This window comes from Scardinius erythrophthalmus, assembly GCF_964197995.2.
Source record: "Scardinius erythrophthalmus genome assembly, chromosome: 11".
Taxonomy (NCBI): Eukaryota; Metazoa; Chordata; class Actinopteri; order Cypriniformes; family Leuciscidae; genus Scardinius; species Scardinius erythrophthalmus.
The window spans coordinates 39,231,816-39,334,837 of NC_138231.1; the positions used below are offsets into that span (position 1 = coordinate 39,231,816).

At 36.4% G+C, this 103,022-nt stretch overlaps 6 protein-coding genes across 11 annotated transcripts; 4 read left to right on the top strand and 2 right to left on the bottom strand.

Annotated features, from left to right (window-relative positions):
- Positions 1-420: 420 nt before the first annotated feature.
- On the top strand, positions 421-13,806 carry ywhaqa (tyrosine 3-monooxygenase/tryptophan 5-monooxygenase activation protein, theta polypeptide a). The gene is made up of 6 exons (XM_081378040.1): positions 421-503; positions 1,188-1,616; positions 9,392-9,515; positions 10,377-10,540; positions 11,411-11,506; positions 12,726-13,806. The coding sequence occupies exons 2-6, from the start codon at positions 1,323-1,325 to the stop codon at positions 12,783-12,785; spliced, it is 738 nt and encodes a 245-aa protein (XP_081234166.1). The 5' UTR covers positions 421-503; positions 1,188-1,322; the 3' UTR covers positions 12,786-13,806.
- Positions 13,807-14,696: 890 nt separating this feature from the next.
- Positions 14,697-31,389, top strand: adam17b (ADAM metallopeptidase domain 17b). Of its 3 annotated transcripts, XM_081379353.1 has the most exons (20): positions 14,862-14,991; positions 15,081-15,253; positions 16,236-16,368; positions 16,459-16,592; positions 16,702-16,790; positions 16,876-17,065; positions 20,745-20,872; positions 21,744-21,830; positions 21,918-22,028; positions 23,742-23,886; positions 23,985-24,076; positions 24,150-24,302; positions 24,398-24,597; positions 24,750-24,853; positions 25,705-25,839; positions 25,938-26,068; positions 26,216-26,294; positions 26,374-26,462; positions 28,272-28,328; positions 28,420-31,389. In XM_081379353.1, exons 2-20 carry the CDS (start codon positions 15,166-15,168, stop codon positions 28,798-28,800), a joined length of 2,526 nt encoding a protein of 841 aa, XP_081235479.1. In that variant the 5' UTR covers positions 14,862-14,991; positions 15,081-15,165; the 3' UTR covers positions 28,801-31,389. The 3 variants fall into 3 exon arrangements, with proteins under 3 accessions (XP_081235478.1, XP_081235480.1, XP_081235479.1); XM_081379352.1 differs by having other exon boundaries at positions 14,697-15,253; XM_081379354.1 differs by having other exon boundaries at positions 14,835-15,253; positions 23,985-24,080; positions 24,154-24,302; positions 28,420-31,387.
- On the bottom strand, positions 31,386-39,075 carry cpsf3 (cleavage and polyadenylation specific factor 3). Its single transcript, XM_081379355.1, has 18 exons — positions 38,849-39,075; positions 38,584-38,647; positions 38,411-38,508; positions 38,206-38,334; positions 37,941-38,118; positions 37,772-37,861; positions 36,034-36,184; positions 35,776-35,951; positions 35,548-35,706; positions 35,326-35,472; positions 35,101-35,253; positions 33,154-33,262; positions 32,959-33,057; positions 32,754-32,848; positions 32,570-32,657; positions 32,145-32,211; positions 31,967-32,063; positions 31,386-31,886 (listed from the first exon to the last, which is right to left on the bottom strand). The coding sequence occupies exons 1-18, from the start codon at positions 38,917-38,919 to the stop codon at positions 31,785-31,787; spliced, it is 2,073 nt and encodes a 690-aa protein (XP_081235481.1). The 5' UTR covers positions 38,920-39,075; the 3' UTR covers positions 31,386-31,784.
- A 589-nt stretch (positions 39,076-39,664) lies between these two features.
- Positions 39,665-61,924, top strand: asap2b (ArfGAP with SH3 domain, ankyrin repeat and PH domain 2b). Of its 2 annotated transcripts, XM_081378032.1 has the most exons (28): positions 39,665-40,122; positions 46,938-47,010; positions 48,990-49,135; positions 49,289-49,363; positions 49,987-50,036; positions 50,417-50,546; positions 51,662-51,747; positions 51,979-52,054; positions 52,141-52,227; positions 52,325-52,428; positions 52,536-52,605; positions 53,258-53,345; positions 53,462-53,510; positions 53,646-53,812; positions 54,848-54,981; positions 55,062-55,156; positions 55,332-55,521; positions 55,701-55,786; positions 55,914-56,029; positions 56,642-56,709; positions 56,865-56,972; positions 57,901-58,141; positions 58,281-58,373; positions 59,347-59,605; positions 59,721-59,800; positions 59,899-59,981; positions 60,399-60,518; positions 60,600-61,924. In XM_081378032.1, exons 1-28 carry the CDS (start codon positions 39,997-39,999, stop codon positions 60,672-60,674), a joined length of 3,075 nt encoding a protein of 1,024 aa, XP_081234158.1. In that variant the 5' UTR covers positions 39,665-39,996; the 3' UTR covers positions 60,675-61,924. The 2 variants fall into 2 exon arrangements, with proteins under 2 accessions (XP_081234158.1, XP_081234159.1); XM_081378033.1 differs by lacking the exon at positions 46,938-47,010 and having other exon boundaries at positions 39,713-40,122.
- On the bottom strand, positions 61,917-71,816 carry e2f6 (E2F transcription factor 6). 2 transcript variants are annotated; one of them, XM_081378035.1, is made up of 8 exons: positions 71,349-71,816; positions 69,853-70,010; positions 69,685-69,755; positions 69,369-69,570; positions 67,352-67,507; positions 67,140-67,254; positions 63,453-63,627; positions 61,917-62,230 (listed from the first exon to the last, which is right to left on the bottom strand). In XM_081378035.1, exons 1-8 carry the CDS (start codon positions 71,661-71,663, stop codon positions 62,193-62,195), a joined length of 1,230 nt encoding a protein of 409 aa, XP_081234161.1. In that variant the 5' UTR covers positions 71,664-71,816; the 3' UTR covers positions 61,917-62,192. The 2 variants fall into 2 exon arrangements, with proteins under 2 accessions (XP_081234161.1, XP_081234160.1); XM_081378034.1 differs by having other exon boundaries at positions 61,917-62,707; positions 71,349-71,775.
- Positions 71,817-72,542: 726 nt separating this feature from the next.
- mboat2b (membrane bound O-acyltransferase domain containing 2b) lies at positions 72,543-102,204 on the top strand. Of its 2 annotated transcripts, none has more exons than XM_081378628.1 (13): positions 72,543-73,042; positions 86,707-86,852; positions 88,684-88,761; positions 93,177-93,272; positions 93,367-93,422; positions 95,566-95,620; positions 95,848-96,031; positions 96,715-96,907; positions 98,799-98,902; positions 98,975-99,039; positions 99,831-99,963; positions 100,829-100,980; positions 101,081-102,204. In XM_081378628.1, the coding sequence occupies exons 1-13, from the start codon at positions 72,959-72,961 to the stop codon at positions 101,235-101,237; spliced, it is 1,503 nt and encodes a 500-aa protein (XP_081234754.1). In that variant the 5' UTR covers positions 72,543-72,958; the 3' UTR covers positions 101,238-102,204. The 2 variants fall into 2 exon arrangements, with proteins under 2 accessions (XP_081234754.1, XP_081234753.1); XM_081378627.1 differs by lacking the exon at positions 72,543-73,042 and adding an exon at positions 84,943-85,060 and having other exon boundaries at positions 101,081-102,203.
- The last annotated feature ends 818 nt before the right edge of the window (positions 102,205-103,022 follow it).

The window sequence follows — 103,022 nt, forward strand, 5'->3', positions numbered from 1 at the left end:
AGTGTTTATGACAGTTTCCTAAGCAGATTATTATAATAGTTAAATTGCGCCAATTTGGAAGTGGCAATATAGCACTATGCAAACACTATTGCATACATGATGAATGTTTAGACAAAATACGTCGTAAAAGTGGATATAACATATTTACAATGTTGTGTGAAACATTTGCACATCATTAATTTTCCGAATTAATGATCCCACTACCACGCCCGCTGAGTGCACAAGAATCGGGGGGTCGTACGCATCGTGACGATGACGTCCTCTCACGTTAACGCCATGGTCTCAGGGTGAACCTCCTCTAGTCCCGCCTTTATTTCAATATTTGATCGGCCATTGGTCAATTTAGCTTGACCTACGAGAAAATGCATGAGAAATCTAAGACCTGATTGGACTTGCGTTCGAAGAGCCACGCCCCCTTTCAGTTTGGTTGAGGGGAAGGGGAATCTTTTCTCCCAAAGCGGATATAGCGTTCGCGGAGTAGCTGATTGGTACCGTTCTTCAAGGTGGGAAACGTTTCTTATCTTTTTTTTTTGCCTTGTCGTACATTATTCCTTACTCCAGTTATATAAAGAATTTGATCATGTTTGAACTTAGCGTTTGTACCCAGGCGTTAATGTGTAAAACTCAAAAGCCCTGTCAGAGTGCAGCCGTTAGCTGTCACTAGCTAACCAAATCAATTACACGCGCTATCAGGTGAACTGGGCTTTATTAAAAGCCAATGCAAATATTTGATAAGTATTGATATGACTTATCTTGAACGATGTTTAAAACATCTTCGCGAACAGCGGGCAGGTTTGCTGGAAATCGTGGCGCTCGTCGTGGTCCATTAGCACTAGTAGTAACGTTGCGTTAGGTTAACGTTAGTTAGCCATCGGCTGGTTAATGGACAGTATTAGAATAGATAAGCGTAACCAGAGCAGGCGAAATTTAATTTAATTTAATATTAAACCTCTATATGCTATTTATTTCGTGAATTAAATAAAGAGGTTAACAGGACAGTTTTCCTCTAATCCTCTTCATGTGATTTAAATTGACAAAATATGTATCGTGTATAGCATAACACGTCTTTTTTTATTTTAATTTTTATATGATTAAATGGTTTAAAATACGTTATTTGCACATCTAAACAAATCGCTATGACCGTTATGAACACGTGATTGATTAAAACTGTCATATTGTATCCTCAGGTGCTCCTGGATCACTCACCCTTACTGCTTCGGCCAGCCAGCTTCTCCTTTCCCCCTTTTTACACACTGTTTTCTCTCCCTCCCCACTTTGCCGGACTCGTTATTTCCCGGAGTTTAAACGGTGCGAATTAAATCATGGATAAGACGGAGCTGATTCAGAAAGCCAAGCTGGCGGAGCAGGCGGAGCGCTACGATGACATGGCGGCGTGCATGAAGCAGGTGACGGAGCAGGGAGCCGAGCTCACCAACGAGGAGAGGAACCTGCTCTCCGTCGCCTACAAGAACGTCGTCGGGGCCCGGAGGTCGGCCTGGAGGGTCATCTCCAGTATTGAACAGAAAACCGAGGGCAACGACAAGAAGCTTCAGATGGTGAAGGAGTACAGGGAGAAGGTGGAGGGCGAATTACGCGACATTTGCAACGAGGTGTTGGTAAGGCTGTGCTCTTTAATGCTTATACTATACTGAATGTACTAACTACTGAATCTATATCCGGCTATAATCTATACTCGCTATAACTATACTACTCAATACTGACTCTGTATTGACTGGATATCTATACTGGCTCAATAAGTCTTTAATTCATACTGCCTTTATATTTGCTAAACTGTCTATATATAAAAAATGCTGTATACACTCAATGCTGACTAAATACTGAGTATACAAAATTTTGACACTGATAAAAGTGACTTGAAGTGATATTACGCTTAAAGTCACCATGAAATCAAAATTGATATATTTTTTTTTTTATGGAATATTGCAGTATTTATTATAAGTTATTTATCTGCGCACATCATCATTTTATAATAAGTGAACTAAAAATGACCCCCCCCTTCCAATGACATCTCTTCTCTGATGACGTTTTTCGGAGCGAGGGTGGGACAATCTGTCACTTGCATCATGAGATCACAGCAAATGACAACGATCCAATCAATTTATGAAGGGCAAAATCAAGTCCTGTCCTACATTTTTAATATTTGAGCTGTTTCATTTGAGAAAATCACAATAAGGAAGAAAAGACTATTGTATCCCTTTCATGCCGACTTTAAAGTTGTTTCAAAGCAAGTTTAAAAGTTAGTTTTAAGCAGGTTGCTGGAAGAAAAAGGTTATTGTCCCTCCCTCAGTAAACACGTCATCAAAGAAGAGAAGAGATGTCATTGCAAGATCACATGAATTGCATGGATAATAAATACTGCAATATTCAATAAAATACAAGAACAGTAAATTATGATTTCATTGTATTATTAATTACTATTTTTAATGATTTTTTTTGTTTTTATATATGTATATATATATTTTTTTTTTGCTGACCTCTATGCATCAGTATTACATATGGACCATCATTATATATGGATATTCATATGGAGGTTTAGTGACGATATGGAACTGGTTTTGAGCACCAGCAGGGATCTGTTACTGTTAGCAGTGTCATCGCTGGCAGGACATGACAGACAAGTATTGAACCCAGTGGTTATGTACCCCCCCCCCCCCAACCTCATTGAATTAAGAAGAATCAAATTCATCTTGAAAGGAGTGCTGTGTTGAGCCATGGGACGTTTTGAGGCGAAAACAGCTGCATACAGTGTTCCAGTGTATAGCTTGGCACCTCATCACAGTGCTCTTGTTGTAAGAGGCTCTCATGGAACTATTAGAGAATTGATTCCTCCGAACAGTGGTGCAGAGAGCAAGAACCAAGCCTTTAGCTTCTCACAATCGATATGTAGGCTATTGCAGGCAGAAGTACAGCATCTTTCTTCCTCTTCTCCCACTGGGTTTGACAGGGAGGTTCTGTGTCATCACTATTGGATTCCCACTGTCACTCCCCTGGTAGCCCAGTCATCTAATCAAACTTGTTGAAATTCTGCTGCAGCACAGACAAGCCTATTCATGTCATGTGATGACATTGACAGACCGACAGATAATTTAAAGAGAGAGTTCACCTTAAAATAATTTTGTTTTCATTTGTGCATCCTCATGTTATTCTGACTTTTTTTTCTTCCTCTGTGGAACACAAAAAAAAAAAATTTTTTTCATCCATACACTGAAAGTCAATGGGATCCAATGTCGTTTCATACCAAAGTAGCTTCTTTTGTTTTCCACAGAATAAAGTCAGTCATGTCTATGTAGAATGACATAAGTGAGAAAATATTTTATGGTGACCAAACTCTTTAAAATGCTTTGTCATTTTGAGAGATGCATTTTTTTTTTTGCATTTCCTCACTTTCGAGACATGAGTATAGATTTCTTGAGAAAACCTAAAGATTCCAATGCAATAATTAATAGGTTATTTGTTCATTAAATCAGGTGACCAGATCACAAGAGTGAAAGTGCTGTGTTTTATATTGTGAGAGCAGAATAAAAAAAATACAAATAACCTGCAACAGAGCATTTGTCAAGACCAAAAGATCAGAAGTTCTTGTTCATTAGAAATACCAAGTGTTACACTAATTTACTGACGGATAAACAGGATTGGGGTAGGGCATGATTGAAAATGTTCAAGTTCAACTCAGGCCATCATAGTGGATAATGATCATTTTGTTGTGCAACCTCTGACTTTTTGACTTAAACTCAAGCTGGGCTGTATATTATAAAGGTTTGTCTGTTGAAAGGAGCAAATAATTCAGCAGCTTTTTCTTGATCATGAGAGTTTTGCTGATGAGCCTCCAGCTTACATTTTCTTCATCTTTCTCTCACAGGTCTTTTGCAGTTGTCACATGCTGCAGATAGAAAATAGTCGTGGTTAGAAACAAATGACCTCAGCTGCTAAAAGTAGCCGTTAAGACAGTTTCCGTGGCGATGCATTGCCTTGCAGTTGACTGTTGTAGTGTGCTCTGTTTTTTAATAGCGAGGTTAATTTCAGGATTGTGTCTTGCTAATCCGTCTGCGTGGAGGGGCATCCATAACATGAGGGCGCTCATCCTGTAATGGGTGAGCGATTGTGTGTATGCATAGTACTGTAGGCTACGTGCAGGAAATGGACGTGCACATCATCATGTCAGCCACTGTTTTCTCTGAATCTCTTTATGCTGAAGAAAACGGGAGGAAGGGCATTAAAAGAGCTGGTTTCCTGTCAAACAAAGAAAGGAGAGTGCGTGAAGACCGGAAGGTCAGGGGCCGCTGACACACAGGGAGGTAAAGGGCATGACTCAATGAAATCTCTCATTGTCTGAAGGGCTGCTATTGTTGGGTCAAGGTTTGGCTGTTTAGCATGGCCCAGTTTGCCCCTACTGGTAGATTCTGTAACTACACCATGTGACTGCAAATGGGTCTTTGTCCATTGTTTGCAATTCAAAAGTAGCTAGTATGTATGTAAATCACTGTTTTTATTAACTATTAATAATAAAATAAAGCTAAATAAATTATAATTACTTGATAAACTTAAACGAAAATGAGAAATGCTGTCTAGCAACTAGCTGAGATAAAATAAGTTGAAATACTACAGCAGTTACTAAAACTCCAATGTAAATTTTACAAAAATTAAAGCAATGATAATTAAATTTAATTAAATCATGCTATATATTTTATATAGAGGGTATGCATTGACAAATTTCCCACCAGAACACGCCCCCTCAGCCGGATTTAGGGGCACAAGATCCTGCAACATGACTGGATTTAATAGGAGAAACTGCAAAATCAAGAGTAAAACAAGTTTTAACTTCTTAAATTAAAGGCAATTGGACTCAACAGTGTTCTTTACAACTTACCAAAGAACCAGTGGTCCATGGATTTCAATGATGGGGAAATGCATAAAGCAAACCCTGTTAACGCTGTTAAAAATACAATTTAGGTAGATCTAAATCCGGATGAGCACATATATCATTGATATATTGTCATATTGCCCAGCGCTAAAACTTGTTAAAGCACTAAAGCATTATAGACGTAACATTATGACTTTCTGTGAAGCTGCTCGGAAACTGTGTATTGCAAAGCGCTAATTAAATTTGATTTGACAGATGGGATAAAAGTGACGATGACATCAGTGGATATTCAGGTTGTTTCAATATGTTTTGTTAGATATCTGAAGATATCTGGATAACTCAACTGTTACCATCAGGCTGTTTTGCTTTATAAGGACATTACCTAACCATCCACCTTTGTAGAACACAAGGCTCATCGTAATGGATGTTTTTAATAAATCACGAAGCTCTTTCCCATTTTAGATGTGATTTTGTGTTTTTCGCGTCCTTCAAGCTGCACACCAACGCCGCCGCTCAGCATATAACACTTCAGGGTGTGAACGCAGTGATTCCCACCTACTGACGTCATGTGCATACCAAAACTAAGTTACTAAAACGTAAAATGAAATTAAAATAAAAACTGAAAATATAAAAGTTAACTACTATAATAGTATACCAGTTAAGCTAAAATAATCTCTCTCAAACAACTTTTAAATCAAAACAGAGGGACTGATTTCTATTTCAGTGTGTTTTAATGTGAATGGTGTGGCATAGTGGCTAAAACGCTGAACGCTGCTTGTTCAAGCAATACAAATAACAAGCCATGACCTTTCACCATTTTGCCCTTGAAGAAGGCACTCAACCTCAGGTTCCTCCAGGGGAAATGACTACCTGTTTGTTTCCTGTTTTGCTGTTATCGTCTGCCTTACTGCCATGCTAGTTTCATCAGCAGATTTCCACAGATTGCTCATAAAGATGCATCAGATCTCTTCATTTAAAATGTCTCTGACTTTCGCTACACTCTTTTTCATTCTTCAGCTGGACTGAAGTGTACATGGCTGCATAAATTCACTGCTCTAATCAAATCCTGTTCCAGTTCCTTTTCTTAAGGTGGTACCAGCTGGATGGTAAACAGGAAAGTGATCCACCCTGGCTTCATTGACATTAGATATGTGCTGATCGTCTGTTAGTCTTATGAATGTGTTCAGTGGGGTAAAATGTCACGCTTGCTTAACGGACATTTGGCATTTTAATTTTATTTGCTGTTAACAGCTGGCAGTAAACACTGACGTTTAAACAACTTTAACTTGCATTAGGAGATTGAAAATGCATTCATTTTTTGTTTTATCCTTCCTAATGTTACATAGTTTTTTGGGGGTTCCTTTAGGACTGTCCCATTGATATCTGATTGCTGGAATGAACTGATGTAGATGATCTGAATGTGGTAGTTTGCATAAAACATTTTTTGTTGTTGTTTGTTTTGAAAGAAATGTGTACTTTTATTCAACAAGGACACATTAAATTGATCAAAAGAGCCAGTAAAAACATTTATGATGTTACAAAAGATTTATTTGTCAAATAAATGCTGTTCTTTTGAACTTTCTATTCCTCAAAGAATCCGGGAAAAATGTATCACAGTTTCTACAAATCTTTTAAGCAGCACAACTGTTTTCAACATTGATAATTAGAAGGAATGTGCTTTGAGCAGCAAATCAGCATATTAGAATAATTTCTGAAGGATTCATGTTACACTGAAGACTAGAATAATGGATGCTGAAAATTCAGCTTTGTCATCGCAGGTGTTATATTAATAAAAAAATCTAAGCTTTACCTCATTCATGTCATAGTAGCATACAGTAGTTTCTAAATGTGTTTTTGGTTTACGCAAGATTGACTGTATGTGGTTTCACTTTGGGTAACACCCAAAGTTACCTTTATTCCATCAACATTGAGTTACTCATATTTAGACGCTTTATACTTGGTAGGAACACTCTGATTACGTTTTAATTTTTTTGATGATTATGATTGGCCGATACAAACCCGATCATTCAAGCTTTATAAAAGTAATATTTAAGATATCTTATCTTAACTTTTGGACCATTCTTTTGACCATTTCTTTTGCCATATTTCTAACATGCAGTCAAACTTGACACTCAACAAACCCAGCCAGTTCGGATATTTCATGTGTTCTAGCTTAAGCACATCTGATGCAACTAATGAAGCCCTTGATTAGTTGCATCAGGTGTGCTTGAGACAACACCTGTTTTACAGATTTGTGCTGATGTGAGGGATTCTATTCAGGGGGTTGAATAATTGAGACTGCAGAAGTCAAAAAGTGGCATTTTCAGTTGAATTTGGGGAAACCGCTTAACATTTGAGTTGAGTGGTTTCAATTACTTTTTTTTTTTTTTTTGTCCATTGCAAACAGCTGAAAGTCTGTATATTTTACCGATACACCTGATTTGCAATGGGGGTTGAATAATTTGATTACAAATGTTTAGAAAAGTCCAGAAAAAATTACAATTTCTTCACTATGAACATTGTAATGTTTCTTTATTTTATTGCCTCTGACAGTGGATTTTATGCTCTGACACATCCGTGTCTGTGTGGTCATGAGCAGGGCTCTACAGTGCATGTAGAACAGTTATTCCAGTTACAATTACTGCATGCGACTGTGAAAAAGTATTTAGGAGCACCTGATCAGGCCCGGTTCTAGTTGAAACTAATAGCAGCATATTAGCGAATCAGATTCTGCAAACGCACCAGTGTGCATTTGTGTTTGTACTCTGAAGAGCGTGATGAGAGAACGTGTTTTTGCAGCGTAGAGCAATGTAGCCAATCACAGACATAGGCTATCTGTTGACATCTTGAGACACAATGGCCAATCAGAGGCGTTTAAGTTAAAACCCACTCACTGCTCAAAACGCTGGGGTTTGTTCAGTCCTGAGTTATGCAAGCTTGCCAATTTTTATCATAACCAAGCACAAACACAATGTAAATAAGAGATTCATTGTGCAGTGTAGACAATTTCATTGATTATAAGGGACGTTTGTGAGATCGCGATGAACTGAGACGAGTGACATGTTTTAGTGATTTTTAAGGGAGTTTGCAAATGTTATATTGATTTTATACAACAATTCAATAAACATGAAGTTAATATTAAGTGAATTACATTTTAGGAACAGTATTGTCAGATTTTGCTCTATTTCGTCAATGAAAATGGAACCGCTGCGCATCTGAGCAAACACGGGTGTTTCATTTATGAAGGAATCTGTGTTTTCAAACTAATCTAGTGAGTCAATGATTCAATGAGCCATTCATAACAACAGTTGCTTGCTTTGTTCCTGAATGAATCAGCCGTTTGAACGAATCGATTGAATGAATGATTGTCACGAAGACAGTGACTTGCTGCCCCCTACTGATGGCTTTAGTTTCATTTTTAAAGTATAATTTCAGTTATTTAGATCATTTAATATTATTATATTCAAAACCTTCTATTTTAAACACTAATCTTATAACATTGTTATTATGCATTTAAATGCATTCATACCACTTCTGAGCCTTTTTGTTCTTCAATGCCACCTCTGCAGTGCAAAGATGAATTTTGTTGATACCGATTTCATTTGTTTGGTAACTTATTCTTCCTGATTGCGTCTTATTATTCTAACTCAATCGATGAATATAAATGTATAAATTTGACTTTAAAGATGACACTTTTAATAAAGTTAGAAAAAATGCCTTTACAAAGGTTAAAAAATTTCATTTTAAGGAGTCAAATATCGCCTCATAATAGGTGGATTTAGGATCAAGGTGCTCCTAAATTTTTGACTGTGCTCCTAAAAAGAAATGTAAGCGTAGAGCCCTGACGAGGGGTGTGTGTTGCAGTGCTCAGGCGTGCTGTTAAATCAGGCATTAGGAAGCACATGTGATGTGACTGCTGCTCTGACTGTGCAATCATAGGGTCATGTGGGGCCAGAGTGTCATGACTGCCCTCTTTAGACTAAATGCACTGTCAGTCTTTTACTTTTTCATTTCTCCATTTGTTCTTTTTTTTTCTGTGCTTTTTTTCTTCTCTTTTTAGTTTCCTTTTTTTCTTTATTTTCTTTTTAACATTGAGGACATGTATACAGTTGGCTCAACAGATCTAAAATGACAGGCTGAGCAGTGAGGGCTGGGCTGTCACACAGGAAGTCTGCACCATTCTGTGCACCATTCAGTTGTGTATGTGTGTTTGCATTGTTTGTCTAACAGCCCCACTGAACCACCAACACCTAGAATGTGGTAAACTGGGGAAGATGCAGAATGTCAGTGTATTTGCCTCCAACTGGAGTGGAGAAGAATTTGGGTTATAAAACAGTCTTTGTGCATACTTTTGCAATGGATATTTTGCAGTTTCAGTCCCATAAAACTGCAGCTATTTTCACCTTCATTAGTTAATTGCATCAGTTGTAACCGTTTTGTTAAAAGTAGATAAAACAAGCTCTCTATCTGTCTTTCCTCACACATGGTCTCTCTCTCCCCCACCCTCAGGGACTGCTGAGCAAATATTTGATCGAGAACTCAACAAATCCTGAGAGCAAAGTCTTCTATTTAAAGATGAAGGGTGACTACTTCAGATATCTTGCAGAGGTTGCCTCTGGAGATGACAGGAAGGGTAAGTGTCTTAATGCATTTCTGCTATAAGGGGAAGGGAGTATATGCCTCAATAATGCATTTAGGATTCCGGATGAATTCTTTAAAATAAAGATCACAATTCTCATGATTCTGAATAGACAACTAAACAAAATAACATGTCATGTATTCGATTTTGATCAAAATGTTAATTGCTGCAGTCTATTTAACAATATTGAATTTATTTGAAATTATTTTTTTTAAATTGCTTTGCATTTGTTTCCAAGCATCTATTTCACCATCTTGATCTTTAATCCGTTTTTTTTTTTTTTGTTACTCAATTTATGTTCTCTGGTTTAAAATGAATGCCTGGTTTTGTATGTTAGGTTCAATGACTCGCTCATAAAGACTTCACTTGTTTCATTAGAGCATTTTTGAGTGAATCTCTTGCATGAATGATTCAATGACAGATGCATTTTTAACAGTCACTTGTCATCACCTACTGGTGTAATGATGCAATTGATACAATCTTTATTTGAAGCATTACTTTCAAAAGGTGATTAACTCTATTTTGATTGTTACTGTAAACATTATTGTTTATGTCCAAACTATAAAGTTGAGACTTTAAAAAGGTTTAAAGTCTTAAATCGCCCTTACACAAATTAAGGCCTTAAAGGGTTCATCGGATACCAACTTGTGGAAAATGGGCATGATTCTTTAGGGTCTTCATGTAAAGTTTGTCACTAATGAAAGGATTTAAAGGTCCACATTCCTAGAGCTTGGTTTTTGAGAAATCTCTCTGGTCCAGAACCACGGACTCATTGCCACTAGTTAGTTTTTCATCAACTATTATTATATAACTATGAACTATTTTTCATATATAATTATTTTTTTGTCCCTACAGACACGATAACCAACTCTCAAGGCGCCTACCAGGATGCGTTTGACATCAGTAAGAAGGAGATGCAGCCCACACACCCCATCCGTCTGGGACTGGCTCTCAACTTCTCTGTCTTCTTCTATGAGATCCTCAACTCTCCTGAGCAGGCCTGCGCTCTGGCCAAACAAGTAGGATTTTTAGATGACCACACCACTCTGTTGCTCTTTACTACATTGATTTATGAGGAACAGTTTACCTAAAAATGAAAATTGAGAGGTTTCTGTCGCTCCATTGAAAGTCCAGGTATTTCAAATTGTGAAGATCCAAAAAGGTTATAAAGCTCCATAAAATTAATCCAATTGAGTTGATTAATCCAAGTCTTGTGAAAAGATACAATCACTTTATGTGATGAGCAGATTTAATTTAGGCTTTTATTTACATCTAAACAATGATCGACATGCATTGATAGGGCTCATTGCATTTGGTAAGTACAGAAGGTAAAATGTGCGAGCATGATGTGTGAGAAACAATGGTGTGTTTTAGTGTGATGTTTATATGTAATTAATAGCCTAAATTAAATCTGTTCATCACATTAAGCGATCATATCTGTTCTAGCAACAGAAACATCTCAGGCGTCATTAAAAACTCTTTGAAACACAAAAATATTTTTATTTGTGGATGAACTCTCCCTTTAATGGTCAGCTTCAACGGCCCCCAACAAATATTTGTTTAATGGCCCCCAACAAATCAGCTTCTAGCTTGACCAATAATATGAGTTTGGGGTTGGACTACCTGCAATATGCTGTTTAGAAGGGTATTTTCAAAAAACTATGCCAGAAAGGATTGTGGGCAAATTTAACTTTCTTTTAGGTGGTGGTAGTTATTCACCTTTAATTAAACTCAGTGAAGGGAAAATTCCTATTGAAAATGTACCCACTTGTCCTTCTAGAGTTTTCCACATTCCTCAAGCTTTGAATTTCGTCAGGCATGTGGTTCACATACCAGGGGCTTGACTGTTCATTCACATACCTCAACTTATTGTGGCCTTGTGCTTGCAGGCATTTGATGAAGCCATTGCAGAGCTGGATACACTGAATGAAGACTCGTACAAAGACAGCACACTTATCATGCAGCTGCTAAGAGACAACCTCACAGTGAGTTACAAAGGCCTTGTTTACACTGCAGGTCTTGATGCCCTGATTTTTTTGACTGTCTGTTTACACGTTCTTTAAATTGTGACCCATATCCGATTCATGTGTTTACACTTGCCATAGGCTAGGCTACTATCTGAAACATACCGCGCATGCTTAAAGGGTTAAATTCTCTTGCACAGATGGACGAACACGAAATATGCTTCATGCTCTGCGTCTGCGATATGCGAAGTTGCCAAACACCACTTTTGAATAAGAAACAATGTCTATAAAACTCACAAGCGTATCGGTGAGAACGCAAACACACGAACTTGACTGCACATCACATATTTGACATTGATACTGCTTTCATTCGTAATGCAACGGACCGATCTACAGGATATAAATTAAGCCTTACAATAAAGGGGTTATTGGGCTGTTCACTGTCATACAATAAAGAGCCTGCACAGCGACAGGAAATAGAAATGAACACAAAAAAACTGAGAGTGGAGTTGCGCTCAGGAGTAGAGCAGCTGTGGATGATTTTCTTTTTCTTTTTTGAGCGGCTGCGGACGAATTCTTTCTATGCACACGCAATATGACGTCACACTCTGTGCGTATGTTTTACAAATATAATTGAACATGTAAATAGTCCTAACACTTTTTAAATAGCCCACTTAAAGTGTTTATTACAAATAAATTACTAAATGAATAAATGTAAATGAACAAATTTTCGTTACATTTACAATCCTGTGAAAACACTTCCTGTGCCCCTGTCCACATTCCTCTCCTACGATGACACGTTTCGTTGGGCCGTCCGTCCCTTTGCAGATGTGCGTCGGGGTTTCTCTCGTCATTAAACCGCGGAGATGTTGCCTAATGCCTCAGAAAATCCGATCTGCCTGTTTACATGACAGTCGCATTGGCACATATCCGATTTATTTCCACATATGAATGAGGCCTGAAACCGATCTCGAAATATCCGAATGCATGCGTTTTTTTCACAATGTGTCATAGAACACATCCGATCTGGGTCACATGTGAGCAAAAAATCGGAATTGGGTCACATTTCACTGGCAGTGTAAACGAGGACAAAGTCACACTGACCTAAAAAATAGTCTTCTCCGAGACTGTGGAATGTATATTTTATAAGTTATATTATAGTCATTTATATTTATTGTGCAAAATATAGATATTCAGTATTCAAGCATACATTTGTCCTCTTTTTATTTTATTTTATCAGTTATGGACCTCTGACAACGCTGCAGATGAGGGTGAAGGAGGAGACGGAGGAGAGAACTAAACGCCCACATCTTCTCTCCTCAGATTAAAGTGAAAGAATCCTGGATAAAGACAACTTTTTACACTTCTTCATTCCTTATTGTTTCACTTATGATTATTCTAGCCATGTTAAAGCCCATGATCATTACCATTGAGCTGTGAGTGTGGGAAATCCAATCAGTCTTTTTTTTTTTTCTCTCTCCATTTTCCACCACCTGGCTTGTGGTTGTACTGAAAGTAAATATTAAGTTAAAGTAACATCTTCATTCCTCAGTTTTGTGTTTTTGTCCTTTGGCCTTCTTTATGTGCAGTGTCTGCTGTAGAAAAGTATTAGCCTCACATAAAAACAATTGTCCTTTAATTGTGACAACGACTAGTGTGTATATTCTGGTAAACTGAAATATTGGAAGTGTCGGTCACAAAATGCAGAGCGTTTTGCCTCAAGCATGGCTAGTTCCTGTCCTGCTATATCACCTTCCATTTGTACGTCTCTCTAGGGAAATCAACATACACTTGAATGAGATAAATGTGTTGTTGACTGTCATAGTGTTGGCTTAAAATGGGCCTGTGCTTTAGTATTGATAGCAAGAAGGCTGTTTTCTGATGTACCAAGTCAGCTAGCATTGCTCAGCCAAGTATGCACTTTTCATTGACCATTTGAATCATGTCTTCATCTTGAAGGTCATGAAACACTCCTGCCTGGTTATGGTTTTCACTTTAATGTGTGACCTTGCAATGGCTTGTGATGATAAAAAAACAAAAAACAAAAAAAAAGATATCATGCATGCCCATTTTTCAATATACACTGGAATGGGAACCAATACTGCATACATGTTCCACAGTTTGGTTAAGTACTTTTTTCATTGCAGGTTTATGCACATGTTGAGAGGATGTTTGATTTGTCAAGTGATGTCAATAGTTATTTGGACCACCGTTGTGTTTTTGCTAATCATTGACTGTAGTCCCCCAAAGCCTTGTGAAAATGTACAAGCCCTACATAACAGCTATGTAACCTGAATTAAAATGACCATTTTATAAACCATACAGTTTTGTCTTGAAATTTGTTTTATCTCAAGTCTTTCCTGGTGACTGATGATGTACTGCATTTTGACTGGTTTTCAAGTAGTATTTTGTAGACTTCTTTAATAGTGACAAAATAAATACAATTTCTTTGACTTATTGCTTAGATCAGGGATGTCCAATCCTGCTGCTGGAGGGCCACTGTCCTGCAGAGTTGAGCTCCAACCCCAATTAAACACACCTGAACCAGATAATCAAGGTCTTACTAGGCATTCTAGAAACTTCCAGGTAGGGGTGTTGAGGCAGGCTAGGGCTAAACTCTCCAGGACCGAGTTTGGACACCCCTTTAGATGCATTTCCTATTGAAATAGGACGTTTATGTGTGTCCCTTATTTTTTTTTTTTTTTTAGCCAGTAGTATTTTACATTACTTAATTTAAACTACATGTCTAATGATAATCAAAATAATTTCATTCTAGAATGCAAATGATTGGTTAAAATGACTGAGTGCAAGATGGCATCAGTGTTTGTTGCTCAATTCTCCAGAAGAGGAAACGAAACATGATGGTTAACTTTAAATATAACAGCACAATTCTGCTGTTTCCTCCTCCACATGTTCAATTATAGATGAAGTTATTTGAAAAGAATTACTTGTACAAATGAATTGAATGCTTTGAGTTTGTGATAATGGCCGAAATAAAAGATTTTCAGCTGCGTGTATACTGTCCCCCAAATGTGCCTAGTCGCTAGGCTGAATTTCATGGGGTTTGAGGTAAGAATTTAAAAATAGAGTCTCTGGACGAGTCTGAGACTGTTCTCAAAACCTAGTGAGCTGTCTATCTAGAGACGCACGTTCACCCGCATGCGACGCCCACTAAATGCGGTCTAGATAGACAGCTCACTAGTTTTTGAGCACAGCCCGAGAGTTTATCCACTTACGTAACTCATACCGCGGATACACTCTCTAAAACCCACTTAAAATACTCTGCGTACTGCCACGCGTGAATTTAAAATCAAGCGCCCTTCAAATGAGTGTTTTGATAACGCCCGGTAGAGTTAATAGTGATTTCCTGGCGCGGTGAATCTGATCCATCCACCTCATATTAAATACTTCCGGGTATTTCACTACTCTCAGATGTTGGCATGATTTGGTTTTGAGTGAATCTTTTTCTTTATAACATCAAGCGACATGGACGAGCGCGTCTTGAAGTGAGCGTGTTTGTGTTCTTCTTTGATACTTTGAGGCTTTGTTTTATCCAGCCAGATGTGAGCGTGTACATTTGTTTGGCCATGTCCAGATGTTGATCTCAGGCAGATTGGTAATCCATGGGATTAAATGCTGCTGCTGTGTGAAGTACTGTATGCTGCATTAACGTGCTCGCCATGAAACGCATCGTTTTCTTTCTGGCGTCTTTATTCCTGACGGAGTGTTCAAGGAGACACATTAGGGATGTCCTAGACGACGAGTACGGTGAGTTATTGGGAATAGGAATACTTATGGATACATTTAAATCGAAAGAGTGTGTTGTTTCGATTACGTCATCATAACCTAGTGTGCTTTTTCAAACACCTTACTGTAGTTTCAGATCTCAGATCTACTTTTTGTCATTGAATTGAATGACTTTCACCAAACATTTTGAGAAGAAGCTCAATTGCAAAGAAGACTTTTTCTTACAAGAGTTAACTGTGGCACCAGACTTTTCACCAAAATTCGATCCTATTTTTAGTTATTTAGTATAGACAGTGGTTGTAAAAACTAAGTAGCCTACTAAACAAAAAGTTAATATCGAATGTATCTTATTCTGCAGATAAAATTGGTCTTTTTCTTTCTTTGTTAACTAAAATGGTTGCAAAAGAAGCCAAAGCATCATTGTTTCCCTGTTACGAAACAAGCCATGGACTGGAGCTCTGAAGGAGTGGAAGGGATTGACAGTGTCCTAAGATTTCTTAGAGAAAAGTCAGAATTGCGAGATGTACTTAGAGGAAAAAAAGTTTCAATTCTGAGATAATATTGAGAAATAGTCTGAATTGTGTCACAATGCACACTTTCTCAGAATTGTGATCTTATGACACAATTCAGAATTTCTCACAATTATCTGAGAAATGCAAGTTTACATCTCCCAATTCTGACTTTTTCCCTCAGAATTCTGAATTTACATCTCTAAACTTGCAATTCTGACATAAAAACTCAGAATTGTGAGATGTTAACTGTTTGTGGTATATAAACCTGGAATTGCGAGAAATAAAGAATTGTATGTTATAAACTTGCAATTCTGAGAACCAGAATTGTCAGATAAAAGTTGCAATTACTTTTTGAAATTTTTCCATAGTTGAGAGAAACCACAGATATCCCAAGTCCTTCAAACTGCTCCTTGAAACCTGTAATTTCACTTTAAAATGAATTGGTCCTAATTCAGTAATATGTATCAAGTTGTTCACTGTGACTCTTTCAGACCGGCTCAGCTCATTGCTGTCAGACTTTGATGTTCTTCAGCTGTCCAGTCTTCAACAGCATTCGGTTCGCAAGAGAGATGTCCAGTCACAAACGCACGCAGAGAGGCTTCTCGGTTTCACTGCGTTACAGAGGTGAATACTCGTCACCCATGTACCATGACACACCGTCACCGCCAAGATTAGACCTCAGTCATTTAATAAGCTCTCCTAAATATTTCCCAGGCATTTCAAATTGTACCTGGCAACCAACACAGAGCTCTTCACTCATGACTTTAAGGCTGTGGTAGTAGGAGAAGATGGCACTCAAAAGACGTACGAGGTCCAGAGAGAAAACTTCTTCATCGGTCATGTCATTGGTAACTGCAACTCTATGTATTTTAACGTCTAAAATACTTTTAACATCTAAAAATTAGGTTCTAGCAAATTTCATTTGCAGTTCACATTGTTTTTTCCCTTAATTTCTAGGAGAGGAGAATTCCCGTGTACAAGCGCATATCGGTGTCAATGACTTCACTGCTCATATTCTTACCGATGAAGCCGAATACAATATTGAGGTATTATAACTCCGAAAATCTAATGCTTATGCCACTCAGCGAAGAGAAAGCAATAATTGTTAACCCATTCATCTGGTTTCTGCAGCCCCTGTGGAGGTTTATCGAAGACTCACATGATGACCGGCTGCTTGTATATCGCTCTGAAGACATCAGGAACGTGAGCCGGTTGGCGGCTTCAAAAGTGTGCGGCTACATCAGCACAGACGCCTTTGAGATGCTGCCAGAGAGTGTGCGGGCTGCCAGAGCGCTAGATGAAGGGGAAGAAGAGGAGGATGGTAAGCATGGGCGGTGCTAAGGAGGGGCTAGCAGGTGCAGAAAGACCAAAGCACCCCGATAGCAATTATATTCAGGCTGTATTCTATGGAAGCCCTGAACTGCATTTTGAAGAAAAAAAAAGAAAACTTATCCCGTTATTTCGACATGTCGTCGTTATTTCGACATAAGTCATTATTTTGACATAATATATGTTATTTCGACATAATATCTTGTTATTTCGACATAATAACTCGTTATTTCGACATAATAAGGGGGTATTCTCTGCATTAAGCCACATTAAGCGTTCTTGTAATGGTTTTCTATGGGAGGAAAATGCTTAAAGGAGAACTACAGTCAATTTTAACATTGAGCTCATTTTTTTGTAAATTTGGAGTGCTGTCAGTACTGAGAACAACGACAAAAATCGATGTTGCCTACACCGTGTTATCCTCTTTTTAAAATTTGCACCCCGTTGACTTCAATGGGGCAAGTTTTAAACCTGCTTTTAGCCTCTTAACATCCTTGATGTGTCATTACAAGTGCACAGCCAATGTGAGTGATTCCTTCAGAGTGAACGCGGTGAATCTGACTGCAGTAGATGTGAAAGATATTAATAAAAATTAAGTTAATTCGGCCAGCGCTCATACCTGTATTTATTTCCTTTTTTCGGTGAACTCGGCAATCGATTACTATGGACTTCGACCGAAAACAGGAAATAAATACAGGTATGTGCGCTGGCCGAATTAACTTCATTTTTATTAGTCTGTAGGCCTATTATACTGTTGTAGCCATTAAAAAAACGCATTTACCGGTAGTTTCATATTTTTTAAAATATTATAATGTTATTTTTTTCCATCTATGTTGATTATGTAAAGTGAACAGCATGAGTAAGATAGGATGCGCAATATATCGAGAGACATGGAGTTGGTCAGACATGATTTTGACCACTTCATTAAGTTTTGTTTTGGAGAAAGCCTTTCTTTATAGTGAATTTCGTTTTGGATAAATTGTATCTTAATTTTAATAATTTTTTCATCAACCAATTGCCTGGATTGAATAAATAAGAAGCAGTATAAATAAATATAGCAGACAATATAATCATGGAGGCGCCCGCATGGTCACTTGCATTGCACGTTAACCGGAGCACATCTCATCCTAACTTAACGAAACTCAGTGTATGCCTCACACAGACATGAGAAATACATCAAATACACAAAGCTTGAAATGTCTTTAAACGAAATAATTCAAAACGAAAAGAAAAAGGCTAGTCTCTGATTACGTAATCCATTATGTGCATTTCTCTCTATAGGTGCGATCACTACGAATATGGCGATCGTCAACTTCATCTTTGCAGCCGACACTGACACAGAAAGCACTAGTTTATTAATAAAAATCAATGCACGCGTCACCGGATTTACAAATGCACATCTTGCTTGTTGCACGCACACATATTATGTCGAAATAACGAGATATTATGTTGAAATAACATTATTATTAATAATAAATCTTTTAGAATATTTGATTGAATGCTGAATGTTGCGCTTGTTCAATTTAATAAAATTAAAACTTTAATTGTGATCATTAAAATAATTGAATATTAAATATTTAGTGGCCAAGTTTTGCTCATTTATTAATAGTATATACCTCTCTCTCTCTCTCTCTCTCTCTCTCTCTCTCTCTCTCTCTCTCTCTCTCTCTCTCTCTCTCTCTCTCTCTCTCTCTCTCTCTCTCTCTCTCTCTCTCTCTCTCTCTCTCTCTCTCTCTCTCTCTCTCTCTCTCTCTCTCTCTCTCTCTCTCTCTCTCTCTCTCTCTCTCTCTCTCTCTCTCTCTCTCTCTCTCTATATATATATATATATATATATATATATATATATATATATATATATATATATATATATATACAGTGCAATAAGTGAATACACCCATGCTAAAGTTGACTAAAAAGAGGAATAAAAAATCATATTTTGGAAATTGAACTTAATGCCTTAATTTAAAAAAATAGGAAAAATCCAACCTTTAAGGACACCAATTTTCTTTGTGAATGAATAATGTATCGTAAATAAATAAATGTTCTTCCTTAAAATACATGGTGCATAAGTGAGTACACCCCTATGTTAAATTCCCATAGAGGCAGGCAGATTTTTATTTTTAAGTATTTTTTTTTATTTTTTTTTAGGATACTATGCATCCTGATAAAGTTCCCTTGGCCTTTGGAATTAAAATAGCCCCACATCATCACATAGCCTTCACCATACCTAGAGATTGGCATGGGGTACTTTCCATAAGATCATCTCTCAATGCAAATCAAACTAGCTTTTAGGCTAACTGAAATAAAACCATGCCAATCTCTAGGTATGGTGAAGGCTATGTGATGATGTGGGGCTATTTTAATTCCAAAGGCCAAGGGAACTTTATCAGGAATGGATGCATAGTATCCTAAAAAAAAAAAAAAAAAATACTTATAAATAAAAATCTGCCTGCCTCTATGGGAATTTAACATAGGGGTGTACTCACTTATGCACCATGTATTTTAAGGAAGAACATTTATTTATTTATGATACATTATTCATTCACAAAGAAAATTGGTGTCCTTAAAGATTGGATTTTTCCTAATTTTTTAAATTAAGGCATTAAGTTCAATTTCCAAAATATGATTTTTTATTCCTCTTTTTAGTCAACTTTAGCATGGGGGTATTCACTTATGCATTGCACTGTATATACACATATATATAATTGCCTATAATTGCGCAGCTCCCCCTGTCAATGATCTAGCATCCCCTTAGCACATGTGTTTAAAAATTCTCTGGCGCCACCCCTGATGGTAAGTCTTTGAGTTAATTTGCATGTTTAACATGTCAAAACCAGTTATTAAATCCTGAAAGCTCATTCTATGGCTCTCTGTCACAACACATCTGGTTTAAATTAGACTTTTCCTGCTCATCTGAGACAGATCTAGACAGTGTAATGAGAGTTGTCTCTTTATATAGGGGCTATTTACACCTGGCCACTTCATGTGTTTTCTCAGATCAGATAGCTATCTGATTTATCAAAACGATTCCATTTACACCTGGTCACATAAATGTGTTTTTGCGAAACGGATTTAAATCCGATCTTCAATTCCCGCGCTAAATGCAGATTTAACGGAGTGCACGTCACCGAAAGCAACAGATATGAGCTGCATTTTTTTGATCATCAGCTTAAATTTACAAATCAAAGACCGCAATAAGAGAGAGCAGTAACAGCCCTGGTAAGATCATTTCGTTTCTTTAATTTTTATGATGATGATTGTGTGTTAAGCATCTGCGACTTACTTTCACTTTGATTTGCGATAGTTTGCACGTTGGATTAATGAATAGATGCTCTGCTTCTCATCTGCGGTGACGCGACGCTCTCACACGTTTATTTTTTAGCATTTTTGGGAGGAGTACAATTTACATATGTGGTTTCAACAACCAGATGTATTTACACTTGTCCAGTTTCGTCTGGAATGTAGCCCAGATCACCTCCTGAAGGGGTTTGAGCGATCGGATTCAAATCCGCTATCCGATCCGATAGCTATCCGATCTGAGAAAACGCATGAAGTGGACAGGTGTAAACAGCCCCTATAGTTACTTTGTCACCCATGTGTTATGTCTCTCGCCTTCTCATCCCTTTGTCTATTTTTGCCATCTTTTTCACTCTATTGCATCTGTTCCACAGGGCACCTGAGAGAGAGAAGACAGACCCCAGACCACAGCAAGAACACCTGCCCTCTGCTGCTTGTGGCCGACTATCGTTTTTTCAAATACATGGGCCGTGAGGAGGAGAGCACCACCCTCAACTACCTGGTAAATAAAAAGTCTTCAGTTTTGATATTGTCATTTTCGCCCTATTCATGAAACACACAAACACATTTCTGCCATAAATTGAGCATAAAATCATTCTGATGCAAATCGTCACATTAATTTCAGTAGGACAGTGCTTATTAGACCAGTGTTTCTCAACCATTTTGACTCCAATTTTTAATTTCTAACCGATATAATATTTTTGTGCTTGACATATATTTCCAGTGAAAAGTTTGGGGTTTATAAGATTTTTTTTTATTAATACTTTTATTTAGCAAGGATGCATTAAATTGATCAAAAGTGACAGTAAAGACATTTATAATGCTACAAAAGATTTTATTTCAAATAAATGCTTCTCTTTTTAAACTTTCTATTCATCAAAGAATGAAAGAAAAAACGGTTTCCACAAAAAATATTAAGCAGCACAACTGTTTTCAACATTGATAATAATAAGAAATGTTTTTTGAGCACCAAATCAACATAATAGAATGATTTCTGAAGGATCATGTGACACTGAATGCTGAAAATGTAGCTTTGCTATCACAGGAATAAATTACATTTTAACTTATATTCAAATAGAAAACAGTTATTTTAAATAACTTTATTTAAATAACTAATAATTTCCCACAATATTTCTGTTTTTGCTATTTTTTTGATCAAATAAATGCAGCCTTGGTGAGACTTCTTTTAAAAGCATTACATTTTTTTACTGATCCCAAACTTTTGAACAATATTGTAATGAAAATTTTAAAGTCATTTTGTTGCCCTCTTGGATGTTTGCTGAGGCCCACATTTTTTTTGTGTCATCTGAGTAGAAGGTTGTATAAAGTTGTTGTCAGCAGATGTCTTACAAATTTGCCTTGGATGTGTTTAGATTGAGCTGATTGATCGCGTGGATGACATTTACCGCAATACGTCTTGGGATGAGGAGTATAAAGGTTATGGAGTTCAGATTCAGCAGGTAAGCGTGGTTCTTTGAGGGGAACAAGGTGAAGAACTCCAATGAAATGCTATTTTGGAGCCGGCAACAAGCATTTGTTTCTTTCAGATCATAATTAACCAGACACCCACAAAAGTATCGCTGGGAGGTGCCCACTTCAACATGGAAGGGACTCCTGTGAAGAACAAAGAAGTCTGGGACGTCAAGAGGCTCCTGGAGGTGAGCGAGCTGGAACTGTGGGAGTCTCGCAAATGACTGAATTAATGACAGCGTCCTTTCTGTATTCTGAGCTGTGCTGATTTGAAACGATGAGAGACGCTTCAATTTGAGAGTGAAGAACATTGAGGACTTGTGTATTATTTCAATATCCATCTCTGTTTGGCAGAGAACCAGCAAAGAGAAAGAACATGCTTATGGAAACATTATTAGTGCAGTACAATTTGTAGTTCTAAAACTACGGAGGAGAATTAGCATCTTCCATCCATTTTGTGTGATTTTTGATTTGAGTAAAATAAGGTCTGTGGGTACAATTATTTAAAGAGACTTTTAGGTTTTGTTCCACAACACAGATCACCCATAGTCATACCTCTAATGTGAATTTTTAACTTTTGAGTGCTTTGAAAAGATACTCCACCCTTCAAAAAATTTGGGGTTGGCTGCTTTTATTTGATCAAAAATACGTTATAAAACAGTAACAGTGTGAAATATTATTACAATTTAAAATAACGGTTTTAATATAGAATTTGTTTTAATATTTAATAAAAATGTAATTTATTCCTTTGATGGCAAAGCTGAAATTTCAGCCTCATTATACTGCAGTCTTCAGTGTCACATGATCCTTCTGAAATCATTCTAATATGTTGATTTGGTGCTTAAGAAACATTTCTTATTATTATTATCAAAGTTGAAAACAATATTTTATATTTTTGTGGAAACTGTGTTACATTTTAGGATGAAAAGAACAGAATTTATTTGAAACTGAAAACATTAACGTCTTTACTGTCTTGTTTGATCATTTTAATGCATCCTTGCTGAATGAAAGCAAGTTGTTGTTACATAAGTTACAGTGATATTCTGTTTCGTCAAGCATGTAAACTTGCATCCTTGTAGTTGTAGTCCTTATGTCCTTAAAGGGGTGGTTGATTATGATTTCACTTTTCTAACTTTAGTTAGTGTGTAATGTTGCTGTTTGAGCATAAACAACATCTGCAAAATTACGACACTCATATTTCAAAGCAAAGGGAGATATTTTCTTTTAAAGAAATCGCTTTTTAAGGACTACAACAAACGGCTGGTAGGGACTACACGACTATTCCTCCTGGGTTAGTGACATCACTAACCCTAAAATTTACATAAACCCCTCCCCCAGGGAGCACGATTTATAGATTATCAAGACAGAATATGCTAATCAATGACTAGAAGATAACTACACATAAGCTACATAAATTTATCAACTAACCGTTCAGAAATGTTGTCTACATGTTGTCACTTCTTCTTGAATCTCTCCATCATTGTCTGACTCCGGTTTGAACATAAAAGGCTAAAAGTTTTTGAAATTTTCAATGCATGTCTAATCGAAGCTGCTAAGAACAAGTTGTTGTAGCTCCGCCCTCTGTGCCGGAAGCAGCAGCTCATTTGCATTTAAAGGGACAGACACAAAAACTCAAAAAGTGACAATTTTAACATTTTATATAAAAATATCTGTGAAGTATTTTGAGCTAAAACTTATACTAGATACTTATTTTACATCTTGTGAAAAGGGTATTATACCACCCCTTTAAGACATTATTTTGCTTACAAATAGAAAAGCAAACCAAAAACAAACAAAATGCTTTAGAAATTCACAAGTGAACTTGGGGTACCTGATTGGTCCCGAATAAACAGCTGTGCTATAATTGTAGTAAGAATTGTCATTTTGTCTTTCTCCTGCAGCAATTTAGCATTGACATTGCAGATAATGCATCCCAAGTGTGCTTGGCTCATCTGTTCACATATCAGGATTTTGATGAAGGCACGCTCGGCTTGGCTTACGTGGCTCCCTCCAAACCAGGCTTTCCTGGAGGTCTTTGCTCTGAGAGTGAGTGTAATTAACACATTATGGATAAATCAATTTAGTCTAACATATTCCCCATGCTTAGACATTTTGTTTATTGTTGTTATCTGTCTTTTCTAAAGAGTGTCCTCCTTCAGGAAATGACAATCGTGCTATATACCTCAACACTGGACTAACCAGCACCAAAAATTATGGAAAAACCATTCTTACCAAGGCAAGTGAAGTCCAAACAAATGTTCTTGTCGCTTTTATTTTAGTAAGCTAATTTTCTGACTATATACCAACAGGAAGCGGATTTGGTCACCACTCATGAGCTTGGCCACAACTTTGGTGCTGTTCATGATCCAGATACTGTGTCGGACTGCGTGCCCAGAGAGGATCAGGGGGGCAAATACGTAATGTACCCCATTGCGGTGAGCGGGGACCACTCTAACAACAAAGTACGTCCTTCGTCGATGTGAATTCAGCTTGGTGTCATTGTTCACAACGTCACGTGATCAGTTTGTAAGTGTTTTGTTTTGGTGCTCCCCTATAGTTGTTTTCAAACTGCAGCAAGAAATCCATAGTCAAGAGTCTGAAGGCCAAGGCCTCCACTTGCTTCAGAGAGAGGAACAGCAATGTGTGCGGAAACTCACGGGTGGAGGAAGGTGAGGAGTGTGATCCTGGACTGATCCACCTCAACAGCGACCGCTGCTGCACATCAGACTGCAAACTTCGGCCCAATGTGGAGTGCAGGTACAGCTCCTCCATGTGGCCTCATGATAAAAAATGCTATGCAGATAAGGTGAATTAAAGGGACGGTTCACCCAAAAGTGTTTAAACAGAATCTCCTGGGTATATGTCAGTTTCTGTCTTTAACTTTTCTGTGTTTTTTTTCTTGACTCTAGTGACAGAAACAGTGCGTGCTGCAAAGACTGCATGTTTGAGAGGAAGGGCAAGGTGTGTCAGGAGCCAATGAATGCCACTTGCAAGGGAAGGTCTTACTGTACAGGTGAGGCATCAACCAACAAGCTTCAAGTTTACACAACTGAATATAATATTTGATTCTATATATCTGATCAACATGTTAAGGAATTCAGTTTGAGAACAGTTTTAGTCATATTTATAGTATTTATTAATATTTTGAATTAACTTGTATTTTTATATTTTCAGTCTTCATTTTAGTTTGTTTTGGTTCTTTTTATGTGCATTTTTATTAGTTGTTTAATATTTCTACATAGCCTTTATTTAGTTTAGATTTAGTAATGTTAGTACTTCAACTAAAACTTATTTGTTTTAGTTAATTGCCCAGGCACAATTTCTCAAGCTTTGTTTTATTTTATTTCAATTACTAAAATGTGATCAATATTAGTTTTTGATTTGGCTTTAGTTAACAATAACAACACTGCTTGTGCAATTATGTTTTATTATTAAAAAAAATTATGCTTTTATATAATACTTTTTAATAATACTTTGCAAATTCAATTTTTATGGTACCATACATTTTTATAAATTTTTATGGTAAAATATTTTGCAATGTGACATCAGTACCCTTATGCAAAAAAATCCAATTCTCATTACTGAAATTCAGAGAAATTATGCTGTATTATATAAATTATGAAATATTTGTATATTATGGTTGTCATTTGAGATTGTATGATGATATAATGAGAATCACTACTGAGGTAAATTGAAGATTTTGGAAGTAAAATATCCATATGGATTATAGTAATAAAAAATTGTGCTTAAATGTCATGGAAAACAACGCTGAAATGCTAAAAATCTGTTAAAAACAGATCATTTTCTTTTAACTGCATAGCCCTTTGTCCTCACTGAAACTCTATTTTTCTGTGCTTCTTACAGGACTCAGCAGTGCATGCCCTCCTCCAGAGAACGTCCCTAATAAGACCATCTGTGTGGACAATGGGCGGTGTCTGAATGGAGATTGCATCCCATTCTGTGAAGCTGTGAAGAACCTGCAGTCGTGTGCTTGCAATGGTAAACTGAGCTTCTGATAAAGCAAATACTGTTGGTTTATTGCAAGTCTGTTTTGAGGAGACGTGCCCTTTTTTACTCTTCCTGTATGTCATTTTCAGAGACGAACAACTCTTGTAAGGTGTGCTGCAAGGATAAGAGCGCTGTGTGCACTCCTTATATTGATGACAAGGGTAACCCCATCTTCCTGCGGAAAGGCAAACCCTGCACTGTGGGCTTTTGTGATGGAGCGGTGAGTGTTCACAACATACACTTATTTACATTTCTACTCATGTAAGACATTTATAGAAGCTGTTGATTAATCGCAGCTCAATTGCAGTAGTTCACAAGACAATTGTAATGGTTTAGGAATTCAAAAATATGTTCTTATTCCTTCCAGGGTAAATGCATGAAACAGGTCCAGGATGTTATTGAGAGATTGTGGGATTTCATTGAGAAGTTGGACATTAACACTTTTGGTAAGTTATCTGTGAACACAGTGATGTCATCTTACTTGAAACCCAATGGAGGATATGAGATCTGTGTATGTGTTCTCAGGGAAGTTCTTGGCAGACAACATTGTTGGCTCAGTGGTGGTCTTCTCACTTCTTTTCTGGATCCCGCTCAGCATTCTGGTCCATTGTGTGGTGAGTCATCTCCACTAACATCTTACAGTTAGTTGTAGCTCTGAGGAAATGTCTGCCACTATAATGGACTGACCTTGAGTGGTATTATGGTCTAAAGGACGGTTTACGGTGAGAGCAAAACAAAGTGAAATGAATATGAAGTATATATATATATATATATATATATATATATATATATATATATATATACATACATACACTCACCTAAAGGATTATTAGGAACACCTGTTCAATTTCTCATTAATCTAATCAACCAATCACATGGCAGTTGCTTCAATGCATTTAGGGGTGTGGTCCTGGTCAAGACAATCTCCTGAACTCCAAACTGAATGTCAGAATGGGAAAGGTGATTTAAGTAATTTTAAGCGTGGCATGGTTGTTGGTGCCAGACGGGCCGGTCTGAGTATTTCACAATCTGCTCAGTTACTGGGATTTTCACGCACAACCATTTCTAGGGTTTACAAAGAATGGTGTGAAAAGGGAAAAACATCCAGTATGCGGCAGTCCTGTGGGCGAAAATGCCTTATTGATGCTAGAGGTCAGAGGAGAATGGGCCGACTGATTCAAGCTGATAGAAGAGCAACTTTGACTGAAATAACTCGTTACAACCGAGGTATGCAGCAAAGCATTTGTGAAGCCACAACACGCACAACCTTGAGGCGGATGGGCTACAACAGCAGAAGACCCCACTGGGTACCACTCATCTCCACTACAAATAGGAAAAAGAGACTACAGTTTGCACAAGCTCACCAAAATTGGACAGTTGAAGACTGGAAAAATGTTGCCTGGTCTGATGAGTCTCGATTTCTGTTGAGACATTCAGATGGTAGAGTCAGAATTTGGCGTAAACAGAATGAGAACATGGATCCATCATGCCTTGTTACCACTGTGCAGGCTGGTGGTGGTGGTGTAATGGTGTGGGGGATGTTTTCTTGGCACACTTTAGGTCCCTTAGTGCCAATTGGGCATCGTTTAAATGCCACGGCCTACCTGAGCATTGTTTCTGACCATGTCCATCCCTTTATGACCACCATGTACCCATCCTCTGATGGCTACTTCCAGCAGGATAATGCACCATGTCACAAAGCTTGAATCATTTCAAATTGGTTTCTTGAACATGACAATGAGTTCACTGTACTAAAATGGCCCCCACAGTCACCAGATCTCAACCCAATAGAGCATCTTTGGGATGTGGTGGAACGGGAGCTTCGTGCCCTGGATGTGCATCCCACAAATCTCCATCAACTGCAAGATGCTATCCTATCAATATGGGCCAACATTTCTAAAGAATGCTTTCAGCACCTTGTTGAATCAATGCCACGTAGAATTAAGGCAGTTCTGAAGGCGAAAGGGGGTCAAACACAGTATTAGTATGGTGTTCCTAATAATCCTTTAGGTGAGTGTGTGTATATAGAAACAACTATTCACAGAAAGAGCAAAAAAGTTAAATGAATCGCAGACAAAACATTTATTTACACTGAGAGCAAAACATACATTTTGTGCAAAAAATACATTTCGAACTTTTTTGTTTTACTCGTTCTGTGAATCACAGACGAAATGTATTTTTCGCACCAAGAGCACAACAAAATGTTAAATTAATCACAGACAAAATGTCTTTTACACCAAGAGCAAAACGAAAAAATGTAATCACAGGCCAAGGGTTTGTTCACACTAAGATCGAAACTAAACAACACTCTTAGAATAGAGTCATTCAGGTTCTTAGAAGACAATCCATTTGATGATGCAAAAGGCCCCATCCAAGAAAAAAAAAGGTGATTTTTACAAGATTCCTGTCTCTTTTGTCTTTAGGATAAAAAACTTGACCAGCAATATGAATTTAACACAAAGTCACTCTTCTACCCCAGTGTAAGTACAAATCAGAACACAGAAAAAGTTATTTTTCTTTTGATAATAGGAAGCATAACAAATGCCTGACTGTGTTTATGTGCTGTCCCAGAATGCAGAGCTGCTGAGCAGTCTAGAATCAGCCTCAGTGCGGATCTTCAAACCATCATCCTCGGGCTCCTCTGCGGTGCCACGCTTTCAGGCGTCTGAACCCTTGCAGACCAGCACGCCACCGGTCTCGATCTCCCAGGTGGCTCCAGCCTTAACCCCAACCCCGTGTCCTCACTCCACCATGGAGCACCAACGCATGGCCACCATCCAAGAAGATCCCAGCTATGATTCCCACCTGGATGAACTAGCCCTGGGAGAGGACTTCCCTTCCTCTGGCACAGTGTCGCGCTCCTTTGATGATCTGACGGACAACCGAGAGAATGCCATGTCCTTCAGGGTAAAGAGACATGCACAAAATAACAGCAAGGAGACTGAATGTTAAGAGCGTGACTGTATAGAAATTGTAAGGGAATATGATCGGGAATGCTCAAAGCTGAGCAGAACAAGCATTACATATGCGCTGAAATGCAATGTGCTTGCCGCTCAAGTTTTGAAATAAACTAAAACAGAATGCAGTGTTTTAAAGGCATAGTTCACAGAAAATTCACCCTCATGTCGTTCCAAACCTGTATGACTGGCTGACTTCTGTGGAGCTCAGAAGGAGATAATCTTGATGATGTGTTGGTCTCTTTCCCGAGTAATTACAAAGCACACAAAAGCACAAATAAAGCACCTTAAAAGTGATTCATATGACTTGTGCCCAATATTCCAAGTCTTACGATAAGATTGTGAGGAACAGACAGATATTTTCTTCTCCTTAAAGCTACACTGTGTCATTTTTTAAATTGATTCTTAGCAAAAAACACTTTGTTCTTTCAAAATGATATGTGCTCATTAATGTGTAATTACTTCTACCAACTATTCAAGTATTCTCGTAAGCGTAGAATCTGCCATTTAGAATACATACGAGCGAGTCGCTCGAATGGCGGCAGCCATGTTGCGCCTCCATCTTGAAAATACATTAGCCAAAGAGGGACATACCTGGAAATTCAAGCTTCGCCTTTCGCGTTTTTACACTGGCACCGTGACGAATGCGAGGGGGAGATTACTCGCGACTGCCGGCAGATTTGAAATAATACGGCCATCGTAGGAGTTAAAACGCCCTCGGAATGGGAGGGGCTAGAAAGTAATATTCAGTTGGTAGTCATAAACAATTTCACCGCTAGATGGGAGAAAATTCTACAGTGTGGCTCAAGTCCCTGCCCTAAATTTTTAGTCTGATGTATGGTACAATACGGAATAAAATATCTGTTACTACTTCTCCTACATCTCAACTTTAGTTGCTGCAACCGGATAGTTTTAATTGTCGAGTTGAACTTCAGTCCGATTCCTGAACAAATCATTGAGACTGATTTTGTGCACCAGAAGAACCAATTCATTCAAAATCCGATTCAGAAGGTTAATTTGTTCACTAACTGGACATTGCTACTTCTTTCATGAAAACAATTCTTATAAAATGTGCCAGAGAAGAAAAAGATTATCAGTGGAAAATGACTTAAATTTGACTTAAAATGACAAATCTGTTCCTCCACAAAGCTACCGTATAGCTTTAAAACACTTGCAATTAAGCACACATGTTGGGTCCACTACTTTATGCTTATAAGGTGCAGATTCAGAAGAGAGAAAGTCATACATGTTTGGATAGACATGAGTGTGATTAAACAAGGACAGAATGTTCATTTTTGGGTGAACTGTCCCTTTAAGAGCACTGGTCTTTTATAAAGCAACAGATGGCACAAATCATTCAGTGTCTAGGCATTACATGGGAAATCAATGTTGTTAATCCTGTTAGGATTATGCAATATGCATATTTACACACGCACACTGGATCAGAGTAATCTACACGTGACCAGCTTCATTGTTAAAGCTTAACTACCCAATACCAAGATGTTTACAGGTCTGGTTTTGTCTAAGGGATTGAGCAGATGCTAACAGATCTTGATAACCATTAACCATTATATTTTAGTTGATATTTTACTTGTATGTGTTCTCACACACCAGCAAATTATGTTTTGTAACCTCTATAGAACACAATCTCGTGGTCTTGCTTTTTAGTTTGCAAAAGACAATCAGATTTTTTTTGCTTTCATTTGTACTGTTCTTGAATGTAACGTTACAGTAATTTAAACAGTTGTACCAGCAGACGTTATCCCCTGGTTTCCCAGATAAGGCTTAAGCCTAGTCCCAGACTAAAAGGCATGTTTAAGCGGTTTTAACTGAAAGCAACTTGCACTGACATATCTTAAAATATACGTGTTGTTTTGTATATGAGAACGCTTTTGGCTCATTGGCTTTTTATGAAATACCAAAGTCACTAGTTAAATGAAAAGACAGGCAATCAGTTTTATCTCTCCACGTTATTATACTTTTCTGCGACACGATGTCCATGACTGGAACTGTATGTAAGAATACGTTTCTTGCAGCTGCTCCCTTAAGAATGTACTGATGTTGAACACTGCTCTGAGATCAGTATCCAAAGTGCCTTGTATTTGTTTTTGTATTCATCTTGTGAAAAAGTATTTTACTCCCATGTGTTTTGCAATGTAATCTACAGGAAAACTCAAAAAGGGAGTGTGACGATGTCATTTATTGGTGGGTAAACAGTCATCTTTTTCTGAATTTTACTCGTAACTGTAATCGTCTTTTGGGAATGTATTTGTGTTGATCTTGTAGAATACCAAGCATACTAGTGTCATTTCTAAGTAGGAGATCTTATTACGTGACTTTACCCTGAGAACGTGGTTTATTTTTATTATCAGGTGTCAAATCCTGTGAAATCCTTTTTTCATGTTAAGAAATGTGCCTATAATAATCTGCATGGCTCCCCGCAACGTTGTGATGGGTCAAGAGAGAAAGTATTGAATGTTAAGACAGTGTTTTGTATCCGTGTTAGATTTGTATAACTTAATAGTTTTTGACTTGGTGTTTTGCAAGCTTTCATTTTTAAATAAAACATCACCCTTAATGTGAAGTGTGTATTGAAATTCAAGCTCAACTTCACTCAAAAACCTCTTTTATTAAATCAATACACTGATCTTAAACAAATTATAGCTTTAGTTGAACATAAAATGTCAGATAAAAAAAAAAAAAGACGACAAAAACAATTTTAAACGATCACTACATGATGTGTGTTTAACTAGTGGAACTAAAAAACAGTGACTCCTGAATGCACATACGTATCAACATCTATCTTTAACTGGTATCCATTCGGTTTTAATGGCAATTCAATCCTTTGAAGTGCTTTGGCCAGTTCAACATCTGGTGTCTTCAGTCTGGTTTAAGTAGTTCAAGTGAGATGGACTGTAATAACAAAAGTTCTTGAGGTAAATTAAGAGCCTGATAGTAGGCAGATGGGAGTTGGCGATCTCACATGACAGGGTTCATGGCTTCATACAGCCTCTGCACAGCGAGCTCCACCATTTCTCTGAGAGAATCATCTTCAGCATCAGCTTCCTCATACTCCACGGTCTGAACACAAACATAAGAATCCCAATATTTCACTTTCCATAAAACTTAGGTGTGTACACTTCACAGAGTCTGATACTTACTCGGGTTTCCAGGTTGATGAAGGCAGTCTTCTCATCTACACTTACAGCGAGACAGTTCTTGTCTTTAAAGTCGACACACTCCTCTCCAAACATGTCTCTGCAGATCGTGGCAGAAAAAGAATTTAGTTCACCATAAATATCACTGACGGTTAGCGGAGTGCTGCGAAGATGAACTTACTGGAACATTTTCAGTAATCTGCTCTGGTAAACATCCACATCCATCTTCTTTTCTTGGGGCTGAACAACTAAGATGAAGAAATAGAGGAAAACAAAGATATTGGTGTAAATAAGACAGTTTATTAAAATTTGAAATAAAGGAAGATAACAGTATGGATAAAGGAAAGGAAGCAAGCAAGCAGAGGAAAAAAAAAAAAAGGAATTTCAAAGAAACAAGAATTAAGGAAGGAGTGAAGGAAGGAAAAGAAAGGAAGAAAGGAAAGAAAAGGAAGGAAGGTAAAGATAGTAATAAAGAGAAAAGAGCGAATAGACAGAAGGAAGAATAAAGATAAAAGTTGGAAACACAGGAAGATACAAATAAGGAAAAGAAGAAAATGAAGAAATAAAAGAAAGAACTGTCTCTCTCGAACTCTTAGAGCTGTTCACCTTTCTGAGCTTTAGGGTTTGACTGCACCTCCAGCACCACTGTGGTGACGGCGTCAGCGTACATGTCATTCAGAGGGTTGGCAAACCACTGGTGGAAGAACACCACAGACACACAATTAGCAATACCAGTCACTCCTGTTGCCATAGTTACACTGGTGCATCAATGCCTGCGGTGCCGCCCTACCTCCAACACGACCAAGTTTTGATCATGAACCACTGTGATACTGTTAAACACTCTTAGTGTGCTCTTCTCTGACGTCTCAATCTCCTCCACATCACCTGTAACACACACACACACACAATGAGCACCACATTTAAACACAAGACACACACACACACACACACACACACACACACACACACACACACACACACACACACACACTCACCTGTCAGGTGGCGTAGCTGATTCAAAAGCAGGGGAAAGGGGCCAGTGAAGGGAATGGCTTGAGTCTGTTTCACTGTGCTCATGGCCAGCTCAGTGTAATCTGCATCATTAAGAACAAAGAACAAGTGTGAGGAGCGAACACACACACACAAACACACATATGAAACGCCTGAACCGATCACAAACACCAACTCACTGGAGAGGTCAGAGGGGGAGAGGATGTGATAACTGAAGTTCTTCTTCACCAGGATGCCAGAGACCCGCTGACCTTGTGCACACTTCTTATCCGCAAGAGAGCCCATCACCTTCAGATACCACACACAAAAACATTCAGACACAAAATGATAAAAGGATAGTTTCAACCGTTGATGATCCATCATAGAGATGAACGATTCATAATAAGACTTAACTGTGCAGTGTATTTGTAATATGATTATTTTTGTAACTTTTTTGAAAGTTATTTATCACAACAGCATACCATTTAAACAAGTCCTATTGTAAAAGAAAGAATGACAGACAGAAAGAGAAAAGAAAGAACAAAAAGACAGGTAGACAGAAAGAAAAAGACAAAGAACAAAAGAAAAAAAAAGAGAGAAAAAATAAAGAAAGAAAGAACAAAAGACAGACAGAAAGAAAGAGAGAACAAAGACAGAAGCCGCTTTCCGACCAAGTAGTTACAGGAACTTAGTTCTAGGAACTGTCCACTTCTAAACAGTTCTAAGAACTGCTCTCCCCCAAACTGGGTTTTGCTGTTTGCGTTCGCACTGACCAAGTGGCCATAGGAACTGGTAGGAGGGGTAAGGGAGTGACGCAAGCACGGTGACTTTTATTTTGACGGCGCGACGGACCTTTATTTTGACGGCGCTGAGAACGCCAGAGCAAACAATGCTCGCATTCTCTGTGTTTATTAGTTAGCGATCTGTCTAACAGTACTGTTTAATATGTTATTAGATAGAACTGTTATAGAAAGTAGACAGTATATGAAAAAAAGGTTATTAGCCTATGCCGTTTGGTTGATGTCCAGTGTTGCTAGCTGAGGAGAAATACATAATCATGTTTGGCTTGGTCCCCTCAAAGTTGCGTTGGATTTTCTCTTCAGCATAAAGGTTTAGAGACCCATCTATCACTGTTTTCCATGTTTGTATAGTTAGTTTATGGAGTAAATATAGGCTATAATCTGTGTGTTTACATTCTAGCTGTTTTAAAAATGGCGGGTGCTGGTGTTCCACGTGCGTTCGGCCAATCAGCGTACACTAACGTCACAGGTAGTTCCTATAGTGCTGGTTTAGACCCTACTCTGAAGTAGGACCTAAATTAGTTCCTCCAAATAGAGTTCCTAGAACTAAAATCGTTCCTAGTTCCTGCGGTGCGAACACGCCGACATCCGGGTACTTTAGCCAATAGTTCTAGGAACTGTGAAAAGGTTCCTCCGGTCGGAAAGCGGCTAGAAAGTCTAAGAACAAAAAGACAGAAAGACAGACAGACAAAAAAAGACAAAGAACAAAAGAAAAAGAGAGAAAGAACAAAAGACAGACAGAAATAAGGAAAGAAAGAAAGAGAACAAAGACAAAGTCAAAGAACAAAAGACAGAAAGAAAGACAGAGAAAAAACAAAAAGAAAGAAAGAAAGAACAAAGAAAGAAAGTCAAAGAACAAAAGACAGAAAGACAAAGAAAAATAAAAGTAATAAAAAGAAAGAAAGACAGACAAAGAACGAAGACAGACAGAAAGAAAAATAACAAAAAGAAAAAAAGACAGAAGAAAAAGAAAGAAAGAAAGAAAGAAAGAAAGAAAGAAAGAAAGAAAGAAAGAAAGAAAGAAAGAAAGAAAGAAAGAAAAAGAAAGTAAGAGGTGTTCAGTAATTTGTTCTGGGTTCAACTCAAACGAATCTTTTGCGAGTTTGAGACGTGTTTAAATACTGATTTCATATCAAATGAAAAACTCTTTTAGTCGTCATCCGGATGGATCTGATGAAGCACTTTAGGCAGAAGAAATGTTTGTGATTATTATCATTATTAATAATTTGAATGATTTATTGACCACTGGTGAGAAAGACAGCCATTAACCCTGGTAAACACAGCCCTAAACGGTCTCTAACTGAGCAGAAACTCCAGACCCTGGACCAATGAGAGCCGCAGTCTCACCTTAGCCAGCTTCTCTCCTCTGAAGTTCAGCGTGACGGCCTCAGTGTTACGAGGGTTGTGCACCTCGATGTGAACCTCGTCGTTGTCCTCGTACTCTCGAATCAGGGCGGCTTTCAATCGAGCCATCTCGTTCTGCTCTCCATGAACCAGGATCTGAAAACCACAGTAATAACATGACACCTGACCTACAACCTGACGCCCATATCTCAGGACTCAACCACTCACCACGTGAGGAGGTTTCAGAGCTCGGATGAACTCGCTGGTCTGCTGGTAATCCGTGTGAGCAGAGAAGGAGATGTAGTCCACAGACATCTTCAGAGGGAGCTTCTGTCCTGACATGGTGGTGATCTCCTCCGGCTCTGACATGATGTGCTGCACAGAAAACAGTGTGAGGAGAGTCCCATCACGCCCAAAGAAACCCAAAGACGCTGAAGATCGGAGATTCACCTTGGCGAGAGTTCCTTCCACGCAATAACCGGCGATGATGACGCCGTTTCTCTTGTCAGTGCACCAACTCTCGAAAAGCTCTCTGGAGAGACCGCTCTGCATCATACCTGGAGATGCCATCACCACACTAGGGCCGATGTCATCGAAGTGGTCCATGCTCTGGAGGACAGCAAATTATGAAACTTGTATATGTCTACTTCAATTCTGGACGGTTTTGAAGATGCTCACCTTGAGATTGCTGATGTGCTTGAAGACAAAAGGGTTGTTGATGTTGATGGCCTTGCGGATCTTGTCGTTCATGGCGTTCACGTAGGTTTGGTACACGGCCATGCACTTCTTAGCCAGGGAGGAGGCGTAGTAGATGGGAATGTCATGGAGTTCAGGGTGATTCTGCCAGTACTCATCTGAAACAGAGGACACGCAGGACGTCAGCGAGGCGTTGTGGATGACGCGGCTGAGAGCCTACTCTAAACTGCTGAGGTTTACCCAGAATGAGCAGCAGCTCCTGGGCCCGACCCAAGGCAAACACAGGGATGAGACAGCGGCCCTCGCGGTTCACTATGTCATGGACCGTGTTACAGAAACGAGCCTCTCTCTCCTCTCTCTTCTCATGGATGTGTGTGCCATATGTAGACTCCTACAAGCACACGGAGAAGGAGAAACTGATGTGAAAAAACTGGCTAGTGCTGTAGTCTTTTGTTTGAAGATTATATACACGTGCTTTTATGGGTTGCAAACTTAAAGGGATAGTTCACTTTGAAATTAAATTTTGGTATGTTTTAGCTTACCTCAAGGGCATCCAAGATGTAGGTGTCTTTGTTTCCGCAGTAGTTTCAATTTTGATATTTTTAGGTCAAACCGTTCTTGTCTGTCAGTCATTTAATGCAGGTAAGTACACATTGATGGCCTAAGACACGAAACGAGCGGTTTGTGTGAGAAAACAAACAGTATTTATATTGTTTTTAGCTCTTATATACTAGTGTATATATCTATGCACCAGTCTGTGCACACGTCACACAGCAGGAAGCGCGCGCGCCCTCAGATCACTTGGACGTGGTTGTGTACAAGAGGTATAAACGATATAAATACTGTTCGTTTTCTCACACAAACCGCTCGTTTCGTGTCTTAGGCCATCAATGTGTACATATGATGGGGAATTGTTTAATTTGGACGATGGGGAATTGTTTTAATTTGGACTTTGTGCATGCTCTTTGAGACAGTGACCGTAGACCTGCATGAAATGACTGACAGACAAGAACGGTTTGACCTAAAAATATCAAAATTGAAACTACTGCGGAAAAAAAGACACCTATATCTTGGATGCCCTTGAGGTAAGCTAAAACATACCAAAATTTAATTTCAAAGTGAACTATCCCTTTAAGTGTTTCGTTTTCTGTGTATTAAATGCATTGAATTTTGACATTTTTTGCTGATTTTAATGTCCAAAAAGTATTTTATTCTTCAAAAAGTGTAATTATGAATTTACATTACATTAGTGTTAATAGGGTACATTTTGTATAATTTTCAACCATTATTGCACAAATAATAAAAACATTAATTATGATTATTTTATAATGTAAAATATATATATATATTTTGTAATGTATATATATATATATTTATTTTTGAGTGCAGTAAAATCAATTAATCGCATCTAACATAAAAGTTTGTGTTGACAATGTGTGTATATATATCTTATTTAATTTATTTATATATATGTATGTCTGTGTGTGTGTCTGTCTGTGTATATATGCACACACGTGTATAAATATATGTGTATAAATATAGGTGTATAAATATATATATGTGTGTGTGTATATATATATTATACATTTAATAATATATACACACATATATTATGTAAACAAACTTTTACATTAGATGCAATTAATCGCATAGCACTGATATATATATATATATATATATATATATATATATATATACACATACACACACACACACACACACACACATATATACATACATATACATACATAATATATATATATATATATATATATATATATTATTTAACATTTGTACCAAAAGTATATATATATATATATATATATATATATATATATATATATATATATAATAAAATTGATTTGTTGAAATGTATGTTTGACATTTTATAAAAATATCTTACATAAAACTTTTATCTTACTGGTGGGAACAGACAAAAATCCACATTGTTGAGCTCTGGATAAACTATAGTACATACTGTGATGAGAATGTCTGGTTTTACGCTGGGAATCTCAGCCGCCATGAGATGTCTGTCTTCTTGACGTGAGAAATCCCCTGTGTACAGCAGCTGAAGAGAATGACCGTGATCATTATCAGAAACTGTGTGAAGGTAAGAGAGCAGGTCTGAATGAATAAACTACACCTACCTTCACTCCTGCAATCTCAATCATGAACATGGCTGCTCCCAACACATGACCTGCATGATAGCACCAGAACTTGATGCCCGCCACCTCTTTCACTTCATGGAAGTTGATGGTCTCGATCTTGTCCATGCTTTCTTCTAAATCGGTCTCGGTGTACAGCATGTCATCCGCTGAGATGTTGCTAGACACAAGGAAACAAGAGGATATGTTAGAGAGCTGGATCTTAGAGCAAAGTTTTAATAAAACCTTTTCAAGAGCTTTAGTGTACCTGACTTTCACATAATCTGAAAGCAACCAGCGGTAAATGGCTTTGGTGGCATGGGTCATGAAAGTCCTCCCTTTGAAACTGGTCTTTTGTAGAAACCATGGCAAGGCTCCACAATGATCCAAGTGAAAACTGGCAGAGAAAAAGAGGTCAGCAGAATTTTGAATGTCACTGACCCGATGTCTTTCATTCAAAGTATGGGACTCACTGGCTGATGAGGAGCAGGTCAATCTCAGCTGGGTCTATCAAATCAATGTAAGGCAATGCATCCATGCCCTCCAATCCAGGGTGGATGCCACAGTCCAGCTGTAAAGACACGGCATGTCAGAAAACATCTGTCAAATCCATCAAAAACAGGATAAACAGCAAAACTGTGCTTACCATGATTTTCCGGCCCTTGAACTCTAGGATGATACAAGACCTGCCCACCTCTTGACCAGCTCCTCTGTTTAAACATCACAGTAAACAAGATGAATAGTTACAGTAGGCTTACTCAGGAAAAGGATTAACACAGATGACAATCAGTCTCACTTTGGTCATGTTAGGTATGATGTTTATCGTTTTAAAACTGTAAGCTAAATAATCAACTAAACATTTGGCGCGGAACAGAACTTCACTTAGTACAGTCTGAATGAAGTGAACTCACAGTGGTCTTATGAGAAGCTGGTCGCTTTCTTCTGCAGGCACTGGTACATCCGCTTTACGTTTTGTAGCCATGCTTGTGAAGTTTTTTTTTTTATACCTAACTAAAATTACTTATTCCATAATCATCGATACTTCTAATAATAAAATACAACGATCATACGCAGCAGCATTGGGAACCTGTGGACATGAGACAAGTACTTCCGGGGTAGTCACGAGTCAAAATAAAAGTCTTAGGTGACAATAAAGAAACATAATAATATAAATATATAAATTATATAGTTAAATCTAATTATATATATATAAATCATATAAATCAGATAGTTAAATAATTTATCAAATTTTACTGAAAAGCATACTCAATTTTGGATAGGCAAAAAAAATAATAATAAAGAAAAACGAATTCAACCGAAGTATTCTTTTCGAAGTAACACACACACACACACACACACACACACACACACACACACACACACACACACACACACACACACACACACACACACACACACACACACTATAGATTTCTAAATATTTTTAACGCATTAAACTGAAAAAGAAAGAAAGAAAGAAAGAAAGAAAGAAAGAAAGAAAGAAAGAAAGAAAGAAAGAAAGAAAGAAAGAAAGAAAGAAAGAAAGAAAGAAAGAAAGAAAGAAAGAAAGAAAGAAAGAAAAAGAAATCGCGTATCTTTTTTCCAAACAATATTTCAACTTTTCGGCTTGGCTCTTCAGGTTTTCAGCGTTAGGTTACGCCCCTCAACTGTAATTGGACAGCAACTTCGGAAGGTTCTCTCTCATTGGCGGATCGGAAATGATTGACGGGCGATGTGGTTCCGCCTACAAATCGTGTAACTTAAACTTGTACTGTACAGGTAGGATGGGTGAAATCCAGAAGTGTTGATCTGGTCAGCTGCGCGTGTGATGGAGCTGTCCAACTCTCCTGTTCAAAGACGAATTTACTTCTCATTGCCTCTCTTTCTTTTTAATCATTTTGGACTTAAAGCGGAACTTTTTAAATCGAATACTTTAAGGAATGACTGATACGGACTGAGTTTGATTCGGGTTTTGTGCGGTCTTTTAGTAAAGTGCAACTTTAAACAAACTTTATATGTTTCTTGTCTTGGATGTAGTGTTAATTTAAAGGGAATAATCATGCCTGATCAACTGACAGTTCCGGAGTTTATGGACATTACCAATGAGGACTATAAAGCGCCAACAACATCAGTGTTCTTCTCACGCATGCTCCACTGTAGGAATACAGTCGCCACTTTGGAAGAGGTAAGACACCTTTACAGTTGTCAGTACCGTATAACAATTGACATACTAACGCGTAGTGCACAATACACACTTCTAAACTGTATCTATTATAGAAAGTCTGCGGTCTAACCCCAGATAATAGGTTTCCTTTAGTAGCTATGTACTATAAAATAGCCTATTTTACAAAAGTAGCCTGGAAAATGACTTCCTTCTTGTAGCACTAAAGCTCAACGTCTCCCAGCTGTTGGAAGTGAACCTCGCCCATGCTCAGCTTTCTCATGTAGCTTCTTATCGCAGTTATGAAATACATAGACTACTAGTCTGTTATGTTGACATCACTCTTAACTTATTTAAGTTTTCGTCTCAAAGTCAGTAATACAGTGTTCACATAATGGTCTAGATATATATTTACCATAACAGTGATTTGTTATTAATGAATGCATATATATGGCAGACTGTATGCACCCATTTAAAAAGCCCTGTGCCTGTCTAAGGTAACAGAGCTGTCATTAACAAATAGGCTAGGCCTACAGATATTACAGAAATGAGACAAATATAAAAATATGGTTCAGTCAGTGGAATAATTTATAAGACTAAAATGATAAACATTTAACACTATTCACAAGATCCCACTAATAAAAATAAAGAAAGTGTCATTGGCATTGGTATGGACACATAACCAAAACAGTTCCTTGGAGTTCCATGTACTAAATATGTTAGTAGCATGATTGTGCCATACTGGTTCTGCCATAAAACACTGTAAAAAAATACAAAATAAATAATAAGTTGAGAAAACTCAACACCTTAAGATAACTAGCTAAGGAGAATTTTGAGTATTCTCAACTTATCGGGAAAGTTAGCCTACTGCATCAACTAAACGATTACAGGTGGTCTGGACTTTCATCAAACATAAAATGCTTTATAAACACACTGTTTTTTACTAGTTGATCCAATTTCACTAAGCTTGCATATTACGTAAAGCTGAGCATTCACTTTACAGTCAGTAATAGTGATGTATAACTTTGTATTCTTTGTCTAACTTGTGTATTGGTTTCTTGAGCTAACTGAAGAAGTTATGTGGAGTTACTTATTCACCAAAACAAGTTGTTCATACTCCTTGAAATGGAAGGAATTTCACTTAATCACTCAAATGGTGATTAACAAAATATAATCAAAAACACTAAAAAGAGCAAAAAACATCTATTAATTCTGAATAACAAATATTTATGTTATCATCCTTTGTCCCCATCCTTTGACTAAAAACTAATTATTCAAGTGATCAGTGATCAAACAGCAGCTTTTTAATTGGACCCTCACCACCAAACTTGACATTGTATGTTATTGCTGTGTAATAATTTAAGTTGCTTGAGCCAAATTGACTAAAATGGACTTACATTTTTATGTAATGCTAACATTTCATAGTTCAGTCTTTTAAAATGATTTGGAAGTTGGATTTTATTTTGTAGTGTGCAAGGGTTGGCCTGCATGATACCATTTATTAGTATTAGTCCACATGATGGGTACTGTAAATCATATTTGTTTTATAACTAGAAGGTATAAATAGAAATGTTGTACTTACACTGTAATAACATCATGTCAGATAACCTATTTGTTTTTATGTGGTAAAATCAGTAACTGGTTTACATACATTTTAATAGTTAGATGAGGTAGAATTAGAATTAAAAAAAACTTTGTGTATTCACTTTGTATATAGACTTATTTGTAGGAATGGAAACAACTATGTATGTGTTCTGTACTAACTAAAACAGTTCTTGTAAAGTTTTGCATTATAGTTTGAAAATTCTTCAACGGAAATATAAAAGAGCTTAGTTTGTGAGAATCGTTCTGAACTCTGTCAGCCTGTTTTAATGGTTAAAAAAATCTTTACCGATTAAAACTGCTGGGTTGTTTCAACCCAACTTTGGGTCAAATAAGGACAAACCCAGCCGGTGGGTTACATTTTTTAATTACATTTTTAACCCAATGTTTGGGTTTGTCCATATTTGACCCAAATTGGGTTAAAACAACCCAGCATTTTTTAGAGTGTAAAGAAGCTCAACAGATCTTCTTCTTTTATTGAGATACTGCTTTCTGACTCCAAACTTGAACTTAGGATATTGACCTCTGATGAAAAGGGGAAAGTGTCAGTCATTACTGATGACGAAGAATCAGCATGTTGATTTTGACTCTCAAACAAATCTCTTCATAAAGGAGATTCTTCGTTTCTATGTGATTTTTTAAAAGCAGGCATGATTAAAATTTACTGCGCCGGGCTCTTAGAGGAACTGGCGTCTTCATGTGACTGGGATACATCGAGGGAGACTCTCTTTATGAGTTGGCCTTTGACACTACCCCATTTGCATTTAGCCTTAATGGAGGAAGTAACTGAGGTAAACACATGTTCATGGTTTATGTATACTCTGGACCAGGATCTTGTGCAAATTTCTTTATGCATAATTATGCATTATGCATATTTGCTCATCTAGACAAAGCAGCCACCACATGTATGTTTAGACATACAGTGATGTCACATGCTAGGTCAAACCCTTCAAATATTTGGATATGCTGTTTCTGTGTAGCATGAGGATATGTAGCATGCCATAAAAATGGCAGTTAGTAAACTTTTTCTGGTTGTTTCCGGTTCTTCCATCTCTGTGCATGTGTCCTGCTGAGACTTGCCTTTGATGAAACCCCAGTGCAGCTAATATCTCCCATCTCTTTCTCGCCTTTTCTGTTCTCTCTCTCTTTCCCTTCATCTTTTCTCATTCCTTCAGGCTAAGGCGGGATGGCTGCCCCACTTCTTGTCCCAGCTTGTCCCGTCTAGTCTCTTTCTCGCACATACATGTCTACTCACTACCCATTTTTTTTATGTGTATGCAGCCCTGCTGGTCACTCTCTGTCTTTTGTAAACCGGTGAGCTCAGATTGTCCTGTTCTGATACTCAAGGCCAATTTCTGCAAAGTGTCGCACCTGAACAGACATCACAACCTATGTAAATAGGGGTGTATACTACACTCAAAAAAAATTGTGTCTAAAAATAAGATTTATGTATTTGAATTGCATAACAAATTCCCATGCATTTGGATTACATAGTTTTAACATAAACCAATCAATAATCTGAATGTGATTCATATTTTTAAGTCATATCTAAATGAAACAGATAAGATTTATGTAATTGTATTAATAAACTGAATGTGATTTATATTTGTCAGTCGTATGTAAATGAAACAGGTAAGATTTATGTAATAGTACACAGAAAAACGCCCATGTTAAGTTAACACTGCTCAGTGTTCATATGTGTGCACACTACAGAGTTAAAGCGGTGTTGAAGTTAATGAGATAATTAAATGATGATTGAGCATTAATTATGAACACCTGTTGTTAACAAGCAGAATCACTGAAGGAAAGAGAAACACAAGAACTACAACTGACTTCAGACACAGCCTCAGATGAAATCAACTGAAGAGAAAAGAAGACATTAAATCTGTGAAGATCTCAGCAGAGGAGGATTAAACAACTCCACAAACAGCATTACCAGCTTCACTTATTACTAACCAGACTGACTTTATTTCATTTCCGTTTGAATGAAATCAATAGTTGTATTTTAAAGTCACCATGATGGTGGTTAGCGTTTGCTTTAGTTGGGCTCTTGACCATTGACTCTTTAATATAACATTTTCTCTGGCTGCTATAATTATGTGTTTATAAAACACATTTATTGCAGCGAAAAAGCCAAGAGAAAAAGAGATCAGGTGATGTTGACTGTTTATTGATGAAGGTGTAATCATCATATTTTGGCCTGAATCACTTATCTTTTTCAGTGTCTAATGCTTTGATTATTGGGGTTATGTGATTTTGTTTTATTTATTATAGTAGCTGTGTGACCTGACAGCATTAGAGCCAACAGTTAATCAAATAATAAAGAATTTTAAAAACATTTAATGCATTGAACTTTCTACATTATTACTTGGACATCAATAATCAGTGTATGACTCTCAACAATGGTGACAATCAATGAAATGCTTCATGCTGCAGTGCATGCTGGGTACCACCAATCAAAACTCACCCATATCTCCCAGCATGCACTGCGGCATTAATTATGCATCAGGATTTTTTGTATCTTTTGTCACCATTGTTGAGATTCATATGCTGTTTCTTGATGTCTGTGTGAGTCGAAGTAATACCATAGATGAAATGTTTTTGTGCACTAACTATTAAAAAAAAGTATATTGTTTGATAAACAACACTGTTAGATTTCATGCTGTAAAATCAATGGCTTCTGTTATGAATAAAACAATATAAAAAAGCATTAGACACTGAACAAGATCAGCAAATGAGGCAATTACATGATGATGACTTTGTCGTCATCATCATCAATAAACAGCCAATATCACTTGATCTCTTTTTCTCCTGGCTTTTTCGCTATAACAAATGTGTCTTATAAACACATAATTATAGCAGCCAGAGAAAATGTTATATTAAAGAGTCAATGGTCAAGAGCCCAACTAAAGCAAACGCTAACCACCATCATGGTGACTTTAAAATACAACTATTGATTTCATTCAAACGGAAATGAAATAAAGTCAGTCTGGTTAGTAATAAGTGAAGCTGGTAATGCTGTTTGTGGAGTTGTTTAATCCTCCTCTGCTGAGATCTTCACAGATTTAATGTCTTCTTTTCTCTTCAGTTGATTTCATCTGAGGCTGTGTCTGAAGTCAGTTGTAGTTTTTGTGTTTCTCTTTCCTTCAGTGATTCTGCTTGTTAACAGCAGGTGTTCATAATTAATGCTCAATCATCATTTAATTATCTCATTAACTTCAACACCGCTTTAACTCTGTAGTGTGCACACATATGAACACTGAGCAGTGTTAATTTAACATGGGTGTTTTTCTGTGTACTATTACATAAATCTTACCTGTTTCATTTACATATAACTGACAAATATAAATCACATTCAGTTTATTAATACAATTACATAAATCTTATCTGTTTCATTTATGTATGACTTAAACATATGAATCACATTCAGGAGTATTGATTGGTTTATGTTAAAACTATGTAAACCAAATGCATGGGAATTTGTTATGCAATTCAAATACATAAATCTTATTTTTAGACACAATTTTTTTTTTTGAGTGTATAGTAGTAGGCTACTATTGTTCTTATTGTATTCTATTGTCATTTTTATACTTCATTGTTATACTTGTTATGTAGGAGTATTTTTTTAGTATTGGAACTCAGTTGTTTAGTTACATTCCCAAGGATTTTTTTTATTATTATGTCATGATGTATCTTTAAAAGTACCAAATGCATTTTTTGCAGGTCATCTTGACAGTCTTTCCTATTTCTGTCTATTTTAGTGAACTTACTCAAGCGGATCAAAATAAAGTCCATGTTGAACTTGTATAGCCAATGATAATTTCTCATAAAAAGAATAACTACATTCATTCGTCCTTCTTGTGAAAAGACATCTCCACATTAATAAAACTTTAGTTAAACTGTTTATTTTACAATTTGTGTATGAATGTTGATTTCTTCAGTCCATTTCTAAAACTAAGAAATTTTACTTTAAAATAAGTCCAATTAATAATGGAAACACTTTTTTATTTTGATTGGAGTATGTTATAAGATTGATACGTTTTAATTGAGTAAAATATTTATAGACAGTATCCATATTTTCTCTGTATTTTAATTTTGAAAAAATTACTAACTTATTAAATAGATTTACAATATACTGCTAAAAAGTTTGGGGGTGGGTAGATTTTTAATGTTTTATGTTCACCAAGACTGTACTTATTTGACAAAAAATACAGTAATATTGTGAAATATTATTACTATTTAAAATCACTGTTTTCTATTTTAATATATTTTAAAATTAGATTTATTCCTGTGATGGCATAGCTAATTTTTCAGCAGCCATTACCGTCTTCAGTGTCACATGATCCTCCAGAAAAGAAATCATTCTAATATTGCTGATTTGCAGTTCAAGAAAGATTTCTTATTATTATCAATGTTGAAAACAGTGATGCTTCTTAATATATTTTTGTATTTTTTTCAATTCTTTGATGAATAAATAGTTCAAAAGAACACAATTTACTTGTGTTACATTAAAATTGTATTCACTGTCACTTTTGATGAATTCAATGTGTTAAAGAAAGTATTAATTTCTATTAAAAAAATCTATAAAAAATATCTTCTTACTGATCCCAAATTTCTGAACGGTATTATACGTCATTGATGGTTAAATGCTCTTTATGCTCAATGTAGACTGTGAAAGTGGGTAAAGAGTGTTGTCAGCTTTGGCAGGCACCAGGCTTATCCCTCGTCAGAAGGTTCTGTCTTGGTGTCGTGCCAGACATGACACAGATTTTAGGCCACAAGTCTGTCTACTTCACTCGGCTCTTTTCGTGCAAAATTCCCAGCGTGTGATTCAGCATGAGTGATGGCTGGCTAAATTACAGGCTATCTGAGTACGTCTGGATATAAAAGCTTTGTGTCGTGTGTGTGAGTGTGAGGGAAGTATAAACCAAACCACACTGTACAAAACTGGGTTACAAGCTATTTGTTATTATAGTGTGACCTTCTTTATGCAGAACAAGGTATTGGTTGTGCTTACTAGGCAATAGAATATGCACCATTTTAAAGCGTTGTAATAGCCTACATTTCAGGGCCTTTAAGTAAAGATGCATGCAGCTCCTTATTGATGCAGTTTATTCCTTATTGTGGAAATAAACCAATTTGTCTTATGCATTTTTTTTCTTCACATAATTATCATTCTGTTTGTATTCAGAACCTCCCAGAAAATCCCTTTTAGCATGTTTCGTGTTGTTTTGCAGGCTTTGGATCTGGACCGCAGTGTACTGCACAAAATGAAGAAGTCAGTCAAGGCCATAAACAGCTCTGGTCTGAGTGAGTATTACAAACAAAGCCACTTCAAGGCAATCCTGCAAGCTTAGCAAAAAAAGCGTAATGCCTACTAAACGCTGCGGTATGCGGGGAAGGAGAGCAGAGGTCGTGTTTGTAATGTACTGTATGAGAGGCTGAATAAACTGCTTATCATTTAATGAGTCGACTGCTCGTCAAGCTGTCAAGAGTCGAGCTGTTTTATAAGAGAAGTCACAGACAATTGCGCGACAGTTTGCGGCACTTCTGATTCATTTCTATGGTGAAAAGACCATTTCTGATTACTCATTTGCCTCTGAGCTTTAATCAATAACTTTGCTCCAATAAGCTCACCAGTTTAGTTTTTGAACGTATAGACAAGTGTGCTATTGTTCTGGTTACCCTATTTATCTAAACAATATCATATGATAACACTAGCAAGGACAAAGCTTTTGGTTTTAAATACAGGGTGATTCAGGTCATTGTTACTCTAGTAGTGAGCAGGTTTTGTGCTCTACCTCACACATTCCTCTCATTCTTACCTGCAACACCGATACCTGTTCTAGCAGGAACCTGCTTATTTCCTCTCTCTCTTTCTTTTCCTATTTACTTTGTTAGTGCACGTTACTTCTCTTGTGGCGAACAATTAAACCGCAGAAAAAAATAGTTTGTAATTATAATCAGAATCTGAAAATCTTAAGTGATTCTTCTTCTCTGATGATGTTAGTTTGACAGTTTGGGCAGAACATCTTTTACCGTCCAACCATCAGAAAACTAAACTGAAATGGTTAAAACTGGCTTTTTGTTCATTTAAATAAAGCTGAAATAAAAGAAAAAAATATAAATATTAGATGAAAAACTTCAACTTAAAATATGTTGCCTTTGCAACTAACTGTAAAAAGTTGAAGTACTAAAATGACTAAAACTGAAATAAAAATAAAGGAAAGCAAAAATCACAGATTTTAGGCCACAAGTCTGTCAACTTCCCCTGGCTCTTTTTGTGCAAAATCCGCAAAATGTGATTAAGCATGAGTGATCGGTGGCTATATATATATATATATATATATATATATATATATATATATATATATATATATATATATTAACTAAAACTAATAAAATGACAAAAGATAGAAAAATTACTAAATCTTGAACTAAAATTAAGATGAAAAGTAAAAAAAATATTCAAATATAATACACATATATAAATAATACACGGATATCAAAATTAGGGCCCTGTGATGTGGTGTAAAATAGGTCTAATTCTCAAAAGAGTTGAAACGCTTGTATTCAGCACAAGAACCTGCTTATTCTCTATCCACCTGCAGTCCAGTTAAAAACAATGTCATATTTTTAATCCAAACTCTCCTTTTTTCTTATAGTACATAGATTGTGCAAGTCACGTTCAGCTCAGACATGACACATTTGCAGCTCTACCAAATTTGCATAGTGTTATATTTTTAATCAGATGCTAGACAAGCCAAGGCAGTGCAAGTATTTTTATACAGCCCATTTTATACACAGTGACATTTCAAAATGCTTTACATAGCCATGATGAAGAGAAAGAAATAAAGGACCCACAAAACTCATTTATAAAATCATTTAAGAATAAATATTAAGTCAGTCTTAGTGAATGCCTCTAGTGAAGGAAGAGACTTTGTTAGCACACTGTTTCTTCTTTATATTAAACCAGATCTTAAACAGCCTGTTGGCCTTTTGCTGTAACAGCACAGTACAGGGGAGTGGTTACTACGCTATTTTCTACAGCACTCTGGTCATAAACTAGGAAGTATGTTCTTTTGCAAGCGGTAGGAATGAAAAAGGCCCACGTGACAAGAGTTTGCTCATGCCCTCATGAAACACTGTGATAAGGTCAAGCAAAGTGTGTTAAAAACAAATGAGCTTCATAAGGCAACATTTTGGAAAATGCATGAAGATCATCAGACAAACATTTGTATATAATAAATATATGTGGAAGGTAAATGACTGTTTCTGTGTGTCTCCAGCTCACGTAGAGAATGAGGAGCAGTACATCCAGGCACTGGAGAGGTTTACAGATGCTTCTGTGTACAAAGACGATCCTGATATGTCCGGTTACTTCCTCAAATTTGCTAGTTTCACCAAAGAGCTCACTGGTCTCTTGAAGAACTTGGTGAGCTAGTCTCCGACATTCATATACTGTAGATCATTTCATGAGACACTGTGGGTTTACATGCAGAGTGTTTTCACACATTTAGTGTTTTAACACTTCTTTAGACTATACACTTCATTCTGAATCTCCTCATATCTCATTTTGTGCCCACAGCTGCAGAACATGAATAATATCATCACTTTCCCACTAGACAGCCTGCTGAAGGGAGACCTCAAAGGAGTAAAAGGGGTATGCAATGATGTGGAAAATATATATATATATATAAAGAGAATGGGTTTAGTGTTTTAGTAATTAAGAAATCAATATTGTTGAGGACTTTGTCCACATCACAGGCAATGTTGTCTCTTGCCAGGCAAAAGGCAAAACCCCTAGTGTGCCAGATCCAGTCTTGACAACACTCTCCGCACTTTGCTCTTCCTCGTCCTCTCGTCCTCATCCTCCTCTTACTCATCCTCTTCCTCCTCTCCCTCTCAGATTGTTTCCATCTATTGTCTGCCTGTGTTTAGTGCTTTGCAACACAGATTGTGTTGCAAAGTGCTTTGCAACAAAGAGTGCATGAGACTTGCAAACAGTGTCTAACTGCCTGAACTTGTTTAACGTTTGGCAGAAAGAGTGCAAATTCGACAAGTTGGTTTAGGCTATTGAGAATTTGGTTCAAAGAATGGGGTTTAGTGTCTTAGCAACTGTGAAAAACTGTAATGAACCAAACTTTCATGTATATATACTGTACATAAACATCTGTCATATAAATACAGTGATCATGGTGGTTTGCTTAAGTGTGTATTGAATTATTTGATCTTTAAAACTCTTTAAGCTTATCATGTTAACTGTGTTCTCGTTTGTTTTTTCAGGATTTGAAAAAGCCTTTTGATAAAGCATGGAAGGATTACGAAACTAAACTGTAAGCACCTATTAACCTCTTAATATCTCAGAAAAAATATAAACAAGTAATAATTACAAATCAGTGAAATTTAAACTTGAGCCTTAGACACTCTTGTCTTGATATTCCAGTACAGCATGATGCATGAAGATAAGTTTTAACGATTGTAGATCAGTTTATTTTGATCCACTATGCAGAGGAAGGGGAGGTTTATTCATTTGAGATGTTTGAGCGTAATTCATGAGCCTCTAGCATAGCTGAAGAGCTTATCGCAATTTGGGGCCATACCTTAAGTAAATATCAGCACCAGCATTTATGGTTCGCTTGTGCATTCTGAGCATTATGAGGCTTTGATGAAAGACTAATGTTTTTTCATGCCAACGCACTAAACTTGTTCACAGGAACAAGATTGAGAAAGAAAAACGGGAACATGCCAAACAGCACGGTCTGATCAGAACAGAGATCAGCGGAGGGGAGATTGCGGAAGAGATGGAGAAAGAGAGACGCCTCTTTCAGCTTCAGATGTGTGAAGTAAGGAATGTGGTCATATACAGCTAGGGCTGTCACGGGGGGTTGTTATCAGTCAAATAAATTTTTCCTTTGTTTATATAGTTTTTCTTTTTTACCCAACAAACATAAGGATACTGATAAACACAAGGCACATGCATTTTTACTTCTTGCATACTCAATCTATGGCAAATTTTTGTGAAAGAAGACAAACATGTGAAGTTTGTCTGGTTTCAAACTGAAGCGAAACACTGTCTGAAGGTTTCCTGAAGAACTGAAAAGCTCTTAAACCTATTGTTGCGCCGGCGCCAATTAAGTCATGCAGATAGCAGATTTGAACAAAAAAATTCAAATACAAATACAAAAATAAGATTGAAGGAAACAGGGTTTTAATTATCAACCTTTATTAAATATATGAACACAGAAACCCCCTGTTAATAGGTTAATGTCACGTTTCCCATTCCATGACTAGTAAAATAATAGCAATTTACTCTGTAAAATGGCGTAATCCGCCGGGTGATGGACACGTAGATGGGTAAAAAGGTTGATGGCTACACGCATGTAGGACAACTCGAGGTATCCCACACCGGACGCTCACTTTCTCAGTTTATGGCCAGCAATATTCTTATGTTTAAGGACATTATGAAATTAAGATAAAGTCTGTAGGAACCTATTCATTTTAAACATTGTGGTAATCGCCAATACCAGTATATTGTCACACTCTAAATTAACACGATGTCAGTATTTCATGCTTTGAATATCACGATTATCGTCAACACCGGTATATTGCGACACCCCTATATATACAGCCAACATCAGCAGGGACTTCATTGATTTTGAATGGGCAGCAGTGGTGGTCCTGGGGTCGGACAATGGCAATGAAACTGAAACACTAGCCAATACAGTGGCCAATCTTCAGTGATTTTACATTCCATCAGTAAGAGCAGAGTGTGAAGATTAGAACAGCAATAGTACAGCTGTACATAAAATATTGCAATCCATACAATTAACTAAACTTGTCAGCCAATATCATCATATATTTTCATGACTTTAGAAATTATTTTATAGCTTATGGTCTGATCGAAAGCAATTGAAATGATTGTTTTGTGCTGAAGTGTTCGATGTGCTTTGTTTTGCAGTATCTCATTAAAGTGAATGAAATTAAAGTCAAGAAGGGGGTTGACCTGCTCCAAAACCTCATCAAATACTTCCATGCTCAGTGCAAGTATGTTTATTCATAATATAATTTAATATTATTGCCTGGTTTCACAGACTTAAGCCTAGTCCAGGACTAAAACTGAAAGCAACTGTTTTGTCTCAAGATGCACACCAGTAAGGCACGTTTATTAAAGCTACTTAAATGGCTACTTTAAGGCCTAATCTGTCTGTGTCCCAGTTACAATATGTTTCATTTTTAAATGAGTATTTTGACATCATATTTCATTTTTCTCCACAGTTTCTTTCAGGATGGGATAAAAGTTGTGGACAATCTAAAACCTTACATGGAAAAACTTGCCACGGACTTGACCGCAGTGCGTTTTTTGATATTATTTTCTGCTCTTTTAAGACAAAAAAAGTTTAGTTCATGGTTTTGTTATGATTTGTGTGTGAATCGCAGAACAAGCAGACACAAGATGCAGAAAGGAAACAGCTGATGCAGCTGAAAGATACTCTCAAATCTGCCCTGCAGTCAGAGTGTAAAGAGGTGAGCCATCTCCAAATGACTGTAAAGTATGATTGATAGGAAGATTGCTTCATTTCTGTGGTAACTCTTGTTGTTTTGTTTGTATGTATGGTGAAAGGATGTTCAGGCAAAGCAGAATGCTGGCTATAGTCTTCACCAACTGCAGGGCAATAAAGCTCACGGCACTGAGCGCTCTGGGATGCTTCTCAAACGCAGCGAGGGGTGAGTTCGTCTGATGCTTCAATGATATTCACATGCATTGAGATCTTTTTTAGGTCATTGAATGTTCTGTAAAGGTTGTGTGATGAAGGCTTTTCTCGATATTACAGACTGAGGAAGGTTTGGCAGAAAAGGAAGTGCTCTGTGAAAAATGGATTATTGACTATTTCTCATGGAACGGTAGGGGAACAAAACAGGCACTCTGTTTCTCCTTTCAGAATGATGTTTTAGTTTTACAAGGTTGCCGCCACCATTTTACAGCAGATTGAATGAAGGAGAAACATATGAGTTTGAGACCAAGAATGTGTTATCTCAAATACCATTTAATGACATAATTTGAGAAAATAACTCTGTAGATGCAGATCAGAATATCCAAGTTGCATATATCATATTTACTCATTTATTGCTATAGAATACATATTTTTACATCCTAGAGGAATGATTCCTTTCTCTTCATGGGAAAAGATGAAGAGAATATATATAATAATATATATATATAATGTAATATAGTTTGTTCATGTATTAAAAGCTATTTTTATACAGATTATAATTATATGATATATTTATATTATTATGTAAATATAATTATATGTAAATATATTAATGAAATATATTTAATATTAAAATGTATATAATTTTAATAAATATAATTAGATATATATCTATAATAAGAATGTATATCATTTTTAATAGAATTTGTGAAGAATACAAAAATATTTGTATTAAATATATTTATTAAATGTATTATATAATATCATTTTAGAGGGTAATAAATCCTACATTTTCCTGTATTTTTTCTTTCTCTCTTGCTCTATCTCTCGTTTTCTTGCAGGCCAACACACCGCCAGCAAACCTGAACCTCTTAACCTGCCAAGTGAAGCGTAACCCAGATGAGAAAAAATCCTTTGATCTTATATCCCGTAATATACTAGCACAACACAGTCATAAATACAGAGCCGGTATTCTCAGAGTCTGTCATGGCTCATATGGTTGGTTGATCATCTTTATTCGCTCACTGTTCTCTTCCATCTTCTAGATGACAGAACGTATCACTTCCAGACAGAGGACGAGGCAGAGTGTCAAATGTGAGTGTGTGTGTGCTCATATGATGATTTTACATTTTACACAGTATATCACATGATATATATTGTGAATATCATGTGGAATGTAATTATTATGTCCATCACCTCTATCTTTTCATCTGTATCTCTCTATCTCAGATGGGTGTCTGTGCTCCAGAATAGTAAAGAGGAGGCCCTGAACAACGCCTTTAAGGATGATCAGAACGAGTGTGAGAACAACATTGTACGGGAGCTGACTAAGGCTATTGTGGGAGAGGTGAAGAAGATGAGTGGCAATGATGTGTGCTGTGACTGTGGAGCTTCCGGTAAGCAATATAGGAGTGATGTAAAGGAATAGTTCACCCAAAATTGAAAATTATCCCATAACCTCAATCCTAGGTGTATATGACTTTCTTCTTTCAGCCGAACACAATCAGAGTTATTTAAAAAAAAAAATCAGCTCTTCCAAGCTTTATAATGGGAGTGAATAGTGCCTAAATTTTTAAATCTTAAAAAGCACATCCATCCATCATAAAAGTAATCCATACGGCTCCAGGGGATTAATAAAGGCCTTCTGAAGCACAGCAATGCTTTTTGTAGGAAAAAAAAAACTATAGAAACTTTATAAACTGTAATCACTGGCTTCCGGTAACAGCCGTATGCGAGTCTAGTTCCAGCGGAAGAGTTGACCTCTGACCTCTCTCACTTTTTTAAAGAATTTTTTTAATTTAAATATATACATTACCATTCCAAAGTTTGGGGTCTGATTTTTTTTTTTTCACTGCTTCCACAAAAATATTAAGCAGCACAACTATTTTCAACATTGCAGCCTTGCAGCCTTAGTAAGCATAAGAGACTTTTTTTTCCAAAACTTTTGAAATGTAGTGTATATAACTATTAGATATCAGTTATTTTTGCGGTTGTATTTATCATGCACAAAACAAAACAATAAGGCCTTTTATTAGGGTGGCAGGATTAACAGAAAGATTTAAACTAAATGCTAAAATAATACAACTATAAATGATTTATTCACAAACAGCATCATTTTACATTTTCGCTACAAAACATGTAAGGATGTAAATGGTGGATGATTCAAATAAGTTACTGAATTGTTTTTGTTGTTTTCCGCTTGATTTGCACAAACTCAAATTTTAGCAGGCCGTCATTATTGCCTCAGCTTGTAAAAAAAAAAAAAAAAAAAATGAAAATCTACACCCTGTGCTTCCTGTTTTGCATCTGGCCTTTCAACTTCTCTTTGTACATTGTATGAAACTTAGTCATCCCAGTAGAACTCGTTTTATTGTCATTTAGATCAGAGTTTTGATGATACCTCTGCGGATTTTCACTTGTTGTCACTGCAGATCCAACATGGCTCTCCACGAACCTGGGCGTGTTGATTTGCATAGAATGCTCTGGAATCCACAGGGAAATGGGGGTCCACTACTCCAGAATACAGTCTCTGACACTGGATGTCTTGGGCACGTCTGAACTCTTGGTAAATTCTTGTTACGACTTGGTACTTGTTTGGCAGAAACTGCAAACATATAGGTTGTGACGGAATTAAATGTGTTGCAGCTTGCTAACAGCATAGGCAATGCAGGATTTAACGAAATCATGGAGGCAAACCTGTCAGCAGAGGAGATTCCCAAACCCAACCCTTCAAGTGACATGTGAGCAACAGCTCAGTTTCATTGACAGTTCTTTTCTTTGTGATTTTTTTTCATTCATTGTGCATGTTTAAAATAACATTCTTTACTCAAAAAATGTAAGCTGTAAATAAAAAAATCACAAATTTGTCTACATATCATAAATTACTTTACTTTTTCTCTCTCAATCGTCCTTCAGGCAGGTTCGAAAAGACTTCATCACAGCCAAATACACAGAGAAGCGTTTTGCTCAGCGGAAGTATGCAGATAACGCAGCCCGACTGCATGCACTGTGTGACGCGGTAAAGTCCCGGGACATCTTCTCCTTGATCCAGGTATACGCCGAAGGATTGGACCTGATGGAGACCATTAATCAGACTAACCAACATGTGAGTTGTAGAGTCATTGTGCTTTGTCTTTTTATTGAGTTCTCCTGACGGGCTGCACACAAAAACAGCATCTAACACCATACGTGTAGTTCAATTCATGAACAAATTAATCTTTTTTTTGTGTCAGTATCAATAAATGTATGTATGTATGTATATCAAATTCTGCCTTTCACTTACAGGAACCAGGCGAGACAGCGCTACATCTAGCGGTACGAATGGTGGACCGAAACTCACTCCATATTGTGGACTTCCTTGTACAAAACAGGTGCTCTGCTGATGCTCTGTACTGCAGCTAAAAGTATTAATGCTATTATATAAAAACACATGGTTTTTACATATTATGAAGACATTGTACACGTCCAATATGTGTGTGCCTTTGTTTGTGAATGCAGTGGGAATTTAGATAAGCAGACTGCCAAAGGAAGCACAGCACTGCACTACTGCTGCTTGACTGACAATAGTGAATGTATGAAGCTGCTACTGCGGGGAAAAGCATCTGGCACCATTAGTAAGAGTTCATTTAATACGCTGCTTTAACTTCAGGAATTCAATACACAAAATGCATTTAAAAAAAATATTTTTTATAATGTTTATAATTTTATAAAAATCATTTATAATGAAAAAATAATAAAAAAGTGGTTCAAATATTGTCTAAATACAATACATGTCTAAAAATGTCTGAAAAGAAAAAAAGGTCCCACTTTATATTAAGTGGCGTTAAGTACTATGTACTTACATCGAAAAATAAGTACAATGTACTTATTGTGTTCAAGTTGTATTGTAAAACACTTGTGCTGCTATTGAGGTGTGATACGGGTAAGGTTAGGGACAGGTGTGGTGGTATGGGTGGGTTTAAGGGTGGGTTAAGGTGTAAGGGAAGGGTCAACTGTGAATGTAATTACAAATGTAATTGCATAAATTAATTACAGCTGTAATTACATGCAGGTATTTTCAAAATATAAGTACAATGTAAAAACATGCATGTACACAATAAGTCCATTGTATCAAATTATTAATTTCAATGTAAGTACATAGTACTCAAAGCCACTTAAAATAAAGTGGGACCGAAAAAAACTTTTCTTTTTCTTTTGGGAAAAAAATAAATGTTTTTTTCTTGCAGCTAATGATGCAGGAGAGACTCCTCTGGATCTGGCGCAGCGTCTCAGACACTCAAAATGCGAGGAGCTGGTGTGTATATTTGTTCTCTTTCGTGCAGTTTGCAATGCCAGCAGAAATTAATTTTGCTCTGTTCTTTTCTTGAGAGCAAGTTCCTGGCCTTGCCTGAGAATTGTGTTCAAGCAAATTCCTTTCCAACGTGTTCTTCTGTGCTGTGTGATTTACAGCTGACTCAGGCGCAGACGGGGAAGTTCAATGTCCATGTGCATGTGGAGTATGACTGGCGTCTGCATAATGATGACCTAGACGAGAGCGAGGATGAGATGGAAGACAAGGTTAACATGCTTGTTAATCGTGTACTCAAAAGATCACATTTCATTCAGTTATACTATCTTTAAAGGGATAGTTCACCCAAAAGGTTCTGTCATCGTTTACTCACCCTCAAGTTGTTCTGCTGAACACAAAAAAAGATATTTGGAAGAAAATGGGTAACCAAACAGTTAATGGACCCCATTGACATCCATAGTATAGAAATAATACTATGTACAGTAAGTCAATGGGGTCCTTCAACTGTTTGGTTGACAACATTCTTCAAAATAACTTCTTTTGTGGTCAGAAGGAGAAAGACATTCATACAGGTTTGGAACAACTTGAGGGTGAGTAAACAACATTTTTGGGTGAACTATCCCTTTAAAAATAGTATATTCAGCAAGGATGCATTAAATTGATCAGAAGTGACAGTAAAGACATTTATAATGTAACCAAAAATTACTATTTCAAATAAATGCAGTTGAACTTTCTATTAATCAAAGAATCCTGGAAAATTTTGAAAAAAGTGTATGGGGGGGAATCAAGGTTTCCACAAAAATATTAAGCAGCACAACAGTTTTTAACATTGATATTTATAAGAAATGTTTCTCGAGCACCAAATCAGCATATTATAATGATTTCTGAAGGATCATGTGACACAGAACATATGCGATAGAAGTATTTTACACATTCATATATATACAGTGTCCAAAACTACTGACTCATTCACGGTTCACAGGGAATACTGAGCACTTTGTGTGACATTTTTGACACGTTGATTCCGAATTGCAAAATTAAAAAAGCTTTTTCGATCTGTTTTTGATCTGACCGTACAAAGTGAGACATAGACAATCCATAGTTGAATCATTATTCAATCCACAGATGTTCTTTAGATGTTAATGTGAATATTGGTACGGTCCAGCTCATCCTTATGTCATTGATTTTGGGTTTCAGCCCATTCCCATTCCCAGGCGTGAGGAGCGTCCAGTAAGCTGTATTGTTCCAGGCAGTGGCCCCATGATGCCCAACATGAGCGCTCTGGCACGGGATGTGGCTAACGTGGTTAATAGCAAGCAGAGGCCTTTTATACCCAGCATGATCTGCAACGAGACTTACGGCACCATGCTTGATGTTAGCCCACCGCCATTGGGTTTACCTGGTATTCCTCTTCTACCCCCTCGTACCTTAGGAAGAGGTGAGTACAATTCAGGCCTAGTGGGTTGAGGATTTTCTGCTAGTAAATTCTGATAGGTTTAATTCTTGTAGCTTGCCTACAAATGTAGATTAAGTAAACGTATATAAATTGCATATATTATGTGTGTTTGTGATGTCAGGGTGGAGTCCACCAATGGAGACGGTCGCGAGGCAGAGATCATGTTCAGACCCTTTAAACCCTCAGAATCCAGAAAGGAACGACTCAGTATATGGTGAGTCTGACCTCACTAGAGCCTGATACTGTATATAAATAATATAAGTGTATACACAACTTTTATGTTCATCAAGGCTACATTTATCTGATCAAAAATACAATAAAATAGTAACATAACATTGTGAGATATTATTACAATTTCAAAAAACAGTTTTCTATGTTAATATTTTTTTTTAATGTAATTTATTCCTGGGATGGCAAAGCTGAATTTTCAGCATCATTACTCCTCAATGTCACATGATCCTTCAGAAATCATTCTTATGCTGATTTTTGAACATTTCTTATTATTATCATTGTTGAAAACAGGTGGTGTTTAATATTTTAATGGAAACCATTTTCATGTCTTTGATGAATAGAAAGCATTTATTTGAAATAGAAATCAGTAAAAGTGTTTTTACTGTCAGTTTGATCAATTTAATTTGTTCTTGCTGAATAAAAAGTATTAATTTCTTTAAGAAAACCTTAATGACCCCAAATATTTTTTTTTGGTAACACTTTAAAAAAAGGTTTATTTGTTAACATAATTTAACTACTTTAATTAAGATAAACTAAAAATGAACAATACTACTGCATTTATTAAAAATAGTTAATGTTAATCTCAACATTACTACATTTTTAAGAACAAAAGTTGTATCTGTGAACATTAGTTAATGCACTGTGAACTAACATTAATATTTTTATTAACTAACATTAACAAAGGGTAATAAATTGCTGTAAAAAATATATTGTTCACTTATGTTAGTTTATGCATAACCTAATGTTAACTAATGAGACCTTACTGTACAGTGTTACTGTTTTTTTTTAACATGGTAGCTAGTTTGTTGCTCTACCAGATCTACCGGCTGGTCAACCAATTCAAACCACCTTAGACCAACTAGAAACCAGCTACAATGATCCGAAACCAAACAGTTGTGTATTCTTGCAGGCAGAAGCATAAGTCATTAGCATAACCGGTCTCGTCTCTCCTGTAGTTCTCCCCCCTGCTCCTCCACCTCCTCCTGCTGCCAAGAGACCACCGCCTCCAGACCCAAAGGCAACTCTTCTCCAAGCGTCTCCGGTTCCACCTGCACCCTCCGCACCCCCAGTTATACCCCCCGTCCCAGTTAGACCAGCGTCCACAGTGCCACCTGCTCCAGTGTTGCCCACTTCATTTTCAAATAAACCCCCACCTCCACCTATACCCCCACAGCCAAAAGGCCCTGCCCCCAAACCAGTGAAATCCCCTGCTCGGTAAGTAACATTGATCACATGCTGTGTTTCTCTGAAGAGATTTCAGCTGTTGGTTTTGAAGCATTGTTAGCATTGTCTACATTATGTCAGCTGCACTGTTCTGTGTATTTCTCAGTGATCCTGTTGGTCCATTTAGTAAGGATGTAAATGTAAATAAAGCTCCATCCAGTGTCCCCCGACCAAGTGACAAAACAGGTTATTATAATATTTATTTACATGATAAATATACCACTAAAGCCCAAAAAATAATGATATGTTTGATGGAAATAAGTCTAAATGGTGATTTCCAATAGAACGGTTTCCTCCAAACTCCGGGCCGCCATCTGCCTCCGCACCAGCTCCTGTTCCTGCTCCCAAACCCAGAACGGCCCCACCTGTAAGTGACCGTTTAATACAGACATTGAAATTATAATTTTTCCTCCCACAAAAGCATTTTGTTCAGGATTCTTTGATGAATAGGAAGCATTTATTAGAAATAGAAAGCTTAGGTAACATTATAAATCTCTTTTTACTGTCACTTCTGATCAGTTTAATGTATTCTTGCTGAACAAAAGCATTAATTGCATAAATTAAGTCTTTAAAGATTTTCCCCAAAAATATGTTTACATTTAAGCCACAATTAAATGTGGAATTTCATTGCATTACAAAATATCAAACCAAGTGGCATCTGCAAACATGAAAAGTGTTTGTGCTGTCTTTCTTTAGAATAAATGTTACTTGATATTTTGTTATAATACATTTGAACTGTGATGTAAGTGTTAAAACTAAAACATTTGCTTTGCATTTGCTTCAGAAACCGAGACCTAAGAGGGTAAAGGCCATATATAACTGCAAGGCTGATAACGTCGATGAACTGACCTTCTCAGAAGGAGAGGTGATAATAGTAGATGGAGAGGAGGACAAGGAGTGGTGGGTACGTATAAAGCCGTACTTACACAGTACATGCACAGATCAGCTGACTGAATCTTGATTGGCTCTTCCTCGTTTCCTGCAGGTGGGCCACATTGATGGGGAGCCGACCAGGAAGGGTGCTTTCCCTGTCTCGTTTGTTCACTTCATCACTGAATGACGTCATACACTGCTGTCTTACTAAGATCACATGCTCAGACATTTTGTAACAGAAACCCGAGACCACTGATTATTTAACAATGGATTCGCCAATTGGCCATCTTTCTGGCTTAATGGTGGCATACAGAACATTTAAAAACAAAAGACCTCAGGAAAGGCTTAATTTTTTTTTTTTAGCAATTATTCTGATTACAAGTGTAATTACCTCCAACTTTAATGCAGAAATATCGTATGAATGAGTGCTTTTTTTGTGTGTTTTTATAAAGTATAATATGTTTGGATCCCTAATCTCATCTTTATAGATCTTTTTGTCTATATCAGATATCAGTTGCAGAGCAACTCTTATTTTGCATAATTAAGTGACATGTTACACCATGTTGCTTGTATACAAGTTATGTTCCCCATGTTCTGTTACCAAACAAGCCATTAAACCTTTTACTCTGTACATTTAAAAGACTGGTTTTATTTTCAGCACTTGAGATATATTTTGACAAAAATGCCAAAGTAATGGTTTTATAACAGCTCACTGTAATGTTATACAATTTAATAGTTACACTACCATTGAAAAGTTGAAACCGTTTTCTATTTTCATCCATTTTAAAATGTAATTTATTCCTGTGATGGCAAAACTGAATTTTCAGCATCATTACTCCAGTTTTCGGTGTCACATGATCCTTCAGAAATCATTTTTATATGCTAATTACATTTGCTGCCTAAGAAATAATTCTTATATCAATGTTGAAAACAATTTATTACCTTTTTAACCATTTTGTGGAAATTGATACTTTTTTTTCAGGATTCTTTAATGAACAAAGTTCAAAAGAACAGCAATTTTTTTAAATAGAAATCTTTTGCAACATTATTAATGTCTTTACGGTCACCTTTGATCAATTTAAAGTTTTTTGTTATGCTGATATGCTCTTCATATCCTGATAGCAATTACTATGTTAAGCGGTCTAAATGTATTTTTATAAATATATATCATATGTAGAAGGCGTAGGACCATAAAATGTTCATTCAATCTGCCAGTCAACGTGTGTGTGCACACTACTGGTATGGTCTGTGTGTGTTCATGTGTTTTGGAGGAGGTGTGGCTTTGCTAGCAGGCTAAAGTTAGCATTTCCCAGATCACCTATTACACATTTAATGTGTCCCTTTACAAAAAAATGATTGCCCTCAAACTTATGAACCATAGTGTACATTTACAAACCACTCTTTCTCTATAAACAAGGAAACAAAGGGTCCAAAGTCCAACAAAGATTTTATTAATTTACAGCATTATCCGATGGTCCAAGAAACTATTTAGCATTTTCAAAATACAACCTTCAAGTTTCCTCATAATTATAGAAAAAAATACTTTCAAATGTTCAAAATACTCATCCATATATTTACAAACCAAAAGTCTTCACAATAGATGTCTTAAACCCCAGGAGACTGAATATATGCACAGTGGTCTCTCCAAAAAGGCCAACAAAGTCTATTACAATGGGATAGAAGCAAAGGATCTTCTTTGTGGTCCTTATGCACTCTGTACAGCTGCTATAGTACTTGAAACATCTGTAAAAAATAAAATAAAACAAAGTTTTCAGTCAACTAGTCTGCAGCCTGATTCAATGCAAAAGCAACAGCTGCAGGTTCAGGAACTGAACAATAATCATGTCCCAAGAGGTCCACGGGTGCGGGATCTTCACACCGCTCTCTTCTGTAGTGGTTCTGAAGCGGAGAAGTTGTTCCACTGGAATAAGGTCGGTACGGCATCCTTCTTCAGCCTACGGCGCCCTTTAGGAGTCGATGGCTCTTTCACGTCATCGCTCTTGAAATGGCGACTGCAGACTCTTGTATGGGAAGTGAGGCTAAGACCCTCGCGCCGAATGTTGCGCATCCACTTTTTCCGTCTCTCTTCATCCACAGGGAAAGTGTGAAAGCTCAACACAGAGTTGAACTTTGAGGAAGCCGAACACAATGGGACACAACAATGTTCGGCCACCAAACTGTCTTCCCGCCGTTGATATTTAACCTTTCTGGATGCCTTTACTACAATGAGATATTATATATACTGCATCTAATATATATATATATATATATATATATATATATGCACAATCAGGTCTCAGATGTTAATCTTTACAAAATAACAATCTACACACATTGAGCTTGAATTATTTACTGCAAATATTGTTTTAATATACTGATGTATGTGGACTGAACTCATACAATCTAGAAAATTTGATCTACACAAGGGCTCAAAGTTTTAGGGTCGTAAGATTTTTTTTACGTTTTAGAAGATGCCTCTTATGCTCACCAAGTCTGCATTTATTTGATATAAAAATACAGTAAAAGCAGTATTATTGTGAAATGTCACTACAATTTGCAAAACAACTGTTTTCTATTTATTATATTTTAAAATGTACTTCATTCCTGTAATGGCAAAGCTTAATTTTTAGTCTTCAGTGTCACAGGATCCTTTAGAAATCATTCTAATATGCTGATTTGGTGCTCAAGAAGCACTTCTTATTAATATCAATGTTATGTAAAATTTAATATTTTTGAAAACCATGACATTTTTTCACAGAATTAATTTGACACAGAAATCTTTTGTAACAATATAAATGTTTTTACTGTAACATTTGATCAAATTACTGCAGCCTTTAAAAAAAAAGTATTATTTCTTTAAAAACATTCTTACTGACCCAAAACTTTTGAACCGGAGTGTAAGTAATCGGAGTGATCAAAAGGCATCTGAGATTCTGAGTGTAGAAAACAAGGCCGTACAGCTAACCTGATATAAGTGGTTGTGTGTGTATCCGGCTCTCCTCTAGCGTTAGAAAGTAGGCTGGTTTGACAAGCTGCGATTCTGTGTTAGCTGGATCCACAGCATCACTCGGGCCCTCAGTCTCACAGGTCAGTATATGGATGGGGCCCCGGGAGCCCTTCAAGTGGATCTGGATAGATTCCTAGAGCAAGATATACACATAAGTTCATATATCACAGATTCCCTCCAGTTATTGGATGAGTGCCCTTAAATCATTTTTTTAATTAGAGGTAGGGTTGTAACGGTATGAGATTTTCACGGTATGATAATCGTCTCAGAAAATATCACGGTTTCATGATATACGGTATTAAACAATCCTTATTATTATTTTAATCATCTGCTACAATGCCCCTTAAATTAATGAAAACAGATAGGGTTTTTTGGTTGAACATATGGTTTATTAAAACAAACTTTTTTAATGAAAAAAAAAACTTTTTTGTATGAGTCTACCTTTTGGAAAAAATAAGAAAGAAAAAATAAATTCCCATTTGAACAAACATGTCTAATCAATTGAATTCATAAAACCTTAACTTATTTTTATTCTTAATTTATTAATTATTATTTAAGTTAATTATAAGATAGTAGAGTCTTATGAAATGTATTTTATTTCCTCAGAAATTCTGGGTAACTTGTCTGATATAATTTGTCTGGATTCTATGATTTAATACAAATATATTATTGAAAATGCAATCAGATGAAATGTTACAACTTTTGTTTGTCTGGATATGGTTACTAAATTAAAACAGACACAAAACTATATTTCTTAATGTTTAAATAAACTTTATTATTGTTGTTGTTATAACTAAGCTATATTCTATTGCACAATAGTAACATTTCTTTAAGCTAAATCGAACTTTTATTTTGACAGGTTGTACTAAACACCTATGAGTTTCAGTCAGAGTGTATTTGATGATGATTCTTTTAAATAAAAGCAGAGCAGCTCCAGATATGTTCATGTGTTCACGTCCTCATATGAGTGAGACGGCAGACGCTTTAAACACCATGAGCGTCACACATACTTGAGTATGTACTAGGCGAAATGGCGCTGCTCATTCACAGAACAAGCAGAATATACAGGGTGGGCCATTTATATGGATACACCGTAATAACATGGGAATGGTTGGTGATATTAAAGGGGACATATCATGCTAAATCCACTTTTTTAGCCCTTAAATGCATTTTGTTGTATATTTGGAGTGTTTAGAAGTACAGAAAATATGAAATTATTCTCTCCAGGTGCTTCATTGATATCTTTATATTCTGTTTTGGTCATATTTTTCAACCTGTTCCGATTTTTCTGTTATCTATGACGTTTTGTGAACTAATACGTCACAGTATTTGCAGCGGAACTGCCAAATAAGGACATTGACTCCCGGCCCAACACTTCGAGCAATCCGCCATTATTATTTCTCACTGCAATTTTGTAGTCCAAGCTAAAGGATGCAGAAGTTACGAGAGGGTAAGTTAAAATGTTCGGTTGTTGGATGTAGTAACCCACACGCTTCATTACACCGTCTAATGTAGATGAACTGCCGCGCTTGTGACAGGGCGCATGTTTGACTGAAAGAACGAGCAGAGAGAGAGACCCGGTCTCGCGCGCGCTCACTCTCTCTCTCGGAGCCCGGCGAACGTGTAAACAAGACATCACCGTCTCCAAACTAGACGCTGTCTTGCTCTCTCTCCCTCGCACATATTAATCAAAATAAATCGACACGGTGGTAAAAGGTCGGAAGACCAAAGTTTCATGTGTAAATACAGTACACACCATTGCGATACATCCATATGAAGACGTTGTTCTGCAGGTTCGTCGTCTTCATTTTCATCTCGCTCCGGCTCCGACTCTGGCTCGAACATGTAAGGCTGGATGGACAAGTCTTGCGTTGTTGACATTTTGTTAATAACGTGTGAATAAAAAGTTTCTGTGCCGCTAGATAATCGTATCTCTGCTATCAAACTACAAAAATGGCTGAACGGGGTGGAGTTGAACCTCTGCATCCTGGAGAGGGGGCGGGGTATGAAGTGTCTCAGTTGTATTTAAAGAGACCGCACCAAAACGGGTTGATTGAGACGCACCTCAGAAAAGGGGTAGAAAAGGGGCCTGTGGAGCTATAATAATGAGGAATTCAGACCCAAGCATTGCAGTTCCGCTTTATATAGACTACAAATGTATGATTTATATGTAAAAAGGAACAATTTAAAAGCATGATATGTCTCCTTTAAAGTCCTGTTTGTGGCACATTAGTATATGTGAGGGCTCGGACATATCTTTATGCCTGTCGGATCGGGTCGGGTTCGGTTACTGCTCTTTCGGATGCGGACAGAAAAATTCGGCCCGATCCGCACTCTAAACCCATCTTCGAGGAAAATCCCGCGTTAGTTTTTCAGATAACAAAAGTATAACGTTACTTATTTTCGGCGGGGGAGAACGAGCGCACATGTATGGGTGGAGTCTAAGCAGTCAAGTGAAAAGAAGTTGCATATGCGCAGATGAGATCTGGTTTAATTATTTTTTTTTTTTCAAAACCGTGGATTGGCAAATATTTACGATATGATAATCGTACATGCCAATATCGTGATAAATCGTCATACCGGTATACCGTTACAACCCTAATTAGAGGTGGGCAATATAACCAAAATCTTATTTCACGATACATATATATACACACACATATACATATATATACATATATATATATATACATACAGTACCAGTCAAAAATTTGGAAACGTTACTATTTTTAATGTTTTTGAAAGAAGTCTCTTATTCTCATCAAGCCTGCAGTTAAAAAAAACAAAAACAACAACAGTAATATTATGTAATATTATTACAATTTAAAATAATGGTTCTCTTTTTTAATATACTTTAAAATGTAATTTATTTTTGTGATGCAAAGCTGAATTTTCATCAGCAAGTACTCCAGTCTTTGGTGTCTTATGATCCTTCAGAAATCATTCTAATATGATGATTTATGATCAATGTTGGAAACAGTTGTGCTGCTTAATATTTTTTTTTATAACCTGAGATACTTTTTTCAGGATTATTTGATGAATAAAAAGTTAAAAAGAACTGTATTTGTTTAGAATAGAAATCTTTTGTAACAATATACACTACCGTTCAAAAGTTTGGGAACAATAACTATTTTTTTTTAAAGAAATTAGTACTTTAATTCAACAAGGATGCGTTAAATTGATAAAAGGTGATGGTAACGATTTATATTGTTAGAAATGTTTTTATTTTGAATAAATGCTGTTTTTATGAATAAATGCTGTTAACGTTTTACTCATCAATGAATCCTGAAAAAAGTATTCCAAAAAAATATATTAAACAGCACAACTGTTTCCATCATTGATAATAACTGAGTATCAAATCATCATATTAGAATGATTTCTGCAGGATCATAAGACACCAAAGACTGGAGTACTTGCTGATGAAAATTCAGCTTTGCATCAAAAAAATTAATTACATTTTAAAGTATATTAAAAAAGAGAACCATTATTTTAAATTGTAATATTTAATAATATTACTGTTTTTTGTTTTGTTTTTTACTGCAGGCTTGATGAGCATAAGAGACTTCTTTCAAAAACATTAAAAATAGTAATGTTTCCAAACTTTTGACTGGTACTGTATATACCACACATATACCTCAAGCTTACCTCAGTGGGAGTGGGTACCTCTAGCTTGGTCTCTTCAGGGGCCCTGACGGCTATTATAGTCTGGTCCTTGAAAACGCCAATCTTACAGATGTCCTCGTATGTCACATAAGCTGAGGTACAACTGCAGTTAAGACCAAAACAACTGAAAGAAGTACTATAAAGACGGTTAGACATGTAATAATCACAGATTGTCAGAAAAAGTGAGAGGATATTCAGCGTTGTCTTTGAGGTCGGTCAGAGCAAAGAGCTGTTGGGCGCAGTCTTTGATGAGCCAGTCAAGGGCCTCCTCAGTTGACTTCAGATTAAGTAGGTCAGCTTTTGTCTTGGGGCTCCACTGGTTCCCAATGCTGCCGACTGCTCCTGGACCCCTTGGATATAGAGACAGATGCGTGAATCGTATACTGATGTATCAAGACAATAAAACCTCTAGACCTGGTTCCAACTTAAGGCGAGACACGGCAAGAAAAAACATTGTGTTTTTTTTACTGGTCAATTTAGAGATTTTTGGATATTTGTCTTCAATAGCATGTCTTCTTTCAGACTTGTGGTGAAAAAAAAGTCAGAAATACACATTTAGGTCTTTATTTTACTACACTTTGTCTGTTTGCATCTGTAGATTTCTCATAAATTCAAAAAAATTTGGCGTTCTTAATCAACATGATGCTCTGCGATCGCTGTCTGCACCCTGTCATCACATGCACAGTTAGAAAGCTCTCTCTCTCCTGTACAATGCTGTTGGATCCAAATATGGTCATTTCCTTTTTATCAGCAACCAATCGTGAAAGTAAAAGGGCTGAATGCACAATCTCATTGGCTGATGTTAAATCTTTAATGCCCGTTTTCTCTAAATGACTTTTCTCTCATACTCCAAGTCCGAAATCTCCACTTCAGTAGCACCGATATACACCAAACTTTCCAGTCTTGTACCTAGTTATATTACGAAGACATTTACAGAGGGATTTGTAAATATATTATTCCTAGCCTGATTTATATGACATTTTATTCCAAAAAACATTTTTTAAGGCTATTGACAGTATATTCTGATTTACAGGATAACAGAAGTAGATATGCATAAATCCCTCTGTAATTTTTTCCCCATCTAATATGTGAACACAATGAAAATTTGGCTTTATCCAATACTCCGATTTTTTAAATATATGCAAATTAGCGCATATTTAATTAGATATTGCCTAATTTGCATATTTAAATATTAAATTACAGAAAACTTGTAATACAATTTTTTTTCTCGTCTTAATGTAGGTAATCAACTGGGAAAGTTTCATGGTGATATCGGCTAGTTAAAAGGTTTACCCTATTCACCTGTAGTGTCTCGCCTTAAAGGGTTAGTTCACCCAAAAATGAAAATTCTGTCAGTAATTACTCACCCTCATGTTGTTCCAACCGCGTAAGACCTTCGTTCATCTTCGGAACACAAATTAAGATATTTTTGATGAAATCTGAGCCATGTCTCACTCCTCCATAGGCTTCTATGTGACCGAAACTTGCTGGCCCAGAAAAGTTATTAAAGAGATCGTTAATATAGTCCAAGTAACTCCAGTGGCTCAATCTTAAGTATATCAAGCGACGAGAATACTTTTTGTGCGCAAAAACAAACAAAAATAACGACTTTATTCCACTATTCATTTCCTTCTCTCTGGACCTCTAGTTGGTTCGCGTAGTGTTTTTGCGCAGCGCGTCTGTGTTACACGTCACCACGTAGGCTCACTATTGGCCGACGCCGGTCATGTGTGTGATGCGTGATGACGTGCAACACAGACGCGCAGCGCAAAAACACTACGAGGCCCAGAGAGAAGGAAATGAATAGTAGAATAAAGTCGTTATTTTTGTTTGTTTTTGCGCACAAAAAGTATTCTCGTCGCTTGATATACTTAAGATTGAGCCACTGGAGTCACTTGGATTATATTAACGATCTCTTTAATAACTTTTCTGGGCCAGCAAGTTTCGGTCACATAGCAGCCTATGGAGGATTCAGACATGGCTCAGATTTCATCAAAAATATCTTAATTTGTGTTCCGAAGATGAACGAAGGTCTTACGCGGTTGGAACAACATGAGGGTGAGTAATTACTGACAGAATTTTCATTTTTGGGTGAACTAACCCTTTAAGCATTTCATCGAATAGATTTTGTTTTTGTAACCTATAAAGCCTTGTTTATCTAATCTCACTATGTGGAAATAAATGTGGAATTAATGTTCAGTCTAAACTTACATCCACTGGATCTTGTTTTTGGACGTCTTTTTGATTAAATGGATACCAGTTAGCACATTGGTGATGTCATACACCCGCCTCTTCCGTGTGCCCAGTTTTCGCGTCACCTCATTGAGATCAAGGACTCCATTGGGAGCTGTGTGAAGGAGCTGCATGAAACGTTTGGTCAGTTGTCCAAGAGCGACTTCAGAGCGATTCTGGACTGGAATGAAAAGATGGGACTATTCAGGGAAGCTTTTTTTAACTTTAGTCCAAGTAGATTTAAATTCTGTTCAGCATCAGAAAGTGAATGAATTAAAAACATATCAGAACATACCTTGTCCGGTGGATACACTGTTTGCTTGATTGATGTTAAATGTTGGGATTGTGAAATAAAAGTTGGGATTGCTATTTAAAGTAAAAGAAAGCACATGATATAATGAATGGTCAAAATAATAAATACTGTTCCAGTCCTTTTTGTAGAAGTTATCTAATGTAGTCTTACATTCCAGTGAAACACTGTCCTTGGGGTTTATCCTTGTCCTTTTGTCCTTGGATATCAAGTGCACCACTGTGGTCTTCATCATCATCATCATCTTCCTCCTCATCATCCTCAAACTCTTCATCATAAGAATCATCATCATCATCTGCAACAACTCCGCTCTTTTAAGACAAAATTAAGATTTAATAACACTGAATACTAAACAGTATTACTCAACTTAAGTAATCCCAAAATTGTAAAAACATCAAGCCAAGGCACTCGAGAATTTAAGGAAAGGTATAAAAAGCTTTTTAATCATGGCATTAAAAACCTAAGCCATGATTGAATAAAGGCTTTTTAGATTTTTCCTTAAACTCTTGAGTACTCGCGTAATATGTTTTTATGAGTTGAACTATCCCTACACCCAAAGAACACTGGGATATGGATTGTACAGCACTTTTCTGCATTCCTTGTTTTAAAATTCTTCCAGCTAAGTGAGCACATGCATTTTAAACAAGCAGCATGAATATTATTAATTTTTCTTTATTTATGTTTTATGTTTTTTTTATTTCATACATTTTATTACTGGTTACAGATGTATGTGGAAAAAGTGAAGCACTGTGAATACTTTCCAGATGCACTGTATGTATATGTATATGTATATATATGTGTGTGTGTGTGTGTGTGTGTGTGTGTATGTGTGTATGTATGTATATATGTGTGTGTGTGTGTGTGTGTGTATATATATATATGTGTGTATACAAACATATATACACATACATACATAAATACATACATAATATATACATAATATATATGTATGTATTTATGCATGTATGTGTATATAGGTATGTATGTATATGTGTATGTATATATATATACAGTATATATATATTATACACACACACACACACACACACACACAAATGTCTATAAGACCTAACTAAAAGCTTTAAACTAAGTAATATAGTTTACATTTTTTTTAAATTATAATTCAGTTTGGGATAAAAAGGAAAATAATCTAAGAGTAATTAGAGATTTTATTTATTTTTTACTTTGTTTCACTTAATGTAACAACACTTTGAATAATAATAATAATTGAACAATAAATTTGTTATTTGTTCAGAATGGGGCTAGCGGTTCATAAATGATGATCACTGACGTATTTACCTGTATTGTGATCATGATTAGCCTAACACATTAATATTCGATCATTTAATTATTATATTGTCAAAATGTGAATCTATCTGTATTATGACATACTTTATGGAGCTTTGGCCAATACATCATCTATCAAAGAAAGAATCTGTACGTTCTGTATTTTTGGCTGGTGTAAATAGTCAACTCTTGACCCATCAATCTCAAAAGTAATACATGATCATAAATGTTACCATTAAAATTAAATTAAATACTCAAAATAAGTAATTTCCATCCTGAAGTCAAGCTATATGTAAAAAAATACTGAATGACTTTTATAAATAAATAGCTGGTTGTCAGAGGATGCACTGCACCCTTCTCACCTCCCCGACTGGGTCCAGGTGCTCGTCCTGCTCATCGCACGAGCTCCACCCGCAGACCGGGCCTTCTAACGGGGGCATAATCGGAATCGCGTCCGGACTGATGCCGTTCGGCGTGATGTGATGGCTCAGGAAATGATCCTCGCATATCTGATGCTGATCGGTGACTTCGCGCTCGGTCTCCCGTAAAGCGGCCAGCCACACTTTCACTCGGGCCTTGTCTTTGGGGAACCTGAAAAATCTCTTGCGCGGCCGGCTCGATTGCTCTCCCGGTCTGAGATCACTGTGGTTTATGCATCCTTGGACTGCACACTTCATCGTCGTAACACGCTGTCAGATTATACCGCTACATTAAATCAGATAAACGTGCAATGTGCAATGTTTACACACATCACGACAGGAAACGCAAACGCTGTGCCATGTGATCACGTCTGACCAATCAAATGATTTGTTTTCTACTTCAGGTTCTCCCTCTATTGGCTAATCGCACCTAGTGACATCTAGTGGAATGGAGAAGTATATAGCACATCTTTTTAATGTCTGCTTTGTTCAAGTTTACAGAGATGTACGGGAATTTGATATAGGTGTGTGCTAGTTGTTCATATGCCATGAGAATTCATCATTCAATAATAAACATGTATGTGTGTGTGCTGATTGATTCGTGGAAGAAGAACTGAATCGGTTCTCGTGTCACCGACTCATTTACATTTGAACCGTTTACATTCTTTCCAAATAGCAGACATGTTGTAAATAACACACACAAATATCGTATTATTATATGACAGTGTTATCAACGCATGTACGAAGCAGAGTTTGTTTTAGTAAATAAAATTTTATTATTTTAAAAACATTAAAAAAACGTTTCAGCCTAAAGAGGTACGCTTGGTTGCATTGCAAATGCAAACTGTTAAACAAAACAAAACAAAACAAAACAAAACAAACAAAAAAGCTCAGCAGAAGGAACTGTTGGAAAGTATAAAAAAGGCGTTGAAAACATCCAGTATTACAGAACAATTTTTATTTATTTTTATTTCTTCTTTGTATCCCCACATGTTGGTGTTCCTTGTTCTCATTATCTTTTTTTTGTACCGAATTATAATTATGCAATTAAAAAAAAAGAAAAAAACGTTTCGCGGAAATGAGTCAGTCGGACTTCTACGGAGCCCCTAAAGGGACATGGTGAAGGAAAAAAAGGATGAGATGGAGGAAAAATTATTTGCCAATGCTTTTGCGTTCTCTCACAAATGTTTCGCGTTCCCCTGCAAAAACGTTTGCGTTCCGCCGAGAAACTTAACGCTGGCTCGCAAAGAGCTCAAAACCGACAAACGTCTGCTAATAAAGAAAGAAAAAATAAAACATCTTCTTTTCAGCCAATCAGTTTGGCCGAACGTCACGTTACGTAATTAATATTCATGAGCCAAGCCTTCGCAGTAGTAGGATTTGAAAATCCGTTTGAACTGTGGGGTGTTGTACTGCCGTTTTTTACCAGCAGTGGACAGCAGCAAGCAGCAACAGTCTTTCCAGAGGTGGATGTGGATGTGTGGGATTGAATCAGGGCGAACTGGGCAGCCACTGTCATAGAGAACCGCACAGAACTAATACAATAGCGAAACATGGCTACTGAGACGATATCAGCCTGCACAGGATCCAGCTTACTGCAGCCAATAAGCGAGATAACCAACCTTCCGTTAGATCAGGTACATTTCTGTTATTTCTATTTTATCAAATGAATACTGGAGGCACAAAACCCTCAATACAGCAGCTTTCATTGGCATCCAGGTCCTTCTACAAATCCTTTACAGGCTGTGCACGAAAACATTTGGTAAGGACAATGAAAACGTTGCATTTTTAATATTTCCTCTCGAAATTCATGACGTCTGACTGAGCAATCGCATATTTCCGTCGGATTGAGTTGATGGTGTGCTCATTTGCGGTGATGAAATGGATGATGAACTACTCGAGGATTTGAAAATGTGGAATTTAATTAATATACAACCTAGATGAATGTAGGCATACATAAGATACAGGGGAGAAAAAAACACTAGTCTGTGTCGGCACTTTTAAGGAAACGTCATGATGTTGCTACCCAAGGCAGTCTTTTTAAAGATGTTTCTTTGTGGTTATCTTCTCTGTTTGCACAGGGCCATATATACTCACAGTTTTGGGCTTGGCCCCCCTTTTTTATATATCTACACAAACATATACAAACACACAAAAAATGGCTAAACACTAAGCTTTTAATTGTTTTAACAACAAATTATTGGTCAGGAAATTAGCAAACTTTAAGCGAATGCACTATTTAAAAAGCCATTTCTGTTTCAGAAAAGCAGTACATTATGGGAAGTCGTGTGTGGGGTGATGCTCCACTTTAAAAATCTGGTGAGAAATATAATAATAAATGCATCTCTGCCTGTCATTGTGTGGGGAGGCTTTTTAGCTGCTGGTATTGGTAAGCTACTTCACTGTGAAAAATCATTTAATGCATTGGAGTACTGGATAATATTGCAGTATGGCTTGCTTCCCACAAAAGAAAAATTTTTATCTAAAGAGGAATGATCAAGATGTTATTTTTCAACAAGACAATGCTTCTGCCAGTAGTGGTTTGAGAACAAGTCCATGAGGATCTGATGTTTTGGCCTGGTCAAATCTGGTCTCTCATTAAACTCAAATGAACTGGGAGACATTTTTCAACTACTCATGAACTGTTTGAAGCCATTGACATTGAGTGGAACAACACTGACTCTTCGTCCTGTAAAAAGCTGTCTGCAAGTTGGGGAAAGCTATTCCATGCTAGTGCAGTTCTTGCTAATTTCCTGACCAGTAATATGTAATTAAAATGGTTAAAACTCTTAAAAGACCACAAAATAGTTTGCCATTTTTTTTTTTGCGTGGTCCTTCTTCTTTTTTCTGCCCAGGGATGTGTGTATGAGCTCAAAAAACCACTATGGTTTCATGTGCAAGTGCCAGAGAGAATTGCAGCTTGGGTAAAAGTCGTGTTTTGAATATGTGTTCCTCTAAAAAACATGACAAACAAACTAGAATAACAAGTGAAATCACATTTCATGGTCATGTCTTTTTCTCCCTGGACATATTGGAGCAATTTAAGTGTTAGACAATTCTATGCATTGATAAATATGTCAAATAATAATAATTATCTTTAATAATAATTAAAGATTTGTTATCATTATAGACAGGAAAATCCATTAGGCCTATGTAACAAGCATTTACACCTTAAACGGTCTACCTTTATTGCTTTGTAAATTAGCCTGTACCAGTAGATGCAAAAAAAAAAAAAAGAAAAGTTAAATAAAAAAATACATGACCTAAGGTCAAGGACAAATGCTTGTTATGGAGGGTATGTCATATTATAAAGATATTTTTTGATGGTGCTTTTTAAAAGCATTTCAGCCGTGAGGAAATCATTTTTACTTAATTGAAACCAAATCCCATATATTCTTTATTGAAGGAGGGACACTGGCAGTAGTTTTATGTAATATCTAAATATCTATATCTGAATATAAATCTAAATATGATATTTAATCTTTGTAAAAAACTGTCCTTCACATTTTGAATGTGGTGATTGTGTGGATCGTTCAGACGCATACTGTGAAACCAAACTCCAGAATGGGCAAGAGTAGTGATTTATTACATTATAGGCTTCAGTTTGATTTCTGTATGTTGGCTGCTATATTGATTTAGTACAGACAGTTGGACCTTAGTAAAGATATTTGAAGATATGACGTTGTCTGTGCTCATATTTTTGTTGCAAGACATACACTACCGGTCAAAAGTTTGGAGTAGGGTGAAATTTTTCAAATGTTTTTTATGCTTACCAAAGCTGCATTTATTTGATCAATGAAGTCAAAACAGCCATATTGTGATGTATTATTACAATTTAAAGTAACTTAACTTATGTATTTAATATATTTAAATTTATTCCTGTGATGGCAAAGCTGAATTTTCAGCAGCCATTACTCCAGTCTTCAGTGTCACATGATCCTTCAGAAATCATTCTATGCTGATTTGGTGATCAATAAACATTTCTTATTATTAACAGTATTGAAAACAGTTGTCACCCTGACCCCAATCTTTTTGAATGGTAGTGTAGACGCTTTAGATGTAGGTTTGGTTGAAAAGTTAAAGCTACAATATGTAATTTTTTTCTCCGCTAGGGGTCGCTAACCTCTGACAAAAACAAAGGCGTCGGTTGATGACGCATAGGCGGAATTATGGAATTATCCGTCATGCCGAAGGATCTAATAATGTTTATGGATGAGTGAATACATTGATGTTTTTAACATGACTGTGGTATGAACAGGGCGCGATTGCTAATGAGAGACAGATATCAGCGCCACACGCGAGTCCCGCGGATATAAAGCAATGAGGACATTTCATTCTACCGAACTACCCGCAAGTTCTCACACAGGTCAGTTTATTTGACGAATTAAACTTATGAGGTAACGCAGCGCTGTTTCACTTGGTCTACACTATCACTAAACAGCATTTGAGTGTGTTGAAAGTTATGATGTTATACTATGTTAGTTTGTCTGTATGAGACTAGTAGTAAGCTAGATCAGCATTAGAATAACATACTGATCACATTCTAACATTTCATCATGTTGAGCTGTATATGTACATTTGCTCACCTGTCTAATAAAGTACATGCAAGACTGTCGTCTCTGTCAAGTCGAAGTTTCTCACGAATGTGGAGCTCTCGGCATCTCAAGAAACGCCACGCTGATATTGATCCTCGTTTTAGTTCTCCTTTTGTCCCAACGTCTGCTTGCCATGGTCCATAATGTTTGAACGAAACAACGACAACGTGAGCGTGCCAATAGACGTAACGCAGTTGTCCACGTCTGTCGCCATGGTTACTATGGCAGTACGAGCGGAAACCAGGGAAAAAGCGGATATTACGTCATTGTCAGGCGACAAGTGAACAGGGACGAGCTATTATTTAAAATGGGAATTTCTCTGAAATTAACAATCTTTGGGAACTTTTGGGATATTGTAAGTACACAACTGCAGGAAATATATCACACTGTGCAAGTGATTTTTGGATATTTTATTACTTGCATATTGTAGCTTTAACTCCTCTAAGGTGCCTTGTTGATGGAGAATAACTCCGAAGTGAGAACAGACTGTAATGTGAGCAGAAATCGGCTAGCGTTGCACTACCATTGCCAGACACTGGACTCCTGTTACACTTGGGCCTAAAAGAGAGAAAGTCTCTAATGCCTTTTGCCTCTTGTGCAGTTTGTGGTTGGGTTGATTCAGCCTTTATTATTATTATTATTATTATTGACTCATCCAGGAGTATATATTTGTTTGACCAATTCCAGATTTTTTCCAATAAAAATTATGGAATTTTATGTAATAATAGTAAGTATATTTTGGAGTTGCACAATATATCAGTGGTCATATCTGTATATCGGTCGATAAATGTGACTTGTTCATATTGTTAGTGGTATCAGTCTGAAGTTATTTTAACAGAATGATCATAGGATAGGACCCAATTTTTTTTACTTCATCCTGCTTTTTGTTAAACATAAATAAAAATGAAATTTGAAGCATGTAGACTTTCTTTTTTTTTTGGTCAGTTTCTTTATTTTTTTGATGCATTTGTGAAATATATGCTATATTTATAAATAAACCTTTATTAAAGAAAGTTGGCCTACATTTGTTAAAATCTGTTTTAAAATTATGCAGTTTTCCACTAAATAAACGCAAAAATCTGGACCTTTAAGATGATCATTTGCTTTTTTGTTTTGTTTTGTAATAAGTCTCACAAAATATAGATTGATATCTAAAATCAGCTTATATATTGGATATCAGATTCAAAATATTATATCGGCCAAAATTCACAAATTGGTAAATACATAGTTTTCAGTGATCAATTAAATTATAACTTGTTTAAAAAAATGTTTTTAACCAAAATAGGTTATAATTTTATATATTTGCCAATACTGATTATTAAAAATAATATCAAAATGATTGGTATCGTCCAAAATGTCCATCTCGGTGCGTTCCTGATATATTCAATAATCAATTCAATTGTATCATTTTGTTTTAGTGTGATTTTATTTTAACCACAATTGTATGCCAATTTGCATATTGGTGCACCCCTGGTGTATTCAATGATCAAGGATCACAATGCATGTTAACATTTTATGCTCTGCTTAACCATTTGACTGTGAGAGGTTTCGTTTTCTTGAGCTGAATGGGTGAAGTCGAAGGCGGTGTTCTTATCAAACAATGCAACAATACCTGACTTTAGCTTAACGAAGACCCCTATGCCTCATTAATGCAAATGACACCTCTGTGTGTGTGTGTTATTGTGTTGAGCTCGAAATTCATTAGTCAGCTGTTGTGCACTACCTGATCTGTGGTGCCTTTGCCTGTTTGATTGAGTTCAAGGCTTACGGTAATAAATCATATGAAGTGCTGATCTCAGAGCATCTGCTCAACATGTGGATCTATATGGCAACTAACAACTTAAAGGGATAGTTTACAAAAAAAAAAAATTGCTGTTACTTTACTCACCTTTAGATGATTTTTGTTGTTGTTGTTGTTGTTGGTTTCATTTTTGGGTTAACTATCCCTTTAAATAAAACTGGTAGTCTTGAGTTGGATTGGATTTTTAACTTCTGAAAGTCTGAACTCTGACAAGACTCTTTCTACCGCGCCTGTGGGACAAAAAAAGACAATCTCTTGGTCTCCCCCAGGAGGAGGAAGCCTCTGTGCTCTTTGCTAATTACTTTAAGGAGAGAACATTATTCCCATGGGTGTCCTGATGGAAACAATGCGGAGTCCAATAATTGATTTAAATCAGTGAGCTGATTTAGAGGCAGATTTGATGTTTTTGAGGAAACAATAATTTACACTCAAGTAATCAAACTCATTCTGGATGTTTAGGCTGTTCGGTGAGTGAGTCATGTGTTTCTTTGGATCCTAAATTGCCATGGTGCTCATTTGATTTGGAAAACGCTTGATCATTTGTCTTCATTGAGTAATGTGGAGCAGTAGGCTCTCTGTAGGCCGGGTATCTCACAAGAAGATGCAGATTAATTTAGCAGGTCTCCCGGGCATAAGAATCCTAGTGTGAAAGTGCTTTTTAGAGATTGCGGTTTACCCTGTTACTCAGCATTTTCACTCGTGCTGGAGGAAAACAAATCCTTCCTCACGTTGCCACATTGCTATTTTCTGGATTACATAACAAATGCGGGCCATCCAAGAATTATGTGTGCAACCAAAGGTTGGCCTGAGAAATGCAAGAGACACTAAAAAGCACTTCAGATAGGCTACTCTTTAAAAAGTCAAAGACATTTAATCCAAAATAATAACATTTATAGAGACTGATAATACCAAAGGTCTTTTTTGTGCAAAGCTACATATTTCTATCATTATTTATTAACGCTCGCTCATTTAAAGTTAATTTAAATAGTATTTATTATTGTGTATTTTATTGATTTGTTGCATGACTAGTCAACCATTGTGACCCATCCATAATTGTTTCATCTTTTAGTCCTTTAATGTTTAAGCATTTTGCAATTGTTGCAAAAAATGGTTAGCTATAAAATGCCGTCGCTCAAAGCGAGAAGTATTGAAGTATTTTGTAAAATGTTGTTTCATGAAATGTATTTCTCTGAAAGTTTTTATGGCCAATCCTGTCATGAAGAGCTCTGCAAATTCCTGCTAAATGTAATAATAAGATCATCTGATCTATAACTGATGCTAAGTGCAAGCAAGGATAAGTGATATCCATTACTCTCCAATTCCAGTCCATTTTCAGACCAACTTTTGCCTTTGTATACTAACCTCATTCGACCTTCATATCCCTGATGCGTTGTTTTTGAAGCTCTTGGAAGGGTCCATCTCCTCCAGATTTCACCGAAGCTTCAAGGACTTATTATTATGTAATGGTTATCCTTACCTGCTCAGTTGACAGGAGCATGAGTGCACCATGTGCATTAGCAGCACCAATAAATAATTGAGTATCTAATGCACTGTTTGGAGGGAGCACTTATTTCTCAAGAGCGATTTAATCATCGGATAACTTCTCGCCATGTAATTCCAATGCCATAGCCAAGGTCAGGTGTTTGATTAGGGAGATTAATGGGTTAAGTTTTGTAGAGCTCACCCTGCCACAGATGGTTCTTGCTTAGATGTTGTTATGATGGACCTTTGTGGATATGGAGCTGGTCTGAGAGGAGAATTCAAGAGGGAAATATATTCTTGCTCTATATCCATTATTTTGCCCAAAGTGTCCATGTAGAATAAAACAAATACAATTGGGGTTCAGTTGCATCTCACTGCAGAGATATGAAACATGATACTTTGCTTTGATCTCCATAGAAGTGCTTGGTGTTGAAAGCAAATCAATCATCCAAATCGTGTGGCTTTTGACAGCTGAAAAGACTGATGACTGAAGCGGGCAGCTTTCATTCTGTACCTCAGTGTCCTTTTTTATTTTTAGGAGGACTGTGTCCTAGCAACAGGCTTCTCGAGAATTGCCACAAAAAGCCGACGCACTTAATGCTGAAGTGTGTCATTTCTGCACCTCTAGTGACTCTAAATGGAACTGCAAAATAGTGATTGTTTTTAAACAGATTTCCCCAAATACTTTTGGTAATGGTAGGCCAAGCATATGCTCCCAAACTAATGCATAAATGGCCTTAATTGAAGCATTAGTTATTCATGTTCATAATCAACATTGATTTCTTCATGTTTTTTCTTATCATACAGGACATATGTGACCCTGGACCACAAAACCAGTCACAAGGGTAATTTTTTTAAAAATTGAGATTTATGCATCATCTGAAAGCTGAATAAATAAACTTTTCATTGATGTATGGTTTTTAGGATAGGATTTCACAACTATTTGGAAATCTGAGGGTGCAAGAAAATCTCAACATTGAGAAAATCACCTTTAAAGTTGTCAATTTATGTTCACGATTATGCTGCATTCACTCTTAAAAATAAATGTTTTATATATTTACGGTAGGAAATTTACTAAATATCTTCATGGAACATGATCTTTACTTAATATCCTAATGATTTTTGGCATAAAAGAAAAATCGATTATTTTGACCCATACAATGTATTGTTGGCTATTGCCACAAATATACCCGTGCGACTTGTGACTGGTTTTGTGATCCAGGGTCACATATAACACATCAATACGTCATGATATGTGAAGTTTGGCTGAATGTAGTTTCCCGCTGGTGGTGCATACTAGCCATCATCTTGCCATCGCTTCTTTTCTTTGTTTTAAATACTTAATATTTATCTATTTCGGGTCCTGATTAGGAGACAACGAGCACATGAAGCTTTGTGCCGTGCTGCTTATATTTATCAAGCAGTAAGAACGCACCTTCCACGCCCAAACCAAGGCATCTGTGGATGAGAGTCCGATGCAAACATTGCTGGAACAACAGAGAATTTTATAATGACACTATAGCTGCATCCCAATTCAGAGGCTGCATCCTTCGAAGGCTGATTGCGTCACAGCGGCCAGACGAAGGCTGTCTCAATTCGAAGGCTCTTTCAAATGCGTCCTTCGTTTCCCGTGCAATGAAGGATACAACAGATGGATCCTTCGCGGCTCTTGCCTATCCCAGTGTTCATTGCGCTCCAGTGACACCAGGATTTTTTTGAGAGAAATTGAACGCATTGTTGTGTTTCAGCTTATTCAAATATCTAATGATACAAATGCAAAAATAAGAAACCTTTAAACTGTTCAAATGTTGACTTTTATTTTATAAAAGTTTATAATATATAGTTTATGGGCTGCTCTTTAATATATACAGAAATGGACCACGGTGAACATATTTAGACCGGTTTTGAACCCTGTTTTTTATATATAAGAGTTGAATATAACTTATAAAAAAAGTCCAGTACAAACGTTACTGTCACTCATCAACGGCAGTTGTCACAGTTGTTAGGCGACAAGAACAATCCTCTGTAGGGTGTAGGCTAGACCGTCCCATTTAACAACGATCGGGCCGACCTTCGAAGGATGCAGCCTCTGAATCGGGACACACCTTATATTCAACAACTACATCTTATTCCGTGCATAATTACGTCATTACGCCATTTCTACGTCATTGCACATGCAATGTCTTATAGAGCTGATTAGAAAAGGTTTAAACCACCCCTTACAATCCAAATTAAATTTCAATCGAATTTGGCCACTTCATTCTGTTTGACGTGGTTAGCTACATGTGACTTTTTATTCCGGCTGTGCTACTTGAATGATTATAAACGGATTATTAGGGTCCATGTAAACGCAGTTATAGTGTTACAAGCCCACCGTCAGACTCCCATTGTCCTGTTTTTCTAAACTCTAATTTTACAAGTTAGAGTAGGGAGGGAGGAATATTTACTTAGGCCTGGCCTTTCCGTCCTGCACTTTTTTTTTTTTTTTTTTTTTTTTTTTTTTTTTTTTTTTTACAAAACTATTGTATAACTTTCAATGTATAACTTGTATGCACAGTAATTTTATACAACATTTGCTGCTTTGTTTTTGTTGACAGATATTGTTTCTTTTTTTGTAGCGCAACTGTGTTTGTGTTGAGTCAGCATGAAATTAATATTGACGGTTGACCCTATTTACTTAATCACTACATCCCTCTGGATTTATTTCATTCTTCGTTGCAAGTTTTTTTCCAAGGTTGACTGTCACAAATTACAAAAAAAACGGAACTGGGAAAAGACTTAATGGCTGATGTCACCAAGTACTTTTGACATCCCTTATTCTTTCTCTGTATTCAGTCCATTTGATTTGTTCTGACAATGGACTCTTTTCACACTGTGCGATGATGCATTTCCACAGTTATTAACATTGTAAATCTAAAGTTGTTTTATATATATATATCTTTTTTTTTAATGAATAACACTATACTTTGTTATATTACCTGTACATTACAGAAAACTAGTTAACTTGTCTGTGTGAGTGTTTTTTTTTTAAAACAGCAGCTGATGGATTGACATGTTTCTCTCTTCTGACCAATGTAATCAATCACTATATATCCCCCCCACCCCCCTCCTCTTTCATAGAAACGCTATTTTGGATTTTTTTCTTTTCTTTTTTTTCCTCTTGCTATTGAAGCAAATGGGATTGCAAACATTTTGTTGTAGTTTCAGTTCACCACTATAGACGTTTACCCAACGGTTAAACAGCGTCCACTTCTGAGAACCATGGAAATGTGAAAAGGCTCCATTGGCGCATTTAGCATCTCAGCGGTGACATTCACCTGATGAAGTGAGAAGGCCTTTTTTTTCACTTTCTCTGCATCAGCTGAACTTGATGAATCTTCAGGATATTTCCAGCCAAGCCCAAGAACAGTTGTCTTTCCCTCTCTGAGTCTCGCATACAGAAAGAAATCGGATTTATCTGCTGCTTATCAGAATCTGTTGGTTTGGCAAATTCTCTGATATAACCAGTTTCAGCATGAGCTCTGGGGTGATGGGTTCGTCTGCACTGACACAGGAGACAAGGCACCAGGTAACCTGGACATAAAGGAGACTAGGAATGTAATGAGATACATCAAGGATCATTAATTAAAGAAGATAGTGAGAGACAGAAAGAAAGAGAGGTCCAACTTTTCTGCCCAGCTTGCCTCATAACAGCAACACGTGAACATGGAGCACAGACTCAGAGCTGCTGAGTTATTGATGGAGGTGAGCAGGTTCAAGGCTGTTATTTGAGTTCCTCATGTCACTTGTATATAGGATATATGCTCTTCTGCCTTATTTCACCATAATTTCAAGCCAAGAGCAACTATATTAAAGAGGTCAGATGAGAATGAGTATTGACTAGCGATGTACAATATGTAGGTTATGGAGCAATGTTGTTTAAATCTATATTTGCATTTCATTATTTTTTTTTCTTTGGATACCTTATATTATAGTGCTATCATACCTAAATTCACATAAGCATCAAAATTTTGATTTGACATTGACAAAAAACTATAGTTCTCCTTATGAGAAATCACAATGGAGTTTCCAGTAATTCCCTTATGTTCCAGCACAGACAATTACTCCTTAGCGTTTATTATTGAATTAAATCTCCCCAATTTATCAGTTTAAAAGCCCCCCTGTGGTGAAAATCAAGTTTTTAATGTTGTTTATATGTCTATGTGGTGTTTTTAATATGATTTAAGACAAACCATGTGCAAATTCTTAAGTCCTCCTTAAAACTGCAGTGAACCAAAGACAGTCTTAAAATCACAGTTTGAAATCGCTGTTGTTTCTGACGTCACAAACTACCTTGAAACCAATTATGTCAACGTGTGATCATCAACGAGTGGATCTCTGAGCTGGTGGGAGTGAGTGGAGGCGGGGTTAATTTGCATATTCATAGAACCATGTATACTAAATGAGGCAAGGGTGTAGAGTTACATTCAAGCTATTTTAAGGCATGAGTCAAATTTTTTTCCAAGGAAAAAACATTTAAATATGTCATTTTGATGATCAAAGATGAGTTTTAAGGGATGAAATTATTGACTATAGGGGGACTTTAATAGTTTCGCTAAAAGTGCTTTTATCTGGCCAAATGATAAAGCAATAATTACACCGAAATGGGCTTATTAGTAGGTTTTGTCATGCTGAATCATGTCAAAAATTCAAAAGTTTAAATATTCATCTGCTTTAGATGGGTGCTTTAAAGGCCTGTCGAGTTCAGTAACTTGGTTTGTTTTGTTTCCCAGTTTGTTTTTCCAGCGCTTTCATTTACAACCGGCTGTTAAGGGAGAGCTTGTGAATGAGCCTTTTTAATGCTCTTCTATAAAGATGTTTGCTCAGGCCCCTCTCGTCTCTCCTTGGCTGCCCTTAACATCAAGAGGGCATGAGAGCATGCTTTATAATCTGTATAGATATATTGAGTTAGTGTCATTTTTCATGGCACCTTTTCTCTAAGTCTGAATCTAAGCAGGATGTGCCCTCAGTTTACTTGGTGCCGAGAACCTAAACACTGTGGTAAAATAGTAAATCCCTAATGGGAGCATATCACAATCTGCTGCCGTAAAGTGAAATGTTAAGCTTTCTTTTGGAATTACATGAACTATTTTAGGAATTATTAGTATGATTTGTGTAACTCAAGGTGCTGAATGTCAAATATTAAGCCTACAGTTTATCTTTTTATTTTGTATTTTTTCAAATGTGCACTACAATTCAGAAGCTTGGAGTTGGTAAGATTTTTAATGTTTTTGTGAGTCACTTACTTTTCTTTGATAAAAATTTCAAACTGTATAACGGTACAGTTTTAATAAATGTCAAACTGTAATTTATTCCTGTAATGTCAAAGCTGACTATTTTCAGCATCAATAGTCCGGTCTTCAGTGTCACATGATTATTCAGAAATCATTCTAATATGCTGATTTGCTGCTCAAGAAACATTTTTTTATTATCAATGTTGAACACAGTTGTGCTGCTTGATATTTTGGTGGGATTTTCAGTAATATTTAGTGTAACATTAAGAAGATGATATTATAAGGCCATTTCAGTTTTTATGGCACATTTGTTACAAATTTTAACCATTTAGCTGTGTGATTTACTGCAGGTTTTGTGTGTGCTTCATGTTTGTTGCAAGTGTGACAGATGGACAGATGGAACTGAGTGAGAGAGCAACAGGAAGTCTGCAAAGAAAGCAACAGAAGCTGGCAAACGAGTCTCTGTCAAAACTGATTGATGATCCTTCATCTGTCATGGATTATGTATGTTGTGTCTAAAACATTATGTGATCTATCCATAATTATGTGTAACCGCATGCAAGGATTGTGTGGTTCATAATGGACAGTTTTTTGCTGTCAGTGTAAATGCCTCTGAAAAATTTCATGACTTGAAAGTAATAAAACTAATTCAAAGGCATATTCTTTGAGATGTTGTAATATCCAAGCTCAGGTGATTTGGAAGACTTGTGGCTCACTTATATTTTTGCTGTGCTGCTTGCATTTAAGCATGCTTTTTTTTTTTTTTTTTGAAATACAGATTACTTGGCGTTTGAGAATTCTTTTGACGTTTTTACAATTACAGCACTAGTGCGGTGTACAAGTTACAGCATGCTGCCAAGAATCTCCCATAATCCCCTTTGGTCTGCAGACCACACTGGGTCGCCTGACATGTATTGGATGTTTCAAAAACAAGTTTTGTCCTTCCTTGTTTTGGTGGATTTATTAAGTGCTGCTCTACAGCTGTTGAATGCAGATGTGGATGATTAGGACAGACAGTTTTTTTTTTTTTTTGTAGCATCCTTACATGGTGTGTGAATTCTTGAATTACTAGACAGCTATCAAGACTGTAATATATATTCAGCTATTTATATATGCAGACTTGTGATGAATATGAATTCTATTTGCATAAAGCGTTGGAATAAATGTTATTTGCAGACGTTTGGTTGAAGATAGTGTAGGCTATATGTCTGACTTCAAATGACTTCCAGCTGAAATTTCACAGCTGTGTCCAGTCAAGAAACAACTCCCAGACTCATGCTGTTGATGTCTTTGGCTTTTACAAGAAGCATGTCAGTGTGAAGCCCAAGGCATTATCTTTTAAGTAGGTCACAAGGCTTGCAGGGTCCTGAAATACTGCAGGATCCTCACTGAAGTCCTGCCAACCTTCTGATGTTCTTCTGGGACACTGTTCAATCATTGTTCTCTGACCCTGTTTGTCGTTGTTTGTTGTGATTTAGCAATGATATTTTGTCATGCTTATTATTATTTCTTCTAAATTCCATTGTCTGTCTACACATTACACAATAATCTTCACACCTGTTTCCAGCATCACATATTGTAGTTTTTCTATACACACTGGAATCACTGTAAATGTTGAATGTACAGCAATGTGGAGGAGTATTTGGACCAATGGGGTTTCACTGTGGGCGGGGCTTACCCAGCATGACAAAATGGATATGGAAACCAAATGACAAAAATATGTCTTCACACTTGTCACTTTGATGTGCTAGGAATGGTAATGTACCATAAAACTAGTTGTACTATTAATATGTTCTGTTATGTCCTAAAAAATGAGTAATCATCACTTAAAATGTAAAACCAGTATGGCATGTATGTGAATTGTATATGTATTTTGTTTTATTCACAAAAGTTGTATTACAAATAATGGTTTTAATGTTTTTTTGTCAAGAAGTTGAATTAACAATATGCGTTAATTAAATATTTGAATAAAAAAATCCATTAAATAAATAAAAATAATTATATATTTTTTAATTAAAAATATTTACTCTCACTCATAGCTGACATATAATCCAATCTGAAAATTTCAAAATGAAATGCATTTGATTAAAATATCAGCCTTTTAACCATGAGTTCAGTTGATAAGTTACTTTTCTCTTTTTTTTCCCCAGGTTAACTTCGTAGTATGTCAGCTCTGTGCCCTGCTCACGGCCGTGTGGTTCAGGCTCTATCTGCACCCCAGCAAGACAAGCCCTTTTGTGCGGCATGTGGTGGCCACACTGCTGGGCATCTACTTTGCCCTCTTCTGCTTTGGCTGGTGAGTATTTCCATACTGACGCATCCCTCTGTGTGTCCACAAGGAATTTGAAACCAGCTTTTGCTTGTACTCCCAGCTGCTGGACTGCGGGATATGTGCTGGTGTGACGTTCCAGAAAGATACAACGAACGCCAATCAATAGGAAATGTAGCGGTCTGTGAAACTACAGACATTTGATACAGAATAAACAAACAGCTTGAAGGCAATAAAGGGAGCTGAAGCTGACGTCTAGTACAGTCAAGTATCAAACTATGTGGAATTTTTCTGTTGTAAATACACCTATTCATGACTCAAACACAACAGTGCAGACCGGACTTTTTTTTTTAAAGCTTCAAAATGAATCGCATTACACCATTTGATTCATATCAAAGATGGATTTGAAAAGTGGAAAACAGAAATACAAGTGAAGGGTTTGTTTCATTATACAAAAACTTTTTGGATTGAAGTAGTATCATCATTTAAATTTACAATTTGCAATTAGGACTAAAAAGGTTTCATTTATCCATTTGTTTTTTGGAAACATGATCTTTTAGAAAAATCAATATGTGGAAAAAAATATCATGGCTAAATCACAACAAACAGTGTCAGAGAACAATTTAACAGTGTTCCAGAAGAACATCAGAAGTTTGGCATGACTCTCGGTGAGGTTCCTGTAGTATTCAGGACCTTGCAAAGAATTGTGACCTACTTAAATTTTTGTGTCCAATCATATAATTTCCTACAGTTAAAGTTAATGACATTTATTAATAATAATAATTATAATATATCCAGTTAAAACTTTTAAAGAACATTTTTAATTTCCAGTATATTTTGCTAAAAACCTTTAGAGAAACCGTTAGTGTTTTAAGAAATTCCTGCCGATACTAACATCATTATAGATACATTAGTGTCTGTGTTATGAGATCACTATCAGCCATGCTCAAGCTTGTATTGATGAGTCGATGGCGACTCAGATCTGGAACTCATTAACATCTCATTTAAAAAGACAAACAGATCAATAGTCCACACTGAAAGATAGAGAGACTTCTGCTCGCTAATTAGTGGCGTCTTTTCAAACCCTTATTAAAGTGTCTCTGTTGTGTGTGTGTGTGTGTGTGTGTTTAAGTGGGTCTGACTTGCAGATAAGCTTCCGTAAAGTCTCTTTAAGGCAGTTCTCTTTGGGGGATCTGGGTAATGGGCATACAAATTTGGCTCACTTCTTCTTCAGATTGTTTCAATAATGTCAAATCAGCAAAAGAAAAATTATAAAATATATATAAATACACACACAGTGTGCATTTTATGTATACAAATATACATATACAGTGCATTTTATGTATACAAATATACATATACATATACATATGAAGAGTTCAGATGCAAAAACCTCTAAATGCCATCTGAAATTTCCTCCTAGAATGTAATTTCACTTAAATGGCAATGCAAATTACCTATTAATTGCCATTTAAGTGAAATTATTGAACTTAAATATACGAGCTTGATAAAAATGATCATTCTAGGAGGAAATTTCAGATGGCACTTAGAGGCTTTTGCATCTGAACTCTTCATATATATATGTATATACATATACATACATACCTACACACACACACACACACACACACACACACATTTCACAAAAAAAAAACGAGATTTTTCATGCTGATCCAGGTCATTTGCATTTACATAAAGAGTAAAAAAAAAAAAAACAGACCTTACTTTTATCGAAAAGTTCATTAGCTCTTTTAACCTCAACGTAGAACTCTATTCCTACCGCTGCCATTATTAAGCATTACATAATGAAGCAAAAATGTACTGCATTTAAAAACAGCATTTTCTCTCTTTTCTACAGGTATGCGCTTCATTTCCTTCTCCAGAGCGGCATTACTTACGGCATAATGATTCTGACCGGAGTTGAGCACATGCACAAGTGAGTCCATATTTTTACATCTTTAGAATCATTGTCTTCAGAATCAACATTAAATTAATGTTTTTTTACTTTATTAAAGACCCTATGAAATGGCTGGGCAAGTGCAGCATTTCTTGTATTGACATAGTGCACAAATATGCTCTCAAAGCTAATAAACTGACTAAAAGGGACTAAATTAAAATGTTGAAATTATGGGGTCTTTAATACACATTAAAGACAAATTTCACTTTAATAATTACTCTCTTAATCTTAAACAGTGTTATTCCAAAGGAAAAAGTTTGTCCCAATGTCTTTCATCAAAATGTACACTACCATTCAAACGTGCTTAAAAAAAAATTATTTTTGAAAGAAGTCTCTTACGTTCACCAAGGCTGCATTTATATTAAATGTATCTATTTCAATATAATTATAAAATGTAACGTAAAATCAAAGCAGCCATTACTTCAGTCTTCATTGTCACATCTTCAGAAATCCTTCAGAAATCTTTCTAATATGTGACCCATGCTGGCAAAGTGAGTCTGAATGCGCACAGGATAAATACGAGCTTCAGGCAAAACAAGTGAAAAATGTCAAATTGGAGGTTTTCACAAAAATGTGTTCATTTAAGCCCTCGTCAAGCGATCCCAATGACCCAAATAGCAATTAAACATCTATAAGTCTCTTTATTTGTACGTTTTCTGAGAGGAGTACCTTTCCTTTTTCCATGAAAAATGTCATTTTTCTCTGCTCGCTTCTTGACGGCTGTGCTTCCCCTCAGCACAAGTTTGGTATTGTTTTAAAGCGCATCATTCCGACTTTGTAAATATTCATAGCAAATTATCAATGGCATGAACCAATGAAATATGAAATGTGATTTTCAAACTCATGCTGATGTAAACAAAACTATCTTTCTCGCGCTGACCGACGCATCCTAAGCGTGCACACAAAGACGCCACGGACCGAGCGTGATCCCGATATACACACACACACACAGAATTACAGTAGTTCAAAATATCTGTCTTGGCAATTATTCACACAAAAATGATGTATTAATTCACACCGCACAGACAAACTGGTTTCTGTTGGTGTTGGTCAGGGTTTGTCTTCACATTGACTGACCATAAAATTCTAAATCCAACTGCCAACTCGTTTGTTGGCATTTGTCTGTGGTTCCTATTGGGGGAAAACATCTGAAAAACATTATATTGGATCTGTGCGGTACAGTAGGTGTTAATATATAGGCTGTCTCTGTATATTGCTGTTCATTAATGTTAATCAAACAATTGTGGTATCATGGGGAAAAAAGTTTAATATATATTTTCCCTATAGATATTTGGTTTTTATACCAAGACTTTGACTTTGACTAGACTTTGCTTCCCCTATCGACCTCAAACAGGTGTTGCTCAGTCATTTTTTGTCTGATTCCAACAAATTATCATTTTGAAGATTTTTTTAATAGAGAATGTGAAAATAACTCTAATTTCTAATAAACTCATTTATGACTCGTTTTGCCAGCATGGGTCACATATGCTGATTTGGTGGTCAAAAAATAAAATAAAACATTTGGTAACACTTTATTTTACAGTGTCCTTGTTACATATGTTACATGTACTTACCATAGTAATAACAGTAAATGATTCATAATTACACGCAACTAACCCTCAACCAAACCCTAATTCTACCCTAACCCTATAGTAAGTACATGTAGTTACTTAATATTACTCAGTACTTAAATATATAATCACACTGTAACAATGACACCTTAAAATAAAGTGTAACCACATTTCTTATCATTAATGTTGTGCTGCTTAATATTTTTCAGGATCTTGGGTTAATAGTAAGTTCAAAAGAAAGCATTTATTTGAAAGAGAAATCTTTTGTAACATTATTTATATCCTTGCTGAATAAAAGTATTGATTTCTTTACCGTTAAAAATTTTGTGGTCAATAAGATTTTTCTTTTTTGCTGACATCACCAAGAGTTCATTATTCAACCCAATTGATTCAATCAATTCCTGTTGATTCAAATTAATTACAGTCCATTTCTTTTTGTCATTGCATGTCCTGTTTCATTAGGAAATATGTCACAATACAGAAGTACAACTGATTGTGAACACTATTACATTAAAAACTTTTTACTTCGAATTCAATAGAGCCCATTGAGCAGTGCGTGAATCCTTCATAGCCCCCTTTTCATTCAAAAGGTGAACTAAGGTCCATGCAGATAGAAATCGTGCCCTTTCTTCTGATGAAAGAGTTGAAAACTGACCCAAAGATAATTCTAATGAGAAAGACCTCATTCCCCTCACTGGCTGACCATCAGTCACTGTCCTCCGCATAGGTGTAATAAAATCTTCCATTATTTCCCTGCTGCCGTCTCCTGCCAGAACCTTCTTACTAGGTGGTAAATATAAAACTGCCTCAATGTCAGACTTTTGCTAAATGGCCCTTTAGGGACATTTTGTTTCAAATGAGGTGATATTACTGTCTTTGGAGTTGTTAAGGTAGACAATTCTTCCTCCTCCTTTTTCTGTCTTCTATTGGTGAGTTGTGTAGAAAGGCGATTGACTTGAATGGTTGTGTCGTTTTGGGAAACATACAGCGGTTGAGACCGTTCTATTTTTGTCCGCCTTTAGGAGGGCAAACAGTTTTGCAGACGTGCAAAACACACTTGCATTGTTGAATGGAAAACACACGCACACCTAGTCTATCTTTGTACTCACACCTGCAGTGTCTGGGGACCTGAGCTGAATGTGTCATCACTAAAGCTCGAGTGTGTGTGTGTATAAGAAATAATGAGAAAGACTGGGAGCTTCTAGTCCCTTCAAGTCCCTTGAGTTGTGCTAGTCCCTTCAAGCTTTATCTGATTTTTCCATAACTTTGTCCATGAGATAAAACAGATCTTACGTTTTAAAACCACATGATTACTGGACTAATGACATTCTGTTGTCATGTAACCCTGAACACAACAGAAGCAAAATAGACTTGGGAAAAAAAAATCTGTATTTTTTTTTATAAAAGCTGTGGCTGATGTCTTCCACCGCTCTCAAATAGTACATTTGCATTCACATTAGAAAACCACTTATTGTGAGAAATCAGCATTCACATTTGCATCTTGTCCTCGCTGCTTTTTCCCTGACTTAGTCATGACTCAGGAAACTAAGCAGAATATGCTACTTGCTACTAAATGCATCAAACAAAACTAACCTGGAAAACAGCATGATTAGAAGAAGGAAAGATTTGTTTTGTGATAATGACAGGCTGACTGTCTATTTATCCAGCTCACACAGTTACTTACATAAGTTGCATACATACAGTGCAAAAATAAATGGACATGCAATTATATTTTGATTCAAATTATTTTATAATATGAGAAGAAACAATATTCAAAGGTCCTATAACTTTTACATTTGTTCGTGATTTGCTAGATTACTCGCAAAAAAACAAACAAAGTTTAATATACTAGACAAATGTATGTTCATTAAAAAATGCTCATTTATTTTAATAATTTACATGACTATTACAGGTCTAGAAATTATACTTCTAAAATTAGGATTCCTATATCCAGATTTTTCAATACAAATCTGTTTCTTCAAAGAAAAAAAATTAAAATGATATCATGTTGAGTGAAGCCTTTGGGAAGTTTGCTGAGACCTCACAATGGGCCCTGGCCCCCATTCTGCCATAAAATGATACAAGAGATGTAAAACTAGCACAGCTTTGTAGAAAATGTATTGCAGTTTGCAAAATTATGCAAACAATTGGCCAATCAGAATCCAGTTTTCCAGAGAGCCATTTAAAAATACCAAACAGACTGAGCAAACACATGCGGTATATCTGACAGTGATAATGAAACGCCTCTATGGCACTAACAGTTTCACCTGTGTGTGTGTGTGTGTGTGTGTGTGTGTGTGTGTGTGTGTGTGTGTGTGTGTGTGTGTGTGTGTGTGTGTGTGTGTGTGTGTGTGTGTGTGTGTGTGTTTGAGACTATGTATGTGTGCCTTTTCTCATCTTCTACCCCCATTTTAATTTCCACATCTTTTTTTCTCCATTGTACAAGAATAGGGAGCAATAATGTCATTAATTTGGGTAGAGAATAATGGTTTATCCACACACACACACACACACACGCACACACGCACACACACACACACACACACACACACACACACACACACACACACCCTGTGTTGAGAGTTAATTTCCGGAAACATCACTGAGTTTTTTTATTTTATTTTTTAAATAAAGTTTGTACTTGTTTCTGGGTTTTAATGGATCACAATAAATCTCAGTATGACATCCTTTCAGATCTTCATGATATCAAAGCTCTTATAAAACTACAATTTATTTGTATTACCTGAAGAAAACCGGTTGCAAGTGCATTAATGCTTCTGAAATGGCTCGGATGTGAAACATGCTCTTTGGTTCACATTGCAGATACTGTTTGGTGGTCGCCCTGGGTTATCTTAGCTTCTGCCAAATCACCCGGGTTTACGTCTTTGATTACGGCATGTACTCTGCCGATTTCACAGGGTAAGAATATCCCTTTCTATGTGAGGTTTCTGAGCTTCATTGTCGCTGTTGTGTTGTGTACCCATATGTTTTATTCTTTCTCTCTCCCTGACAGGCCGATGATGGTCATCACACAGAAGATAACCAGTGTGGCTTTTGAGATCCATGATGGTGAGTGTGTGTGTTTGGTTAAAGTTTAGAAAACACACAGCAATGATGCATTGGGATTCTGTTCTGGATGCTGTTCCAGGCTGCTGCTGTTGTGATTGTCAAATGTGCTGCCAAAGGGCCAGAGAAACTAATTAAAGAAATGGAAAGCAGTGGGATGAACTGAAAGCAGATGAAAACAAGCCTCCCTCCTTCTCTTCACCCCTCGATTGTTCCACAGGGTGACATATCACCCTTATGATGAGTGCTCGCCATCTTGCACTATTACCGTTATCACTAATTCATTTCTTTGTCCTCTGCCGAGTTCATCTGCTGGCCTGCAAACCTTTGTCACGGAGTAGCTTTTGAACAGAGCGGATTCCCTTTAGATTTGCTTTTGTCCTCTCTGCTGAAACCTCACTGGATGTCTAGTGCAAGAGTAGGACTGGCTGATACTTTGGCTAATACCTTGTCACATTTTGTCTATACTATTTATGCTACACAGTTAAAATTCTGAATTCTTAGTTTATTTTATGTTTATGTAGTTATTGTTTTAGTTTTTAGTTTCCTTTTTTATAATATACCATCTAACACTAAATTGAAATTAATTTGTGGAGTCATTCAAATATAATATGTAATTTAAGTGTAATAGTAAAATATAGTTTAGTTTAAATCTTTCCCAGTTATGTTTGTTTTTTGTCAAATAACAGAAATGTTTTTTTTTTTTTTTAACAATAATAACTCCACTGTAGCAGTACTCGCATTAATATACAGTAGAATTAAGTTGATGTGGTGTCACAGATGTGCCAGCTATGCGTTTTTAAAGTCATGCTTTTAGAGTCTGCTTTTAGCTTGTTACATAACATGAAGCTATTTTTGCACCAGACATATAATTTGTTATGAATAATCTTTTAGTTAATGTCTGTTAATGTGATGAAGTACCTTTCATTTGGAAAGTGTTTAATTCACTGGATTCACTTTAATTCACTAACCCTAATCCAGAAATGAGTGTTACCACATTGGTTATTTTTGATATATTGCGATATATTCTGTTAGCGTGATATAAAATGAATCATTTGGTGATATAAATTGTATGTAAGCTGTCCGTCAGGACTAAAGTGGTTTCACTCGCCTGTTGCCCTGAATAACCTGTCATTGATATTCCCTATGGTCTGTAGGACACTAATAGGACAAAGGCCTTGCTAAACTCCATTACTACCTCTGGTACATGTTGGGGCCTATTGTGAGTGAAGCTCTGTCTCTGCACTGCTCGCTGGGTCACACATAAACCTTAATGAAAACTTTTTAAGTGGCTCGTTTTGTAATATGCATAAGGCTTGCAATACAACACGAAGAAATTAAAGCCACTTACGCTGGGTCGCCTTGCCTTGTCTTATCGTGTGTGCCATAAGACAAACAACTGAGGCAGAGGAGACTCATGAGACAAGCACATGAACTCTGAGCCAAGTCAATTTACAGCACATTTCTTCCCTCTCTAATTCCCTCTGTAAATCAGGGAGAGGCCAGGGATTGTTAGATGAAACCACTTCTCACAAGCTCAGAAGCTGAGCAGGTACAATACTTCCTCTGTGCTCAGATTCAAACGTCAAGATTTCCAGCAAAATTTTGTTTAAAGAAATATTTCGGCCAAAATTTTTAATTCTGTCATCATTTACTCACCCTTGAACATTTGACATTTCAAACCCTTATGACTTTGTTTCTGTGGAAAACAGAAAAAGGAGGCATTTTAATTATATTATATTGTATTGTATTATATTGTATTGTATTGTATTGTATTGTATTGTATTGTATTGTATTGTATTGTATTATATTATATTATATTATATTATATTATATTATATTATATTATATTATATTGTATTGTATTGTATTGTATTGTATTGTATTGTATTGTATTATATTATATTATATTATATTATATTATATTATATTATATTATATTATATTATATTATATTATATTATATTATATTATATTATATTATATTATATTATATTATATTATATTATATTATATTATATTATATTTTATTATATTTTATTATATTTTATTATATTTTATTATATTTTATTATATTTTATTATATTTTATTATATTATATTATATTTTATTATATTTTATTATATATATTTTTTTATGTTAACAGGAATGGCGAGGAAGGAAGATCAGCTCAACCAGGGTCAAAAACTGTTGGCTATAAGGTATGTAGATTTAAAAGAAGCTTTAAATTAAACTGTTTACTGTACAATACAAAGACAAAATTAAACTGATGAGTGTATATGATGAGTGTATATGATTGTAGTCTAGAAAAATAGTTGCTTTGCCCTTTATATTTATACCTGCAAGCTATCTCAAGTCTTTTCACTAGATATGATGTAATGCAGTTCTAAAATCATCCTCTTTTCCTCCGTGTTTGTGTTTCATCCAGACGGATGCCCAGTTTATTGGAGTACTTCAGTTATAACTGTAATTTCATGGGCATATTGGCTGGTCCCACCTGCTCCTATAACGATTACATTGCCTTCATTGAGGGCACTCCCTATCGGCACAGAGAGCTTGAGACCAAGGGGAAAGTCAATGGGAAGAGCAGACTGAACGACCCATCACCAAATGTTCGTTTTACTTAGTCGTTTGTATTTTTCTTTTGAATAACTTCAGTTTATCACAAATAGCATAAAGGCTGAACAAATCTTCAAAAGTGTGGGGTCGGTAAGATTATTATTATTATTATTATTTTAATTTTTTTTTGTGGAAAGAAGTCTCTTATGTTCACCAAGGATGCATTTATTTGATCGAAAATACAGTACAAACTGTTTAAAATTACAATTTAAAATCACTGTTTTCTATTTAAATATATGTTAAAATGTAATATATTCCTATGATGGCAAGATGGATTTTCAGTATCATTACTCCAGTCTTCAGTGTCACATGATCCTTCAGAAATTATTTTAATATGCTGATTTTCTGCTCAAGGAACATTTCTTATTATTGTCAATCTTAAAACCAATCTTAAAAATTTCCTTTTTGTGGAAAGAGTCTTTGATGAACATAAAGTTCAAAAGAACAGTATTTATTTGATATAGAAATCGTGTGTAATAATGTTAAAGTCTTAAGTCTCATTTTTGATCAATTGCATCCTTGTTGAATAAAAGTATTAATTTCTTAAAAAACGTACTCGCCCCAAACTTTTGAATATTGGTTTGTTATCAATATGTTATATAAAGCTATTCCTAAAATGTATGTGATTGGCTTATTACAAATTCATATCAATTTGTGCATTTCTGTTTCTTAACAGACAGAGGTCATCCGAAAACTGGCCACCTGCTTCATCTCGTTGCTGGTCTTCCTCTCCGTCTGCAAAGTCTGTCCTGTGGAGCGTAACGTTGATGATGATTTTATTGCCACCACACCCTTCTATGCTCAGGTGGTCTACCTGTATTTGTCCATGCTGACCACCCGGCCTAAATACTACTTTGTTTGGACTCTGGGTGCGTGGATTTCCTGCCTCTCCTTCTCTTCCCATCTGTCTAGCTTTCTCCTTTTCTTGTTTTGATCTATTTTGAAAGATAATAATTTGTCTAAACCGATTGTCTGTTTTCTTCCATTCTGATGCGGGATATTATGTTTTGATTAATATTAGCAGGAGCCTCATGCGTCTAGTAGTCTGAGGGGGAATAAGATATAATCAGTCAGCAAATATAAATTATGTATAAATATATATAAATATAAAATATACACTCATCAGCCACTTTATTAGGTACACCTTGCTAGTACTGGGTTGAACCCCCTTTTGCCTTCAGATCTGCCTAGTTCTTTGTGGCATAGATTCAACAAGGTGCTGGAAACATTCCTCAGAGATCTTGGTCCATATTGACATGATAGCATTACGCAGTTGTGCAGATTTGTTGGCTGCACATCCATGATGCGAATCTCCCGTTCCACCGCATCCCAAAATTGCCCTATTGGATTGAGATCTGGTGTCGGTGGAGGCCATTTGAGTATAGTGGACTCGCTGTCACGTTCAAGAAACCAGTTTGAGATTATTTGAGATTTGTTACATGGCGTTATTCTTGCTGGAAGTAGCCATCAGAAGATGGGTACACTGTGGGTTATAAAGGGATGGACATGGTAAGCAACAATACTCAGGTAGGCTGTGGCGTTTAAACAATGTTCAGTTGGTACTAAGGGACCAAAAGTGTGACAAGAAAATCCCCCCACACCTGAATCGTTCATACAAGGCAGGATGGATCCATGCTCCTATGTTGTTTACACCAAATTCTGACCAGGCAACGTTTTTCCAATCTTCTATTGTCCAAATTTGTTGAGCCCGTGCGACTCATTGTCTCAGTTTCCTGTTCGTAGCTGACAGGAGTGGCACCTGGTGTCTTCTGTTGCTGTAGGCCATCTGCTTCAAGGTTTACGTGCGTTCAGAGATGCTCTTCTGCATACCTCAGTTGTAATGAGTGGTTAATTGAGTTACTGTATAATAGATAATGCACCCTGCCACACTGCAACATTTTTTGGAGGAACATGACAAAGATTTCAAGGTGTAACCTTGAAATTCCCCAGATCTCAATGCGATTTAGTATCTATGGGATGTGCTGGACCACCTCGCAACTTGCAGGACTGCTGCTAAAAAGGTTGAGTCCATGCCTCAACTCAACAGAGCTGTTTTGACAGCACGAGGGGCATCTATACATTAATGTTGTGGCTGATCAATGTATGTATTGGAATCCATTTGGCATTTTAATCTTAAGGACGTGACCCCTCATTTTGAATGGGCATGAAGCTTCTGTCTGTTAGTCTGTTTTCCTATTTCCCAAGTTGTCCTTTCTATCATCATAATGTGTTATACATATCTGTTGAACCATACGGGAAAGAATAATTTAATCAAGCACGAGCAATATGTCTTTCACGTTCCATCATTATCATTTATGCTGTACCTCGGGCATGATTAATTACACATTAGGATGCTTCATCCATCATCTGTTGTGAGGACTGGTTGTGTGACCCATTTGAATTGGGATCAACATCTTACACAACACAGACTTGGTCCTAATGGCTTGTGTTTTACTGCCCCCTTCAGACAAAAGATGGAACTGAAACTCATATTCCTGTGCAACAATTCAATGCATACTAGTAAATTATGAAATAGTAGGAACAAGATTTTACCATTATTTATAGTACTTGTATTACACTCTTCTTTGTAATGTGAAACACTAAATCAAACATAATCAGAATTCACAGATTGCCTAATTTGACAATTACATACTTGCTCAATTATAACACGATATAAAGGGAGAGACAAACTATTTTGGGTGTCATAACATTTGTTTTGATATGAGAGTATCTTGACACTCATACTGTATTTCTAAATAGCTGATGCCATCAACAACGCAGCAGGATTTGGCTTTAATGGCTACGACAGTGATGGTTTGCCTCGATGGGATCTCATTTCCAACCTCAGGATCATGAATATAGAGGTTAGTTTCCCCCCCGACCCTGAATGAATCGGAAGTGTCATAATCAGTCAAGTTAACTCTTATATTTTGCAGCTTGCCACCAGCTTTAAGGTATTCCTGGATAACTGGAACATCCAAACAGCACATTGGCTTAAGAGGTAAGAACAGGAAGAGCACATTGTACTATTGTACACTAATGTTAAAATGTTTTGGGGTTGATAAGATTTTTAATGTTCTTAAAATAAATCTTTAATGCTCACCAAGGCTGTATTTATTTGGTCAAAACCACTTTTAACCCGTAATATTATGAAATGTTATTACAATTACAACTGTTTTCTAATTTTATATATTTTAAAATTGGCAAAGCTGAATTTTCAGCATCATTACTCCAGTCTTCAGTGTCACATGATCCTTCATAAATCATTCTAATATGCTGATTTGGTGCTCAAGAAATAATGTTTTAAAAACAGCTTGTGCTGCTTAGTAATTTTGTGGAAACCGTGATACATTTTTTTCAGTATTCTTTTGAAACATTAATCTTTTTTTAACATTTTTTAAAGTCACTCTCCCTTTTGATCAGTTTAATACATCCTGGCTGAAGAAAAGTATTAATTTCTTTAAAAAAGAAGCTTACTGGCCTCAGACTTTTGAACGATATTGTAATTACCTGTCACCCATCTACCTTCATGAATGCTGTGCTTGTTTAAAATAATGCGTGACCAAGATTGCATGAGGATTATCACCACTGATCCATCTACTGGGGATTTTTCATAATTACCCAGTTATGATCAATAATTAACATGGAAACAGGCAATCAACAGAAACTATACTAAGATTCACAGCATTAGATGAAAAGAGGAAGTATCATTTCCTTCCTCCTTTCATTTGCATGCTAAAATTATTATTGCATAGTGTTTTATTATGTGTGACGCTGTGTGTTGTCTTGTAGGGTGTGTTATGAACGTTGTCCTTACAATCCCACTGCTGCCACCTTCCTTCTGTCAGCCATGTGGCATGGAGCTTACCCGGGCTACTACCTCACCTTCCTCACTGGCATCGTCATCACTCTTGCAGCCAGAGCTGTGAGTGACATCACACTCTACCAAACATAAAATACACTCTCACTCACATCAGATGTTGCTATTTGTTTCGCCATGAGGAGCACTGGGACTTTTCAAATTTTGGTTTGAAACCAAATGAGATTAAAAAGTAAATATTTCCTCAGTGTGAATGACATCTGTCTCTTAGCAGCACAGCAAAAAAACAAAACAAAACAAAAACATGCTCTACACGACTACTTATGATAAAGCTATTACATAACACCTAATTTTTTATAAATATTGGTAAATACTACACAGTAGCTGAGACAGAAATTTATCACAAATCTTTTGGTGGTAAAAAAAAAAGCATTTTAATTGAATTCATACCAATTTTGGAATAAATGAAGCATGTGCCATTTAGTTTCGTCTTATATCTACATGACTGGTAATGAAAAAGCCTTATATGCCCTGAAACTTTGAATGTACATCAATTTGAGATGATTTTTCAAGCGTAGCAAAAATGCAACTCCGGGCATTAGGGGGTCAAGCTTTTTTAGATTTGTTCTCACACACTAAAGCCTATTCAATGAATGAAAAACTAGTCTGTGTGACTGTTTGAACATTATTTATATAATAAAATATATTTTTTAATTAAGTGGTATTACAATTAATATATTTATTATAATGTTTAAATGGTCAAATTGTGAAATTTGTTAACTTTTCATGACTTTATCCTTACTGGTGTTTTGTGATGAATAATTTGCCTAAACAAAATGGTTTTAACATCAATTTCTTCCTAAAGAAAATTAAGGGTGAAAAAAATAACACATCATGAATATCAGGGTCTATGAGGGTTAAGGTTGTTATTCCTCCATTTCTTAATGTTGTGTTCCCTTTTCTCCTTCAGGTGAGGCACAATGTAAGACCGTACTTCTTGGGTTCGCCAACTCACAAGTTTGTGTATGATGTCATCACATGGGCGGCAACACAGATTGCCATTTGTTACACAGTGGTTCCCTTTGTGCTGCTTTCTGTGGGCCCCTCGCTCAAGTTCTACAGGTTGGCAGGACAAACAAGAACAGATACTTAAAATGCAGAACTACTTTTTTTTATTTTTTGTCTTCATTCATGACATTCTGCTGTCTCCATCTCTCTGTAGGTCACGGTACTTCTGCATCCACATAGGCTGTATACTGCTGGCCATTGCTCTGCCTGTGAAACCACGCCACCTGCGGCTGAAAGAGCAACAGTCTGCTGTACAACCGAGCCTGGAGAGCACAGACAGCAACAGCAACCAGAAACCAAAAGCCACATGAGTCCTGGAACACCTTACCAAACTTCTCTACACACACAGACTGGGCAAATGTACCTATTCTCCAGCCACACATGAAGAGAGTCAGATAAACTAAAGCTCACAAATAAACCAACAAACCAGCCTTTATCTGGACTGATAGAGTAAGTCATCTCTTGACTCAGTATAGTGGTACTGGGATTCGACAGTGATTTGAGATGATGGAATCAAACCTGAGTCTGACTGCTATAAGAAGAGTTTTATTGCCAAGAAAACACTTGTATAGAATCATGTGACCTTGCCTTTATAATCCCACTTGTCACAGCAAGTATTAGTGCCCTAACCTGGTGGTCTTGTATCAGGTTGTTAATTGGATTTTCTTGCAAGGGACAAGGCCTTTATCAGTTGCAGAAAGCAGGCAATATTATATTTGAAAACAGAGTTTTCATGTCGCAGGGGTGAAAATAAATATGACTAACTAAACTAACAGGAAAAATAATAATGGATTTATTGGAAAAGGGAAGTTTAAAGTATACAGGATGTCTGTGCAACGATAAAAAGTTTAATGTCCACAAAATTTAAGACAAATTGGTTCTTTTTCAAAGTCAGAAAGTCTGAATTGAGATATAATTCCATGGCTGAACCATTAAAACTGGGCTCTTTGCTCTTTGTCAATGTTATGTTTGTTATGGTCTGTTGTAACGTCTTGTCCATTTAGTCTTCACATAAACTCTGAAAGTTACACATAATACATTCCACTCTAAAGACCAGAGATTCTTTTCTCATAAATGAAAGTATTTCTCAGTCTAAACTGGGAATTTTAGAATGTTAGAGTTGAATGAAGCTGATGTTTGTGTTAAAGTTTAATGAAATGATAGAGGATGTCCACTGGATTTGTTTGAACTGTATTATGTTCGCTGTGTGGATCTGGTACTTTTTTTTTTTTTTTTTTTTTTTGCAGATTATGTGATTAAAAGAGGTCTTTTTACTACTTTTGTGGTGTATTTGTTTTCTGATTAACTATTTTGCAAAGATAATGTGCACGCTATAGTTACACATTAATTAATCTGAAGTGAAATGTTTGAAACATATTAATAATTTAGCCTTCTGCATTCTCAAATGCCTCCACCTGAGCAGTCCTCAACATCTGCTCTTTGCTCTGCAGACATAAACCATGTACTTTGTGCCACTACAGATAACAATAAGTCACTTGATCTTGCTGACATGATATAGGGATGTTACTTACACTACAATCACTTTTTATGTCCCAGGGGCAGATTATTACTTTGCTGTAATGAGATGTGATGTGTGAAGGAAAAGAAAAATCAAGTTAAATATAATAATAATAATAATACATTTATTTTATATAGTACCTTTAAAAGTTGCTTTCTCAAAGCGCTTTACATGTAACTATGTATGCAAAAATATCACACTATGAACAGAATCTTTACAATCAATATCTATTTTTGTCAAATTATGCATTTTTGTGTATTTAGAGTATAAAAGTCAGCTATGAAATCAGCCTTAACAATAGCAAAACAAAGAAGTTAGCCATTGGCCACAGAATGACATCAAACACAACACAACACATAATTTAGGTGGAAATTACATGTTTTTGGTTTGCAAATGACACGGTTGGACATTAAACTAGTGAAAGTGTGAAAAGTAACCTATGTTTATAAGTTAATTTTCTGAAAGGTCACAGGGTAAGGTTTCATTATAGGCTAGTTGAAGAAACATTCATAGACTGATGCACTTGAGAAAGAATAAAAGCAAGTGGAGTATAAAATACATAAGACTATATAATCCA

Excerpts from the sequence above, each read along its gene's own strand:
- ywhaqa (XM_081378040.1), top strand. The coding sequence starts at position 1,323 with ATGGATAAGACGGAGCTGATTCAGAAAGCCAAGCTGGCGGAGCAGGCG. Across the intron at positions 10,541-11,410 it reads CCTGCGCTCTGGCCAAACAA|GCATTTGATGAAGCCATTGC; the intron begins GTAGGATTTTTA and ends TTGTGCTTGCAG. Across the intron at positions 11,507-12,725 it reads TGCTAAGAGACAACCTCACA|TTATGGACCTCTGACAACGC; the intron begins GTGAGTTACAAA and ends TTATTTTATCAG.
- adam17b (XM_081379352.1), top strand. The coding sequence starts at position 15,166 with ATGAAACGCATCGTTTTCTTTCTGGCGTCTTTATTCCTGACGGAGTGT. Across the intron at positions 16,369-16,458 it reads GGTTTCACTGCGTTACAGAG|GCATTTCAAATTGTACCTGG; the intron begins GTGAATACTCGT and ends AATATTTCCCAG. Across the intron at positions 24,077-24,149 it reads GAAAAACCATTCTTACCAAG|GAAGCGGATTTGGTCACCAC; the intron begins GCAAGTGAAGTC and ends ATATACCAACAG.
- cpsf3 (XM_081379355.1), bottom strand. The coding sequence starts at position 38,919 with ATGGCTACAAAACGTAAAGCGGATGTACCAGTGCCTGCAGAAGAAAGC. Across the intron at positions 32,849-32,958 it reads TCAGCTACGCCACCTGACAG|GTGATGTGGAGGAGATTGAG; the intron begins GTGAGTGTGTGT and ends TGTGTGTTACAG. Across the intron at positions 31,887-31,966 it reads TCATCAACCTGGAAACCCGA|ACCGTGGAGTATGAGGAAGC; the intron begins GTAAGTATCAGA and ends GTTTGTGTTCAG.
- asap2b (XM_081378032.1), top strand. The coding sequence starts at position 39,997 with ATGCCTGATCAACTGACAGTTCCGGAGTTTATGGACATTACCAATGAG. Across the intron at positions 52,429-52,535 it reads CTTCTCAAACGCAGCGAGGG|ACTGAGGAAGGTTTGGCAGA; the intron begins GTGAGTTCGTCT and ends TCGATATTACAG. Across the intron at positions 55,157-55,331 it reads CCCAACCCTTCAAGTGACAT|GCAGGTTCGAAAAGACTTCA; the intron begins GTGAGCAACAGC and ends ATCGTCCTTCAG.
- e2f6 (XM_081378034.1), bottom strand. The coding sequence starts at position 71,663 with ATGAAGTGTGCAGTCCAAGGATGCATAAACCACAGTGATCTCAGACCG. Across the intron at positions 69,571-69,684 it reads CAGTGTATCCACCGGACAAG|TCCAGAATCGCTCTGAAGTC; the intron begins GTATGTTCTGAT and ends TTTTCATTCCAG. Across the intron at positions 67,508-69,368 it reads AAAAACAAGATCCAGTGGAT|GGGTCCAGGAGCAGTCGGCA; the intron begins GTAAGTTTAGAC and ends TCTATATCCAAG.
- mboat2b (XM_081378627.1), top strand. The coding sequence starts at position 84,953 with ATGGAACTGAGTGAGAGAGCAACAGGAAGTCTGCAAAGAAAGCAACAG. Across the intron at positions 88,762-93,176 it reads GGAGTTGAGCACATGCACAA|ATACTGTTTGGTGGTCGCCC; the intron begins GTGAGTCCATAT and ends TTCACATTGCAG. Across the intron at positions 95,621-95,847 it reads CAAAAACTGTTGGCTATAAG|ACGGATGCCCAGTTTATTGG; the intron begins GTATGTAGATTT and ends TGTTTCATCCAG.